Source organism: Mustela nivalis, assembly GCF_964662115.1.
Source record: "Mustela nivalis genome assembly, chromosome: 6".
In the NCBI taxonomy this organism is placed as follows: Eukaryota; Metazoa; Chordata; class Mammalia; order Carnivora; family Mustelidae; genus Mustela; species Mustela nivalis.
The window spans coordinates 47,161,616-47,283,511 of record NC_139025.1 but is presented as its reverse complement, the minus strand read 5'-3'; the positions used below and the strand labels follow the sequence as shown (position 1 = coordinate 47,283,511).

The following is a 121,896-nucleotide window of genomic DNA, read 5'->3' as shown; positions in this document are numbered from 1 at the left end:
CAGCAATGCACCTGTCAGGGTCAATGCTAGATGTAGTGTGAAATGTCCAGTGATTTTCTTTCAATGCAAAGAATGGTCTAGGAGCTTGCCAGATGTTGAATACTTAAGAGGGAGAGTGCATAATTAGCTAATCTCCCAGGTTGGAAGATTAGGCCTTGTTTACTTCTGTCCCCAACACCTGGTATACAACAGGCACTTAATATGCATTTGCTAAATGAATAAACAAATGATGGAGAAGACCCTGAACAGCTAGGTGGGCTTGGGATATGGGGCTTTGGTAGGGGATTGACTGAGAGGGGTCAGGAGGGAATGGAGTCAGAGGAAGACACACAGAATTTTGGAGGTGGAAGGAACTAAATCCCTAAGGAGAAAAGCCTAGAGTCAGCTCTGCAGCAGAAGCAAGGCAGTTCAGGAAGAGTATGTATGAGCTTTGAGACAGATGTCCTGAGTTCAGATCCAACAGTTACTTTCCTTAAGATCTTAGGCATCCATAAACCAGGGAAAATGAGTGTGCCTCCCTCAAAGGACTGTTGTGAGGATTCAATGAGGTAATACTTATAAGCCTTTCAGACCAGTGGCCAGACCCACCAGGAGATGGGCTAGGTTGAGCCTTGAGTGTGGCAGGGTTATAGACTGGGATGACAGAGTTGAAGAAAGCTATTAAAATCTGATCACTGTGGTGCAGTTGGTGAAGTGTCCGACTCTTGGTTTCAGTTCAGGTCGTGATCTCAGGGTCATGGGATAGAGCCCTGCATGCGGCTCTGCATTCAGCATGGAGTTTACTTAAGACTCTCTCTCCCTCTCCATCTTCTCAAATAAATAAACACATCCTTTAAAAAAAAAAAAAATCTGAACACTGTGGTGAAAGGGAAAGGGAGCCAACCGGGAATGAATAAAAAATTGACCAAGCATCTGTAAGCGCTCCACTGCTCAAATGTTGTCTTAGTGATCAACACAGTCATTAGATTTTCTTTGGTCTTCCTTGGTGACTTTAAAACAAAATGCAAGGAATGGGTGACTGAGTTCTCCTGACTATTAGGGTTGTTAGCAAAGCTGTATTAGAAGGTCAAGGAGAGATGACGTATAGACTACAGGGGAGAATAAATTCAGAATGGTGAGTCTAGGCATTTAATTCAAAAGGAAAGAAGTGAGGCCAAAAATGGCTAATAAACTGGAAGAACTGGGTAGGTTTTGGTGACTGAAAGTCAAACAACATCTCTGGTGGGAGAGGTCGAAGGGCAGGCTCTGGTGGACAGAGAGGTTTCTGGTGTTCAGAGGAGGAGCAGCTCCGGATGACACAAGGAAAGCTTGACATGGACGTGCGCTATGAGCAAATGGAAGCAAGGTCACCAATTCTTCCCTTGCTCGACTCAAACCACTCTGTTCCCAAGTGTATCTCATCAAAACGTTTTGCTGGCAAGGAATTCAATGATCGATCAACTCCTCTAGTAAAATCCCTTTAACATTCTTCTTAATATTTCAAAAGTCTGTAGGGTGAGTACAGGTAGAGGGAAAGCTGCAAACAGAAATAAACACACACATTAAGGAATATCAATAGATGTAGAATATTGATGATTATATATTTAAACTTTAAATATAAACATTATATGAACTGGCTGATATATGGTATCCCATTCAAATCAACCAAAAATCTTTTTAAGGGATAGAGCCTTTCTCAGGTTACCTGGGATATTGTCCAAGAAGCTTCTCAAAAAATGTTAAATTTTTCCCATTCTCACCTCAGTGACTTCTCTTTTTTCCATCCACTCTTAACATGCATGCCTGTACATACACACACACACACACACACACCCCAGACACTGTTCTAGATGTTGGGGCCACAGCAGTTAGTGAGATTAGGTCTGTGTTCATATGAGGCTTAAATTCTAAGGGGAAAGACAGTGACAAAAAGGCGAACATACTCATAAATAATTTCAGATAATGAGAAAAGTGCTAAAAAAAAAAAGTGATATGATCAAGTATTTTACATCGATTTGTATATTATATGAATTCTATATATACATATACATAAAGTTATATGTTGAGTAAATATCCCCCTATCTCTTAAGAAATTGGGGTGTAAAGGACAAAAATGATTATCCAACATATTACTATGGGCAGAACAGAAAATCACTGATTTTCTGATTCTATTTTTCTGCCCAAGAAATCACATAAAATGTTTAATCATATGTGAATCGTAAATACATAAAAAGCTTTTTAAAGGAAAGCATGTTTCAGGCAGCCTAGCCCTAGCTCTTCACTCCAGAAGTCTTACCTACAAAGCCAGATCCAGTTGCGAGTGCTATCCCCCAGCATTTTCTTCTCCAGACCTGACAACCAAGTATCTGGATTAGAGGCCATTGGAGAACAAGTTCACAATGCTTCGTTTCTAATTCAAGCTCCATGCCAAATTACCAGTGTTCTTTCTTCAAGGAACTATAGTGTAAGAATTCTGTTTAGGTGAACAGAATAACACATTAGGCTACCCTCGAAAAAGAAAAATAGACCCAGTACCCTGCGTATGAAGAATTTCTTAAGATTTTTTCGGCATTTGGTTCCATAGCCACACCAAACAAGGGTGAGTGTAGATTTTGTTTCTAACCTAGGATCAGGAGAGAGGAAAACAGGGATCCAACGTGGGTGTTCATAAATGTTTTTTTCCCTTGTATACAGCTGGGCAATAGAACCAGCACATGAGGACCCTGAGTTACAACCCGTACCCCACGTGCCATGGACGGACAGGGTGTTCCTTGGAGGCCCTGCTGGCAGAGACCTTTAGTTTCAGTGAACTTTCAGAGGAATCCAGAGCTAGCACATCTTACCTGTACTTTGATTCATCGTTCTTTTTCAAGCAGATAAAAAGAAGCTAAAAGGCACATTTGTTAGGCTTAAATTCTACACAAGGTGGCCAAATTAAAACTGAATGGGTAGATTTCATAAACTGTCTTCATAAATGAAACATTGGTTGGTATTCACAAGAAAGCCAGTATTGGCCCGGCTGTAAGCCTGTGTTCTGGAAGAGGGATGTTCCCATCTCCTCCTGTTCCAGTTCAGCATGTCTTAGGCACAAATTGATAAGATGTCAGAAAATACTGAAGAGAATTTCAATGACATCTGTAATGTTATCGTTTGGGTTTGAAAGTGACTCCTCTAGGAACAGCCCATCCAATATAGATAATCAGAGTGTGCCTGGGGCAAAATTTGGAGAAACCAGTCTGTCACCAGATTCCTACTTCTTTTCAGTGCACATCTATCTCCCACAATGGGGAGTGGAGGGAGCTGCCTTCGATCTCTGGGGGTGGGAAGGTTTTCTTTCAGCTTTTCAGAGAGTAATCAAGGAATGAGAGCTGAAGCACCTTTGGGTGCTTTGGGTGGACCTTTGGGGCCTACTGTATAAACACAAATGCTATGCAACCTGAAGCTTTATCCTCTAGGGAGCCTACCCCTTGTCTTGTCCCTTCGACTAGACAATTTTCTATACCTGTCCTCAGCCTCCTCTAGAATGTGAAGCCCTCAAACAAGCATGGCCTCCCTACACCATGCCTGTTTACCTCCAAGACCTCAGGGCTGGGGTATCCTACCTTTTGCAGCTAACACCTTTACTGCCCCCACTTAAAACTGCCTCTCCTCAAGAGTGAAGGGCCTGGCCTGGCCTACCCAGTCTTATCGAACTTTTTGTCTGGAGTATTTAAGTATTTAAGCCCTCAAGGAACAGTAATGTGATGTTCTGGTGAAACTAACATCATAATAGAATGGAAAAAAAGGTGGCTCTTCAAATATTTCTCCTGTAAAGTTTTACATGTTGCATTAAACCAAACTTTGTCCCAGGATAATCAAATATCCTCTTTTTAAAATATTTTCTCAAAATCTGATGGCCGTAAGGGCAGAATTAAATTAATTTAATTTTTTCAACTTTGTGTCTCTAAATTGGGTAAAGGTAAAATCTTTCTGCATTAGATTGCTCCATAATATATTAAGCCTTGTGCTGGTCTGCCTCTGCAGAATAATTATTTGTCCTGGTTAGGGGCTCCTGGTGCAAAATAATGAGATATTATTTGGTAATCTATTTTCCTGACTTGAAATATTAGAAACTCTTTTGGTGTGTTTTTGTTTAAAAGAATATAGTGATATGCCACTGAGAATAATAAGAAGATCATTTTAAATGCTAGGCAGTGCGAATCAGGACTACATCACTGTAAAGTTTCCAGATCTGATTAGTTTGTCTTTCAAAGAAATATACATGAGCTAAATGGACATTTAAGACCATAGAGTAGGACTTATTTGAATGAATTTTGATTGCTTTCAAATGTATTTTGTTTTGCTTTAAAATGGAAATTCAGAAGTTACCAAAAAGAAAAATGAACTAATTTTTTTACTGTGAACTTCGCCCAGAATGAAGAATAGTATTTAATTTTGGAAAGGTCTTCTTTAAAAGCCAGTAGGTCAAATTACTGACTTCTTTCTCTGTCTAGAACTTCTATTTCAGGGATAACTGGGTGGCTCAGTGGGTTAAGCGTCTGCCTTCAACTCTGGTCATGATCCCAGGGGCCTGGAATTGAGCCCTGTGTCAGGCTCCTAATTCCGGGGAGAGCGGGCTTCTTCCTCTCTCTCTGCCTGCCGCACTACATACTTGTGCTCTCTATTTCTCTGTCAAATAAATAAATAAATAAAATCTTAAAAAAAAAAAAAAACAACAACTTCTATTTCAGCATTGAAACATACTCTGAAGCTCAAATGACCCTGAATTATATATGGAAGATAAAGAAGTAAATCTTTTTCTTTTTAAAAAACTGAGCTGATCTTACTTCTTTTTTTTTTTTTTTCCTAAAGATTTTATTTATTTATTTGACAGAGATCACAAGTAGGCAAAGAGGCAGGCAGAGAGAGAGAAGGAAGCAGGCTCCCGGCTGAGTAGAGAGCCCGACGAGGGCCTCAATCCCAGCACAATGGGATCATGACCTGAGCCAAAGGCAGAGGCTTTAACCCACTTAGCCACCCAGGCACACCTGATCTTACTTCTCATAATACTATTTGTATAATGTTTGGAAAATATTTGGAAAGGAATGTGAATTATAGCAGCTCACATCTCTTTGCTTTCCATATAAATGTGTTCTTTATGCCAAAAATGTGTAAATATCAACCACCAAAGCTTAAGCCTCTTCAATTACAAAACAAGGCTCTGGCCATCATGCTTTAAACACACACCCCAGTGTACATGCTCACTCTGTGCCCTCTACCCGGGATGCCATGACGCAAGGTTCCCACATGTGTCTCCACTTAGAATAATCTGGAGATTTTAAAACATACCCCAGGCCACGTCCCAGACCAATTAGATCACATGCTTAGGACAGAGTTTTTGAAAGTCCCCATGTGATTCCAACGCGCTTCCAAGTTTGAGACCCACCACCTCAAACAACTTGTTCCCAGGCAAACTGTTCATCCTTCCCATCTCAGTTCATCCTTCTCATCCAGACAGAGGATGTCCGATGCCCTCTCTGCAGGTCCTAAGCTTTCCCACTATTCCTCCTGCTTGGCCCTATGCTGGCAAGCATTAAAGTGTATTTTAACCGCTTACTCACATACCTGCTCCCTCAAACTACTATAAAATTCAGGAATATTTTTACCTTCGAATCCCAGAATCTAATCCTGTACCTGGCATTTGGAAGTACTCAATAAATTCATGGAATGAATATCTTCTTCCTTAAAAAAAAAAAAAAAAAAGCAATAATATAGAATTATGTTAGTATTTACGTGCCATGGAAAAAATAGTAATTTAAGATATGCTTAAGGCAATATTTCACTGATGGGCAGTCTCATGTTTAGGAAAACATCTCATCATATTGATGAAAATAGAACTATATCTCAACATCAAAAAGAATCATAAAATATAACTTTACCTTTGAATTTGTATTCATTGCTGTAATAAGTACAGGAAAATATTTCCAATGATAAGAAATATTTAAAACAACCCATCCTCTCTCAGCTCCATTTCCATCTTGAGTGGATTACTTGTCAATCCTTTCAGAGTTTTACAATGTTTCAGGGGGTTATAAAACGGTTTTTAAGAGATTTAAAGTACTTGGTTTACAAAATGTATTCTGTAAGAGTCCATGTTTTTTTGTGGTACTCACTATTAATATGACCATTATGATTCAAAAAATATTCACATAGTAAATTTTGCTACAATCTAATTCTAGACCATAAACCCAATCTTAAACATATATTTTTTAAAGCTGTTTAAAATATTTTGCTCCTTGGGTTACCTAATTATTTTATATTGTAGCAATGTTTTACAATCTAACAATATGTTGTTCTTTTTTTTTTTAAGATTTTATTTATTTATTTGACAGAGAGAGATCACAAGTAGGCAGAAAGGGAGGCAGAGCGAGAGAGAGAGGAGGGAGGAAGCAGGCTCCCCACCGAGCAGAGGGACCGATGTGGGACTCGATCCCAGAAGCCTGAGATCATGACCTGAGATGAAGGCATAGGCTTAACCCACTGAGCCACCCAGGCGCCCCAATATGTTGTTCTTGATCTGCTAGATGGAGAAAGCCTAAAAAGAAATCAGATTTAGGAACTGTTTTCCAAGATGGTAAAGTATTACTCATTTATCTTTACATATGAAATGCTGGACTATTTCATTAGACATCAAATTAATTTAAGACCTTACCAACTTGTGTTCACTGTGCACTCATTCCGAATGCATGTAAAAAGATAAAAATGAGAGAAAAGTGTAATTCTCCACTTTTAAATGCCTACATTGTCATCAACTACCATAAACCATTTTTAAATTTTAGTCTATTAATTAAATACAACTAATTTAGAAGGCAGTCGTTGAAATGTAGCTCTTCTTCTCTTTTCCATAACGAAGTCATGACTTTAAATTTTAAGTGCAATATCCTTAGACACTGCTGCTTTGCTTTATCAGAAATAAACTCTGAATGTATTATCAATTGTGAAAAAAGATCACAGGTTCTAATACTCAGTTCCAGTGTCATGGTTCCCAAATTGTAAAAGCTGTGAATGAGGCAACTATTCCAAGTTAGCTTCAGCCCTAATGAACACAAAACTGAATTTCTTCTGCCAAGTAAAGGAGGCACACAAACAGGCACACTGTCAAGCAGTCACAGCCAGCCTAACATACTGATGTTTGGATTAAAGAGCAGACCCGTTAAGTTGGCTTCTGCAAGCATAAATCTGATTTTGGTAATGTCCTTTCTCAGGTCCTCCTGTATTTGTCTCCTCACCCATTTGTCACACCCGGAAACATACACCCTATTCCTCCTTTAGTGAGGGGCCCCGTGGGGCCAGGGGTCACAGGGTCAGCAGTTAGCATAAGGCCTCAGAGGGCAGAAGCCCACCAGGTGGGAGTACAGTGCGTCGGAGGCCTGGGGTCCAGGGGAGGCTGGGTCCTCCCTAGTGTCTCCAGTTCCTAGGAGCAGGTCCTAGCGGGCACACGCTGACCAAAGAGGCATAGTTCTTCCCCAGACCCAGCAACTAAATAGGAAACAAACCTCAATCTTCTGATTCGATTCGTAGTGCCATAAAAACAACTTCCAGCGGCCCTTGGCACCTTCCGCCAAGCCCTCCAGCCACCTTCGGGGGCGGACAAAAAGAATTTCTGAGGGGTCACATTCGCTACAATCACAGCAAATAGAGGCTGCGTCTACCTTTTACAATTGCAGAAACAAGAGTTAGCGGGGGAGGCTTGGCTTCCTGGCGGCGCCCCCTCCATCCAGTATAAAAACCCACGAGGGCGCGTCCCGAGTGGTGGGTGGGCCGGTGGGTGCGGGACAGGAGTAAGGGGGAGAAGCTAGGAGTCACGAAGCCTCCTCCGCTGGGATCGCCTCCTCTTTGAGTGGCCTCCACTCCGTCGTTCCGAATTAGTAAGACGATGCCCAGGCCAAACAGCCACCCCCGCCCAGCCCGAACGGGCTCGGGAGGGAGTGTTCCAGGGGAGCGGGGGCCGAGCGTCGGAGAGGGCCATTCGGCCAGAAGGGGGAAGCTGACCGCGTCCCCTCCCGCCTCCGTCGCGTGGGGAAAGGCCTAGATCGCAGTGGTCCACACACAGCGCCCTTCTGCCATTCTCCTCCTTTCTCAGGACCTGGGAGGTGTGGTGCCCTCCGCTGTCTCCCACCCCCGAGTCGGCGGCACCCCTCCGCGGGACGCTTGGTTGGGTCCGGGGCGGGGCCAGCAGGCGCTCCACGTGCGGCCGCAAGCTAGGCTCTCCGAACGCGCGGCTCCGCGGCCTCCCCCGCCAACTCGGGGCGGGCGTGTGGGCGGAGCCTCTGGGGGCGGGGCGGGAGGCGTGGGCGGGGGGCGGGGCGGACACGGAGCGCTCGTCTGGCTGCCAGGGCAGACGGGCTGAGAAGAGCCGGGCTGGCGCGGTGCAAGCAGGAGGGGCTGGGGTGCTGACGAGAGTCCGACGCCGGGTGCTCCGGGCTTTCTGCGAGGTACGAGCGGGAACCCGGCGCCTGGGGGCCTCCCAGGGGGCCCCCTAGCCCGGCCACGGCGCCCCGGCTGCCCACTGTGCCCCCTGCCGGCCGGGCGGCAGCGGCGGCGGCGGCGGCGGGACGGGACTTTGGGAAGGTTTCTGCGAGTGGAGAGCCCCAGCCAAAGCAGTGTCTCCTTCTCTGCGTCTTTCTTCGCCTTCTTTTTGCTTCTTCGGCTCTGGGCGTCGGGCACCGGCTGGAAGGTCGCCGCTCCACCGGCAGAGCTCGCCCACACCGGGGCGGGAGGACAGGGCCCCGGGGCAGCCGAGCCAGGCAGCGGGGGAGGCGCGGAGCTCTGGGGCCGCCTGTGCGGCGAGGGCGGGAGGCCGACCGGGGCTGCGGGCTGCGCCGCGGGCTCACGGTGCCGCGCTCGGTTCCCCGGTGGTCTCCGGCGCCCTGTTCTGGAGGCGCCTGTCGGTTGCGCCCCATCGGTCGTGCCTTTGACGGGGCGCCGGGGCCAGCCCCTAAACCCTGGATTCCTGGGTGCCGTGCCGCCTGTTGTACGCGCGCCGGGGCCGGGCAGCCGGGCTGCGGGCAGAGACCCGAGCGCCGCGTCTGCCCCACGGTCCCTGAAGTGTCTGGTCGGGGAGCCGGAGATTGAGCTGGGGCTCGGCGGCGCCAGAAGGGGGCCTCGGTGGGATGCGAGTGGGGGGCGCGGCCTGCAGAATTTGGGTTCCTGGAGGTGCTTGCGGCGTGAAGGCTGGGCCCCGGGCAGAGGAGACCACCATCCTGTGCTCGAGGAGGGCCAGGAACTGTCAGGTATGGACCGCTGGGGGCCACCCTTGTGAGATCCACAGGGCTTTTAACAGCACCTCGAGTCCCGGGACAGCACAACCTAATGGGGAGGGCGTTTTCTTTAAGGGCACGAATAAATGGAAAGCTGTCAAAACAAGCGTATTTTAAAGTTGAATTGAAAACTGGCAGATTTTCAGGCCGTGCAGTTGTCCAAAGAAATATTAGCTCTTTTACACCCTTTTCGTTTTTATTTTTTGGCAAAATCTGTGTTGCCAGAATTTCCCTCAGGAGCTTTGCATTGCCCACAGCGGGGAAGGAAAACTTCAGCAAGCGTTCTCGGGTTGCTTTTGACTTCAAGCCCGTACTCTCCAGCTTTTTTTTTTTTTTTTTTTTTTTTTTGAGTGTGCAGAAAAAGTATTTGATTCTGTCCCTTCTTCTCTGAGATCCCACAATGTTTGTTTATTGGTTTTATAAGCATCTATTTAAATTTAGCTTTTGCACGAAATACTCCCTGTTGCCACAGGGTGTAGTTTAGGGATTAGAAAATACTGTTGGAGAAAGCTGCTAGTGGCTTCATTTTCCAAGAATGTAAGTCATTTCCTTTCTGTGATTTCAGGGAGTTGATATTTCACAGCATCAAAACTTTGTGGGGAAAATTTTCCGTAATACATCTGTCATTAAAAAGGCTTTTGACTTTTGGATTTTTTTCTTCTTAGAGCAGCGCATAAATTCAGGCCCAGCAATGTTAAAGGATAAGAAGTTTCTCAGAATTTACAGCATTATGAGAGTATTGTAGAAACTAATTTTAACCACCAAGATTTACAAACAGCGTGCTCCATAGAGAGTGGGGGAGGGGAGAAGACCAGAAAAGAGAGGCAGGAAAACAGATGCTTTTGCTGTTGTCCTTTGTAGTATAAAACTTGTAGAACTTAATCATTTTCCTTGGGTGTGGTTTTGAGAAATAAAAGTATTATGTGAAAAATGAAATTACTCCACAGTATGAGACAGCTGACATTTAAATGCTCTTTCAGTATGTTTATAAACATATTGGATTTATATTTCATATTAGAACGGACCTTTGGGATCATTAGATGAGAAGGGTCCCCCAGGGGATATCTCCTATCAAGTAAGTTATCTGCAGAATGTCTTCTCCAGAAAGCAGACTGACTGTAATATGAACTAATTTTCTCCCTTTTGAATTGCTTGTAAAAATACCCGAGATCTGACACTGATGGACCACAGTAATCAGCAGTTCTTGCAGAACTCAAAACATCTTAAGGGAAAGGAAATCTTTCTCTATTTCCATTCCCTTTTTGGGGGGGGGCAACCTAGGTAAGCTACCAGCTTCAAGTACGTAATTTGAACTTGCTGGTTTAAGATGCTCCTGGCTCTCCAGGAAAACAATAGGGGCTAGGCTGGAGACACTGTGGTTGAAAGCAGAGTCCATGTGCTAGGTAATCAGTTCTGGTAACCCGTCCTGTAAAAACTCATTCAGTTGGGCCAGCTGAATCCAGGGAAGCAGGGGTTGTAGAGCTTTTCTAGTTTCTGGACTTTGTTTCCACATTTAACTACAGTTCTAAAGCCTTTGGCTTTCAGAACTTCTGACATAATAGACTTGTGTAGCCTTTTTTGTGGCAGATGCTTGAAATGAAAGTTTTCAAACAGAATTGTTTTTGACTGAATTGTCAAGTTCAGAGTTTAGTGTAAATGAGTCCCGTCTCTCAACTTTTTTGATAAAGGAATTCTTTGTACTTTTCAGCTTGGATGCTGCACATTCTGATTTTGAGACTGAGGGTTAAAAAAAAAAAATAAAACCTGCAAACAATTATTTTATTACATGAAAGTCAGTACTAAGAAAAGATTAATTCAGTCCAGATGTAAAAATGTATGTGAATTTTAGATTCGGATGATCTCAACAAGTTTTCCCTTTTGTTGATGAAACTGCCTGGATCCCAGATGGCATTCACAAATTATCCCTTAGGTGGTTTTCTGAGTTCAGAACTAGATTTCAGGGACCTTCTTTAAAGTCCTTTTAATACTGTTTTAAATGTTCTAAAGGACAGAAAATTTTCTGTTTTTATGCAGAGATGGGTTTTTCCTGCTCCACGTTAATACAAACCTTATAAATACCCTGGTTTGGTAAATGAAGTCTCTGTAGGAAAGCCAGAAGTATTTAGTATTGTGTATTCTTATGGGCAAAGCATAGAATCTTTGGCTCTCATTTAGGAAATTCCAACGTTGTTTTAAAGAAAATAAAGAGTTTTGTGTGTTTGCAGTCTAAAGTAGAATCCTGTTGTAACACAGTTTCTGGTTTTCTATAAAGCAGTTAGTCCTTACATGATGATTCTTCTACCCGGCTCCCTCACCCTTAAGAAACAGCAAACACAACCTCTAAGAAGTCTCCAGTAGTTTAAAAAAAATCTGTTGTTCTAGTACTAAAGTTATAAAGGGTGTGTGTTGCACACTTAAAATTATATACTTTTAAGGAGTCTTTGATTATATAATTACACATTTGGGAGTTTAATTGCATTTTGATTGTATATTAAACAATTGAGTGTAGGTGGGGGGAATAGAAAAGATACAAAGATGGAATTTTATGAGTGGTGAAATTTTAGTTAAAATGTATCTCTCCTAGGGGCACCTGGGTGACTCAGTTGGTCACATCCTGGGGCTCCCTGCTCAGTGGGGAGTCTGCTTTTTTTTTCTCCCTCTCCACCTAACCCTGTGTTTGCTATCTCTGACTCTCTGAGATAGGTAAATAAAATCTTAAAAAAAAAAAAATGTATCTTTCCTAAACCCAAACAGGAAAAATAGTACTTGACGTTTATAGTTAAACTTTGACATGGGGGATAGTAGAAAATACTTTTGAAATTGCATGTTATCTGGAAAAAAAGGCTTTGTGGGCCTATAAATTTAAGTAGAAACAAGTCAAAGGAATAATTTGAGAGGAAGGAGGAAGTGGAGTACTGAGCATTGAGTTGCAAGGGAAATCTGAACTTGGGAAGGTGAATATTTAAAACAAGGCTGAAGTAGGGGAAAAATTCTATTTAAAAGTGGAAATTAAAAAGTAAGATCTTTTTAGCTGAGGAGAAAAAGGATTAGTATTAAGGTCCCCAGCACAGTCTGGAGACAACATGACCTAGGTGCTGTTGAGTGGTATTTATCTTGGAAAGCTTGCCTGCATTTGTGTCAAACTGCTGCTTTGGTGTTAAATAATGTTTGGGGACTGGATGCTTATCATCGTGGTCCGCGCCCCCAGCCTATAGCACTTCTCATTTCAAAGACTGGGAACATTTTCTGTCTAAACTCTAAGGATTCTACAAATCTCTAATTATTACCCCAAACGTTTGTGAGCCCTAGAGTCTGCCTGTCATGCCATGGGACCAGAGGGGCTCTACAGTAGTAATGGCCATAGTGATCCTAAAATTTTGAGTGAAAAGAAGCTACCTATGCTTCCAGGTTATCTGATATGATTTGGTGGTGTAATTACCTCTGATGCACGTTTGTATCACATCACTTTTAATCTGTATGTAGTGCCACAATCATGTAGTATACCATACTGATCGAGAAGAGATTCTAGAACACTGGGAAGGGGAAAGAAATCACTGATCTGACAGGAAGAATTTTCTCAGGAGGAGAAAAATGGAGTGCTGCACCAAATTCACATGAGCCAGTTATAGTTATAGAGGAGAAGGCAGTGTTTACTGGAGCTTCCTTGGAGCTGCCTGAGCATAATGTTTTCTTGAATGCCATTCCCCCACCTGTGTGACCTTACCTAACAGTTTAACCTGTACAGGAGGAAAACTAAGTAGCTATTTGGGAATTATCCAGTGTGTTTCATTATTTTTTTTTTTAAGATTTTTATTTATTTGATAGACAGAGAGAGATCACAAGTAGGCAAAGAGAGAGGGGGAAGCAGGCTCCCCGCTGAGCAGAGAGCCCGATGTGGGGCTCGATCCCAGGACCCTGAGATCATGACCTGAGCCGAAGGCAGAGGCTTAAACCACTGAGCCACCCAGGCGCCCCCGTGTGTTTCATTATTAATGTGATGACTGAGATAATTCTGACCAAAAAAAAAAAAAAAAAAATGATTTAGAACTGTCAGCATTCCTAATTGATTATCCAGGAATATTTTTAGAGGTTTTCTAATAACCCTGCCTTTATACATATTTATTATAAAGCATTGAGCAGTAAGGTTTTCAGATATATGAACCCAGAAAAGCAATTATTTTATACTAACTTATAGCCATAGTTTCCTATGAAGGAGGAAATCATAAAAATCACACAAGTTCTGGATGAAGATTTTAGGAAATTAGGTAGTTCTTTGTGTGGTTTACATTAAATGAGTAGTTATTTTTCTCCCCACAAGTTAGCAACACTTGTACTGTCCAGTTTCAGTAGATGGCTTGGGGAGTGGTGTCCCGGAGGCTTTATTTCTTTGAACTTGTTACTGAATAATTACATACAACCAGAAAAATGCACAGATCAGAAGTGTATACCATGAAGTGATTATATCCAGGCAGCCAGCATCCAAATCAGAAAAACAGATCAGTACCTCATTCCCCACCCGCAACCTCCCCCCAGCCAAGCCTCTCCTTACATTCGTAATCCCTGCCCCAGGGATAACCGCTATTCTGACGTTCATTGCCATCGGTTAGCTTTAACCTGTTCTCAGACTGCATTTAAGTGCAATCAAATATAAGTTCTCTTTTGTGTCTTCTTCGGCTCAACATAGTGTCATGTCCAAATTGATGCAGATAGCAGTGCTTTTTTCTTTTATTTCTGTGGATGAATGTACCCAGTTTATTTATCCATTCTGTTGGTGGACATTTGGGGAGTTTGGGGCTGGTATGTGGGGTATGACCTTTTGATTGCTCAAGAAAATTTGAGCACTTTGGAGTTGAAAGGAGAGTGTAGTCTTAAGATGAAAAGAGAAGAGTACTTCAGAAATGTGAGAGAAAAAAAAAATGCAGCATTACAAAAACACGGAAGTCTCAACTCAGTCCACAGAATCCTAGTGTTTCAGGGACACTGGAATATACCAGCTGGATATTGCCAGATTTTAACTGAGGACTGAGAAGAGGGAGGAGCGCTTAGGTGGCAGCTAGCCTTACCATTTTTTAGAAGTGGAGGGACTGAGGCCCAGTCTAGCCTACATTAGTGCCGTCTAAGGGCTAAAACCTAGCCCCCAACTCTGCAGCCCAAGCAGAGAGTCCACTGGCATAAGGATGGGGTGCCCTTTTCTGATTGACACCAAGGTCTCCTGTGGCTCTGTTGAGATAGACTCAGACCTGCCCAGAGTAAACAGAGGAATAGCACAGTGAGGCAGAATTTAACCTCAAGGCTGATCTACTTCTGCTCCCATACAGAAGTCTCTTGGAATGTCTCTTTCTCCCTTTTTTCCTTCTCCCTGTGTTCTAGGCCTTTCCAGTGAGATGTTGGGTATTGACTGATGGGTAGGTGACATCTCAAGGTCCCTCCTGATTCGGTGTTTCATAACAGTGATCCATAAATGATCTGGGCTGGACCCCAACTTCAAAGGACTGCTTTCTAAATATTTTCAGAATAGTTCACTCTTAAGAAGATAGTGTAAAAAATTCTTTTTTTGTTTTTTTGTTTTTTGTTTGCCTCTTCCTGCCATTATTTCCCCACCTTTTACACACTTTTCTCCTCCCCTGGAAACCCTTCCGCCTCCTTCAAGTTATCTTTTTGTAAACATCCCCGGAAACATCCTGTCTCTACCTACAACAACAGTGAAATTCAGTTGTTGAAGTCTACTGCAGCATCCAGGAAGCATTTACTGTAAAACATAGGATTATGAGAAACCTAATAGATAAAACAAAGTGCTTACGAAAGGAAACAAATGAGATAAATACCCATCTTTCTCTCGTGTTTCCCTGAAGAGGAAAAGGGCATTCTTTTTTTTTTTTTAATTTGTGGTTTAAGAAAAGGCTTAGAATTTTGACTTAGGCTCATTACGAAGGTGAAAAACAGAATAACAGAAGTTTTACAAATGGGTAGTATATACATTTTGTTCAGATGAGATACTGCTTGGAACAGCAAAAGCTTAGCATGTATAATCTTAGGAAATAAAAAATGTGCTTACCATAGGGTCACAACTCTGACAAGTTGCTCGCTGAAATTACTTCAGAAAGAGTAGTGTGTTTTGGAGGCAGCATGGAAGAGAAGCAGGAAAGTACAATGGTAAGAACGAGGTCTTTGAAATCAGTCTTCTAGGGTGGAGATCCAGGCTCCACGGTCTTCCAGTGTGTAACCTTGAGGAAGTTCTTTACTTCTCTGAACCTCTTTTTCCTTATCTGTAAAACGAGGATAATGTTAGTAACTATAGCACCATGTTGTTTTGATTATTAAATGAAATAGTACACATAAAACAATGGCATGGTCTGACACACTAAATTGCCTAGTAATGTTAGCTCTTATTAGAGGACAAAAGAAATGATGCTGTAGGATTTTTAGTTTTCTTGGAAGTGCCTGAACCTTTTATTTACAATCAACTTGAGATTTTATTATGTTTTGGTTTTGATGACATTCAGCAGGCAACAAAACCTAGAATTTCTCAGTTACAGATATCGGGCAGTCTTTGGTGCTGCACTAAGAGTAGCTGCTGGCCTGTTCATTGATCACTAATTGATTGATCTTTCCTAATTCTCATCTAATTTCCAGTAGTCTCACTCAGTCTCTCAGCTTCTGCTTGCTAGATAATTATTTCTTTTTTTTTTTTTTTTTTAAGATTTTATTTATTTATTTATTTGGCAGATAGAAATCACAAGTAGGCAGAGAGGCAGGAAGAGAGAGAGAGGAGGAAGCAGGCTCTCCGTGGAGCAGAGAGCCCGACATGGGGCTCAATCCCAGGACCCTGGGATCATGACCTGAGCCGAAGGCAGAGGCTTTAACCCACCGAGTCACCCAGGAGCCCCTAGATAATAATTTCTTTCCAGATGCCAAAAGATAGATCTGAAGATTAAAAAATATTCTCTTTATGATAATTAAGTTTAAGCAAAGTATTTTTAAATGTAAAGAGTACCAAATGGCTGATATCTTTGGCTCTACACAGATTTTATGTACTTTATAGAGAAAACCACGATTATTGTTATAAAGCAATTGTTTATTTCTCTCATGCCCACCCCCCAACCATTGGCACCATTTATATAATGTGGGCTAGACCCCTTTATAATTTTATTATAAAAGCTTACGATTTTAAGCCATTCATTCAATGGAAATTAATAGTCTGAAAGTTTGAAAGTTTCAAAAGGACCATTTAAGAAAAACAAACTTGAGCACATTAGAAAGACACATTTACATCTAAACAGTATAATTGTAAATTCAGTGAAAATAGGCACAGGCTCCTTCAGAATAACCATGATGTATCATTCTACTGTGTTCATTAAAAACAGGACATACTCTGTGTAACCCCATGCCCTGTTACACGTTGTGTAGTATCTTTTTTTTTCTTTGTGTAGTATCTTGAACTCAGCAGGCGTTTTTTAAAATTATTCAGTTTAGTGGGCGCCTGGGTGGCTCAGTGGGTCATAATCTCAGGGTCCTGGGATCGAGTCCCGCATGGGGCTCTCTGCTCAGCGGGGAGCCTGCTTCCCCCCGCCCCCACCCTGCCTCACTTTCTGCCTACTTGTGACCTCTGTCTGTCAAATAAATAAATAAAATGTTTAAAAAAATAAATAAAGCATTCAGTTTACTAAGACCATTGAAAAATGAATTTTATACCTCAATAAGATATCCAGGGCCAGGATGAATACTTTGAGCAAGTCCTGCCAAAGTACGTCTTGTCTAGGTGGGGAAACAAAATACTTGTATGTCGAAAGGAGTTAGATGTTTCCAGATAAGTGCTAAATGGAGTCCTAGTTTTAGGGAGAATCACTAAGGGCCAAAGGGAGGATGTCCCTTGCTTCCCTGGGGCTTCCGAATTTGTGTTGGGCCCTGAGGTCAGGCTGGGATCTTTCTCTTCTTCAGGCACAACAACAAACAATAAGAAGGTTAGGATCTAGTAAAAGGCTCAAATATTAAGAGAAAACTATGAAATTGAAATTATTAAACGTTTATCCAACTTTATTCATTTAATATAATGTGTGCCTACTGTGTGCCAGGCACTGTTCTAGACCTTAGAGATATGTCAGTGAACAAAATAAAGACAAAAGGCCTGCCTTCATGGAGCATATATCCTATTAGAAGACAAACAATAAACACAACAAAGCAGTATTTTAGAAAATACTAACTGTAGTTGGAAAAAGAAAACTAGAATAGGGTAATGGATGGTGGTAGTGCTGGAGGTGGGTACTCGGGCCCTTGGCAATTTAAAATAGTATGGTCAAAGTAGGACTCACTGAGAAGACGACTTGAAGGAGGAAGTTGGCCATACAGAGATAATTGGGAGAAAGAACATTCCATCAGAAATTAACAAAGGCCTCAGGCAGAAGTGTGCTTGGTGTGTTTCAAGAACAGTGAGGTCACAGAATAGTAGTAGATGAGGTCAGAGAGGTTTAGGTGGCAATCCTATAGGGTCTGACTGGTGGCCCATTTTAAGAACTTCAGCATTTACTGAGTGAAATGGGGAATCATTGGAGACCTTTGAGCAGGGGAACAAGGGGATTTGATTTGCATTTTAATAGAATCATTGGCTGCTATGTTGAGACAAAAATGGAGTAGGGTGGTCAAGGGCAGAAGCCAGGATACAAGTTAGCAGCTGCTGATAATGATCCAAACTGAGAAATGTCAATAGCAGGAGAGGAAGTGGTGAGAAATGACCAGAGTTTATTTTGTAGATCAAACCACTGAGATTGCCTGGCCAACTGTTAGAGGAGTGTGAGAGAGATTGGAATAAGGATAACCTCAAGATTTTTGCATAATTGTTGAGTTGCTATGAACCAGGATGGGGATCTGATGGAGGAGACAACTACGGGCTGCTTTAAACATGTAATGCTTGACTTCCAAACGGAGAGGTTGAGTAGGTTGTTGGATATAGGAATCTGGAGTTAAAGACATCCAGGCTGGAGAATCAAATTTGGAAGATGCCAACAGAGTTTGGATAAGCTCCTTTAAGGAATGTTTTTAGACAGAGAAAGCAATCCATGGACCAAGCCTTGGGTTATTCCAGTATTTACAGTTTGTTGAAGAATAGAAGAAATCTCCTAAGAAATTATCTTATAACATAAGAATTCTGCACATATTTCCAACATAGTGGACCTAAGTGTCTCCATTCTCTCCATCCCTATTGTTATTAGAAGATGCTGCTATTTCTAATTGACCCACAAGGCGGGAAGAATGAACTGTGAGTTATTTTTCTGTGATGAGGCGCTTGGGCTGAGCCTGAGGTGTTTCAGCGTGGAGAGATTGAGTTGGTAAGAAGCAACCAGTAAAGGAGTAAAGGAGACTGAGGAGGAACAGCCAGAATGATAAGGGGGAAATTGGAAGAATATCCTTGAAGTCTAATAAAGACAGTGTCTGAAGGAAGAGAGAGTGAATCAGTGGTGTCATAGGTTGAGAGGTGTGAGAGGTCAAGTAAGATGAGGACTGAGTTGCTCATTGGGTTTAGCAAGAGAAGTCACTGGGACCTTGATCAGAGCTGTGTTGGTGGAGGGGTGGGGGGAAAACCCGATTGGAGTGGGCTCAAGAGGGAATAAAACACTTTTGAAAGAGAATTCTTATTTTCAGTTCAGTGATATTTCTTATAAATATCCAGTATTGAATTTGAGTATTCTTTAATATGTCTGATAGACTGTGGGGTGGAACTTCAGAATACTAGAGGCCATGAAGGTCTTCCAACAGGTTCTGACAGGGATGTGGGGAACCTTTGAGCTTCCTTCGAGTTATGATTGGTAGAGCTCCTAGTGTTTAGACTGTAGTCAGTTTCTTTAGAAATAGGAAAAACAGTTCTAATGCGGTTTCTTTATTCTAAATTGCATCCCTTTGGTAAGAACTATATCCTGGAAGCACAGTCGCTTGTGTTGAGCCTGTTTTGTTCTGTCTCTAGTAAAGACGTGTTCTTTACTTCAACTCGTTGATCCTTTCTATGAAAAGGATACAACAGAGCCCCAGGGAGACCTGTGCTTCGAGTTGGCTTCTTTTTCAGCAATCTTGATAGGTTTCAGCTTGACCAGCCACATATCCTAGTGCCCCACGGACCTGGGAGCCTTCGTTCACAGAATGGATGGTTCAGGTTAGGGGTTCCCAAGAGCCAGAACAAATTAAGTAATAGAAACACTGCTCGTTTAATATTTCTTTTATACCTTGCTGGTATCTTCCGTTGTGAATATTATTTCAAAGCATGTGATTATGCAATTTTCATAGTTCTGTATTGTATATCATAATTATGCACCAAGAATTTTCTCTTCTGGGAATTACCTTTCAATTATAATGCTAACTTTCTGTAATACTATCATCAAAATGAATCTGCAAGTCTCTGATACTAATTATCTTTTCTTTCCCTGAGCTTATTAAAATGTTAACATATAGGCCTTTAATGCTTAAAATATTGTTTTTGGGTAGTTAAAGGCTTACAGTAAATGGTAGAATTAAAACTTTGTTACATGTGTTTGAGTGTTGTTTGGTAATAAAAGAAAAGTATAGCGATAGTCTTTAGAAGGTTGCTAATTATGGGAAAATGCTGGAAAGAACAGGGGCTTTTGTTTTGCAGGGGATTATGGTGCGTGTTTTTTGAGAAGTGGAGCTCCAGGGGCTATATGTGTTTCCAGTGGACTGTGGTATACACATAATGTCAGCATTCTCTTGGGTACTGCACTGTCAACACTGCTTTATTAGTATCATTTTGAATGTTTTTTCAGTTGAAACTTATAAGTCACTCCACAGTTAGTTAAATGAGCGTAAGTGGCTTGTAACAGAGAAATTCTGACATAAGGCCAATGTGAAATAATTTGGCAGCCCTAGGTGTTTTACATGGTAAATATTAGAGTGTGCAGAGGTATAAAACTAAGCAAATTTTGAAATAAATGTTAAGTCTTTTAAGTCAGTGACTACAGGATGAAATCCAGAGCTCTTAAGCGTGGAACTCAACCTGCCAAACCAGAGCTGCACCCTGCGGCCCCCTGGGAAGACTGGTTGCAGACATGTTTGGGTTTCTAACACAGTATTAGAACATTCTTTTACCAACATTTAAAAGCTTAAATTTTTTAATTAAAGAACTTTTTTTGAACCCTGCACCGCCTTTTGAAAAACCAGAAGGCGGGACAATGATTCTTTGTGGGCAACATAATAGCTTCCCCTTTTATATGGGGTTATACTGTGCAGGCCACCATCGACCCCAGAAGAGATCGTCTTGCCCCCAACACTGAGACCAAGTGGCTGTTGGCATTTTCATCCTGCAGGCTTCCCTCCTTTCTTGCCTGCTCCAGTAGGCACATGAAATGGCTGTCCGTATAGACCCTTGGATTATTTTCTAGTGTCATCTCACAGATCGTTAAGTCTAACCAACTGTGCTCTTCGTTGTCCTCCATTGTCTCCATTATCAGACTGATACTTAGTCTGGGTCCTCCTTGCTCTTCTGCTTGTACTGACCAGTGCTGCAGAATGTCTGTATCACTTCACTAGAACTTAGTACATCCTACTTTATGTAATCCCCCTTTTATCTGTATTTTCTAGCTCCCCAAACTATAAGTTTCTTGAGGGCAACAACCATATCTTATAATTTACTAGTGCCTAGCAAATTTATTTTAGATGTACTAGGTTAGTTATTGTTTGGATTTACCTCCTAGTGGATGATAATATATGATTATAATGATGCTTTAGAAGAATTAGAAAATACAAAAATTGGGACACGTGGGTGGCTCAGATGGTTAAGCGCCTACCTTTGGCTTAGATCATGATCTCAGGGTCCTGCAGTCAAGCCCCACATCTGGCTTTCTGCTTGGCCAGGATCCTGCTTCTCCCTCTCCTTCTACTGCTCCCCATGCTTGTGCTCTCTTACTCTGCCAAATAAATAAAATCTTTAAAAAAAAAGCGAAAGAAAAAAAAATACCAAAAATTTATATAAAATGTATTTCCTCAAATAGAGCTTTCTTAATTTACTATGCCCATTTCTTTGTAGCAGGATTTGTGTAATTTATTTGAGTATTAATTCATTAAACACCTCTTTTATTGCCCATTCTGATTCTGTTATGTAGATGGATGAATTTTCCAAATAAGTGGATCATTATTACATAGCATTTTCTTATTTTAGACATGCTTCCTTCTAAGGCTAATACTCTTTTAAATGTCTTATTTTTTCATTCTTTTGACAAGTATGTACCCTATGCAGAAGGCCCTGGCGGTAGTGTGAGTTCAACAGGCATTGTGGTTCCTACTCTCCTGAAGCTTTAACCCATTGGCTGGAAAGGCAGATATGAAATAACAGAGTATCTAATTGTTCAATTTTGATAAGTATTTTTTTAAAGATTCTGTTTATTTATTTGACAGAGAGAGATCACAAGTAGGCAGAGAGAGAGGGGGAAGCAGACTCCCCGCTGGGCAGAGAGCCCAACGCAGGGCTCAATCTGGGGACCCTGAGACCATGACCTTGAGCCGAAGGCAGAGGCCCAACCCACTGAGCCACCCAGGTGTCCCAGTTTTGATAAGTACTACCAAGATGTAGGGTGTTCTGAGACCTTATAAGATGGCACTCTGGTAAGGGTGGGAATAACTTCATAGTTTGTTTTGTTTGATACCTAAGTTCAACTCGATTTAAATAAGTAAATGAGAGACAAAAGGGAAATTGGACTAGAAATTTCAGATATAGCTAACTTGGAAACCAACTTAAATTTTATGAAACTATAATTATTTTAAAGATTTTTGAAGTAAGGACTTTTCTTATAGCTTCCCAAAATAGGATATAAAAAAATAAACTGATTTTTTCCCCCCTCAAGTGGTTAGTACCTTTACTTTCTATTTCTAAGTCCATGACAGAAAAATATTAATAGTTTATTGGTCTGATCTTGGAGTGATGTAATAACAGTGTTATGAAAAATCTTAGCAGTAAAGTTAGTGGCATATGTGAGCCAAAAAATAGAGTGGAATTTTGTGTGGTGCATATATTTTATCACAGCAATCAGAAATGTCTTAGGCTTTTTTTTTTTTTTTCCAAAGAAAATAGAATTCTATACTTAACTAAACCCATCCAAATATAGTGGGAAAGTTAATTTTTTGCATAGTTTAGTGTCACACTGAAACAAAGGTCAGCTGCCGTGGTGCCATTTCTGAAATTACTGTTGAGAAACTCATGTTACTGGTAATTATAGAAGGAGATTCAGAAAATTAACATATTTGAGGAAGTTTTAGTTCAAATAAACCCAGGCTTTTCAAATGTGAGCTTAAGGAAATTTAAGGAAATCAAATCAGGGCATAGTTTTTAAGAAAGTTTCCTTTAATGATTTTTTTTTTTTTCTGGCTTATGTATTCTGGAACTAGACTTGTATTTCTGACCAATAAGTTTTTGGGGAACTTGTAAGCTGCATTTCATAAACACAGGATCTAAGAGAATACATTTTAATTTATAAATTATTTTCAGTTGAGGAGACTGAAATAAATAATTGCCAAAGGGATGGGAAAGGCTATGAAATGTTGTTCAGGGGCCTGGTAGGCTGGCTAGTGGTCAGTTGAATTCCATTTTCTAGAGCTTGAATCCTAACCAGACCTGTTGTGGTGGTAATTTGTGTTTGTGTTATCTTTTTCTTGATCTTATTGTCTGTGCTATGGATGTTAGTCGTGTCTTTTCAGGTAGGCAATAAGATGTTTTGAGGACACACGAGATGCTATATTCCTACTCTCTTGAATTCTTCCATAGCTCCTGGAAAACTGTTGGCTCTTGATGTAAACCAGTATTATGGTTTTATTCTCTGTGGTATGTATGAGGTGAGAGAACTGTCATCTGGATTTAAACCTTTTAGCAAGTCAGGGAAGCAAGCATTTGACCCATTAAAAAAATAAAAGGTAACAGAATTGTGTTTATGCGTACCTCCCAAGTCTGACGTGTAAATGATGTGTAAATTGTACGATAGTGGTACATATTCATATTTCAAGTTGACATTGGAAATATACATTTTGTTGTTTAAATACTCAAAAGACTGAAAAATACAAATTTTGTTCCATAAACTTTCAAAAGACCGTAAGTAAATATTGTGTTTTAAAAACCATCAACAGACTGCTGTGATAGAAATTATTCCTAATTTCTCAGTGCAAGAAGACAAGGTCTTTTTAGAAATACCTGAGTTTGGCGTTTCTTCCCAGCTTGCATCAGAACAGGTTTCTTGTTTCCTCATGCCATGAGTCTTCTCGAAGTGACAGTACAGTATGCATAGCGTTCCTCTGCTTTCCTGGGGCTGACCCGAGACACAAAGCTTAATCCATTGGAAACACCCATTTAACCATTTCTGCAGTTTTTTCTCCTTGGATTGACAAGTGGTTTGTCCACTCTTGTTCTGGTAATCAAGTTTTCTGTGAGGAAGTAGTCTTAAAAATGACGTGGGCCTCTGACCATTTGAGTTGTTGTGCTTGGTCCAGTGGCCTAGGAGTGAGATGATAATGGTAGTTATTTTGTAAGTGTCTTTATGACTTTGAACCTTCCACAGGCTAGGAGCAGTTGACTCATAACACAAACTATAAACTATGTTTATGAAAATCCACATAATATATTTCCAAGTCTGATATATGAATAAAATATAACTTTCATAACAGTAATATGTAGTTAGATTTAATGTAGCATTGAAAAATATAAATTTTAAGTTTTCAAAAATTGTAAAGATAGTGTTTTTTTGTTTGTTTGTTTGTTTGTTTTTTAAAAGATTTTATTTTTATTTATTTGACAGAGACAGATCACAAGTAGGCAGAGAGGCAGGCAGAGAGAGAGAGAGGAGGAAGCAGGCTCCCCGTTGAGCAGAGAGCCCGATGCGGGACTCGATCCCAGGACCCCGAGATCATGACCTGAGCCGAAGGCAGCGGCTTAACCCACTGAGCCACCCAGGCGCCCCTAAAGATAGTGTTTTGATTACCCATAGAATTTAGCTATACAATAGAACATTTTCTTCAAAGAAACAAATGAAGATGTCATTGATTTGCTTCCTCTGGTAATTAAAAAATAATATATATATATATATTTTTTTAATGTTTGGTTATGGGAATAATTATGTAATTGTAAGAATAATTCCAAATGGTGTTCTTTCAATTCTCTGAGATGCCAAAATGTAAAATAAAATAATAGATCTTCAGAATGGTATATGTAGGTTAATTAATGCACCTATCCTCTGGAAGTTAGAGACTGGATGATGAGGGGGGACGGACAAACAAGTGAACACTTACCCAGGTGGCAAATGAAATGCAACCTGTTTAAAACTCTGCTGTACAGCTTTTGTTTAACAAGAAATTTTCTTTGATCTCTCCAAAACTCTTACTAGGTGATACCATTGGTATACCTAAAAGGCCGACCTCTGTTTTTACTTAGTAAAACATTTAAAATTATACTCTTTTTCCAAGTCACATGAAGCCTATGTTTTAATTTTTAAGGTCTGGTTTAAACTTCCTGAAGCCATGGGTTTAGCCAGGTTAGCTAATATCATATGATACCACTTTGTTTATACCCTGTGTCATGCAGCATGGGTTTGAGGTAATGTGGTAATACTTAACAAACATGGCACTTTAATGAACGTGTAGATTCATGAAATTTTAAAAAATCAGCCCTTTTTATTATAGATTTTATTTATTTATTCAACAGAGAGAGATGATAAGTAGAAAGAGGCAGACAAAGAGAGAGGTAAGCAGGCTCCCCGCTGTGCAGAAAGCCCAATGTGGGGCTTGATCCCAGGACCCTGAGATGATGATCTGAGCAGAAGGCAAAGTCTTAACCCCCTGAGCCACCCAGACGCCGCTAAAAATCAGCTTTTTAATGATATAAATTACATACAGTAAAGATAAAGTTCACACATATTAAGTAGATAATTTGGTCACTTTTGAGAAATGTATGTATCACATAACTAATGTCACAATCAAGATACAGAATATTTTGTCGTGCCAAAAGTTTTCTACTCACCCCCTTTTAGTCGGTCCTCTTTTTTTCCCACCACTTCTTCCTCACCCTCATTATCCACAACAATTGCTGGGTTTTAGTTTCATCTTTTATAGAATTTCTTGTAAATTGAATCATCTGACTTACAGATTTTGTGGCTTGCTTTTGTATCTGGTTTATGTCACTTAGCATAATAATTTTTTTTATTCATTTTGCTGCATATATCTATAGTTCTTTTTTATTATTGGGTAATATTCACTTGTCACAATTTGTTTATTCATTCACCTGTTATTAATAGATATTTGGATTGTTCCTAGTAGGGAATGGAACTTCATTATGAATGAAGGTTCGTGTGTAAATTTTTTTTAAATCTGAGGCACACCCGTCAATGCATTTATATTTTTTTAATTTTTATGCAAGTATAATTAACATACAGTGTTATATTAGTTTCAGGTGTATGATATGATACAACAATTCTGTTTCTCAGTGCTCATCAAGATAAGTGCACTCTTAATCCCCTTTATGTATTTCACCCATTCCCCCACCCACCTCCCCTCTGGCAAGTACAACTTTGTACTTTTCTTTGTACTTTGTACAACTAAATACTTTCTGTATTTAAAAGTCTGGTTCCTCTGTTTTGTTTCTTAAATTCCATATGAATGAAATTCTGTATGGGTGAAATCATACAGTTTTGTCTTCCTCCATCTGACTTATTTCATTTAGCATTATTATCCTCCAGGTCTTTTATTGTTAAAAAAAAGTTTATTCCCGGGGCGGGTGCCTTGGTGGCTCAGTGGGTTAAAGCCTCTGCCTTGGGCTCAGGTCATGATCCCAGGGTCCTGGGATCAAGCCCCACATTGGGCTCTCTGCTCAGCAGGGAGCCTGCTTCCCTTCCTCTCTCTGCCTGCCTTTCTGCCTACTTGTGATCTATCTGTTAAATAAATAAATAAAATCTTAAAAAAATAAAAAAGTTTATTCCCTCCCTAAATTACCTTAACACCTTTACCAAAAATCACATGACTTTTTAGGATGCCTCTATTTCTGGACTCTCATTCCATTGACCAATATCTCTTTAGGCCAACATTATGCTGCTTTGATTAATGTGTATATTCTTTATAGTAAATCTGAAAATTAGATTGTAAGCCTTCCAACTTTGAATATGAGTAGTAAGAGCAGACATACTTGTTTTGTTCCCATCTTAGGGGAAAACCATTCAGTCTTTCACTATTAAGTACATTTTAGCTATAGATTTCTCATAAACTGTTATTACTTCTACTCTTAGAGCATGTAATTTCCAAATTCTAAACAAATTAATGCAATTGGAAGATATTTTTGAAAGACTCTTTAGAGGGAATTTCAGGACTTGGCTCTTCATTATTGAGAACTGTATCAAAGGTTACCAGTATATAATTTACAACTTTCTAACTCTTATCTGAAAAAAATTTTTCATCTAGCTTTCCCTGGAAAGCCCATGATTAGTGCTAACACCATGTTCTCTTAATTCACTTTTCCAAATGTGAGGGTCATGAAGGAAAATAGGCACTCTTCTGTTAATGAGTATTTTTTGAACACTTGGGAATAGTTTTGCCCTGAGATGATAAGATTCCAAGGCATCTTTTGGCATTATATAACATTTTCTTGGATATGATTAAGGCAGTAAGATGACAGTGATGCACCATTGGTATTGGGCAGTGATCCTGCCTTGAGGAATGGTTGACTTCGGAATAGGCTGCTCATCTGGTTTTTTCAGGATCAGAGTCTATATAGTTCAACCTCAGGACTCATTTCCTTTTCAGAATGATGAGAGCCGTATAGAAAAAGCATGCAAGTGCTGACCAGACATAGGTTGGTTTCTGTTTTTTGTTTGTTTGCATTGTTTGTCTTTAAGTTCGAGGTTGAGTTATGGTTCCATTTTTCATGGAGATTAACCCTGTCATTGTAGGGTAAAGTGTAATTCTGATTTCCTTCCTCCACACCCTTTTAAAACCAGAGTTTTAAATCTCTCTCAAAGTATTAGCAGATGATTACTGTAAGAAGGAATGTTGTCTTTTGGCAGTGCACCAGGGGGATGCACATCACAGAGCCAGAAAAAAATGAGCAGGTAGGTCAAATGGAGACAACTTGACTGGACTATTCAGTGACACACCGTTGGACTGTGTAAACTTGACACACCTGGGAGCCCAGAGGTTCACAAATGGCTTCTACTTCTACTCTCTTCGGAATATACGGCTATTAATTGAGTTGGCTTTGGGTTTTTTAAATCTTTCAAAACCCCAGTTGAGAAGAGTTCTAGAAACAAGGCCTGTGAGTTGGTATAAGGGAAATGGAATATTACTATATAGGTAAATACTACTTGAAATGAGATTTCACACTTGATGGAACTGGCATATTTATGGTAGTTATCTTCTAAAAGTAAGCTAAGGGAATTTAATGCTGGATGACAGGTAGAAGAGAGCCAGCTTCTGACTGAAGATTACCTTGGGGGAGACCTAAGGGATGCAGCCTCTGCTCCCCAGTTCCCTACGGCCGCCTTCACAGTCTTGGATTTGTGTTTCTCCAGAATAACACAAATCACCTCAGTCTTCTTAGAGTAGATTGGCTAATGATTGGATGGTGCTCCTGGGTAATGGGGTAGCCAGAAGTAACAGGGAAGCCCTATATAAAATAAACATTCTTATCAGTTTTCTTAAATAAGGGCTTTTAAAATTGTAAATCAGAATTTCAGCCTTTTTTTTAATGATTAAAAAAAATCATTGTTTTCTCTGACAATATTTTCAGATGTATTTATAAGATTATGTGACAACTTTGTCTCTAACTTACTTATTCACTGCCAAACCCCCATTGGGGTGTTAAGAAGACCTTTTGTAGCAGTACAAAGCCTTGTTAGAATGTCCAGAAGAATCTTTTACTTTGAAGTCTGTAGGTTGTGATTTTGATCTTTTTCTACCGTAAAGAGAACCTTGACCTGATAGTTTTACTTTACACCATTCCGCACATACGGCAGGTGCATAGTATGTGTACATGCATGAGGGTGTGTCCTGCTGCAAATGCTACTTTCAGGTGTGTCTGGTTAACAAAATAATTGCAGCCCATAAAAGGGTAAAATTTGGATTCCTAACATCTCACACTCTTTTTCTGGCTTCATAAACTATTTTGCATATAATTCTACAACTTTATTAGCATTTGCATATTTTCACTTTAGTAAGTCATTTTAGCATGTTTCTTAACTTTATATAAAAAATGAACTTTGTGAAGAGACTAGATTAAATTGTCCCCAACTCATGGGAGCTTTTGGACAGACTTTAGAGAAGAAAAATCCTGAAAAGAAAAGCACCTAAGACTAACTGGTATTAACTTGGCAGGTCAATGTCTCACAGCATCAGCTTCATTACCAATAAAATTATGGAGTTGGAAGAGATCATCTCTAAAATCAGATAGAGTGGTGAAGTTTTCATTTGGTGGTTATTTTGTTGCATTATTTTTCTACTTCGTGGTAGATAGAATCCCAGAAATTAAAACATATGCATACTACCAGATTGTAAATACTCCTATAGGGATTAATTAACAACACTAGAATATCTAAGGCTTTTCCCTATTTCTGGGCCATGGAAACAATTGTGTAGTAAGCACAATAATATTTTACAAAGATTACTTTAGTTTGCTGTTGTCTAAGTGTTTGTATAGGATCCTCAATGGATGTATTTTATGTTAAAAATAGCGGGCTGTTATAACAGGATTGCATACTTGTCCTACCTTATGTATCTTTTCAAGTCTGATCACCAGTATGTATTCACAGCATTTTCAACAACATCTCTGATAAGTTTTATTTTTTAATTACGAAATACACAGAAAAGTGCCTATAATGTCTACTTTTTATGTTTTCTATTTTTTTAAAATAAAGATTTATTTGAGAGAGCTAGAGAGAACATAAGTAGGCAGAGCCGCAGGCAGAAGGAGAGGGAAAAGCAGGATCTCTGCTGAGCAGGGAGCCTGATCTGGCTCAATCCCAGGACCCTGGGATCACGACCTAAGCTGAAGGCAGATGCTTAACTGACTGAGCCACCCACACACCCCAATATATGTACATTTTAAACAATAATAGTAATCAACATTATTGTATCCACTGTCAAGCATAAGAAAAGTAATATTCCTCTAGCTCCTTTGTAGCTCCCGTCCCTTTCTGAAGACTTTGCTATTCCCAGACTATCCCATCCAGCACCATTTTGAGGTTAATCATTATATTGCCTTTCTTTATTGTCTTACTAATATATATTATGTAATTCTGAATGATTTATTGGTTAGTGACCTGTTTTTTTGTTTTGTTTTGTTTTAAGATTTCATTTATTTATTTGTCAGAGATCATAAGTAGGCAGAGAGGTAGGCGGGGTGTGGAGGAGCAGACTCCCTGCTGAGCAGAGCGCTGGATTCGGGCTCCATCCTAGGACCCTAGGATCATGACCTGAGCCAAAGGCAGAGGCTTTAAACCACTGAGCCACCCAGGCACCCCTAGTCACCTGTTTTTGAACTTTGTATTCATAGGAAGGAATTGTATATATTCTTCTATAACTTTTTTTTTTGCTAACTGTCTGAGATTCGTAGCTGTTATCATCGTATGGCTGTGGATCATTAATGTTCATTGAATTGTTTCACATACCATGTTTTATTTCTTCTACTATTAATGGGCCTTTGCCTTTCCAGTTTTTACATTTATCTTGTTGTTGTTAATAATCTAGAAAATCCTTCTGCAGTGTTAAAATAAAGTTAGCAACTTCCCAAATGCTTTATTCAATCTTCTTACAAGCATTATACTCTTTTAGGAAAAAAAAAGTATTTCAGGGGAAAGAAATAAGTAAAGTTAATGTTAAAATTCCTATGTGATATTAGAATTTCTGTATTACTACCACATAATGAGAATTATTAGCAAAATCATTATCTAGAAAACTGCAGTTCCAGTGTCAGAGGGAATTGTGTATAAGTCCCATGAATGAAGGAATCAAAGATTTCATTGTGGAAATTAGAAGCAGATGCTTCTAAGTTGGAGGATTTTCCGTGAGAACAGCACTTTTTGTTGGCGATGTCATGCTAGAAATTCATCTTGGTTGAAAGGAATTTTTGTGCCTGGTTGCTAAACCTGATATGACTTCTGAATACAGATGGCTATGAAATACTAAAGTTTATCTGGTTGAAAATTCATGAATTTTACCATTGCCTTTGTTCTTTTTGTTGGTTGCCTATCTAACATCTCCCCTCATCTCCAAGCTTCCCAAAGGTACTCAGATTTTTTGATATCCATGTAGTTCAGGGGAAGTTGATCCTTTCTCTAGCTCTAGAGGTGGGCCTCACGTGACCTCAGCTAGGCTAACTATTCCTTGTCCCTGCCCTATGATGGGGGTGCTGGTGACCTAAGACATCCAGTTCGGCCGAGTATCATTACTCTTGTTTACTTCCTCATTCTGTTTATTTGATCATTCTGAGAGATGCAAGCCTTAAAACACAGTGGTTCCAAGTTAACAGAAAGAAACTAGATTTTGCATGACATCTCAAACTACATCAAATTACCCACAAACCCTTTTAGCCTACTTGTAGTTTTCAAGTTACTTTGGTTTTTATAAATTTCCCTTATAGTATTTAACTAGTTTACTAGTAGCTAAGATTTCTGTAATTTCTACCGTATGCCTTATGTCATCCTTTAAAGTAGATGCTGTTGTAATTTCCATTTTACAGACATGGAAGCAGAGATGTAGAGAGGTGATAGAACTTGACCAAGGTCATATAGCTACAAAATAGCTGACTAATAGTCAAACCAGATAATTTGACTAATGGAGTTCAAGTTTGAGTTGGATAATTTTGGCACTTGTGATTTAATGCCTCCCAACCAATATATCTTTTTTTTTTTTTAAAGATTTTATTTATTTATTTATTGGACAGAGAGAGAGAGATCACAAGTAGGCAGAGAGGCAGGCAGAGAGTGGGGTTAGGGGGGCACCTGGCTCCCTGCTGGGGAGAGAGCCCGATGCAGGACTCAATTCCAGGACCCTGAGATCATGACCTGAGCTGAAGGCAGAGGCTTAACTCACTGAGCCACCCAGGCGCCCCCAATGTATCTTTTTATATATTTGCTTTCACATAAGCTGGGAGATGTAAGATAGACAACCAATAAAAAGAACAAAGCTGGCTTAACTTGATACATAGGGAAACTTTCCTAGAAACTGTATTTTTGTTGACAATTTGGAGATTATTATTTTTTCATGTTTGTCTTCTACATTTAAAGACAAGGAACAATATGCACCTTTCCGCGGTAATTAACATGCAGAAAATATTTAAGAAGCTGTGACCAATACTGACTCCCATTTCTAGAGTGGGGACAGGAGATTGCTTCTTTAAAAATATAATTTTAATCTTTTTTTTTTAAACAACTTATTTATTTATTTGTCAGAGAGACACAGAGAGAGAGAGAGAAAAAATACAAGCAGAGGTAGTGGCAGGCAGAGGAATAAGTAAGCTCCCCAGTGAGTAAGGAGCCTGATGCAGAACTTAATCCCAGGACCCTGGGATTATGACCTGAGCTGAAGGCAGACACTTAACTGACTAGGCGTCCTCATAGTTTTAATCTTAATTGCTAGAGAATTCGCATGTTTGGTGATTTTATAAATAATTTACTCCTCACATCCTACTGTGTGCCTATTATAGACCCAGTACTACCGCAGACATTAGAGACATTAGATGCTGATGGATCCTGTCCTGGAGGAGATTCCAGTTCTCCATGGGGAGACAACTACAGAGGGTGATATGAGCGCAAGGGAAATGACCCTCTATTGCCTGCCTATGTGGAAGCAAGCTTCCCAGACAAGTATCTTGAATTTTGGGGGGAGGAAGAAGATATTTTGTTTTTATTCTTTTGAAGGTGGGTGGATAATATGCAAGGAAGGATATCTAGGCAGAGGGAACAACACAGTCAAGCACAGACATATGAGAGCAAGACTTGCTCAGAGGACTACGAGGAAAACAATTGTAATAAATGTTAAGATATGAGTTAGAGTTAGAGAAGGCCACACAGAGGCTGGGTGGAAGCCGATGGTGAAAGATTCTGCCTTAGAGTTGAGGTGTTTTCCCATTTAAGTGCTGTAGCATGAAAAAGTGTGTGAGCTGGGATGTGAGAGATGGTTGTGCAGTGTAACAGGGTTGCCGTGGCAGCATTTGCGGCGATGGCCGACTTCAAGAGTGAGACAAGACAGAACATCTAGAAATCCAGGTGAGAATTCAGTGAATATGTATGGTGGAGGAGAAAGGCACTAGAAGGATAGACTAGATAGAAGGAAGGATTTTGTTTGTTTGTTTTTGTTTTTGTTTTTTTTTCACTAAGCTTTTTTTTTTTTTTTTAAGTGTATGTATAGCAACGACATCCCAACCTTCTGACCACCGAGGTTCACTTTTGCTGTCCTTTTTCTCCCCAATCTTCCTCGGCCCTCATGTTTGAAAAGATTGTCTATTAAAAAAATTGTTTTGATTTTTTAAATCAGACACGTAAAACTGTGTTATCAAAATAAGCACTTGAAAAACGATATTAAAATTGCTTAAGTGAACACTCTCAGTTTTCCTTGAAATATTACCAAGGATAAACGTGCCAGATTTTCTTTTTTTAATATACTGTACCAGTTTTATCAGCATATTTGAAATATTAAAAATAATTGTAAAGCTCTCATTACCCTTTTTTTTAAGTTAAAGTATGGTTGACACAAAGTGTACATTAGTTTCAGGTGTACAACATAGTGGTTTAACAAGGTTCTGTGTTATGCTCACCACAAGTTTAGCTGTCATCTGTCACTATATAATGCTATTACAGTGTCCTTGACTGCTCCTTATGTTGTACCTTTTAATACCCATGACCTCTTTATTCCATAACTAGCAGCCTGTATCCCCCACTCTCTTCACCCATTTTGCCTAGCCCTCCACTCCCCTTTCCTCTAGCAACCACCAGTTCTTTGTATTTTTGGATCTCTTTCTGCTTTTTGTTTGTTTTGTTTCTTAGATTCTACATACAAGTGAATATGGTACTTGTCTTTCTCTGTCTGACTTCACTTAGTGTAATACCCTCTAGGTCCATCTTTTTTTTTTTTTTTTTTTTTTTTTTTTGCAAATGGCAAGATCTCGTCCTTCTCTGTGGCTGAGTGACATTCCATTTTATCTATATGCACCACCATTTATCCATTCATCTTATTGATGGACACTTGGGTTGCTTCCATATCTTGGTTGTTGTAAATAATGTTGCAATAAGCATAGGGGTGCGTATATCTTTCTGAATTAGTTTTTTAGTTTTAGAATTAGTTTTTTTTTTCCTTTGGGTAAATACCTAGTAGTGGAATTAGTGGGTCATATGGTAATTCTATTTTTAATTTTTTGAGAAACCTCCATACTGTTTTCCACAGTTGGCTGAACTAGTTTGCATTCCCACCAACAGCGCATGAGAATTCCTTTTTCTCCACTCATTGCCAACACTTGTTATCTCTTGTCTTTCTGATTTTACCCATTCTGGCAGGTATAAGGTGATAGCTCACTATGGTTTTGATTTGTATTTCTCTGATAATTAGTGGTGTTGAACATCACTGTATGTCTTCTTTGGGAAAATATCTATTCAGGCCCTCTGCCCATATTTTTATTGGGTTATTTGGGGTTTTTTGGTGGTGAGTTGTGTAAATTCTTTGTATATGATATTAGCCCCTTATTGAATACATCATTTGCAGATATCTTCTCCCATTCATAGGATGCCTATCATTGCAAATGGCAAGATTTCTTTCTTTTTATGGCTGAATTATATTCCATTGTATATTTATACCACATCTTCTTTATCCATTCATCTATTAGTGGATGCTGACGCTACTTCCATTTCTTGACTACTGTAAATAATGCTGTGATAAGCAGAGGGGTGCATGTATCCTTTTGGATTAGTGTTTTTGTGTTTTGGGGGTAGACACCCAGTAGTGCTATTACTACATCATTTAGTGTAGTTCTGTTTTTTACATTTTGAGGAACCTTCATGATGTTTTCCGGAATGGCTGTGCTAGTTTGCATTCTCACCAACAGTGCAAGAGGGCTTTCCCTTTCTCCACATCCTCACCAACACCTGTTGTTTCTTGTGTGGTTGATTATCTTATTGTAGTTTTAATTTATATTTACAAAAAAAATGATGTACTTTGGTTGAATTATTTCCTTTTTATACATTCGCCAGAAGTCAGACTATTGGGTCAAAGGGCACAAACATTTGTAGGACCAGCAACGTAATTTTATTCCTTAGAGTATGATAAGCGTTAGTTGGCACCAATTCAAATCCATTTTGATTGGAAGGTGCTTTGCCATTCCCAGCTCCAAGGTGCCTGTAGCAAATCTCATTAATAAATAGAGAAACAAAATAATCTATTAGCTACAAACAAGAGAAAAGCACTATTTCTTTTAGAACTCAAGAGATGATTGACAGAATAGATTGATTTAACCACCATACCACTACCAAATAGCAGTTCTTCCCCTTACTTTCTATAACACAACATCAATAATGGTACTTGGTAGTAAAGAGTAGCTAATTTATTACTCTTCACAACAGTTTGATTTCAGAGGTGAGAAAAATAGACACAAAGAAATACAGAGCCTTGCCCAAGGATACCCAGGTTCCAAGCCTTTCAGCTTGGATCCAAATCCAGGCAGTCTGAATCCAGGCTCTTAAGCCGCACATTATATTGCCTCTCACTATGTTCCCACTTTCCAAACTTAACATTTCTCTTGATTCAATAACTGCATTTCAAGTGTAGTTATTACTTGTATTATATGTAGGTGCTTGCATGCACATGTCATATATGTAAAATTTATAAATATACTCACATAGATAAAATATGTATATTTGCATACTACTTTACATATGCTAACTATATATCACAGCTGCATTTCAAGTAACATACACAGCCACTTATAGTGTGTAGTGTAAAAATGCTAGAGTCAAGTTATAGATTGCATTTGGTAGTTAGCAGATTTTCTCCTTGCCACATTTGTATAATAGACCCCAAATTAAAGATATTTTTACTAAAAAAAATAAAATAAAATAAATGCTTTTACTAAAATTTGCTACGACTGTACTGTAAACTGATCCCTTCTCAAATTGCTATGTGTTCTACTCATCCAGAATAGTGGTGTCAGAACTGCAACTCAAACACCTAAACTTTTCAGTTACTCAGATTTTTTTTTTTTTTTTTTTTTTTGGCCTTCCAGGTCTTCTTTGCTAATGATGAATATTCATCCAAGAGAGTGTTATCCTTTGTCCAAGGAGAGGAGTAGCTCTCTCCAACCCAGCATTTGTATAACAGATTTCATGGAAGAATTCTGGCTTCACTTGGGTTATACATTCACCCTTCAGACCAAGCACTGGGACTGGAGAATGGGGCACCTGTTTGGCCAGCTTTCGTCACATTCATACCCTATGTCATCTCTTCACCCTTCCAAAGTAGAGAATACACTGATTGATAGCCCCACTGGAAACATGTGGGATTGGAGAGGGGGCACTCCTGGTGGAAAGAAGGTGCCAAAGAGAGTTACACAGATGTCTTCGACATTGCATCTTTTGGTCAACCAGCATATTGGAACCTATGCATTCATATACACTTTCTCTTTTTCAATCATAAAATTTCAAAGGAGTCACCACCTAGTATAATGTAACTGCCCCATTTATAATCAACATTACACTTACCTTCCCCACCCCAAAGTTTAGCCGACTTGATGCATCTGGCTCTAAATTCCAGATCTCTAGGTGATATGTATTTTTGCTGATCAGTTGTAGATGTGCCTTTTTATGACCTGGCAGCACATGACTGTTGTTTCAATGAACCATCCACCCAGTAACCGGATACCTAATACTTTATATTCATTATCTCAGTTTCACCTTTTTAATAGTTCTAGAAGGCCAAAATTACATATTTTACAGCTCAGAGATTAGGTTTCTTGCCTGTGGCCATTGTAGAATCCATATTAGGACTCTGGTTTGACTCTTTGGAAAGGTTAAGTCCATCTTTTTAATCAGTATTCTTTCCCTGTGGCCTCTAAATAGCTGAGGTTCAACCATATGAAAGGTGATGTTAAGCTTTTCACAGTTCTTCATTTATCTTGGAGAGCAATGGTTGGAACATGGCAAAGAGCAATGAGTGATGTTCTTTCTAGAGGGTTTGGCTCCAGATAGTTGATAGATAGCAACTACTTTCCTTTTCAGATAAAACAGTAACTGGAAAAAAAGGACATGAAATGAAAAGTGTTCAATTTACTTATTCTAAAAATTAAGTGAGAAAAATATTTCTATAGTCCCAAAATGACTCTTACAAGCAAATGACCCTTACTTAAGAAAAAATAACTTCATAATGCCTAGCATACAAACTGAAACTCAGGTATTACTTGTTTCCATGTTTGTTTCTATATTTCCAGGTATAAAATCAAAATCTAGAACTCTTCAGGAATAAGTACCTGATAATAATGGAAGTGTACTTATGTGAGAAGTTTGGCAGTACACTCCATTAAAAATTTAAGTTTCAAGAAGGCTAAACATCAAAGTGGCCTCTGAAGCCAGAGGCTAGTAAGACATTCAAAAAGTTGAAAAAGTTGTCTTCAAGATTCAAGCCAGGTTTCTGAGTTTTGACTCAATTGCTGACATTTAGTTGGACAGTATGTGTTTAGTAAATGTTGTACTATTACAGACATACCTCAAGACATTGCAAGTTGGTTTCAGATCACGGCAGAGAAGTGAATATGGTAGTAAAGCAAGTCCAATGAACTTTTTGGTTTCCCAGTGCATACAAAAGGTAGTATTTGCACTATACTGTTATCTTTTAAGTACACAATAGTATTATGTCTTAAAAAAAAGTATGTACCTTGGGTTCCTGGGTGGCTCAGTGGGTTAAGCTGCTGCCTTTGGCTCAGGTCATGATCTCAGGGTCCTGGGATCGAGTCCCGTATCGGGCTCTCTGCTCAGCAGGGAGCCTGCTTCTCTCTCTCTCTCTCTCTCTCTGCCTGCCTCTCCATCTACTTGTGATTTCTCTCTTTCTCTCTGTCAAATAAATAAATAAAATATTTTTAAAAAATAAAATAAATAAAACTTTAAAAAAAGTATGTATCTTAATTCAAAATACTATATTGCTAAAAAAAAATGCTAACCATCATCTCATTTTTTATCAGGTCATAATTCTTTCACTGGAAGGTCTTGCCTGTGCAGTGATGACTGCTGACTGATCAGGGTGGTGGTTGCTGAAGGTTGGGGTGGCTGTGGCAATTTCTTAAAATAAGACAGTAATGAAGTTTCCCATATCATTTGACTCTTCCTTTCATGAACAATTTCTCTGTCTCATGTGGTGCCGTATGATAGCATTTTACCTGCGGTAGAACTCGCTTCACAAGTGGCTTCAATATTCAAACCCTTCTGCTGCTTTATCATCTAAACCTATGTTGTATTCTGCATACTTTGTTGTCATTTCCACAGTCTTCAGAGCTTCTTCACCAGTAGTAGGTTACATTTCAAGAAATCACTTTCTTTGCTCATCTATAATAAAAGCAACTTCTTATTGATTCAAGTTTTATCTTGAGATTGTAGCAATTCAGTCTTGTCTTCAGGCTCCACTTTTAATTCTGGTTCTCTCACTGTTTCTACCACATCTGCAGTCATTCCCTCCACTGAAGTCTTGAATCCCTCAAAGTCATCCATGAAAGTTGGAATCCACGACTTCCAAACTCCTGTTCATGTTTATATTTTGACCTTTTCCCATGAATCATGATGTTCTTAATGGCATCTAGAATGGTGACTGTAGGTTTTCAATTGATTTTGCCTAGATCCATCAGAGGAATGGCTACCCATGGCAGCTAGAGCTTTATGAAAAGTATTTCTTAAATAATAAAACTAGAAAGTCAGGATGACTCCTTGATCCATTGGCGTCAGAAAGGATGTTGTGTTAGCAGGCTTGAAAACAACATTAATCTCGCTGTGTGTCTCCATCAGAGCTCTTGGGTGACCAGGTATGCGAGCAATGAGCAGTAATATTTTGAAAAGAATCTTTTCCTGAATGTTGGTCTCCATAGTGGACCTAAAATATCCAGTAAACCATGTTGTAAACAGATGAGCTATCGTCCAGGCTTTGTTGTGCCATTTACAGAGCACAGGCAGAGTAGACTTAGCATTATTCCTAAGGGCCCTGGGATTCTCAGATTGGTAAATGAGTGTTAGCTTCAACTTCAAGTCATTAGCTGCATTAGCCCCGAGCAAGGGAGTCAGCCTGTCCTTTGAAGCTTTGAAGCCAGGCATTGACTTCTCTCTAGTTATGAATTTTTTAGGTGGCATCTTCTGACAGAAGGCTGTTTCACAACATTGAAAATCTGTTGTTGAGTGTAGCGCCCTCATTTATTATTGGAGCTACATCTTCTGGGTAACTTGCAGATTCTACATCAGCACTTGCTGCTTCACCTTGCACTTGTACGTTATTGGGATGGCTTTTTTTTTTTTTTTTTATTTTAACTTCATGCTAGCTGCATACATTTTCTGTAGCTTCCTCAACTCTTTCAGCCTTCCTTCTCTCTTGGCATTTGTTCACTGACATGGCACATTCCTTCAAGAATTTTTCCTTTGCATTCACAGTTTGGCTAAATGGTGCAAGAGGCCTACCTTTCAGCCTCTCTTGGCTTTTGCATTGCCTTCCTTACTAAGCTTAATCATTTCTAGCTTTTGATTTTAAGTAGAAGACATGGAACTCGTCCTTTAACATGAACGCTTAGAGACCATTGTAGGGTTACTAATTGTTCTTATTCCAGTATCATTGTTTTGCAGAGACTAGGAAGGCAAGGGAGACAGGGAACGGGTGGTTGGCAGAGCAGGCAGAGCACCCACATTTATTTATTGAGTTCACTGTTTTTTATGGGCACCCCACACAATTCCAGTAGTAACACTAAAGATCACTGATCACACATCACCATTACAAATATAATAATAATGAAAAGGTTGAAATGTTATGAGGATTACCAAATGAAACAGAGACACAAAGTTAGCAAATGCTGTTGGGAAAATGTTGCCAGCAGGATTTCTACAAACCTTAAATTTGTTTAAAAACAAAACAAAACAAAACTGATAGCCCCTCCTCCCCGCCAAACACATTATCTGTGAAATGCAATAAAACAAAGTTCAATAAAACAAGATATGCCTATATTTAAAAAAAAAAAAAAGCTGATGGTGAAGAGTAATGAATTTAAGGAAACTTACTCTCAGTAGTTGGTTCTCAACAATGGGTGATTTTGCCCCAAAGGGGCATTCGACAATATCCAAAGAAATTTTGGGTTGTCACAACTGGGAAGTGGGGGGATTCTCCTGACATCTAGTGGGTAGAGGCCAGGAATGGTGCTGAACATCCCACAATCCCCCAGATGTCCCATACTACAAGGATATTTGACCCATAATGTCAGTAATGTAGAGATTTGAAGTAACATACCAAGAGCATTTACACAAATGAGTTATCCATGATGCAGAATTTCTAACCAAACATGAGTTAGCCCAGATTCAAGGGAAGGGGATATAGAACCCATCTCTTAATGGGAAGCATGGCAAAGAGTCTACAGTTTTTTTTAATATACCATAAGTGCTCAACAGTAGCACCTGGCACATACTAAGTATGTACTAAATGTTAGCTATAATTAGTGCTATTATTCTGTCTTTTCTGAAGAGTAGGTGAACCTGGGCATTTACTGTTCCCTTTTGGAACACTTCCCCTGGGATGGATGGATCAATGGAAGGAAGGAAGGAAGGAAGGAAGGAGAGAAGGAAATGATATCCCTCTCTTAATTCTGTTACCAGCTCAAATATCAACTTGTAAAAGATGCTTCCCCTGATTGATTACCCTGTATGAAATAGCATCTACACTACCACCTTATCTCCGTCAATTCTTTCATCTACTGGGTTTATTCTTCTTCACAGTAGATATCACCATCTACATTATATGTTTATTGTCTCTCTCCACCAGAGCAGTGGAGTTATATTTTTTTGTTCAGTGTTATATGCTCTGCACCTATGACAACACTTAGAATGTTGTAGGTGTTTAATGTGTATACGTGGAATGAATGAATAAATCAATGAGGGAAAAAAACCAAGCCATTTTACCAATGGTGTTTGGATATCACTTTTACAAATACCAGACACTAAAGAGGCTATATACTATTTATTCCAAAATGAAAAATGATACCACAGTACTCATATATTTCATGCTGTCAGATGTCTTCCCATGAGAGTCGCCCATCAGAATACACGTGCTCTTGGGAAGCAAAGACAGTATCATTATCTTAAGTTTCTCGGCAAGAGGTAGGTCCCTAACAAGATCCTGAGCTCAAAGGTGTAGGAGCACATCTTCTATTGCTATTGTATTCTGCTTATTAGCAAATAAATATCATGGTACTGTGTGTATGACGTGAGCTTCCTAAATGTATAATAATTACATTAAAAGGGCTCTCTGTGAGTTTTCCAAGGTAAATTTTGATCTTGTTTTTGTTAGGTAATAAAGACACCTTGTTGACTGTTGAAAAGTGGCTACTCACCATGCTTGCCTTATAGAAGTCATCATATCACAGTACCACCTGTTCATTTTTTTTAGGGTGACAATCTCAGAATTGAGAATCCTCCTTTGCCTCCATTCAGAGTGAGATTATATCATGTGTTGGAGATATCTGGCAACCTGGTTCTTTTTTGTTAGTATACTTTATTATTTTAGAATACTTTTAGATATATAGGACTTGCGAAGAGCACAGGAGTTCATAGAAACCTACGTGCACCCACTTTCCCCCATTGTTAACATCTTACACGAGGGTGCTACATTTGTCATAACAGATAACCAGTGTTGATATATTATCATAAACTAGAGTTCATACTTTTATGAACCAGTTTAAAGATTAATTCCTATAATTTCTATATAATATTCTTATATATATTCTATATAATACTCCTATATTATATATTATTATATTTGTATATATAATTAGTTCCTATATAATTCCTATAATTTCTAAAAAATGAAAACTGGTATTCAGTGTACACACATCGGGTGGTGGCTTCCTGATTCTTAAAAGAAACAAAGTAACTTTGAACCAATGGGGCTTATCAGGAAATGAGGGACTTATAAAAATGTGGGTTTAAAATTCAACTGGGGGAATCTTCTAGCTTAACATATTTTATTTGTAAGTTAGATATTAATAAAGATGACAGCAGGTGGTTTGATCATTTTTTTTTTAAGATTGTATTTATTTATTTATTTGACAGACAGAGATCACAGAGAGAGAGAGAGGGGGGAGGAAGCAGGCTCCCCGCAGAGGGGAGAGCCCGATGTAGGGCTCGATCCCAGGACGCTGGGATCATGACCTGAGCTGAAGGCAGAGGCCTTAACCACTGAGCCACCCAGACGCCCCTGGTTTGATCATTATTAAAGCTGTTTTGTTGTTACCTGAGAATATGACACTACAACATGATGTATTCTTCATAAATATCTATCCTAAAAACAATAATCCACCCTGAGATCCCTGGGCAGAAAAGGGCTGCCTGGAGTAGGACATTTGCTCTCCTGGGGTTGAGTTGGGACTCAGCTGAGAACAGAGCATAGGTAGCCAGTGGCTCAGAGGCTACTTCCTGCAATTCAAATTGATATAAATTGAGTCTGATTCTTTTCCCCAGGACTGTCTGCAATGTATGATTAAATTTTATACTGGAGCATATTAGAGATATAGACATTTTACTGTTTCATTGGAACCTTTTAATCAGCTTTCATGCAGTCTTGGAGGAAGTAAAAATTTCATCCTATCTCTCTTTTAGGACTTTTTAGTTTGCCATCCTCAAAGCAGAAAAGGCAGCCAAGGAGCAGTACTGCTTCTTAAAGACTCTACTTTTTATGAAATTTTCTTTAATAATCCCCCTCCAATCTTTTTTGTTTTTTAATGCATTATTTGAATCATAAAATAAGTAAAAATTGTACTCAAATGAAATTTGAAAATTATCTTAATAAAGCTCTGGAAACATCTCAAGCCTCAGAAAATATTTTTTCCTTAGTTTATTTTTTTAGTTCTAGAAAGTAGGTCAAGAGAAATACTCCCCCTTTAGTTGGTTTAATTAGGAATAGAAAATTATAGGAGTAACTCAATTTGAGGTGTAGATTTAAATAAGAATTACACTGGGATTAATATCATTTAAGATTTTGAATTTAAGTAAGATGCTTTTAATGATAGCCTGTAATTTCTTCTTGAAAATATTTTAATAGAGAGGAGACCTAAGTGTTAGAATAGATCAGTATATAAGAAACAAATCTGTCATTTTAGGATGTGACAAGGGAATTGCTTTATAGCCATACTTCTCAAATGGTATGTTTAAGAATTTATTCTACAGGACCTTAATAGATAGGACTTAGAGGAGAGGGAAAGTATTCAGTGACCAAGTAAATTAAAGAAACTTAAGAAATTGCCTGCAGGACTCCTCAGAGCCTTTAATATTGAGGATTTTTTTTTCCAGTTACAGCAATGATATGAAGCAAAGTTACATATGTTGCTTATTCCTCGTTCTATACCTCATGATGTTTTCCCAGTGTATGCTGTGAAGGTATTATAACCAACAATCTGCTCGGTACCTTCCTTCTGTTCATTCAAGTGTGGTTTTTATATCTATGTGTCAGAAATACCTGGGAGCTTTTTTAAAAGATTAAGATTCCTGAACCCTGACCTGGGAGATTCTAAGAGAGCTCAGGATTCTGTATTTATTACACATACCCAGGTGATTCTGAGGCAACCAACCCCAGTCTTACAACTGGTGTTTTGGAACTGTTGAACTAAAAGTGGATTGGACTTGGGGTGCACTTAATTCATGGTTGGAGAAACATGGCCTAACCATCCCATACTGGAGATGAACTGCCATGCTGAACTTCGGTGATCCTATAGGGTAAGGTCCTGGCTACAACTTAATGTGAAACAATTGCTATTGATCCTTTAAGAAAAGCAGAATACTTCTAAGGGGGCTTCTGGTCACCTTTCTAATAAGGAAATACTGTATATAAGATTACCATTTGTTTTTACTCAGTTTGAATAGCTGCCTTGTGGATGATATTTTTATTCATACTTTAAGAATAAATAATAGTTTATGTTTACTCCTAATGCCATATAAGATCATATTCTCTCCCATTTCCTGCTGATAACAGGTGGACATTTAACCTTAAGCAAATAGACCAGATTATATCTCATTTATGCTTTGATTTATGTGAGCTTTTTTGTTAAAACTGTGTGGTTATACTCTCTGATTGGTAAAACAATTTGTATTCATGGAAATTCTCTTCTGCTCTGTCTGCCGGAAAGAGACAATATAAATACTGTTGGAGAAAAATAATTACTGTTGGCTTAGGGGCAACTAGCCTTAACATATCTTGGTTGAATAGTGTTATATTAGCAATAATATATGAAACAGTGTAGACACACTCATTTAAAAGTAGAAATTATCCCCCATTGTTTTAAAATTATTCTCCAAAGTTTTGCCGGCAATAAGACATGAAACACAGAAATGATGTGAGTATTGAAGATTGGAGATAAATCTTCATTACTTGCAAAAAAAATGTATACATTGAAACCTGAGAGAAGTTAAAAAATAATGTATTTAGGGGAGCCTGGGTGGCTCAGTGGGTTAAGCCTCTGCCTTCAGCTTGGGTCATGATCCCAGGGTCCTGGGAATCGAGCCCTGCATTGGGTTCTCTGCTCAGTGGGGAGCCTGCCTCCCCCTCTCTATCTGCCTGCCTCTCTGCCTACTTGTGATCTCTGTCTGACAAATAAATAAATAAAATCTAAAAAGAAATAATGTGTTTAATAAACTGATTAGATATCCACAGTTCTTTTGTGTACAAACATGGTCGATATATACAGTTTTGTTATTTTTACATGTTAGTTGGTTGGTAAAGTACATAGAGGTATTGTTTGTGTCATCAGGTTAAAGGATCAGGAGAGAGAGAGCAATGCCGTAAAAACTCAGGGAGTAAAAAGTTTTAAGTAGGGCTTAACCTCCTTAAGGGAGAGAGATCAACTGAATGAGTCCTAGAGATTCTGCTGATGGTCTGGAGATCCTGACTGCCTTTGGCAGAACCACATTGGCAAAGCAAAAGAGTAAAAGCCAGACCACATTGGTTGAAGAAGGAATGTAATGAAAATGCCAAGACATTTAACTTGAGTTTGTAATGGAAAAAAAGAGCAAGATTGAGAATTTTGTTGTCGCGGCTGTTTTGTCATTGTGTTGGTTTATTTCTGGAAGCCTTCGTTTATCTCCCACGGGAGCTTGGAAGCTCCTCGACCAGGTTCTCTGCCTTTGCAAGCCTTGCAGCACATAGCACTGCTGTGAATGTATGAGGCACTCACTGGCTTTATGTTTAATTCATGACTGTGAATGAAAGTTTTAAAGCAGTTGATAGTGGGCAAAATACAAAACACATTTCAGGGAGTTCTCATTTATTAAGCCAGACAACCCCAGCTCTGAGACTTGCTGTCCCGGTACCAAGAGCAGTTGTGCGGCTGCTCATCTCCTGGCTCTCTCCTCGCCAGTCTCGCTGCCATTATTTATGGCTGGCTTTGGGGCTTTTCCTACAGCTATGAAACCTACGCAGTGGAACATCATGCTGCTTCTCCTGCAGGGTGTGTGATGAGGAGCGGAGTCTGGCTTTGGAGTGCTCGGAACCAGAGGAATTGCCGAGGACTCGGAGCCCAGCCCTGACCACTAGAGAGCCCACAACACAATGAACAAATTGAACTTCCATAACAACAGAGTCATGCAAGACCGCCGGAGTGTGTGTATTTTCCTCCCCAATGATGAATCTTTGAACATCATCATAAATGTAAGTAGATCCAACTTTAGAAATGTTTGAATATTCTGTTCCCAGCGGTGACCACATTCAGGTTACTACCTGGTGAAGGACGAAAGCCTTACAGAATGCGACTGTGAGTAATGGAGCAGAACTGGAGTGTTAAAGTTATCTATACAAGGATAAACTGAATTATGGCTTAAGAGCAGCTGCTTTCAATGTTCTTTCACCTGGGGGCAAAATAGCAGAATTTTGGTGACCGTATTATAGAAAAACTAACACCGTACTATTTTACCACTTTTTACTGAAATATAAATTTTTATTAATATATAATGTGTTTGCTTTTTAAATGCTTTTGAGTTGACACACACATGAAATGGTAGTAATTGCTAGCTTCTTACTGTGCGTCTTGATCGTTAATAGTAGCCTGAGTCTAGCCAATTTCAGGAAAGGCTGTGCACTTGAACACTAAGCTCTGGCTTTCAGTTTTTGAGTCAGAGTTAACTTTCTTAGTTAACCTGGACATTGAGGAATAGAGCTATATCTACAGCAAGGCGTAGGGATCTTAAGTGTGCAGCTCAGAGAATTTTTACAAGTGTATATACACGTGTAATCATCATCCAGCTTGAGATATGCTGTATTTTCAGCACCCCGGAAAGATCTTCTGTGACTCCACCTGGACAGTAGTCTCTACCCAAAGGGTAGTAACTGTTTCCTCCTCTGTAATTTGTTTCTGAACTTCATGCAGCTGAAATTATGTGTTGTGTTCTTTTTTTGTATCTGACTCCGTTCAGTCAACATTTGGCCTGTGAAATTCATTTACACTATTGCACGTAACACTAATTCCTTTTGACTGTTGTGTAATATTCTGTTTTGTCAATATGCCCTATTTGTTTGTCCTATTTGTTTATCCATTTATTGTTGATGAATATTAGGTTGTTGTAAGTATTGGGCTATTATGAATAAAACTGTTATGAGCATTTTGTGTGTATACCTGTACGTATACTTTTCTGGGGTTTATTCAAGAATAGAGAATCTATGCATGTCTATGTTAAGTTTTGGCAGAGGTTGCCAAACAGGTTTATAGTAATCAGAATCACGCCTAGCATTTTTCAGCCCCTCTCGCTGTTATCAGCTTTCATATTCTTCCTTTCACTGATTGTATTCAGATGGAATTAGGGAGAAACTTGCCTCAGTGCATGCCTTAAATTGGTTTTCTTTGCTATATGCTAATATATCTTTAACTCAATTGCTATATAAAAGAATCTCTCTAAGTGTTACACTGAATATATATGACATTTAATTAGCTTCATGAAAAAATTTAGACAAGAAAAGGTTCTACTTATTACCATAATTATTTTGGTTTTATTCTGACAATCGCCATAGTTTCTCAGTTTTAGTTTCTTGATTTACTAACATAACCTCGTTTTTGCTCAGAGGGATTGTTTGAGCATCCAACCTACCTCTTGGATGAATTTTATCATCTGTTGGACAGAATTTCTTTTGATTAACAACATCATTATTCAGAGTAACTGAAGTTGTTTTTGAGTATGTGAAGTAATGGGCTATTATTTTTACACTTTGTTTTTAAAAATCTAATGAAACTCGGCAGCTAATCTTTTTCAGTTTGGTCATGGGCAGAATACATTAACATGTAATTCTACTAATATAGGTGAATATGCTATTTCAGTTTTTATATAATTATTTTATAAAAAGATACCCACTGAATTTTTTTAAAAAATTCAAAATCAATGCATATAGGCTAAGCACTTAAGAAACTTCTCTCAGGGGGCGCGTGGGTGGCTCACTGGGTTAGGCCTCTGCCTTTGGCTCGGGTCATGATCTCGGGGTCCTGGGATCGAGTCCCAAGTCAGACTTTCTGCTCAGTGGGGAGCCTGATTCCTCCTCCTCTCTCTCTCTCTGACTGCCTCTCTGCCTACTTGTGATCTCTCTCTGTCAAATAAATAAATTTAAAAAAAGAAAGTAAAGAAACTTCTCTCAGTTCTGTTTATGTCTTTAAACATAATCCACTGATTGCATTGTATATCCGTTGTGTTCATGTAAACACTTATCCACACATAGGATATGGAACGAAACCTTCCTGACCTCAGGTAAGTGGAAGGCAGACTAATCTGTCTTCATGAGGAATTTTATTCATGAAAAATTTAGAATTTTCAAAGAAATTAATTTGTACTAAAATCTCAGCTGAGGAACGTTAGGAATAACACTTCTGTTACAATTGTACTATGTGATTGTGAGAATTGAAGGTTAGCACGTAGCATCCTTTCTGACACAACATAGTAGCTGCTATTATTACTTTAATTCCTCATCACAGATTAATTTTACGTGTCTTCACTTCCCTTATTTTGCAAAATTAGTGCAATATCCTCACAGGATGGTCAGGACTATGGATTGTATAGCCGTCTGTCATCATGATTAAGGAGGGTTTTTAGAGTCACAGGGACCTCACTTGAAATCCCTACTCCTTGACATACTCTATAGCCTTGGGCAAGTTAGTTGGTTTTCTTGTTTGTTTCATTGTTTGTTTTGTCTTTTTTTTTTTTTTTTTTTTTGCTTCTGTTTCCTCATCTATAAAGTAGAGATAATCTTCCTCTCCTCATCAGGGTCATTGTGAGGATTTTTTTTTTTTTTAAAGATTTTATTTATTTATTTGAGAGAGAGACAGTGAGAGAGAGCATGAGAGGCGAGAAGGTCAGAGGGAGAAGCAGACTCCCCATGGAGCTGGGAGCCCGATGCGGGACTCCATCCTGGGACTCCAGGACGGTGACCTGAGCCGAAAGCAGTTGCTCAACCAACTGAGCCACCCAGGCGTCCACTGAGCCACCCAGGCGCCCTCATTGTGAGGATTTAAAGATATAACATGAATAAACCGCTAATTGTAGTGCCTGGCAGTTGGGAATTGCTCAGTAAGTGAGCACTTAATAGAGTAGCACTTGTTTTAATTTCTTTGAGCTGTTTGTTCATTTCATTAGGGAGCTCTGTTAATGAAGCTCAAATGGAAAATCTGGACTCCCTCTAGGCCTATAAGATTTTCTTATTCCAGGGCACGTAGACTCCCCTGCCATGTCCAGACTCCTCTCTAGCAAGCTGTTGAACAAAGGAAGGAGGAGGGACCGAGTTAAGTAGTGTGGAGGCCCCTCATTGCTAGAAAACCAATTCAGGGCTGCCAAAGGTCTGTCTTTTTCCACAGTGTTATCTTTGTATTCATACGACTGCAGTTGATATTTGTGGTGTTGTTGTCTAACAAATTAACTGTAGCAAAAACAGTTTTATTAATGGTCTCATTTTGTCCTCATTTCTAAATATTTTTCAAACAAAGATAGTTTATTCCTTGACATGTGTGGTTGATATGATAGTGTTGTCTTTCTGCATGTGGGGTAAACTTTGTTTTGATCCTTCTAGTTTCTCCATGAGTTTGAACTAGTAGGGGATGTTTTAAATGATTTTAATCATCAAGTAAATCTTAAATATGGAAACTTGGTAAATTTTGACAATAAAATTATGGTAAATATACAAAAAATTTTTGAGTAATATAAACAGTGGCCAAGAGTTTATACCTGTTCACTAAGACTAAAGGAACAAGTCTTCTTTTTTGGGGGAGGGGGATATATTTTAAACGTGCTTGCTCAGTAACAATGACATTTATTTATTTATTTATTTCAAATCTTTATTTATTTTAGAGAGAGCATGAGCAGGGAGAGGGGCAGAAGGAGAAGGAGAGAATCTTGGGCAGACTCCCCACTGAGTGTGGAGCCTAACACAGGTCTCGATCTCAGGGTCCCGGGATCATGATGTGAGCTGAAACCAAGAGTCAGACCCTAAACCAACTGAGCCAGCCAGGCTCCCAAGCCACTGACATTTAGGACCAAATGCTGCTTTTATTACCACGTTCCATATGGAGTGTATTTTTAGATAATACTTTAATTCTTAATAGCTCATACTCTATATAGCACTTTTTAAAGCTCCATTGCCCCTGAAGATTAAAGAACTTGAAAAATTTCACAATCAGCTAAAACGTAGCCTTAAAGACTCATAATATGCAAATACAAATAACTCAAGCTTGTTTTCACAGCAGGTAAGACTTCAGAGCCACAGCCTTTCTTAATTACAGTTTTAAACAAGAATACTACTTACTTGGTAGTTGTTAGAGGTTTATCAGTAGGCTCCAAATACTTGATTTAAATTTAGCAGAGCAATAAAAAGTATGTGGGATATATATATATATACACATATATATACACGGAGGAAATGTACAGCATTATTTGAATAGCAATTACACAGAGTTACAGCATGGTTTGTTTGTGTACATAGTTTGTGGTTTGTAATTTTTCAGTTAACTTTGTATCATGTTTTATCCTAAGAGCTTTGTTTATGACATTTAAAAATACAGTCAAAACTAAGGATTAAGGTTTCCTTGGATGGTATGACATTTTAAATCTTAAATTTGTAGTATATTATCAAGAAGAAAAGCTTCCTTGTAAAGATACTTGTCTGACTCAGCTTTTGATAATCTGAGTAGCCTGTTTTGGATACCTTCTGAAATATTTATTGTGCACCATGGTTTTAGAATAAGACCTTGTCCGTGTGTCCTAAGATTTATGAGTCTTGTACAAGACAGTATTGGTACCTTACTACCATTTCATAAACATTTGTATTATGATAATCATTATTGAAACAGTGCAGAGTAAAGCAATTTCCTTGAACCAACGGTTGTTTCACTAGTGTTGCTTGTAGTTTTAAGATGTATATTTAGGGTGGATTAAATTGCCTGATTGTGGGGGTGCCTGATTGGCTCAGTCAGTTAAGCATCTGATCCTGATCTCAGAGTCATGGGATCAAGCCGGCATCAGACTCCCAAGTTCAGCATGGAGTCTGCTGGAGATTCTTTCCCCCTGCCTCTCCCTCCCACTCGCTACTCCTCCCACTTGAAAGCTTGATCTCTCTCTCTCTCTAAAATAAAATCTTTTAAAAATAAAAATTAAAAAAATAAATTACCTGATTGTGGCTCAGCGAGTGGGTTTGGTTTACTTGCTATCTCAAGTTGTGTTGTGTTGTGTTGTTTTTTTCTCTACAGGTTAAAATTTTGTGTCACCAGTTGCTGGTTCAGGTGTGTGACCTACTCAGGCTAAAGGACTGTCACCTGTTTGGACTCAGTGTCATACAAAGTAGGTCTTAGTCCCATCTGTGATAGAATTTAGCCAACTATCCCTGAGGAAATGATGTTTTATAGCTGTAACTTAATTTAGGCACATGGTGATAAGATTGTGATTATCAAAATACCCATAAGCTGGTCATTATTTTTAGTCTAGTATTCATTTTTTAAATCTTAACTGATCTATTTCTTTTAAGATTTAGTATTTTAGGCCATGTATTATAGTTTGAACTTAAAAATGGGTTCCTTTGTAGGAATCTAAATTTTGTGGTTTGTTCTTTTGTGTTTTAATGAACCAAGCTTGGTTTTTGTTTCCTTGCACTCTGGGAGCAGCTGGAGCTAGTAGGCAATTTCTTGAGTGTTTTTATAATTTCTTTTGTGATTTTTGACATTAAAGCATTAAAGCATAAGAAAAATAACTCTATTCAAGTTCTCTTACTCTTGACTATATAGTATAACAAAGTGATCTACTAATTTGCTCCTATTTTCTGTTTTTCCCTCTTCACACCTTCTCTTTTTTCCAATTAGACTATATGACATGGAGATAAGGGATCAGTTTTTTCTGTATATTTTCTGTAAAGGTTTTCTCCACATAAAGGGCTCAATACAAGTCTCTTCCCCACCCCACCCCCATAATATCTTGAATTAAGTTACTAGGATTTATCTGCAACAATTCCTGATGAGCTTTTTTTTTTTTTTTCCAAATCACGTTTTTAAATTTCTCTAGTCTTATGTCAAAAGACATATCTTTTATATCTTTGTTTAGTTTTTCAAGAATACGTTTTTATGAAATGTACTTAATTATATTTTATACTTCTTTATGGATCGTATTCTACTACTGGAATTGGTTTAAATTTAAAGGTTTATGACATGTTGAGAATCTGGTTAGTACCATAAAATGCTTAGATCTGCCAGGTGGGAAAGTGTGTCATGATCAGCTGATAAACAAGGCCGTTCTCCACCAAAATGTGAACCATTTTCAGTTGTCTTTTTAGGAGAGGCCAGAAAACATGGAGCAGGGGGCAACTCAAGAACCAGTGAATCCACCATTTGCTCTTCAGTTTCTTCCTGTAATAGTTAAAGTGATAAAACTACAAATGCTTAGCCCCATCCTTCTAACAGTGTATCCTTCAGTCACTCTTTTGAGGAAGGGTCCAGGAGAAATAAGATGCCCTATAGATTCTAAAAAATTTTCCTTTTATTCTAAACTCAAAGTTGATTCTTTTAATTCTATGACAACAGCCAGACTGTAGGTCTGTGTCGTTCAACAAGTCAGTCTAATAAAACCAGTTTACAGCTTCCTTAGATTTCAAAACGAGAGTCTTTAAGATACCATTTTTTTTAAAAGAGAGATTGTAGTGTGGCGAAAGAACATTGGAAAAGGAATCAGATGACCTGGTTCTAATTGTGGTTCTACTGCTAGCTAGCTGTGTGGCTTTAGAAATATCACTTGACTTCTCTTGACTTCACTTTTCTCACAGGTCAACTGGATATTACTGCTTCACCTGCTTTGTCAGATTTTGATATGTGCTCTTGAATTCTTAAAATATAAGGCCATGCTCAAACTGTCAGATGGTAGAGATGTGGTGGTAGTTTAAAAGTATGTGCTATTACACATGTGCTATTACACAGTGAACAGTCTCAGTTCAGTTTATTATATTGCTTCCTCAGATGGCAGCTCAAGCCAAACTCAAATCCTATTCAATAAGAAGGTTGTCTGGTCTTGTTCATTTCATGTTAATTGGTGGCATATGAGAGATGGGAGATAATTTAGTTGATCTGATAAGTGGATTTAAGTAGCACCCTTTTTTGTCCCTGGGACCTTTTTCCCTATCCCTTTCATTCAAATTGATTGGATTAATATGTCATTTATAAACAGTAGCTCTACCCTTCCTATTGTCTTAGGGCTCTTTTTCCATCAACCCCCCTCCTTCCCCCCACCTCCAGCGTTCAGACAGGAGTGACAGGAGTGACAGTGTGGTCAGGCTTGTTTCCTGGGAGTAGTCAAACAGACACTACATTTTTATGCAGCGCTTTCCATGAGCATACTCCCTTAGTGGTGTTTAGAAAAAAGGAATAAACTTTTTAAAAAAGCTTAAAACTTTGGGGGCCTAGGTGGCTCAGTGAGTTAAGCTGCTGACTTTTAGTTTTGGCTCAAGTCATCATCTCATGGTTGTGGATTGAGCTCAGCAAGGAGTCTGCTTCAGATTCTCTCTCCTCCCTTCCCCTTCTGCCCCTCTCCCTGCACACACGTCTGCTCTCTCTCTAAAATAAATAAAATCTTTTTTTTTAAACAGTTTTTATTTATTTATGACAGAGAGAGAGAGCGAGAGAGCGAACACAAGCACAGAGGAGCTGGAGAGGGAGAAGCAAACTCCCCTCTGAGCACAGAACCTGATATATGGGGCTTGATCCCAGAATGCCGGGATCATGATCCTACCCAAAGGCAGACACTTAATGACTGAGCCACCCAGGTGCTCCAATAAATAAAATCTTTAAAAAAGTAGACTTAGAACTTTGAGATAGGAATGCTGAAAGGTTTTGTTGTGAAATATCTCTTTTAAAAGATTTTCTTGGGGAAATCTGAAAATTTTAATATTTTTACCAGCTTGTCTTCACATGTTTAGATCATTTTTACATGAGTTTTCAACAATCATAGTTTGTGCTCATCTTAAGAACATCATCCCCTTGAGGAAACACTTTGGCATTCTTTTTTTGCATGAGATTCTTCTCATTCCACAGGATCAATCCCAAAGGCAGTGAGAGCAATGGCTTGCCATTTTATCAGGCTGTGTTATAGTGGAGAATAGAGAAGCAATAGTCTTAAAGGCTGTTGTTCACAAATTGTGGGTCAGGCCCCTCACTTGGAAATAGGTAGTAATCCTCAATGTCCCCTAATTTCTTACATAGCAGTTAGGATGGTGTTTCTGCCCTGTTTCATTATTCTGCATCTCTGATGATAATACTCTGTGAACTCAACAAAAGCATGTTTCTCTAAGAGCAAGGAAGCTCACAGTGCTGGAAGTTTGTGCATTAGGATGACCATAGAAACTAAGTAAAAACAGGAGGGAGAAGCTATTGTTTCTTCTAAATATTACAGATTTTTAATAGTATGTGTTCTGTATTGAAAATGCAAAATAATTCATAAAAAAGCTCAGTAATGTCTAACCAACCTTTTGTCTTTTAGTATCTTGTTGAGTTTTTGTGGTACTGTGTGACTTCAGAACACATTTACAAATCTTGAGGCTTTAAAAAAAAAAAACCTGTCTTTGTATATATTCTTTTCTTTTAAACCTTTGTCATCTTGTCTCCTTTTTTAATGTGCAGATAATGAACATGTCTATATGGAGTTGTCACAAAAGCTGTATAAGTATTGTCCAAAAGAATGGAAGAAAGAGGCCAGCAAGGTACGACAATACGAAGTCACTTGGGTGAGATTACATTTATAAGCAAAATTATTTTGATTTTTGAAAGGGTTTATTTTAGCTGTTATACACTAGAAAAAATATTAAATTTAAAAATTTTAATTCATAAAAATATTTTGTAGAGAATGGGAAAGGGAAATGACTAATTAAGTTCCACAATATCATGTTAATCAAGTGTTAGGAGCTTATAGCATATAACAGTAGATTTTAGATCTCTGCTTATATATGAGTGCCTGGGTGGCTCAGCTACTTAAGTGTCTGCCTTAGGCTCAGGTGGTGATCCCAGGGTTCAGCGAGCCCCACTTTGGGCTCCTTGCTCAGCTGGAGGCTGCTTCTCCCTCTCCCTCTTCCATTCACTTCCCCTGCTTGTGTGCACGCTCTTTCTCTCTCTCTTTCTCTCTCTCAAATAAATAAATAAAATCTTTTTTAAAAAAAGATATCTTAGGGGCACCTGGGTGGCTCAGTGGGTTAAAGCCTCTGCCTTCGGCTCAGGTCATGATCCCAGGGTCCTGGGATCAAGCCCCACATTGGGCTCTCTGCTCAGCAGGGAGCCTGCTTCCTCCTCTCTCTCTGCCTCCTTCTCTGCCTACTGTGATCTCTGTCAAATAAATAAATAAAATCTTTAAAAAAAAAAATCTCTTAAATAATGTTGGATAATAACTTTGTAGTAATTTTGGGATAATGCTTTGAAATGAAAACCATGGAAAAAATGCTTACTCCTCTTTTGTGACTCTATTATTAGCTGTCAAAACTGATGTTCTAGAAGTTACTCATAATTTTTTAATCTACTTTTACTAACCTTTGATACTTTGTTACTTTTTGTTTGGGTGATGTCTTTATTTAGTAAACATCAATTCCGTTTACATTGGGAGATCATTCACAGGGACTTCACCTAGTGTTTCCAGGACCATCCTAGTAAATCAGGAATAAATCCCTAGTGTCTAATCCCAGATCCTCCAATTTGTATTTTAAGAATTCTTGGGATAAACGGGAAGGCTTCTTGAAAGCCAACTACAAAGTAAGGCACATTAAAGCCTAAATAAACAAACAGCATATTAGAATTTGGTATGTGGAATGTCAGAGGAACAAGAGAACATTTGTAATGAGGAGCAAATGGTCACCACAGGGGATAGAGCTGAGAGAGGAGCTGGATCTCAACTAGAAATTTCCACTGGTATTTATTTTTATCTTCCCTTGTGTTGTCATTGGCATTACGGTGAATGAGTATCAGATACGTGATGATGCTTTATAACTTCCCAGGTTTGCATGAACTTGGTATCCATCCATATGGGACAGTTATCTGTCATCTGCCTGCCTCTACTGCCCTCTCCCACATTAGAAGTAGATAAAACCTTTCAAGACTCTAAAACTGTCCTGTAAATAACGGTATTTTGTTGATTTGGAAATCCCTTGTAGTAACTAAAAATATCTTGCTTTTTATATGTGTCTTTGTTTTAGGGTATTGACCAATTTGGACCTCCCATGATCATTCACTTCCGTGTGCAGTACTATGTGGAAAATGGCAGATTGATCAGGTATGAGGACAGGAATTCTGTACCTTTACTCTCCTGCAACACTCACCTTCTAACATACTGAATAAAGTCCCTGCATGTGTTTGTCTCCAGCTGCTATGATAAAAATTCCAAAGGGGAGGAATAAAAAAAAAAATCTTTTTATACACTCATGTATCCTCAGTTCCTAGAACAGAGGTTCAGTAGACACTAAATAAATATTTGTTGAATGAATGAATGATAAACTATCGATAAAAATGTTAATAATATCACTGCCGCACATTTTCCATACTCCACATTTTTTATAACAAATCAGTCAACAAAAAGATACTTCATTCGAGAAGGAACTAGCATTTTTGTGAAGAATAGAAAAACTAAAAGATTATATTCTTTTCTGGGGGTAGGGAAGGGAGTAGTAGGGCAAGCAAGCAAGAACTCTGCCTTATAAAAATGCATGGTGTTTATACAGCCTGGTTTTCTTTTCACTTTTGGGGTCTTGCTTCTGTTGTTGGCAGTAGCTTTAAAGCTAAGATTACACCCACTGGAGCTTTCCTGTGAGAATCCTAGATGCAGTTTGGCAAGGGCAGGTGACTGATTCTTTTTCCAGAAGTGGGTGCGTGAACAATACTATGCTCACAATACAGACCCAGAATTTACCATCTCAGAAGCTCAGTTTATCACTTTTATAGGAGGGTTCAGTGCCAGAAACTTTCAGAGGTGGTGGTTTTGTTGACCCATAGAAAATACTGGAAATGTGGATTCTGTTTTACTTCTTTACTTTTAAACTCTGAGAAACGCCATGTAAAAGAGACAGATATATTTGGCTAATGAGTTATATGTGAAGTTCACTCTTAATATTTGTATTTTGTAATACCAATATTTTAAATTTAACAGTAAAAAATATATGAACCCATAAATAATTTTTTTAAAAGGCTAAGAAACTTTTTTAGTTATTACAAGTTTATGTAAAGTTTTTACTCATTTTACCTACTAAGTGTGGAATGTGCTGAAAAGAAGCAAAATATGTTATGTAGCCACTAATTAACCCTCTGGGACTAATGAATGTTTAATTCTCCACGTTTTTCTGTCCTTTTCCCCAGGGATGAACTAGTCCAAACACTGTGTGGTCAGCATTATAAAAAGAAGTGTTCTGGAGAGTATTCTGTCCCGAGGGGGAAAAAAGTTACATAAATGCCTTATTTTTAAACTTTTCATACTTAAACACCATCTTAGTTGAAGTCAACCCATGTTTTTATTGTCATCAGCTAATGAGCTATGAATCTCAGGTAAACATTCGACCTAAAATAATAGGAAGGCAAATAAACTCCTTAAACACACATACACACACACACACTTTTTTTTCCCCTTGCATTTTTACTTTGATCACAAGGCATCCCATTTGCCTGTGACATTTTTTGGAGCTTGACCATGTTTTCCCCCGGTCAGCACTTCTTACTGTATGTATTTAATGGGAACTATATTTATTTCTGACCTCAACAGATTGTAATGAGTGCATTATTAGTATTTCCATTGGTGAGGAGCATCATGATTGTCATAACATGTGCTTATAAAACCACACCCATAAGGTAACATCTGCTTAAAAAATAGATTTAAGGCACGCTTTTTTCCCCAGTTCATTCATTCTGAGAAAGAAAAAAAAAAATGTAGAGTTAAATTTTTAAATGGGCACATAAACAGAAATATTTTTAAAAGGGCCTTAGAGTACTTGTAAACCAAACCAAAAGAGAACAGCAAAACATTAGAGCCAGGATTGTCCCTTCAGATTTGTCCTTGTTTATGAAATATGTGTAGCGTTATTACAGCAAAATAATTTTAATGTGGACAACAAATGCCTAGGCTTCTATACTAATCCTTGTTCAATGAAATGTTTACCATATTGGAGTGGAATGATTCAGACCTTGTTTCTATTCTCTGAATGAATCAAATGTTATAGGCCTCTGGAAATGGTATGTTTGCTGTTGGGTAGTCTAACTTGGAGTTCTGCCTCCCTGTGACCTGGGTGAGGCAGCAATCAGGTATTAGCTATAACCCTCCCCCCTTTTTTTCATGGAGTTGATTGGGGGGAGGGAAGAAGAGGGAGCAGAAACAGAAGAGCTCTTGTCACCAGATGGATAGCAGGATTTGGGTTCTGTTTACATGCCATCAGATTGTTCCATCAAATGTGAGTTCTGTTTTCTTTTATTTTCCCAGTGACAGAACAGCAAGATACTATTATTACTGGCACCTGAGAAAACAAGTGCTTCATTCTCAGTGTGTGCTCCGAGAAGAGGCCTATTTCCTGCTGGCAGCCTTTGCCCTGCAGGCTGATCTTGGGAACTTCAAAAGGAATAAGCACTATGGAAAATACTTTGAGCCAGAGGCTTACTTCCCGTCTTGGGTAGGCACTGTTTTCAAATTTTAAAGTGTTTTCTCTAGCACATTTCTAGTTCATTATGCTGCTACTCGTGTTGCTTCAAGAAATGGGAACCCAGATGTTTGTGGCCAGGAAAACCTTTCATGATGCCCAAATATAAATTTAACACTTGAGAGCACTGTACACATGATCTCTCGATACAGCTCATCTGCTCCTTAGAGTTAACAGGCAAGAAGATTGCTATCCGTACTAACTAGGGTGCGACTTGGATTTGCTGGCCTGCTTTTGGCATTTGCATTGTCTTTGCTTTCTTCTTATTTAAGCTTCCATCTTCTTCCCTTTGGAGGGAGAAAAACATAACTCTGTAAAAAGTCAGATCGTGGGTGCCTGGGTAGCTCAGTGGGTTAAGCCGCTGCCTTCGGCTCAGGTCATGATCTCAGGGTCCTGGGATCGAGTCCCGTATTGGGCTCTCTGCTCAGCAGGGGGCCTGCTTCCCTTCTTCTCTCTCTGCCTGCCTCTCTGCCTACTTGTGATCTCTCTCTGTCAAATAAATAAATAAAATCTTTAAAAAAAAAAAAACAGATCATACTCACCCCCACCCCCCACCTCTGGGCTCTGTAAGACTCTCGACAGAACATTTTGCATCTCCTTTTCAAATGATATGTTTATCTTTTTCCTCAAGTAAACTGTTGTTTAGTATCTTCTGAAGGACAGGCACAAACGTCACCTTTACTGTTTGTTCAGCATTTCAGAGTGAGGTGCTCCACGTAAGTTTTTGTGGACAGATTAACAGTGCTCCAGTTGTTGAAGAGAAACCACAAAAGGTGTCAGGCTTTTGCATATCAGTGTCTCTGATTAGCCCATATTTTCATTGCCTGGTTGTTGTCAGGTATTCACTGAATCTTGGTCCTTTAAAAATCCGAGCTCCCCGTCAGGGCACCACAGCCTCCAGTATGCTGAGATCTGAGTTCCTTCAATCTTTGGGATCACCAAAGCCACCTACTTTGGTGCCCTTACAAATACTATTTTCTGTGAGTTCTTTGACTGAAGAAAGTTTGACAAATGCTCACTTAGGTGATCTCCATGTAAAAGGAGGCTAGAAGGAAAAAATCTGTAACTCTGAGTTCTCAGCAAAACCTCTTAAATGGCCCAGTAATTGATCATGTATAATTCAGTAGGAAGAAACATAATGTCAGTATCTGTAAAAACATTTTCAATCTAAAAATTCTTTAATTTTGTTATTCTGATCGTTTTAAGCACTAATCTTTTTGCTGCCTTCACATAATTCTTTCCATATTTTATAATCCTCATTGAACTAATCAGCACCTTTCTTAGTCTGAAGCTGCTGGCTACTGTATATTTGGGGCATTTAAAGGCTCAGGCTACTGTCCCATGAAAACCTGAGCCATGGTGAATTGTAATGAATGCTTGAATGAACTTGTTTTCTCACAAGTATTCAAATTGAGCGTTCATAACAGCGTTTTATGCAAAAACCAGAAATGTTTCGGAGAATTCCTCTCAGTCCCCTGCCTTCTTTGGATTAACATTTAGAACCTCCCACTCTGGCTGTAATTTTAGAAGAGTTAAGTAGGATCCAGAACCTGAAGATAATGTTGACAGTCAGTGTATTTCATGGTACCAGTCATTTTGCAAGTATAAACAGTGATGTGTACCAAATTTCGCAAGTTTGCATGTTTTTTTTTCTCTCCATGAGTTTAAAGCCAAGAGAACATATTTTTCTCATTTCTTGTGATTTTTCTTCTCAGATATGCAGTATTACAGCTAAATCGTCTTTGTAGCTTCTAGTATTAGCTGATTCAGCCTAGTAAGATAACAGATGGTGAAAATGGAATGAAAGTGGGAAATTTCCTACTGGAAATTAGCCAGTTTACATGGCCTATTTTAGGTTCTTGTCCTTTCTTCATTTTGGGGGTGAGGGTAGGACTTCCATCCTTCCAACAAATGTCGCATTGCATGCCCATTGTATTCCAACAGGTTGTTTCCAAGAGAGGGAAGGACTACATCCTGAAGCACATTCCAAACATGCACAAAGATCAGTTCGCACTGACAGCTTCTGAGGCTCATCTTAAATACATCAAAGAGGCTGTCCGACTGGATGACGTTGCCGTGCATTACTACAGATTGTATAAGGTACTGAACTGTAGTGTGTCTACAGCTTCTGAGCAAAAAATACCTTCTCGATTAGAAGAAGCTTTTATTAAAATTTGTCATTTCATTTTTTAATGGTCTTTTTATATGTAATTTTTTAAAAAATTTATTTGAGAGAGAGACAGCGCACAGGCCCACAGGCGAGGGTGGGGGAAGAGACAGAGGGGAGGGAGAGAGAGAACTTTGAGCAGACTCCACACTGAATGTGGAGCCCTACACAGGGCCCGATCTCCTGACCCTGAGATCACAACCTGAGCTGAAACCAACAGTTGGACACTTAATCAACTCTGACACCCATGTGCCCCATTAAAGGGCTTTAAAAAAAAAAAGTTTCAGGTGAACTCTTGTCGTAGGTCAGTCTTGGAGTTAATGATGCTGTTTCTCGGGCCTGGAAGCACAATGGAATCTTTCTTCTTCGGTGGTTCTAATATTGAGATAAAAAGTGGCTTCAGATCATGAATCTGGCTTTTCAGTGATTATGAAATAGTTATTTTTCTCTTTTCCAAATCTGCATGTCTGCCTTGGGGACTAACATTTGCAACTTATTTGATTAGTAATTTTTAATATTTCTCAGAGTGAAGCCATACTTCATTGTATCCACAAATAAGAACCACCACAACGGCTAATGTTTATTGAGTATTATTTCCTTGGGGCACACTTTATTTATTTATTTTTTTAATTCTCACAATTCTGTAAGATAGAAACTGTGATATTCATTTTGCAGAAGAGGAAACAGACCAAAGAGCACAAAGCTAGCAAGTGGCAGAGCCAGGATTCAACCCAGGTCTGCCCGACTAGAAGAATTTACGGATAAAAAGTGTTGAAAACAGTGCCCAGCACTTGTTAAGCCTGATGTTCAGCTGTTAGCATCATCACTGTTACTGTCAGGCTTTTTCTTACTACCACACCCTTTGTGGTAAGATTAGCATAACCGGATCAATGGAGGCTGGAGAATAGTTTGGATGTGTTACTGAATAATCTCCCTGGCTGGGTCAGAAAACTTAATACGGTACCAAAAAAAATTTTTTTTCTTGTTTCCATGCCCAAGAGAAGCATCGTTAATGTCCTGTCACCCTCGAGAGGCATAATTGAGTTCCATAAGATCTCTTTGGCCAAATTCCTGAAGGATTGTGTGTTGTTATTTCTTTTTTTCCTTAAGAGACTTCATTTGTGACACCTCAGTTTATGAGAAAATGACATTTGATGATCAGTTTGTATTTTTTTTTTTTTAAAGATTTTATTTATTTATTTGAGAGAGATCACAAGCAGGCAGAGAGGCAGGCAGAGAGAGAGGAGGAAGCAGGCTCCCTGCTGAGCAGAGAGCCCGATGTGGGGCTCGATCCCAGGACTCCGAGTTCATGACCTGAGCTGAAGGCAGCGGCTTAACCCGCTGAGCCACCCAGGCGCCCCGATCAGTTTGTATTTTAAAATGTACTAGAAGCATGAATGGTGTATAAGGAAAAATGTGGCTTTAGAGTCTGATATTAGAAACCCTACATTACCACTATTATGGGATCCTAGGCAAATACAACTCTAATCCTTGGCCATCTAAGGTTCTATACAATTCACAAGGTTGGGAAAATTCTGTGAGATAGTGAATCTGAAATGACCAGGTGGAATGTGTGGCACATTAATCAGTGCTCAGTAAATACCAACTGCTGCTGCTTTGATAGGGGAACTTAGTATTTTAAAGAATTAAGAATTCTTTAGTAAAGTAAATCTCCCCAACTTATTTTTTGTGTAAAAGTTAATCTTTTACTGGCGTACAGTGTGGTACTTCTGTATGGCATGGAAAATGACCCTCTCACCTGCTTAAAACAAGATAATTAATAATAATATAACTGAATGAAGTGGGGAAACAGATATTGGGCAGAGTTCTCATTCTTTAGAGAAATCAAGTGGCTATTTAAAATGCTTCATTTTTAATAATTATTTAATTATAATTATAATTAAATTATATAAATATAATTTAATAAAATAAAATGCTTCATTTTATAATTTCCAATTTGCAAGCGGAAAATATAAAGTAGAGAGAGGACAGGCAACATTCTGGGAAAAGAAACTCCTGAGTCCTTTTCACAGTAACACACACCTTGTGCCCACCCAGCCAGAGTTTTTATGAGCACAGTCTTATTTCAGGAAGCAATCAGAGTAGTTTTGAAGAGGAAATTGACCTAAATTCACAGTAATAGATTGGTTTCTCCTGTTAAACCTATACTGTATGTGCCTTTCTTGATGTAAAAACATACACGTTAGAAAAAACAGCCCAAATAGTGAAAATAGGCCACGTCTTGTCTTTACTATGCCAGACAAGGATGCATTTTCTAAACACATTTCTTCCCATGTTCATGGGAAAACAGGCCCTAAACAGACTCATTTATTTTTATTGGAGAATCTCATATGAAAATATTTTGGTTACTGAGTACTTTTATTTATATTCTGTTTAGAACTTCATACCTTATATCCCATTATTACAGATAAGCACTTAAAAGATGTGGCCCAATTTCAGAATACATTTAAAATTCAGAGACCATTTCAGGAATTTTTTCCCATATGCTCATTGTAGTTTATTTTTTATACTTTATGGTTTAGCTGATAGAATGGATATCTTATTATATGCAAGTGATGAATCACTGAACTCTGCCTCTGAAACTAATAATACAATACATATTAATTAAATGAATTTAAATAAAGCTAAAAAAAGAATGTATATTGTATTGGCAAGTGATAATTGAATTTCTTAGATATAAGTATTTTCTTTCCAAACTAAGTATAAAGCCTTTACATACAGCCTTTTCTCCTCATGAAATGACACCCTTAAGTATTAGGCTGCCTCTGATTTTGGCTTCAGAGCTGGAGGGTTACACAGTTTGAAACCTATAAAATCTAGTGCATCTCAGAAAATAGTTATAACATTGTATTCAATATTCTAATATCTGAGAAAAGGTAGAAAACTTAAAAATAAAGATAAGGGGCAAAAATAGTCTTGTTTATCAGAGTTTCATTAATGTAAATATTTAGAATATTATCAGATATGAGAGTGTTATTTGATATAGTGACAATACTAATGTTCTGAAATCTCAGTGGCTTAAAAAGTAGAATATATCATTATTGATTTAGTATGTACTCAAGACTTTCTTAAATCTTATAGTAAAGTAGGGATGCAGAAAAATGAGCAAAGTTATTTTAGTCAAAAACTTTCTAATCCTGGGATTTCTTCTTCTGTTTCTCTTCTTTGGTGCTTAGTAGTCCATTATACAAGAAAAATGTACTTTTTTCATGTGATCTTATTTCTATAGGATAAAAGGGAAATTGAAGCTTCTCTGACCCTTGGATTGACCATGCGGGGAATACAGATTTTTCAGGTTCGTAAATGAGGAATAAGTGTCATACGGTATCTACTATGCCTTATGTTGACAAGTGCTCTTGTCTGGTCCTTTGATAGGTTCACTGGTTCATTTCTGGCCATTGCTTCCTATTTTTCTTCCAGATGTGGATGAGGTAGGATAGATAAAGTGATACAGTCCAAACCTCGACAGTAGTAAGTCCTCCAGAACAGAAAAGAATAAACAAAGATTGACCCAATTTCATCACTAATAGATCATTAATATACAGACATTCTTCTTTGTGGTTATGGATTTCAAATATTCTCTTTTATCCTCTGGAGCATTATAACTGTGTAAAGAAAAAAATGACATTTTATTACAGTGCCAGACCAGACATTTTAATTTCCATTACACTTTTCTGATAAAGCCTGTCACTTGAATAAGTAATACCTGTCACGTTCTTGCAAGTAGGGTAGTGTTATACTGCAGCCGTCAGCAGGGGAGAGAGAATGCCTCTTTCTATGAGACCAAGGAGACTATAAGGTTCTTTTATCTTTGATTTAGGCAAATATCCAGTTATGAAAGTCTAAGTGCCTTATCTCATCTCTTGAGTGCCTGAGTCTTGGACTTTTTATTTAAATTTAAGGATAGGCTCAAAGGGAAAAGATTGCCTTAAAAGACCAGATAATGACTCACTCAGGAACCCAGAGCTACAGTTTTGTGTCACTAATTTTTTCATTATTATCTGAACATCTCCAAAGAGAGTTGAGGACCCTTATCAGAGTTTAATTACTGGGAGAGAAGTTAGAGCCATTTTAGAGCGTCCGGCATTTTCCCCTGTAACTCTGTATGCATTATAATTTTCCCACAGAATTTAGATGAAGAGAAGCAATTGCTTTATGATTTCCCCTGGACAAATGTTGGAAAGTTGGTGTTTGTGGTAAGTTTAAAATAACCGAGTAAAGAAAAATTGCCCCGTTGTTTGTTTTTGTGGATTTTTGTTGTTCCCTCTTTTGTTTTGTTTTTAAAAATAATACTGTCCCAGGCAAAAAAAGTTTGTATTTTTAAAAAGTTGTCAAAGAAGACAACTAGCTTTCTTATTTTCTTACTGTATGTGCTTTAATCCTTGCCACTCACTAAGAGTGAACCTAAAATTAAAGAATCTTACAGCAAAGGAATTACTAACTTTAACTTGTGGGTTTGGTCCCCACTGTGCTTTCCTAAGTTACTCTAGTTACAGAAGAAATGTAGTAGGGGGAGTGTACAAGATGAGTTTATCAGACAGAATTGTTTTTAAAAGCAAAGGGATCAGAAAACAGAGCCATAATCACAGGATAAATTACTCATAGCATGGGGGTTCACCAGTTCTTTTGGAGGTTGCTTCTTTTGAGCAGAGAATAAAGAATGATAACAAGATGTTTCTATTCATATCTATCTCTTTGAAACTCATCATTACAAAGAAAGGTCTACAGTTCTTAATAGCAGAAATGCTGTTATTTTTAGAATATTGAGAATAGTATTCTTTTTTCATTGTAAGAGCAAATTCATGATTTTTCCCAGCTGTTTCTCTACCTTGCCAGCTATATCTGGTTTTTGGTAGGGTTCAAAGAATTACAGTTAATAATATGTATGTCTAGTGGTCCTTAAAATCCATATTTTTTTCTTTGTTCAGAAATTGTTGGAAAAAATGCCCAAAGAAAGTAGGACAATAAGGATTTGTACACGTGTGCTTCTCTCCCATAAGGAAGATGGCCTATATAAACAAAGGGCTGTATTGCCAAATAGCATTTGGGCACTGACTCCACACTGCCCTGTGAAGTCAAAAGATCTGTTCCTGACTCTACATTATTTTAATTACTTGGGCATACTTCAATCTGATTCCACTTTACTCACACATCAAATGGGGCCAGACTTCCTCCTCACTTGGTCTCTCTCATCCAGGCCCTTTGTGAAAGGATCTGAGCAATATGAAAATGAGGATATTATTACCCCAGTTGTCCCTGTCATGTCCCAAATTGAGTAGTAATAAAATGCATTTATGAAATTGAGTGCTTTAAGGGTCCTGGACTCCGTGGTTCCTGAATTGAGTTGTGCATCAGCATTATGTGAGGAGCTTAAGATAAAGATTTCTATGTCTCGTCCTCCTCCTCTGAAATTTTTGATTCAGTGGATGTGGGTTGGGAACAAGGCATCTGTTCTGATGAATGTCGCAGTTGATTCTTCTCGTGGCCAGCCCATTCCTGCCCGAGTTGTAGGACCTTGAGTAAGTTACTTACCCTGTGTGCCTTGGTTTCTTTGTTCCCAATTGGGGATAATTTGTCTTCCCCCATAGGCTTATTGTGAGGATTAAATGAGTTAATACCTTCCTAGTGCTCATTAAGTGACAGTTATTACCATTCTAGCATTGGGATCCACCAGTGATTCCTTTAAAATGAAAAGTCGAGGGGTGAAAACTCCATCCCCAACTGAGAGACACAAAGCCATATTGTTTTGTATTAACTTGAAGTGTATAGTTGGAAGATGCCTCCCGCTTTGCTTTACTTTTCCCCTCTGGCTGAGAATTGTTTGGAATATTCCTTTGCAGGCCTGCTGCTGTATTCATTAATAGGAGAGGTGAAGGAATTTATAATATCCAATGACTATAAGAAACTTTGCCAAACTCTCCTTCTTAACTTAACGTTAATGAACTTTATGTTAATGATCCCAGGCTTAAAGAACAAGAGATTCCTTATATCTCTACTGATAGAGATACTTACACTACTTCTATCTCTTCTTTTCTTGTCCCTCTAGCTTCCAGCTCCCTCTTTTTTTCCTTTTTTTTTTTTTTTTTTTCTTTTTTTTTAAGACTCTATGCCCAGTGGGGCTTGGGGCTTGAACTCACAATCCTGAGATCAGGAGTTCCACGGTTTACTGACTGAGTCAGCAAGGTGCTCCCCACGCCCCCACACCCCCGCCCCAGCCTCCCTCTTTGATCCAGCTAAAGAAGTTTTTCCATTTTTTTTTTCTTAACCCTAAATAGGAATTTGTGGTGTTTGCTCTCATAACTTTTTATTTCCTCCCCAGAGTTTATGATAAACTATAGTTATTTTATGTGTTTATGTATGTCTCTCCCACCAGAACATATCTCTATGAAGGTAGGCATCTTTTCTGTCCTACCCACTGTCATTTTCTCAGTGACTAGCACAGTGTTTGGTACATAGTGTTTAACTAATATGTGACTGCATTATGCTTCTAGAATTTGTCAACTTGTTTGCTGAACTAGGGTGTTGGAATTGCATTAGAAGATGCTTCCATGATGGGTCCCTCTTTTCTCCATCATATAAACGGCCCCTTTAGCCAGAGAAACTAAAGATACTCCTTGACTATCATTCCCAGTCAGTGTTTACCAGAAGACCCTGGCTAGACACTTCCTGAATTTTTTTGGTAAATGTAGTCCTGTGGCATTTTTAAATAAAAAAATAATAATTTGTCTCTGAGTGAATTTTGGATGGAGCTTTCTACATCTATTTCTGAGTCTGGAGTCTTCCTTAGTAAGAAGACAATGAAGGGGACCTTGGCAAACAAGAGACTTCTCTTCCCAAATCCAACGTGTGCTTTCGCTCCACAGGGTAAGAAATTTGAGATCTTGCCAGATGGCCTCCCCTCAGCCAGGAAGCTCATCTACTACACGGGATGCCCCATGCGCTCCCGACACCTGCTACAGCTCCTGAGCAACAGCCACCGTCTCTACATGAATCTGCAGCCCGTGTTGCGCCACATCCGGAAGCTGGAGGAAAATGAAGGTATGGCGGGGTCTTGGGCAGGGCAGCCAGTGGTGCCTTTGCCACATGGGGCCCTTTACTATCTAGAGCCCTGAAGAATAGGATGCAAGGGTTGGGCCTCTCAGATTTAGAGCAACATTCCTGTTCGCCTCTCCTCACTGTCCTGGAAGACCAGGGGTAGCCTTGAGGCCCACCAGCTGCAGCACCTGTGTGGAAGACCTGAGGCTGTCCCTGTCATTCAGCTGTCCCTGGGTACCGGTCTCTCAAGTTTCCCCACACTTGCCTTGAAGATGGCTACAGAAAGCCATGTCTTGAAGGTGCAGGCCAAGGTTTATTGGCAGCTCGGAGCACCTTGGGATCTGGAATTTTTTCCAGTGCAATTATTCCTTAGATTAGAGTGACAATAAAGGTGGGTGACAGAATGTCTCCAGTCTCTCTCATAGACTGCCAGGAAGCCCCCAGTGTAAGTGAGCAGGAATGACAAAGGAGAAAGGATTTCTTACTCGAGGATTTTATCAGCCAGTCCCACAGGGGCTTTGCTGAGACGCAGAAGAGAGCAAATTATTTGGGGCCCCTTAAACAGGGGACCAGTCATGGTAAGGAAGAGCTCTATAATATTAACCTGATGGTTAACCCTTCATCTTGAGCTCTGGCACCCCAGGGAGTCTCCACTTAACACACTTCAGCTTCTAATCCCCCCAAATGTTAGTTTGAATATTTGCCTATTTTAATGTCTTCAATTTGTTTTGCAAATTCACATTGTGGTAATTCTTACAATTCAATTAGATTAGATCTAGGATATCTGCATGAACATTTGGATGCAGATTCATATTCAGGGTCATGTATGTGGAAATAAATTTTGACCTCTCGGACCCCACCTTTCCTACAGAAACCTGACAGATACCTGTCCTCTTAACAAAAAAAACCTTATAGCGGTTTGCACATCTGAGCGATTTCTCCCCAAAGCTATCTCTAACTGAATGAGACACAGTTTGGAGATGTCATTGCTTTGTAAGCAGCCATTAGAACATGAATCATTCCCCACCGTCTGCCACCAAACTGCTTCTGTCTTTGGAGAGAACTGGCGTCACTGCCAGGTGTCCCGGCTTCCTCCGTGGCCACACAGCCAGTTCCTCCCCACCATGACTCATCGGTAGAGCAGATCACATCTCTCCAGTGCTGACATGAATCTCAGGAGGAAGGAAGATGGGACAGAAGCACCAAGGAAACTTGTAAGAGTAGGTGACCTCCATGTGGAGCCCATTATTTGTCAAGTTGGCCACATTCCTAAATGGCCAGCTTGTAGGGCATTGAGAGTTATTCCATGAGCTTTGCCATCAGCATTTTAGTACATTCTTGTTTAGATGACCTTAAGGGGAGCCCTTTAGAGCCTGAGAATTCGCGAACCTCCCTTATAGGTTCTAAGGTAAAATTACAAAGAATTTTCAGTTCTTAGAGGGCAGGGTTTCTCTCTTACCATATATAGTACCAAGTGCCTGTTTGGGGGCTTACATGAGGAGGGCAATGAAGAAATGATAAAGGTGTAAATTGGATTTTTTATTTGGATAAATGCAGATAGATTTGGGGGGACATCTTTCTTTATTTTTCTAAACCAGATTTAGTTTCTTAGTTTCTTCTACTTAGAGATTCGTCTAGGTCTAAAGAAAGCCTGAACTAAGTTTCTCTGGGCCAGCCTTGACCTGACTCCATTTATCTCATTCATACTTAAGGGCTTCATCATTTTTACAAGAAAGCTCTTTTCCCAGTCTTAGTTTAGCAAAACAAACAAACAAAAAGCTCAGCACAAAAAGAGACTGTTTTTCTTTAGAGTCACCTTGTCTGAAACACTCTTTTAGCATTTTATAATAGGAAATGATCACAAGAATTCTTCCATAGCATTAAAAGAGAAGTAAAAAAAAAAAAAAAAAAAAAGAACTGCTTTTTTCATGAAAAAGATTTTTTAACCCAACTTTATTCAGCAGTTAGAGCTTAGTTTTTAGGTCTTATGTCAAGATGTCACACTGACTGCAATCTGTTCGAAAATCATGTATCAAAAAGCTTTGTGGTCTCTGGGCTTTTACAACAAAGGGAATACAAAGAAGGCCAAATCGATGATCTGTGCTGTTGACACCATTGATTACTAGGGAGGCGAGAGGTTGCATTTTTGCAATAAATAAATTTCAGAATTATGTAAACATATCCTTCAGTTAGTAACCGAGCGGTATGATACTTTTTAAATATCTGCACTGGATCTAAGTGCTTCAGCCCTAAGAAAGGAACACTGGCCAGCCACATAGAACACCGAGGCTGTTCCTATAAGTTGACAGGAAGTAGATTAACGCTAGGCTCCTATGAGGTAGAGGACAGGTTGACAAGAGCTTATCTTCTGCTATCCTAATGAATATAGAGTAACTGTGATTGACTCTGAACGTGCTGGGAAGTGTCGAGAGTAAAAGGGCTATTTGTAAAAAGGTAGAAAAGCTTTTAAGTTATTAGAACCATAGTTCCCAATTGTCTTAGAACTCCAGCACCCTAAAGAAGTTTTTAGAAAGCTATTTTCTCTTTGCTTTCCACCTTCCCAGTGCCCCGTGGCTATGATTTTGAAACTACTGCGAACAGAAATTGTATGAGAATTTTGTATATCCCTTTAGCTCTCCATCTTCCTCTCAAACACGGTTGCCTTCAGGAAATAGGAATCTTTGGAACCCGGTCTAGCTCTAGAAGATGGGTTGTAGATGATGCACGTGAGACTTGTCTCAGATGTATGGGTGTGTTGGGCTCTGGTCTCCAGTCCCGGTCTGCCTCCTGTATGGCTACACGTACTCACTGTTGTGGTGTAGCTGGACTCCTTAGAATTGATATGAATGGCCGGAGCGCAAAAATGTACACATAACCTTCTGCAAGCATTTTTGCACTTTGCTTCCTGGAAAGAACATCTTCTCTTTCTGCTGATGCTCCTTCCTCTCTGGGGAGCCCATGGTGATTATACTTCATAGTTGAATTTAGACGTCAGGAGTACAAGTGTTTTCACTTACCAAGAAACAAGACAATTAAATCCATTAGTAGGCCCCCTGAGAACCCAGTTAGTCTACAAGTTACCAATTTCTGAAATAATACCAATTTAACCTTCCTCATGTGCATTTGCCATCTTTAACATTGTTCTAATGTGTTATTTCTCATCTGCATTAAGAAGACAAAGAATCTGATCTACTTCCCTGTTTTAAAATTCTGACCTGTAACCCAAGGGTATAAATGTATACCTGCAACTCAGTTGTGATTTGGTGCTTTAATGTAATGGTTAGTTAAGCATTTGACAAAAGGGACTTTCTAATACGTCTTTGTGTTAAAGAATGGCACTGACCTGTGAAAGAACAGTTTTATCAGTCAGAGGTCACCCCGGTATAAATCTCCAAACCAGTAGCGATTTCTGTATTTTCCAAATAGATAATAAAGTCTCACTAGTTCACCCAAAATAGAGAAAAGGAGTCTTCATTAATGAGAAACCAAATTTTAGAACTCTTTGGAAGAAATTTGCAGAAGAGTAGTTTTATTTTAAATTATATTCAGCAGTCAGAACTAAACTAATAATGGGCCAAACTGAATAAATAAAATCAATGGCAATTAGTATAATTATATTTCTTAAACAGTCTTCTATAGCAGTGCTTCTGAAATTATCTTAAAATGTCTAATCCGTTGTGGAACTGATACTTCTGCATAATACAAAATCACAATAGTGGCTGTCGTGGCGATGTCCCACGGCTCCAAACACTTCTGAGTATTTATTCGCACTTACTGAACCCATGTCACTGTGGACCCATAGTGGTTTGAGGAGCAGAGGTGGCCTGGCGACTCTCTTCGGAAGAGCACTTTTCCAGTTTTAAAGCCTTAAAACTCTTGGAGTGGTGTGAATACTACTTCAGGTCTGTTGTCCTGGTTTCTGTTCATTTGCAGTCTTCTTAAATTGTGCTCCTGTCACAAACCCCAGCAGCCTCCAACCCCTCCATTCTGGGTACGCAGGCACCCTGGTTCTTAGCCTCATGTAAGCCAGCCGGCCATTCCTTCTGTCTTGGTGCCTGTAATGACGCGCTGTGCTCCTCCCCCCACAGAGAAGAAGCAGTACCGGGAGTCTTACATTAGCGACAGCCTGGACCTCGACGTGGACCAGCTGGAGAAGCGGTCCCGGGCCAGCGGGAGCAGCGCGGGCAGCGTCCGGCACAAACGCCTGTCCCGCCACTCCACCGCCAGCCACAGCAGTTCCCACACCTCGGGCATCGAGGCGGACACCAAGCCCCGAGACGCGGGGCCGGAGGACAGCTACTCCGGCAGCGCCATCCACCGCAAGCTGAAAACCTGCAGCTCCATGACCAGCCACGGCAGCTCGCACACCTCCGGAGTGGAGAGCAGTGGCAAGGACCGGCTGGAGGAGGACTCACAGGATGACGGTAAGGGCTCGCCGGGGCTCTCCCCACTCACAGTGCTGCCCCGCCAGCACTGGCCCCCTCCTTCCTCCTGCCTAGTATTGTTTTCAACTACCAGTTCTGGAGACATGCTGTGTGAGCGCCACTCGGAAGTACTGGTAGAGAAGAGGGGTCTTAATGCCCCCTCCCTGCCCCGTGATTCGGTGGACTTGCTTGTGTGGTAAAGAAAGCATCCCTCCGGGGGTGATCCGTTGTGGCCACAGGCTGGGGTGCTAGTGGCTTCTGAGTCCTAGTGGTTTCTATGAAGTAGAGCAGAAGTCAGCCTGCAGTGCTCAGGTCTGCGTTTCTGATGCCCAGATTAAATAGACATTGATTCCGACAGCAGAGTAGATGCAACAATGGTGACAGAAATGTCTTCAACTTTTTGCAGGGGAAAAAAAAAAAGATTTGAGTCCAGGCCATTGGTTATTTAGTAAGTATTACTTAAATTCCTCCTATGCAACTGGAATTCTGGGACTATAATAGAAAGTTAGCGCCTGGCTGCTTATCTCTGTGTTAAGGAGAGAAAACCAGACCTCCAGCCTGTATCAGACAAACGTAGCCTATGTGTGCATCTTTCTTTCTTTCTTTTGTTTTGTTTTGTTTTTAAGATTTTACTTATTCGTGAGAGACAGAGGGAGAAACAGGCTCCCCTCAGAGCAGGAAGCCTCATGTAGGGCTCGATCCCAGGACCTAGGATTATGACCTGAGCGAAAGGCGGATGCTTAACCGACTGAGCCACTCAGGCGCCCTTGTATGTTTCTCTTTTTTTATTTTTCTGCCTCAAGTGCTGTAACATTCACGTTTGGGGAAAAGATACTGACTTCATTAAGGAAAACTGCAGCACATTTGCTTGGTGTGGTTACTGTAGAATTCATGTGGATCTCAAATGAAGTCCCTTCAATGCCTTGCGAGTAGGCAGCTATGGGAAATGGGGCCCCTCGTGAACAACTCTTTATGCTCTGGCCTCAGGCAAACAGCCCATCAGTCTTAGTTTTCCCTCTGTCATCTCAGCAAGGTGGTAGAGCTCTTTCCTTCTTTTTTTATTTTTAAGAGTTTATTTATGATTTATTTTAGAGTGTGCGGGCCTGAGCATGTATAAAGGGTGGGGCAGAGGGAGAGCGACAAGCAGACTCTGTGCTGAGTGAGGAGCTTGACGCAGGCTCGATCTCACAGCCCCGAGATCATGACCTGAGCAGAAATCAAGAGTCAGTTAACCGACTGAGCCCCGCAGGCACCCCTTTCTCTTTCCTGCTTTCTTAAAGAGTAAAGAAAAACTGACAAATCGTGGCACGAGAAGACATGTCGATAACACACCAATCTTGTGAAAAAAGAGAATACATCTAGCTGAGAATTGTCCCTTGAATTTCCTAGTGTAGATTCTCATCAGCAAATCTATTTTAAAATACAGGGAATCACATAGCCTCCTTCACAGTATGGCTGTGCATTCTGGTGTCCATTTCCCTTCGTATCCCCAAATGCCTTTTCCTTCTTCTGTGTCAGAGATAGAGATGCTGGTCGACGACCCCCGGGACCTGGAGCGGATGAATGAAGAGTCCCTGGAAGTCAGCCCAGACATGTGCATCTATATCACCGAGGACATGCTCCTGTCGCGGAAGCTGAATGGACACTCTGGTGAGCTCTTACGGGAAGTTCTTCTTCAGGAGTGCACCGTCCCAGGCTGAGAAGCAGGGGTCTCAGAAAACAGGAGGTTTGGGGTGGGGCTCTAGGTCCGACTGGACTGGAATCAGAAGTTTCCAGATCAGCACGACAGACTGCTGGCTTGAGGATCTTCCCAGGGAGAATGGGAAAGGAAGGGGAAGAAGCATCCTCCACCGCAAGCTCTGGGCGAAGTACAGTTTCCTCTTGTTGTTGATTTGTTTTGTTGTTTTAAATGATAATCAGAGGCTCCTGTAATACTTCTAGAAGGGGCCTCAGAAACCTTTCTACAGATGGGAAACCCTGTCCATGAGGGGGACAAATGCTTGCACCTAGAAACAGGTCTCTGGGTTTGTTTTGTTTTCCCCCACTCTAGATCATCCTGGCTGTAGGAGTCTGGAGGAAAAAGTGTCAAAAAAGGTAGACATAAAAAGACACTTACTAAATTCCGTATTCAATTAATTCTGTTAGAGAACACACATTCACTGGAACCCTAATCTAGGTTTATATAAAAACTATTTCTATGAAGTAAAAAATGTTACCCTAAAAAGACACCAGCACTGTGGGTTTTGTTTTTAAGCATCAGTCTACCCTAATGGCTCTTGTCACATTTCATGCCTTGGTTTCCGATCCATACAAAACCACGCGTTCGGAATCAGCAGTGGGGACACAGCGTGGGGGCTTATGGCTCAGCCGTGTCAAGCTTTGAGTGAGATACCCTGTTGACAACAGGGATGACCTGCGATTGCTCGGTCAAGACCCATGGTCCCCGATAGTGGGTCTCCCTGCTGCAACAGGTGCTGGGAATCAGAGATGAACAAGGCCAGCATGCAGGGCACTCTCATCCTGGCATTTGATCAAAAGAGCATGAGGCTCCTTTATTGCAGAATTTTACCTGCTGACCTAGCAAAACCGTGGCCCCCTGATGTTCCGCCAGGATAAGGCCTGACAGCGGTTACAGAGAATCCCTCTGCCGAACCAACACAGAATCATCAGGCTGCTTGCCCTAGTCCTGTAATTAGACTTCTTGTGCCACACTTGACCCTTTTTGGCTTTTTTGCCCATTTGCTTTATTAAATAGACATTTTTTCTTATAAATACATTTTAATATACATTAAATATAAACTTAAAATTGTATGCATTATTATAGGTGCATGCTCTCGGTTTGTGCATGTGTGTTTGTGTGGAAAGAAAACTCTCTAAACAATAGACACCAAAGTGTCAGTGGGAAGAGGCGGTGGGAGGGAAACAGTTTTTTGCTTTTTATTTATATATTTCTACGTTTAACTTTTATGATGTTTTGTAATTATTGTATTTTTTTCAAGATTTTATTTATTTATTCATGAGAGACACAGAGAGATCTAGAGGCAGAGGGAGAAGCAGGTTCCCCGTGGAGCAGGGAGCCTGATGTGGGACTTGATCCCAGGACTCCGGGTTCATGACCTGAGCCGAAGGCAGATGCTTAACTGACTAAGCCACCCGGGCACCCAGGTTTTGTAATTTTAAATAGAAATAAAGTATAGATTAGATAGTTGTTTAAAAAGGTTTATATATGAAAGCACTTCTCGAAATATTATTTATAATAGTAAAGAAAAGGAGAAAACCTCAACAGGTAACAGTGAAAAGTTTATTCTGTCCATATGGTGGAATATTGTACAACTATTAACTAATGAGATTTTCAAAGGATATTTAATCATATGAGAAAGGCAAGAAAAACAACACAAATTGTTTTAACAGTAAGATCTCAAATTATAAAAATGTGTGTATATATATGAAAAAATACATAAAAATAGCCTTTTCTCTGGATGATGGGGGTACAGAGGATCTTATTTTATTTCTTGGGTCATCCTACTTTTCCAAATTCTCTACAATTTGAGCATTTAAACGTTGTTTTTAAAATGTGGAGCTCACATTGAGTAGTGGTGGAAGTCTGGGCAATGTCAGTTTAGTGTTCTGAGCCCCAGACTTGATGCTGATTTATCTAACACAGAGTCTGGGTTTAGAAGCAGATTATTTACAGGCATAAGGGCCAAGAGCACATTTACCGGGAAATCCAGAAGGATCCATTCCAGGTCCTAGTGCACCAGTCTACATCTTTCTGTGAGGATTTATTAAAAGTTTAAAGCTTTGGGGTGCCTGGGTGGCTCAGATGGTCTGCCTTTGGCTCAGGTCATGATCCTCAGGTCCTGGGACCAAGCCCAACTTCGGGTGCCCGGCTTATCAAGGAGTGTGCTTCTGCCTCTGTCTCCGCTTGTGCTCTCTCTGGCTGTCTCTCAAATGAATAAGTAAAATTTTTTTTAAAAGTTGAAGCTTTTTAAAATATAAGGATATTCTAGAGAAAGACCCCCTACAAAGCAGTCTGTATCACCCTCAAGATGTAAGTATCCACCTGAGAGTTTCTGTCTACATGTAAACCAAGAATGTCTTCCTTTCGTGTTTCAGTTGAACTAATTATCAAACACTTAATATATGCAAGGCCTATACTAGTCACTTATGAGTCATTTCTAAAGAATTAAGAGATAGAACACAAAAGGCCATTTCTGAAGCTAATTAACAGTAGCTAAATAAAAATCACATTACTCAAGGTTCTTTTTTTATAAGGTGGAAACGTACTTTACCTAAGAAATCATTCACCTTTGAGGACCTGGGGTTTGACTGACTTGCTTCATTGATCTGCAAGAAAAATGTCAGTGATCATCTTCACTCCCATCTCCAGTTCTTGTTAGCAGCTTTATCTTCTGAAACATTAATTTCTGACGTTTCACTCACATACCACAGCCACAGAGGGAAGTTTCAGCTTTGAATTTCTGCTTCCAAATATGAGAAGATTAGGAGCCCTATTGCTCTCAGAGATCCAGAACCAAGTGTTCAGGACGACCTCCCATTTGTGGCTCCTGCCAGTTGGATTTGCTACAGGAAGCAAGTGCCACAGGGCCCCTATCAGCCCAAGAAGGTCCTGTGAGTTGAGTGTGTCCCGCAGGCAGGTCCAACCCTTTGCCCTTTCCATGCATTTGCTCTTCAGTCATTGTTAAACTCTGTGGGTTAAATGCTGCTTTCAGCCCTTTATAGAAGGAGACTACGACACAGGGAGGCCATGTCACTGGCCAGCAGACACAGTAATCACAGTAATGACTCATCTGGCCCGAGTTCCATCCCAGATCCATGTGGTCAGAGCCCCCACAAAACTGCCGCACATCTAAGGGGAAGCAAACATAGAAGGCCATGTCGTGGTTCAGCTGGGGTTAAGTTCAGACTTCGTGCTCTATGGAACATGAGGGAACTTTAGGCAATAAACTGCTTTTTCACCTACGGTCTTTCTTTTTGCCACTGACTTCATAAATACCTTAATTAGAAGTTGTTGTTTAGAAAATTCAGGCTCTAGTGGTGCCTGGGTGGCTTAGTTGTTAAGCCTCTGCCTTCAGCTCAGGTCATGATCTCGGGGTCCTGACATCGAGCCCCACATCAGGCTCCCTGCTTGCTTCTCCCTTTCGCACTCCCTCTGCTTGTGTTCCCTCTCTCCCTGTGTCTCTCTCTGTCAAATAAATAAATAAAATACTTAAAAAAAAAAAAAAGAAGAAGAAGAAGAAAGAAAGAAAGAAAATTCAGGCTCTAAACTCCTCCCTGTCCTCTAACCCTTCTCCTCCCTGTTTGCTGTAAGACAAGAGACAGAATGTGTTCCATCCTGGTCGCACACCACGGAACAGTAACAGATTATTCAGTCACAGCCAATATTTGACCTTTTGATCTTGATGGTTGTATATGTCAGATATGTGGCAAGAGGTATGACTAATAAGAAGTCTTCATTGGTTTTACTATTTTTTTCCCTTTGTTTTACTTTAGGGTTGATTGTGAAAGAAATCGGTTCTTCCACCTCCAGCTCCTCAGAAACCGTCGTCAAGCTTCGCGGCCAGAGCACTGATTCTCTTCCGCAGGTACAGAAGGAATTGGAAATTTTAAATTGGGTACTGAAGTTATAGAAAACTTGAAATAGAACTCACTGTTCTATTAACATAAATGAGCAAAAATTAAAAACTTTTTCAGGAAATGATTCTTAATAGGGATATTCCAGTTTTGTTGAAAGCTATGTCCATTTTATTTGCTTGTTCCATTCATCTTTGAGTTGATTTTCATTCAGATCAATTAGGTACTTTGTTTCACACTTCTTATAGCTGGGAAGCCTCTATAGACTTCTGGTTAACTGTGTGTGTGTGTGTGTGTGTGTGTGTGTGTATTTATTGACCTCAACAACTGGGAGAAGGATTTTCTCGTGAGGAGTGTTGTGGCAGAAATGTTTCCACACCCTGATTTTTCCATCCAGATTGGATTTTCAAAGTATGCTGAGTGAGGCTGTTTGATACCCTGTGGTCACTGGCTACACTGTTAACATATCAGAAGATAAAGCACTCTGAAACTCGTGGTTGCAGTATCTGGGTTTATTCTATAACTGATTCTCACATCTTCTTCCTGAGCATTCTCTTGCTCTCCTCTTTATGCCTCTCTCTCTCAGACTGTCTCCGTCTTTTTTTAAATTCTTTTTTTTTTTTTTTGTCTTTTGTGTATGGTTCTCTCTTCCCTTTTCTCCATCTGTCTCATTTAAGTAGCCTTAATGCGCACCTGCTGTCTTATTAAATGTTTTTGAGTCATTTCTAAAGCAGTATGTGTAGCATGATGATTATGAGCTCCAGGGTCACGCCGCCTGGGTTCGTCCCCCAGTTCTGCCCCCGGTGTTAGGTCTGACGGTACAGAAATGTCTGTGGGGCCCAGCTCGGGCTCCACAGCTACAAGGCAGGAGCACCCCTGTGTGCCTGCCGAGAGGACCTAACACATTCTGTGTGGGAGACCCTGGCGGCCCCCAGGAGGCCTGCCTGAGTACAGCCGATTGGCATCTTCAGAGGGTGCCCGGAGGTGGTAGTTCCTAATAAAATGTTTTTGGGTTCATACCCTGTTCTTTTTCCCAGCACTTTAGCCTTTAGTAAAACGTGAGCACTTATTCTGACAAGGTTGGCTTGTGCATTTTCAAGCAGCTCTTGAGTTGAGAGGAATCACCCATTAAGCATCTTCCATTCATGTAATTATCTGAACCACTTTTTAACCTATTTATATTTTCAGCCAGTAGCACTTGTTAGGATAATGAGTTCTAGAAGTCTGATGCCTGCTGTATGAAGTATTTGGCAGAACACCGTTGACTGCTCGGGACCCGACTCCTGCCTCCCAGCCTTCTCCGTACTTTGTATTATTTTTCTATCCAAGAATTCTAGTTTAAAAACAACAAAAAAAAACCACTTCTTTAAGTTGTGTTTCTTGAATAATAATGGGTTCATTTCCCCACTTCTTTTTTTTTTTTTTAAAGATTTTTTCTTTATTTATCTGACAGAGATCACAAGTAGGCAGAGAGGCAGGCAGAGAGAGAGGAGGAAGTAGGCTCCCTGGAGAGCAGAGAGCCCAATGTGGGGCTCGATCCCAGGACCCTGGGATCATGACCTGAGCCGAAGGCAGAGGCTTAACCCACTGAGCCACCCAGGCGCCCCATCATTTCCCCACTTCTTATTAAAATAATAACAGGCCTCAGCATGAAAATGTTACCATGCTGAATTGTCATATTCTAGTGGGAAAAAACAATTGGGCCCTATCTTTACCTATCTAGTCCTATTTCAAGACCATTGCTTGACTTCTGAGATGTAGAGACAGTTGGTTCCTGTTGGATTTACTTCCTTTGCCTTAGATTATTCATCTGTAAAACAGGGAGAATAATGGCACTGACCTCAGGCCATTGGCTGATGGGAAGACTGAACAGTCAGGGCCTTGCACCTAAGGGCTTGGTGAATGTTTGTTGCTGTTACTAGTGGCTGTGACATTTTCCCCACAGGGCCTCAGCGGCCCTGAAACCTCAGACTGGAAATCACTTTCCAACATACAAAGATTCCATAACCTTCTAAGACTTTGCAGCTCTCTCTTTACAAGGGAAAATATTGCTAACCTTTCACTTTGGTCTATACTCTTAAAGTTGTTCTCACCTTCCCTTATTCTGCAGACTATATGTCGGAAACCAAAGACCTCCACTGATCGACATAGCTTGAGCCTGGATGACATCCGACTTTATCAGAAAGACTTCCTGCGCATCGCAGGTCTGTGTCAAGACACTGCTCAGAGCTACACTTTTGGGTGCGGCCATGAACTGGATGAGGAAGGCCTGTACTGCAATAGCTGCTTGGCTCAGCAGTGTGTCAACATCCAAGATGCTTTTCCAGTCAAAAGAACCAGCAAGTACTTTTCTCTGGATCTCACTCATGATGAAGTTCCAGAGTTCGTTGTATAGAGTACGTTGGCACGCAGCTGGCTCCACGGGCAGCCTGCTGTTTGCTGGAGGCTGGAAAGCCATGGAATTGTGCCAGATTTTCTTCACCCCAGAACATAGAGCTCTTTCTTGATGATACTTGCGATGGAAATAAAAGCCTTGGGACAACTGCACTTTAAGTATCACACAGAGATAAAAGAACTACAGAGAATGTACACCAAGACCAGTGCCCAGAAGTTCATGATCCTTTGGAAGGAAATGTGCTTTACTGGTTACCAGGCCTTCAGAACATTGAGTCATGGTGTTTGTTCCTCGTTTTTGTTTCTTCGTTTGATTACACGACATCACATTTTTTTAAATCATGTGGAAGATGTTGTTAGGTTTATTTGTTTGCTTGTATTTTTTTTTTTTTTTTTTTGGTCAGTCCCTCACACACGTGGTTTGAGGGAGGAGAGAAGAGTCTCTCCTTTTAACGGAGAGACCGTTGCCTAGTACGTAGCCATTGCCGCCTCTCCGGGGCTGTCCCAAAGTGAACACTAACAAAGTGGTCAAAATCCTGTAGTTCTAGCAAGCCAAAGACATGGATGTAACAGAAGCACAGCCTAGGTCCAGAAGATGGGAATGAAGCAATAACCAGAAGGCTCTGTGTGCTTTGATGCCTTGTGACCCCTTCACGCCTGCTCGGTGCCATTGTCCTCTTCCTGCTCTCCCAGAAAGCTCTAGGACCCAGCAGAGTTTCTCCTCAGAAAAACTGATCAGTGGTGTTCATGTCTGTGTGCATTTTGTGGCGTTTACAAAACGAGTTTCTGTTAAAACTATGGAAATGTCTTAGAAAATGTTTGTGCTTGGTGTTTTGTTTGTTTTGTTTTAATCAAGAACCAATTATGGTAATGCTAGTTTCTGCTTAACCAAAATACCATAACTGTACGAATATGTTATACATATTTAAATACCGGAGATTGCGTGTGTTTATATGTGTTTAAAGCTTACTAACTCTTCTTGGCTTCCAGGACTGTTTTAGTGTACATGGTCTTTCTTGTTGACCATGGAGAATGTGTTGCTGAATGAATGATACCTACAGACAATCAGTTAATATATGTCAAGTTAAGAATGACTGTTTTCTCACGGGTCTTTTGCTGTGATCCTCAGCCCTGGTTGCACAATAGAATTATTTGGGGAGCTTTAAGAAAAAGTGACAATGTCTGGGTCCCACTTCAGGCCAATAAACTCAGTCTGTTGCGGCAAGTTCCAGGCGCCCTTGCCTTTTCCTTTTAAGCTCTCCAAATGGAGCTAATATGCATTGGGGTTTAAAACCACAGCTGCAGAGGGTGTCTGTTAATTTCGAAGTTTAAGTGTACAGAAAATGTTAGTGTTTGAGAGAGGGCCATTTCTAAGACAGTTACTGCCACTGCTGTTAAGATAGAGAATGAAACCAGGTCCAGGAGAGTGAATCTGTTAATAACCTTTAGATGTATAGTAACAATGTTGTTCGCACTTCGGGAGAGAACTTTAGCACAATGTGTCTTTCTATGAGATGTTTGTAATGATTTCGTATTTTACAACATTTGTTTACCATATTTTGATATACCATTTTTTCTATCTGCCAGGTTTTCTTAAAAAAAAAAAACCATATTATTTTCTAAAGAAACAGTCATATTTTTATACAAGATTAAGTTTTCAGGTAACAAAGAAATAGATTTCGGGTACAGCAGAAAATGCAGTGTTCCGCATGGGTGGGAGTTGGTATGATGAACGTGTGGAGAACACGGGCCAGCCCCGCCTTTGTGCCGCCCCTTGCACACCCCCACGTGCGTGTACACCCACTGGGCAATGTGTGCCCTCCAAGCCAAGGCAGATCAGTTTTACCCAACACTGAGAAAGGAACACAAGTTCTGTAGAGTTCTATAGTCATGAAATTATTTTGTGTTTATCAAAAGTTCTAAAAGAACCAAAGTTTCAGATATCTGAATGTACAAAAGGGTCTCAGTCTTCTGTACGAAAGGGTAGAAGGATCAGCTACTGACTGCTTCACTCACAAGTAAGTCATTGAATAATCCACCATTTCGTATAGATGCGTCAGAGATACATCCTGGGAGGTTTAACTGAAAAGAACCCAGATCATAATGTGGTGCATTTCCTTAGCTCATAGCATTTCTTGCAAACATCAAGACAAAAGCATCTTCAATTAAGTATGTAGTGCTTTCTTTTTTCTCTGTACTTCAACCAGAATCAGGTCTTCAGGGTTTTGCCAGCATCGTTGGTGGTTTTGCACACCCTCTTTCTAATTGGGTTTATGAATAGTCTTGTGGGTTTTCAAAAATAAAACATGCTAAGGAACTTTTTTGCTTTTTGATCCACTGTTTGCAGCAGAATTATATATATGTATATGAAAATCCATTTTGGTTACTGACATTTTGTATTTGGAAATTGTTTTAAACAATAAAAAAAAAGGAAAAGAAACATATGAAGCTGTAATTTATTCTGCATTTGTTAATAGTATTGCTGGTTGGTATACCTGTTTGGTACATATGGCCTCTCTACGTCTACATTTGTATTTGCAACAATGAGCTTTATATCTACATAAACTGTAAATAATCCTTTCTGTGAAAGGATCATCATATCAGGATGATACCAAAAGTGTGTAAAAGAAAACTGCAGTATTTTGTAATGATTTCTTATAGGCATTTCATGGTAAGATTAGCAGTCAATAAAGTTACTTTTTATTTGTCTTTAAAGTGCCTTTTTTTTTTTTAATTAGAGTTCTCAAGTTAGCCAAGAGGCATTAAGAAGTGAATGTTTTCTTTGTGTTCTTCTTTCCTGTAACAGAGCACCTGGAGGGACTTCCTAAAGGCCCGGTGTGGTAGGTAGGGCTCCGAGCCTGATGGCCCGCATGGCGGAGATGCTTATGAGGACAGAGGCTGAGCCCCGCCACACGCTGTGCCCGTCCCACGCATGCTAGGAGCTCACAGATCAACTCCTTCAATCCTCATACGCATATAAGGCAGGTGCCAGTCTTATTCCTGAGTTAGAAAGGAAGGAACCAAGGCTCCAAGAGGCCGCAGCAGCCAGCTGCTGGGCACGCCCATGCTGAGAGGCTGAAAGCACTCAGTAAAGAATGGTTTTCATTTTTTAAATGAAAATAATACCTTAGTTTTGCCCACAAAATAATCATCTTTGGAGTGTTGAATTTCCAGTTGTAAAAAGTAAGGGGTTAAATTTCAAAGCAGGCAGTCCCCAGGCTGAAGGTAAGAGCCATGTGGAATCAAGGTTGAGGCCTGGACCTGCACTTAAGGTCAGTAGACAGGGGTCTGAAGAGCCCGGGCAGCCTTGTGAAAGGATGGCCGTGAACTTCCCATTACTCCAGTTTTCTTGCCTTCAGTGGGAGTAATAATTCTGAGGGCCATTTTGGGGGGATTCAATAAGGTCATGGTTACAATATGCCCGAGAACGAAGGTGGGAGAGAGGAATGTTTTCAGATCTTCTAACCAACATGTAACTTGCATAGAATCGTGACCATTTGGAAGCATATAATCCAAAAGACAAGCTTTGTGGATTTTGCAGTGCACCTGGTAAATTGTGAGTTAAGTTTCTGGTCAGCTGCTGTGTAGCTGACATGACACACGCCATGTCTAATCTTAACAACCTTCAGGTAATCAACTCATTTTATTAGAAAACAGACTTCCCCAACACCCTACAGCTCTTAAATCTCGGGCAGCATTTGCAACCCAAATCCACTTCCAAAAGCTTTGCTTTCTCTACTACATATACTGTGTTACCCACTGCACTTAGAGAGAGCTCACAATCTAATACAGAAGACAGACTTACAATTTTGCTACTGCAAGAAATGAAATTTATTCACTCGCACATTGGTTTGTTTTTTTTTTTTTGAGCTCCCCTATACCAGACCTGTGGTAGGATTATTTGGGTTTTGCTCTGGTGCAAAAACAGTGAAGAGCTGGGGGTGGGTAGGAAGTGGAAGGTGGAAAGAACAAAGGTTTTACTCAGAGGAAGAGCCTTGAGAGGGAACTTCCGGCAGGTTGGGGTGAGGTGCAAACCGACCGCTCAAAGATGAGAAGCCAGAGACAACAGTGCTCCCTCGGACATTTGGTTGAGGAACGACTCTCTCCAGACTAGTCATTAAAGGCCCTTGGTGCCCAGAGGAGGATGCTGAGTTTTCCTCTGGACAGGGTGCCACTAAAGAGGATGATGAAAGGAGGGACACGTTCGAGAGGAAGACTGGGATCAGAGCTGCTAGAAGGTAGGGAGAGGGGAGCAGGACTGGAGAGATGATGACCTGAGAAAGGATGTGGCCACAGGGAGAAGACAAATTCAGACATTACGGAGCTATGCTGCTCTCCCTGTCTCTCTCATTCTCTCTCCCCTCTCCTCCCTCTCTCTCCTTTCGGTCTCACAGACACATCACCTTATAAGCTAAATAAGAGAGAAAGAGGCAAGTTTTCCATACTTAGCAACATCCTTGGGAAGACCAAAAAGTTCACTACCGCTTTATATAATGAATTAAAATCTACTCTGCATGAATGCTTTGAGTGTTAACTATTGGCTCAATGGCCACCACCATTCTCCTGTGGAGGCAGCGGCTCTCAAGCTGGGCATCACATAAGGGTGACCAGCAGAACTTAAAACAGCAGTGTCCGGGGCCCAGACCACAGCTCCTGATTTACTCCGTCCGAGTGGGGATGGTTCTACCAAGAAGCTCGGCCAGTGATGCCAGTGTGCATCAGGGTGCCGACCCGTCGTTCTGCAGGTGAGCCCGAGCAGCTGAGCCGGCATCCACACTTGGGCTGAGTTGCCTTGCCAGAGTGTCTTGGTTTATTGCGTTTTATGAGAGTGACATTGTTTTTACCAATGCAGAGAGAGGTCAGAGCGTGGACCAGTGTTCAAGTCCATGGAACTCACCACTTCAGGAAGTCTGAATACACCCACATTCTAGAAAGCTGGGTGGTACATACGTATGTATAATTGTTTTGCCAAGTATAGAGTGGAAGTGATGTGAGTTCTGTGAAATACTCGAAGATCTCCTCCCTGTCACTTTTATTTGCTTCATTTCTCTGACGCTTTATATAAGGTGATCACTACCTTATATAAAGGTCATGATTGCTACCTTATATAAAGAGGAGGGTGAATAAAAGTAAGCTAACTTCCACCTAGCGCTTTGATTCTTTAGACATTAGTTTGAGTTAATGGAGGAGTCTGGCCTCTGAAAAGTCCTGCTCAGATGCCATGAGACATTGTGGGTGATGGAGTTATATACTCTGAAGAGATTAATCGAAGGTCTATAAACAGGGCACAGCTATAATTAACCAGCTCATTACATAGGATGGGTGTTTACCCATCTAGTGTCAACTGTAGTCAGTTAAGGTCTCCTCATTTTATTACTGTCATTATGACAAGAGATGGATTTCATAAAAACAGGTAGTTCTCAACTTAGATAGGAATTGTGTTCCAAGTTTGCTTCTAAATTCCTTGCTTGGTGTTTACAACACAACATCCCCAACTTCCCTAACTAGCCCACAAATGCATGTTTATCCCAGAGATATTACTGGAGGTTATTTTTTCTGCATATTAGTAACCATCAACAAAGAGGCCCAGAGTACAAAGAAGGTAGAGTGACCCCACAACCAGATACAGAAAGACGTATAATTCAATCTTTAGGCTTTACTTCTCAGAGCACATCCATGCCCAAGGGTAGATAAAAGTAGAAAAAAGCACGTAGTCCGGGTGGCTCAGTCAGTTAAGTGTCTGATGATCGTTTTCAGCTCAAGTCTTGATCTCAGGGTCATGAGGGCAAGCCACACAATGGGCTCTGCACTGGGTGTGGAGCCTACTTTAAAAAAAAAAAAAAAAAAGTAGAAAAAAGCTTCAGCCAAGCCATGCCAAAATGAACCCACTCTAAGTCAGTTTCTTTTTTTAAAGATTTTTAAAATTTATTTAATTAATTATTTACTTATGTGTTGACAGAGACAGCGAGAGAAGGAACACAAGCAGGGGGTGTAGGAAAGGGAGAAGCAGGCTCCCCAGAGAGCAGGGACCCCAACGTGGGGCTCAATCCCAGGACCCTGGCATCACGACCTGAGCCAAAGGCAGACACTTAACAACTGAGCTACCCGGGTACACTTCTAACTCAGTTTCTACCTTGGGGTTCCATGAGGAGTGCTTCTAGGGTTTTCCCAAGCACCAGCCCAGGCCCCAGTCCAGAGCCGCCCACCCCGCTCTACCGTCATGAAAGAGTCAGCTGGAATGAAGCCAACCCCAAAGGTCAAGTCACAGGCCCTCTACTGATCTGCACGTAGGGGGAAGAGGATGGGTCTAGGAGATACTTGTAGAAGCAGAAACCCCAGGGTCTTATTTAGATTCTATCTCTATATTGCCACAGGGTCTAAATAAGATGCTAAGGAAAAAAAATGAAGGAGCCTCTATAAGGGCCTTTATATGCGACAGCTAAGTGAATGTGGAAGACCACAAAGCCACTGGAGAAATTAAAAGAAGGTCTGAATTAATACCCCATGTTCTTAAGAGGAAAGACTCAATAATAGGAGATCAATTTTAAATCCCAACAATGAAACATCTTAACCAGGATGGAGTAATAGGACCAGTTTTACCCTCTCACCTTAAACAAATTTACAAAAGGAAAACATATCTAAGAAATTTTTAGAACTTCAACAGTAGACAGTGTAGTAGAGTCAGCCCTGAGAGGAGAAAAACAAGGCGAGCCTAGTCATTGTCCCCGTTTACTGCCTGGAGAGAGTTTCCAGGCCACCAAGGGAGGAGGGACCCAAGCAGATCCCAGGGGTCTCCCAGAGTTGAGAAAGCAGAGTGGGGAACTGGGGAAGCCAACAGCCCCAAGGGCTGAGTACCAGAGTTCATAGGGCTGAGTTCATAGGGCTGAGTTCATAGGGCTGAGTACCAGAAAAGAGCACTGCACAGAGTGGAAAGACTTGGGAGAGGGCCAGCAATGGAGAGCACGCATGCCTCCTGGAGGTCTGCTTGAGCTTCTCCCCACTCTTGGACTGAATGTTCAGTACACACATTGCTCAATCTTTTACCTATCATCTGGGCTGCTTTCCAGCTGTGAGGGTGGAGTGAAGTAGCTACAACAAAACCATAGGGCCTGCAAAGCCCAACATACTTACTCTTTGGCCCTTTATAGAAAAAAATCACCAATTCTTCACTGCTATCTCCCCCCCCCCGACCCATTTTTTAAATTAACATATAATGTATTTGTTTCAGGTCTGTGATTCATCAGTCTTACACAATTCACAGCACTCACCACAACACGTTCCTTCCCCAATGTCTATCACCCAACCCCTACCCTTCCCCCCACCCCTTAACTCTAGCAACCCTCAGTTTGTTTCCTTAGATTAAGACTCTTATCTTTTGTCTCCCTCTCCGGTTTCATCTTATTTCATTTTTTCCTCTCTTCCCTTACATCCTCTGCCTTGTTTCTCAAATTCCACAAATCAGTGAGATCGTATGCCAATTGTCTTTCTTTGATTATCTTATTTTGCTTAACATAATATCCTCTAGTTCCAGCTACGCCTTTGCAAATGGCAAGACTTCAGGGTTTTTTGATGGCTGCATAGTATCCCATTGTGTCTATATACCACATCTTCTTTACCAATTCATCTGTAGATGGACATCTGGGCTCTTTCCATAGTTTGGCTATTATGGACACTGCTGCTATAAACATTCAGGTATACATGCCCCTTTGGATCATTACATTTGTATCTCTGGGGCAATTCCTGGATTGTAGGGTATCTCTATTCCCAACTTTTTGAGGAACCTCCACACTGTTTTCCAGAGTGGCTGCACCAGCTTGCATTCCCACCAATAGTGTAGGAGGGTTCCCCTTTCCCTGCATGCTCACCATCTGTCTTTTCTTGACCTGTTAATTTTACCCATTCTGACTGGTGTGAGGTGGTATCTCATTGTAGTTTTGATTTGTACTTCCCTCATGTGGAGGAATGTTGAGCATTTTTTCATGTGTCTGTTGGCTATTTGAAGAAATGTCTGTTCATGTCTTCTGTGCATTTCTTGATTGGATTATTCTTTGGGTGTTGAATTTGATACATTCTTTATAGAGTTTGGATACTAGCCCTTTATCTGATATGTCATTTACAAATATCTTTTCTCAATCTATCTCAATCTATCTTTTGGTTTTGTTGACTGTTTCCTCTGCTGTGCAAAAGCTTTTGATCTTGATGAAGTCCCAATAGTTCATTTTTGCCCTTGCTTCCCTTGCCTTTGGCGATGTTTCTAGGAAGAAATTGCTTCAGTTGAAGAGGTTGCTGCCTGTGTTCTCCTCAAGGGTTTTGATGGATTCTTGTCTCACATTGAGGTTGCTCATCTATTTTGAGTCTATTTTTGTGTATGATGTAAGGGAATGGTCCAGTTTCATTCTTCTGCATGTGGTTGTCCAATTTTTCCAACATCGTTTCTTGAAGAGACTATCTTTTTTCCATTGGACATTCTTTCCTGCTTTGTTGAAGATTAGTTGACCGAAGAGTTAAGGGTTCATTTCTGGGCTCTCTATTTTGTTCCATTGATCTATGTGTCTGTTTTTGTGCCAGCACCATTCTGTCTTCATGATTAAAGCTTTGTAATAGATCTTGAAGTCTGGAATTGAGATATCACCAGCTTTGCTTTTCTTTTTCAACATTCCTCTGGCTATTCAGGGTCTTTTCTGGTTCTACATGCATTTTGGGATTATTTATTCCATTTCTTTGAAAAAACTTGATGGTATTTTGATAGGGATTGCATTAAATATGTAGATTGCTCTAGGTAGAAGAGACATTTTCACAATATTTGCTCTTCTAATCCATGAGCATAGAATGTTTTTCCATTTGTTTGTGTCTTCCTCAGTTTCTTTCATGAATATTCTATAGTTTTCTGAGTACAGATTCTTTGCCTCTTTGGTTAGATTTATTCCTAGGTATCTTATGGTTTTGTATGCAATGGTAAAGGGGATTGATTCCTTAATTTCATTTTTTTCTGTCTTATTGTTGGTGTATAGAAATGCAACTGATTTCCATGCATTGATTTTACATCCAGATACTTTACTGAATTTTTGTATGAGTTCTAGCAGTTTTGGAGTGGAGTCTTTTACGTTTTCCACATAAAGTATCATATCATCAGCAAAGAGTGAGAGCATGACTTCTTTGCTAAATTGATTCAGATGCCTTTGATTTCATTTTGTTGTCTGATTGCTGAGGCTAGGACTTCTAATACTATGTTGAATAGCAATGGTGGTAGTGGATAGTCCTGCCATGTTCCTGACTTAGGGAATAAGTTCTCAGTTTTTCCCCACAGAGAATGATATTCACTCTGGGTTTTTCATCAGTGGCTTTTATGATATTGTGGTATGTACCCTCTATCCCTACACTGTGAAGAATTTTAATCAAGAAAGGATGCTGTATTCTGTCAAATGCTTTTTCTGCATCTATTAAGACTATCAAGTGGTTCTTGTTCTTTCTTTTATTAATGTAGTGTATCGCATTGATTGATTTGTGCATGTCGAACCTACCCTGCAGCCCAGGAATAAATCCAACTTGGTCATGGTAACTAATCCTTTTAATGTACCATTGGGTCCTGTTGGCTAGTATTTTGGTGAGAATTTCTGCATCTGCATTCACCAAAGATATTGGTCCATAATTCTCCTTTTTGATGGGGTCTTTGTCCGATTTTGGGATCAAGGTAATGGTGGACTCATAAAATGAATTTGGAAGTTTTCCTTTCATTGCTATTTTTTGGAACAGTTTCAGGAGAGTAAGTATTGATTCTTCTTTAAATGTTTGGTAGAATTCCCCTGGGAAGCTGTCTTGTCCAGGAATCTTGTTTGTTGGGAGAGTTTTCATTACTGCTTCAATCTCCTTACTGGTTATGGGTTTGTTCAGGTTTTCTATTTCTTTCTGGTTCAGTTTTGGTAGTTCATACATCTCTAGGAATGCATCCATTTTTTCCAGATTATCAAACTTGCTGGTGTATTGTTGCTCATAATATGTTCTTATAATTTTATTTCCTTGGTGTTGGCTGTGATTGCTCCTCTTTGATTCATGATTTTATTAATTTGGGTCCTTTCTCTTTTCTTTTTGCTAAGTCTGGCCAGGGGGTTATCAATCTTATTAATTTTTTCAAAGACCAAGCTCCTAGTTTCGTTGATCAGTTCTACTGTGCTTTTGGCTTCTATTTCATTGGTTTTCTGCTCCAATCTTTATTATTTCTCTTCTCCTACTGTAGTTAGGCTTTATTTGCTGTTCTTTCTCCAACTCTTTTAGGCCCTTGAGACCTTTCTTGTTTTTTGAGAAAGGCTTGTATTGCTATATACTTTCCTCTCAGGACCACCTTTGCTCTGCCCCAAAGATTTTGAACAGTTGTTTTCATTTTCATTTGTTCCCATGAAGTTTTAAAATTCTTCTTTAATTTCCTGGTTGACCCATTCATTCTTTAATAGGATGCTCTTTAGCCTCCATGTATTTGAGTTCTTTCCAACTTTCCTCTTGTGGTTGAGTTCGAGTTTCAAAGCATTGTGGTCTAAATATATACAGGGAATGGTCCCAATCTTTTGATACTGATTGAGACCTAATTTGGGACCCAGGATGTCATCTATCCTGGAGAATATTCCATTTGCACTAGAGAAGAATGTGTATTCTGTTGCTTTGGGATGGAATGTTCTGAATATATCTGTGATGTCCATTTGGTCCAGTGTGTCATTTAAAGCCTTTATTTGCTTGTTGATCTTTTGCTTAGATGAACTGTCCATTTTAGTAAGGGGGGTGTTAAAGCCCCCTACTATTATTGCATTATTGTCAATGTGTTTCTTTGGTTTTGTTATTAATTGTTTTATATAATTGGCTGCTCCCATGTTAGGGGCATAGATATTTAAAATTTTTAGATCTTCTTGTTAGACACTCTTTATGATGTAATGTTCTTCATCATCTCTTACTATAGTCTTTGGTTTAAAATCTAATTTGTTTGATATTAGGATTGCCACGCCAGCTTTCTTTTGATTTCCATTAGCATGGTAAATTTTTTTCCACCCACTCACTTTAAATCTGGAGGTGTCTTTGCGTCTAAAATGAGTCTTTTGCAGACAGTATATTGATGGGTCTCGTTTTTTTATCCAGTATGATACCCTGTGTCTTTTGATTGGGGGCATTTAAGCCCATTTACATTCCAGGTAACTATTGAAAGATATGAATTTAGTTCCATTGTATTGTCTGTAAGGTAACTGTTACTGTATATTGTTTCTGTTCCTTTCTGGTCTATGTTACTTTTAGACTCTCTCTTTGTTTAGAGGACCCCTTTCAATATTTCCTATAGGGCTAGTTTGGTATTTGCAAATTCTTTTAATTTCTATTTGTCCTGGAAGCTTTTTATCTCACCTTCTATTTTCAATAGCTGGATATAGTATTCTTGGCTGCATATTTTTCTCATTTAGTGTTCTGAATATATCATGCCTATCCTTTCTGGCCTGCCAGGTCTCTGTGAATAGGTCGTCTGCTGCCAGTCTAATGTTTCTCCCATTATGAGTTATAGATCTCTTTTACCATGCTGCCTTCAGGATTTTCTCTTTGTCTCTGAGATTTGTAACTTTTACTATTGGATGTTGGGGTATTGACCTATTTTATTGATTTTGAGGTGTGTTCTCTGTGCCTCCTGGATCTCAATGGCTGTTTTCTTTCCCAAATTAGGAAGTTCCCCATTATAATTTGTTCCAATATATCTTCTGCCCCTCTCTCTTTCTTCTTCTTCTGGGATCCAAGTTATTCTAATATTGTTTTATCTTATGGTGTTATTTATCTCTCAAATTCTCCCCTCATGATCCAGTAGTTATTTGTCTCTCTTTTTCTCAACTTCTTATTCACTGTCATGTGGTCTTCTATATCACTAATTCTCTCTTCTGCCTCATTTATCCTAGTAGTTAGAGCCTCCATTTTTTATTGAACCTCATTAATAGCCTTTTTGATATTTACTTGGTTAGACTTTATTTCTCCAGAAAAGGATTATCTGGTATTTCCTATGCTTTTTTCAAGCCCAGCTAGTATCTTTATAATTGTTATTCTGAACTCTGGTTCCAACATCTTACTAATGTCCATATTGATTAAGTCCCTGGTAGTTGGTACTGCCTCTTGTTCTTTTGTTTTTGAGATGAGTTTTTCTGTTTTGTCATTTTGTCCAAAGAAGAATAGATGGACGAGAGAACAAACTGCTGAAAGGGTAGCAATGACTCCAGAAAAAAATACACTAAACAAATCAGAAGAGACCTGGAAATTCTAGAAAGTGGTCAGTCACTTTTCCATTCATAGAGTTGCTGCTATTCTTTTCTTCAATCGCTTGTTGAGTTCATGGGTGTTCAGAGTGGTTTGAGAACTATCTAGCTGAATTCCTGGGACTAGATGAAATTTAGTCTCCTACTCCTCTGCCATCTTGCTAACCTTCATCACTCTCATTAATAACAGGAATTCTATGGGGTTTTTTTGTCTCTGGAAAAAAATGTCCTTATCGTGTCTGTATTTTAAAAAGTTATGGCCTATCCCTTGTAAATAAATGTCTTCAGTGAATTCTACATTTAATTGGTTATTGGTATGATTGGGTTTAAATGTACCAACATTCTATTTGTTTTTACTTGTTCTCTTCTTTGTTCCTTTGTTCCTCTTTGCCTTCTTTGGCCTTAAAAATTTTTATTTCATTTTCTCTCTAATGCTTCTTGTTTTGTTTTGTAGTGGTTGCTTTAAAGTTTATAGTATACATCTTAGACTCTCATAATCCACCTGCAAATAATATTATACCACTTCAAATATAGTATAAGAAACTTACAACAGAATACTTGCTTCCTTTTCCTGGTCCTTTGCAGTTGTGGCACATTTGACTTTTTACATATGTTATAAACTTCAAAGCATTGTTTTTATTTTTGCTTTAAATGGTCAGTTATTTTTAAAAGGAGACTTAAAATATGAAAAAAAAATGTGTTTTATATTTACCCACATATTTCCCACTTCTGGTACTCTTCATTTTTTGTGCAAATAAATTTTTTCATCTGGCATTTTCTTTTTGCCTGAAAGATTTCCATTGACATTTCTTATACACATCTATTGGTGTTGAATTCTTTCAGCTTTTGTAAGCCTACAAAAATTTTTATTTCAGGGGCACCTGGGTGGCTCAGTGGTTTAGGCTGCTGCCTTTGGCTCGGGTCATGATCTCAGGGTCCTGGGATCGAGCCCCGCATCGGGTTCCCTGCTCCGCAGGAAGCCTGCTTCCCTCTCTCTCTCTCTCTCTCTCTCTGCCTCCCTCTCTGCCTGCTTGTGATCTCTGTCTGTCAAATAAATAAATAAAATCTTTTTAAAAAATTTTTATTTCAGTTCTGATGCTGAAACCAAGTTTTGGGAAGAAATGCAAATGTATAATTTACATGTTGAAACATAGGTATGTATGGTTATCTGTTAAATTTTATTTCTGCCACAGGAATATTCTGATGTCCATAAATCTAAAAATAAAATTATTGCCAAGCCTTAAAAAAAAGTTTTTATTTCATTTTTGTTTTCGAAAGAGATCTTTGCTGGGTATAGTACTGAAGAGCACTTCTCTTTCAATATTTAAAAGACTTTCTTTTTAAGCTCTCTTAGGTCCAGAGAACCTCTAGTCTTAGAAGAGGGAGAGTGACTGGGTATACTAAGTGGTATCTTATCTTCCATAATAGGAAGCTGACAGATAATATCCTAAATTGAAAAAAAAAAAAAAACAAAACAGTATACCAGTATTACAAGAATGTTACTTGAAAATATGGAGGCAAATACTTTTCTTCTAGAACCACCTCAAGAACTCAAAGTGTTAGCGTCTGGGGAGGGAAGAGGAAACTGCTCTTTTTTGTTAGAGGCTTTATAGATCTATTACTTTAAAAATTCTTTTTAAGAAAATAAAACTGATTTCAGTCACTAGCAAAGAACCCTGGGTTCCCAGAGACCATAAAGAGAAAAGGATCAGCACATACAAGCAAGAAGGGTGGGGAGTCAGGCTTTGTTTTGAGGAGTGGGCTGTTAAGTTGATCTCCAATGAACAGAACACAATGTGGGCACCAACCCAAGAGGTGGAAGGGAAGAGGGAGGCTGTTCCTCTGGGCTTGAACTCTTTCTGACAACGCCTGCAGGCTATTCTGGGAGGTGTTGGGCTATTAATGAAGAAGACTTCAGGCAACCACATGGGAGTTGTTTGTAGTGAAAGCACCAGAAGGCCGGGATGAATCTCCCTTTCTCCCTGCACATTGGGACATGTGGGGTCGATGCCCAGTGAAAGCGATCTGGCTCCTGTTTCCTTGGAGAGAACAGCCAGCAGATGGGTGTCTGGTAACTTAAAGCCTTTATTGAAATGGCTCAAGTCAATTGCTCCACCTGGCATGGGATTGGGGCTGACTCAGGTTTCAGCCCCCGGCCTCCAGGGGCTAAGACAAAAAGTGGGGCAGAAAACGAACCTGAGGCCTTGCATGCAGAGGGAGTGGGTGGAGACACAGAGGATGTCAGCATGGGAGATGACTGTAAGTAGAAGACTGTTGATGGGTCTATGCCCTCGGTCAAGTGTCCACAAACCTGAATAAGTCTCAGAAGCTCCAAAGAAGCTTTTTTTTAAAAGACAGATTTATTTCCAGGCCAAAAAAGCCACCAGCCCATCAGAACCTGTAGAGGGGAGGCTCAGGATTCTGCAGTGCCCACTCATTCCTCTATCGTCCCCTAGAGGCCCTGCTCTGCTGCTTCCAAACCATTCCAGACCACTCCTGCCTGGGGCCCCAGGGAAGTCCTCTCTTACTTCAGCTTTCTCTTCTTCCTTCTTCAGTAGCAATTCAGATGCAGTAGGATCTTTCTGAAACCCAGGGGAAAACTCTTTTTGCCAGGGAGGGTTGACAGCATCTGGCAGTTGCAAATTCATGCTATAGGAGAAGCAGAGGCTTCCTGGGAAGGGTGGGAGCAAAGAGCTCCTATAGATTGTTGCCACTTCTAGAGCATTGTTTATCTTCGGTGAGAAATTCAGAAAGGCCACTGAGAGGTTCAAGCACAAATCGTTCTCCCCCCTTTGACAGCCTCCAAGGTCTGGGAAGTGGGGGCCGCCCCAGCCGTTGCGCTTCTGCTCAACACCAATAGATGACGCCCCAAATGCAAGTGCCGGAACTGGCGGGATTCAGTGATGAAAGATTCCTGCTCTGCTTTGGGAACCCAATCTGTCTTCTTACCCAGAACTGGTGAGATGCGATGGTTATGAAGGGAAGGCTAGAGAGTCAAGAAAAGCCCCCCCGCCCCCCCTCAAAATGGGCAGGCTGTGATGGCTGGACTTTTTTTTTTTATCTGTGCCACCAGACATCCCATTCAGGTTTTTGGGACAACCCCCACCCCCAATCCCCGGGGATGATTTCCCCATTGGATTTTGGTATTTGCAGTCACAAAGGCCTCCCCAGCAGGGCCACACTAAACCAAAATCTAAAATAAATCTTCTATAACGAAGATTAATGGCAAACTTAGGAACTGAGCCTCAGCAGAGCTTTATCATTAAGAATTGCACCAGGTTATAAACTTTAGGAGGGAAGAAGCCACGGCATTCTCGTTCACACCCGCATCCTCACCAAGTAGTATCACGTGACTCAAAAAGGGTGTTCCGGAAAACGCTGAGTTAAGCAATGAGAGCAAGTTTCACCACCATGGGCCAAGGCACCTGGTGGACTTGGTTGAAACTACAAGAAAGCACTCTCTACCTGGAATGTTCCACTTTAGGTCCTTCTCTTCTTTCCAACCACATTTCTGTGACCCGTCCTCAGAAAGTTCGTCCCTGAACACCCAACTGAAATTGGCCCCTCCGTTGCGTCTCTGCTATATCACCCTATTTCTTTCTTTCCTAGCACTGGTCACAATCTCCAACTTGTGATTCACTGATTCACTTATTATGCTCTCATCTCTTGCCTCCTACACCATGGTAGCAACACCGTGAGGGTGACATTAGAAACCTCACTCACCCCTCCCCAAGGTTCTCTATGAATTTGAGTTGAACGAATAAAGTAACATTCGATCATGAGAAGAAGAAACCTTCCTCAATTCTCAAACACATTTTGTATTGGTCGGGGACTGGACCGATGATCATATCTGATGCCCTATCTCACTCCCACTTCTCCCTGAAGAGCTGTTAGTCCATCAAGAGGCTCATGTGGTAGATTGTGTCTTAGCACCAATGAAGGACAGCAAGCATTATCCTGAGCAGAGGGTTTAGCGGCCTCTAATCCAGGATGCTTTTTCTGAGCAATGAGGAGGAGGAAGGCACATCGAAGAGGATGACATAAGGAAACCAGTGCCCAGAAATGGTCAGAAGGAACAGAGGGCGTGAAGGACATCAGGACAGGGCTGGGCGAGCAGCAGTATTCATCTGGGACCAGTAGTAAGAATTTCCCTTCATCCTCAGCCTCCTTCAGCCCGGTCTTGGGCGTTCTTTCACGTGGCGGGAGACCACGCATCTGACGCCTCATCCCATCGACCTGCTTAAGTCCTGGGCTAGACACAAAGCCAAATCCCTGCATGAATGGATTGTCCTGGTTTGAACCGCTTAAGGCACTGTCTAGTCAAAGTGTGTTCCTGCACCACCTGTCTCAGAACCCTCAAAAAGGTTGCATACAATGCAGATTCTTGGGCCCAAACCCCCCACCCAGAGTCAGCCTCCAGAATCAGGACCCGGAATAAGCGCTGTCTCCCCCCACCCCCACGTAATTCTTAGGTGCGTGGTTCCCAAACTCAAATGGATATGCAGGAATGATTCCCTCGCGGGCCTAATTCAACTCCCGGGCAGCCTCTGTGACAAATGGGGAAGGAATCCCACAGGCCAGTGCGGGACGCGCTGGGCTGAGTCTGGGGGCGCTGTCCGCCCGGCTGGCGGGGCGGAGCGGGAGGGAGAGCGGGGCCCCGAGCTCAGCCTCGGGGTGTCCCAGCGCGTTCTTGGCCGCAGCCTGCCCCCTGGCGGTTAGAGCGAGTGGCTCGGCAGGAAGGACCCAGGGCTTGGGGCTCCTGGAGGTTCAGGGGGGAAAAAGTTACACTCCACCTGTGCTTGCGGGGGCGCAATTGCCAAGACTGGAAGGATTTGAGGCGGGGGCGGGGGGTGGTATGCAGTTCACGGATTTTCCAAATTCCTGTGTTGCCTCGGTGGCTCACTCATCTTGCTGGAGCCGCTGCCCCTGGAACGTCTGCAGGCCCCTTGTTAGTTAGCCCCATATCTTATCCGAGCGATGGAGGAGAGAGAGAGAAGACATGGACCGGAAGCTGGGTGTTTTTACAATCATTTTTTTAAAGGTTGGGGCGAAGACCAAGGTTTAAAAAATGCGACCAGACACAGGTGTGCTGTGGCCGCCGCTCTTCTGGCCGCTGCCCTTCCCTGGTGAGCCTGGCTGGTCTGAGCCCCTCCCCCACACTGCGCACCTGAACCCACTGAGGACCAGCCAGCTGGCCCCACTACCCCTCCGCCACCCCCCAACTCTGCCTTCTCCGGCTCCCAGCCGCCTACTAAGCCCTCTGACTCTGCACTGTTGAACTAGCTGAAGTTTGGTCCTTTTCAGAAGGCGAGACGGTCCTAAAAACAGGTAATTCAAAGAAATCTCTCTGACAATCTTTCTCTCCTTTTCCTTTTTTTTTTTTTTTAAGATTTTATTTATTTATTTATTTGAAAGAGAGAGAGAGCAGGAGGTAGGGTGGGGCAGAGGGAGGGGCAGAGGGAGAAGCAGCCCCCTCCCCACCCCGGCGCTAAGTAGGGAACCCGAAGCGACGTGGGGCTTGAACCCATCACCCCAGAATCATGAGTTGAGCCCAAGGCAGACACTTAATGGAGTGAGCCACCCAGGCACCCCTCTGCTTTTCCTTTTTAAATTCTCCGTAAGTTGTAACCAACAGAAATAGATCACTTGACTTTAATCCTAAGTAATATGCTTTTGCATTTTCAGAACTGAATTATAGAGCCCAATTCGAGGAATCATTATTCTTTCATCTGGTGGTCCCAGAGAAAGATTGGTGTAGCAGGCTAGCAAGCACAGACGTGAGAGCCTCTCACCTCGTCCCCCTCCACCCAGGGATAGTGTGCTGCAGGGGAGGGCAGCCTGAGGGTCAAGGAGTCTGAGCTGTTTTCCGGTTGACTGCAACTCATTTATTCAGTCAATTTCACAAATTTTACTGAGAGCCCTCTAGGAAGAAGGCATGGCACTTGATGCTAGGAAGACAAAGAAAAGTACGCTCAAGTTATTTTCAGCCTTGTGGGAGGTAGTAGAAAGACATATACACCAAAAATTATCCAACTAGTTGGACCATGAATTTCCCTGGCATATTTAATTCTTTGATTTGCTGTGTGACCATCTTCACTGCCACTCTCCATTCACAGCATGCATAGAACCTTACACGAGTCTCACGATAACCCTAGGAAGGAGGGCCTATTATCATCCCCATTTTATAAATGAGGACATGGAGTATTTGGGGGGATCAGATAGCGTGCCCCAGGTCACGTAGCTGGTGAGGGGGTTGGGCAGCCCTGGTACCAGCATCCAGTGCCCAGGCTCTTCCCCAGGTGATAATGATCTCCAGGGCCTTCCACTTCTCATCTTGCTTCTGCTGCTGTGTTGCTTAGAGTCAACTTCTTAAACTCTCACTTACAGCTTCTCCCTACCCACTTTTAGCCATCCTGACATTCTTTCCTCCAGGGTCAGAGAATAAGGCACACATCTTGCTGCCAAAGTTCATTCCACTCCCATCTTCCTTCCTTCTCCTCTAGACCACGTTCACTCATCTCCTTTCTCCTAGACCCTCAATTCCTTATCTCTGCTCATTCCTTCCCTTCAGCCCATGAACTTGTCAGAGGCTCACCTTTTGGTAGCAAACCTGCAAACAAATACAACACAACACAATAAAAGCACCCTATGTCTTGTACCCATTAGAAATGCTAAAATAAAAAATACAGACAATACCAAATGCTGGTGAGGATATGGAACAATTGGATCGCTCAAAAATTGCTAGTGGGAATGCAAAATGGTACACTCTTCTGGAAAGCAATTGGTAGTTTCTTATAAAAGTAGACATACACTTACCATATGATACAAAAATGGCAAATATGCCAGAGAAATGTAAATGAACATCCCCCAAACCTCTGCCCTACTACCACACAATGTCCACAGCACCTTTCTGTGTAAGAGGCCCAAACTGAAAACAACACAGATGTCTTTCAAAGAAGTGAATGGCTGAACTGAGTGGTATTTCCATCTAATGGGATACTATCCAGTAATTAAAAACAAACTCTTGATATTTACAACAACACTGATGGTCTCTAGGACGTTAGGCTGAGTGAACAAAAGCTGATCTCTAAATGTTATATACTCTATGGTGCCATTTCTATCATATTTTCAAAATGACAGTTATAATGATTCGTGGTCTCTGGGGTTGGGGTACCATGATGGAGTTCTTTGTGGTGACGGAACAGTTCTGTATTCGATGGTGGGGGTGACACAAACCCAGGCCGATGATGAAGTTGCACAGAACTAGTCAGACACACTAAGTGCCTGTAAAAACTGTTATCATTTGAATAAGGTCTACTTGTCAATGTCAATGTCAATTTCCTGGTTTGGAGACTCTCAACTTCCGCAACCTAAGATGTTCCTTGTGGGTGAATCTGGGTGGTGGGTACCTAGAGCTTCTCTGCCCTGTTTTTGCAACTTCCTGGGAATCTATAATGATTTTAAAATAAAAAGTAAAAAATTAAAAAATGCACATACTTTAAAATCAAGCGAATAACAGAAGGTTCTTTTCCTATATTCGGTTCAGCCCGGCCAGCTGCTCACCCCACAGTCACCACCCCATCTCCCTCCTCTCTTTCCCTTTCTCAGCCGGTGCCACCCAAAATGCTATCTTCTCTCTTTGTCTTCACTTTCTCAGCTTCCCTTGGCTCTCCAGTCCAGCCCCTCAGCCTTCTGCAACCTCCCTGCCACCAAGCAGTGTGGAGAGGCCACAGTCCCAATCTTGCTGGGCCTCTCGGCTGCACTGAAACCATGGACTCCTTCCTACTAATCATTTGGAGTCAAAGCCCTTTCCTGCTTCGACTTACACCTCTCTGCCATTCCCTTGCTGTCTCCTGGATGGATTTCTCTTTCCGTTAACTTCTCGTCTGCTTCTTATCCCTTCACTGTCAATGTTAAAAGGAATCGGCTGTAACCCACTGCTTTCCTTCCTCTTCACTCGATTCCAGGACCGTCTCACCCTCCGTCCTGGTTTTAACCACACTTCTCTGTTGCCATCTCCCAGTAAATACCGCTGCTCTAGGCCCTTGACCAGGTTTCGGCTATCACTACCTGCCCACTGGTCATCTCCAGCTCGATGTCCCCTGAGCACTCTAGACTCAACAAACCCAAATCCTATTTTGTCCCCTTCCTTCCAAATCAGCTTTTCCTCCTGAAGCCACAGCTCCTTACTCTTGTAAGCCAGACACTTAGGAGTCGCCCTGATGCCTCATGTGCAGTTGGTTGACGGAGTCTCCTGCAGGAGCCTTCTCAGTCGGTGCTCCTCTTTACGCTTTCACCACCGACCAGGCTCAGCCCACATCCTCTCCCGCCTGAATTAACACAATGGCTTCCCAACCACTTTCCCAGAATTCAGGAATATCTTTCCTTAATCTGTCCTTCACCTCAGGGATAGAATGATTTATTTAAATCATACACCGTCTTCGTCAAACTCGTCAGGGGTTCAGTCCATCCCTCAGAGCCAGAGGCCCAGCCGTTGACTAGGGAACATCGGGCCCTTGTGTCTAGCATCCACCTGTCACGGGGCGGCTTCCTCAGTGACTCTCTGCATTTCAGTCTCTAGTACCACAGAACAACCTGGGCACACTGCTTGTGTCTGCTGTTCCTCACCTCAGGCCTGCATGTGGTCGTGTCTGTGGAGAACATTTTCCCTCCTGCCAACCCCAAACCTCTGCCCACCTAGAACTAGCTAACTTCCACTCAGCCTTTGGAGAGCATCTCAAACTCGCCCTTCCCACCCGCTTGGGTTTAAATTGCAATGATTTGTCTGAACCACATTTCCTCAAGACTTCCTAGGAATAATGATGACATGGGATTGAAGTGCCAGGCTTCTCTTACTTTAGGATCTCTCCTCTCTTTGAGTGAGATGTATGAGCTCTTCCGGAGGCATTACAAATGACTTTCGGCTCCATAATATGCCTTTTGCCAGCTGATGGATCTCAGTGAGGAGGAGGGATCTGGAAGGAAGATGGTGGTCCTGTCAGCAGGGGGCTGTGTGGAGCTGCAGCTTGGAGGAGGGGCAGGGCTGCCACCCAGGCCTGGTTGTATTCCAGGTGAGACACAGAATAACATCGACTCTCTGTGCCTGGACTGGCATCCCAACAGCAGCAAGTAATGTCCGAAGTGGATGGTCAGCAGCAGAGAACACGGAGAGAAGCGTGAAACATGTGTCCTCGTCATTATGGGAAAAGAGATCAGGAACACAGGTCTCTATGGGAAGTAGAAGAGGAATTCAGGAACGTGAAGGTCAAGTCTTGAGGAGACCCTCAGTCGCAGCCTCCTTTCTCCCATCACCTCTCCGGCAAGCAGAATCTCCTTCTGTGCTCGTCGTTTTGTCCCAGCCATTTTTCAGAGTGAAGGGGGCAACTTTTAAAAATAAGTGCGGGGCACCTGGGTGGCTCAGTTGTTGAGTGTCTGCCTTGGGCTCAGGTTGTGATCCCAGGGTCCTGGAATCGAGTCCCACATCAGGCTCCCTGCTCTGCGGGAAGCCTGTTTCTCCCTCCCCCACTCTCCCTGCTGTGCTCCCTCTCTCGCTGTCTCTCACTCTGTCAAATAAATAAATAAATTATTTTTTAAAAAAAGAAAGTCAGTTTTAAAAATAAATGCATCTTCCACTGATTTGAAATATGCGTCGTTTCAGACTTGGCTGCGGCGCAGACTTCCCTCCCAAAAGAAGAGAGTTGTGTGCCATCTTGTGGTGGAAGGGCGCCATGACAGCGGTTATGCACCAGGGAGGCCTTCCCAGTCCAGCCCCGGAGTTACCTGCTGTAAAGCTCTAAACAGGCTTCTGGTTCAGGGGCAGTAGCAATCCGAGGATGCATCTCTAGAGAGACACTGGGGATTGAACTGGGAATGCATGGCATGGGAGTACAGCCCACAGGGATTTTTTCCTGCAGCTAGTATGATTTTATCTCTAGGTGTCCTTTTCCCTAATTAATAAGTTAATTCCAATTCATGGTGGTTTTTAAAAAAATTACCTTGCACCGTGGCAAGAGCACTGAGAGCTAAGACACCCAGTATCTAATTGCCTCTCTGCCACAGTCTAGCCAAGGGAACCAGCAGCAGAGATTACTGTGGAAAAAGAGTACTGAACTAGGTCCAGGAGCTTGGTCCTCAAGACCTACCACAATCTAGCGTGTTACACTTTGAGCACCTTTTGCCCATTTTTAAAAATTGGGTTGTTTGCTTTTTGAGTTTTAGGAGTTCTTTATTTATTTTGGACATGAGTATTTATCAGATAGGCGATTTTTTCAAATACTTTTCTCATTCTGTAGATTGTCTTTTCCTTCTATTAATGTCTTTTGAACAGTGGATGTTTTAAATTTTGATGAGGTCGAATTTATAAAATTTGTCTTTTATAGATCATGGTTTGGGTGCTGTATCTAAGATGTCTTTGCCTAACCCTATGTCTCAGAGATTTTTTTCTATGTGTCCTAGAAGTTCTGTGATTGGGGTTTTACTTTTGGTCTCTGATCCATTTTGGCTGATTTTTGCATGATGTGAGAGTGTACCAAATTTCTTATTTGTTTGTTTGCAAATGGATATCCAGTCGTTCCTGCACCATTTATTGAAAAATTTGTCCTTTCTCCATTGGATTTTCTTTGCATCTTTTTTGAATATCAATTGGCCAGATATATGTAACTCTATTTCTAGAATCTCTGTTCTTTTCCGCTATTTATCTTTCTGTCAATACCAGACTGTCTGATTACTATAGCTTTATGATGAGTCTTGAAATTAGGTAGTATAAGCCCTCCAAATTTGCTCTTCATTTTCAAACTTGTTTTGAATATTCTTGTTGTGTTTTTTTTTGTTGTTGTTTTGTTTGTTTGCATTTCCATGTGAATTTCAGAAGCAGCTTTTCAATTTCTACAGAAAAGGCTTCTGAGATTTTGTTTAGGATTGCATTGACTTTACACAGATTGTAAGATTCACCTCATTTTTAAAAAAACATGTCTCAGAGGGGTGCCTGGGTGGCTCAGTGGGTTAAAGCCTCTGCCTTTGGCTCAGGTCATGATCTCAGGGTCCTGGGATCAAGCCCTGCATCGGGCTATCTGCTCAGCGGGGAGTCTGCTTCCTCCTCTCTCTGTGCCTGCTTCTGTCTACTTGTGATCTCTGTCTGTCAAATAAATAAATAAAATTTTAAAAAATAAAAATAAAATATAAAAATCATGTCTCAGCAGGCTTCCCGCTGAGCAGAGAGCCTGATGCGGGACTCAATCCCAGGGCCCTGAGATCATGACCTGAGCCGAAGGCAGTGGCCCAACCCACTGAGCCACCTAGGTGCCCTCTAATATCCATATTTTTGAAAACCATTGTTTTTCTCTTTCTTTCTGTCAGTGGTTTTAGGTGAGAATTATAAATCTCTTCCCTGTTACTCCATCTTGACTGGAAATGGCAGATGAGCAAACTAAGGTCTTTGACCCCAAATCCTGTGCTCTTTCCTTAAGAAGACTGATGGAAGAGAAGGTGAGTATAGCCTCACCTTCAAACCAACAAACAAAAAAGATTTTATAAGAAGTTAAATTTTACTCCTGTTACTACCTTCAATAAATGTTTAAAACCCTGTCCCCCACCACTTGATATAATTGGGTTACTACACATCAATTTTTAAATTCCCAAATTTTGATTTTCATACATTAAATCTCTTCTTTTTGTCCGATTCTTTGTATGAAAAGTCACAGAAAAACCAATACTGGAGCAAATTTACAGACATGGAGGAGACGCTGCTTCCTCTGTAATTCTGATAGTTCAATGATCTCCCCATACACAGGACACAGCCATTTAGTATGAAAAGTGGGACTGATTTTTCTGATAAATCTTATCTTGTCACAAAAGAGCAGAACCCAGGACCATGGGATCTTGGTGGTTCTAGGCAGAAACCCTAATGATCTACTATATGTACTTAGCTTTTGACTTCATTAACTTGAAAATGAAACTGTTGGGAAAGCTAATCTAATGTCATCCATTAAATAAGAAAAATAGAAATTAGATCATTAAAGTGACGGTGGCTGGTGCCAAGGTGAACATATTGAAAAATATTATTCTCCCTTATTTCAGAGCAGTTCCTTAATTAAGATTTCTTCCACCAGCGAAGCTAATTTCATAAGTTTATACAGCCAGCAAATTTCAATTTGCACCTCCCAAAAGTAACCCTTTTGCATTATAGGGAATCTGTGTTTATTCTCCAGGAAGGAAACGAGGCTGGAAGGCAAGAAAGACACCTCCATGTGGCCGGGCAGTGCCTCTCCGTCCAGCCTCCGCCAACAGTTGCATTTCCAATTCCTCAGACTCAATTTGGGCTTATCTACTTTGCACATCAACAGCTAGTCTAAGAACTATGGCTGGAGAGAGCAGGCTGGCTCTGGATTTTATCCCTCCTTGAATTTGTTGATGAAAGTAGAAGCCTGAATAGCGGTATCGTTCCCGTCGCTGGTTTCCATGAAGATGGGGCAGCATAAATTCAATAACTGTTCAGAATATTAATTTAAGCTTCAGCCCGACAGCCAATGATCACTGGAACATACAGTACTGACCCAGCTGCTCAGCTCTTTCAGAAATGACTTAATTACACAGTCGGAACAGCTGCTAGCGCCCGCCAAAGACAAGGGGAAAAAAAAAAACAGTTAAAGGAGAAACAAGACAGGATTAATTTGTGGTCTCACTCATTACGACCTCCTGCTGCCACCCTTTGCGAAGCCACTGAGCCTTCACTTCTTAGAAAATGACCCCATACCTCCAGCCACTCTTAGTGGTTCCCTTGATTTTTCAGAAATCATAGCAACACCCAGGAGTCATTAAAAGTACATGGAGCATGTAATCTGTTCCGAAGGGGAAAAGTCTCCCCCGGGGGGACCAGGGATGGTCCACAGAGCCTCAGCCCTCCCCTCCGTGGGGGGGGAGTCTCCCTCTAGATGTAGCCATGCAAGCCCAGGGTGCGTCTCACTTTCCTTCCATCCCTCCTACCCCTTCTCTCATCTTTCTTCTTCCCTTTTTCCATTTTTTTTCTTTCTCCCTTCCTTTGTCACTCTCTGGCTGCAGGATCGAGGGAGAGGAATTGAGGCTCAGAGAGCTTCTGTCCTGCCTGTAAGGCCATTGGACTGGTTAGGAAGCGATTTTTTTTCTGCTTCAGAACCCATCTTCTCTGTGATGCTGAGGCCAGACTCTGCAAGCGGCATTTCTGCTTTGTCACTGGCTCCTCGTTGGCAGGCCAGCAGGAGACGGTCGGGCTGGGCAAAGGAGAAGGGACTGCTGCCTCCCGTTGGCTTCCCAGTAGGGTCAGCATCTCGCCTGTTGTGGTTTTCACGACTTCCCACATCCTCAGACGGGCCCCTCAGAAATGCCAGTGTCAGTCAACCCAGAGCTCTGGGTCCCAGTTATAAAGGGCTCTGCTCCGAGCATTGAGGTTCTAATACCCTCGTCCTTTTCTCTCTGCCCCACTAGCCCTGCAGCAGTTGCTGCCTCCTAAAGTCACCATCCCTCTGTGCCTCCGTGACCTCGTTGTATTTTTTTTAATACTCCATCTCCACTATCCATTTAACCAATTCTTCTGGTTAAATCCTTTTCTGTTAAAGTTACGGGCTTGGTTTCTGTTTTCCTAATACACAGAGCATTAGGATTCAAAACCAAGTATGTTTGACTCAAATCCAGAACCTTGATCCCCTCTAGGTGCTGTTCCCTCTCACTCCCTGTTGCTACCTGAGGCAAAGAGGCACTGATCTACTCAACCTCCTAAATTCTTCTGCTAGACCCATCCATGCACCACATTATAAAAATCTACTTTTGTCAAGCACCCCACTAACTCAGTTTAACCAGAACCTTCCACCCTCGGTATCTGATCTGGCTGCCCATCCTCCGGCACCCCCCAGGTGATGTCTGGTCACCCTGATTTGTCTTCAGCAGGAATTCAGTTTGGTCAGTTTAGCCAGACCAATCCCCCTTACCCCACATCTTCCTCTCAGTAATTCTCTATCTACTGACCCTCACCATGCTTCCCACTTGCCCATCCTGTATTCTGAGTTGAGTCCCGTCTCTCTCTCCCACCATGAAATCCCGTTGCAGTGCTCCCCATACATTCATAACGGTCCTTGATACAGTCTGTCTCACCACCTTCAACAAATATCATAAAATTTTTTTTTTATTAACAGTGTCATTCAAAAACCACTTTGAATCAAGTATCATTAGGAACTCAAGTTACAGTCTTTGGGTGCATTCCTTGGGGAACGTCTAAAACATTGTCATATTGGTGGTGGAAGGTTCCATCCACTGTTAATGGTTTGGAAAGCACCTAGCATAACATAAGTGAATATAAAGCCTCAGATAAATAAAAAACTGAGCTCTGATTAATATATTCCTAAAAAGATCACAGAATTGACACATTTGCAAGTCATAGCAATAATGGGAACTTACCAGCCCTCTGAGTTTCAACTGGAAATCTCATTTCTCTAAAAGCAGAACATACAGTATACTTTTGACCTTGTCTTGCTGATAATTTCATTTTGCAGAGGAAGAGAAAGAAACACAAGGAACTTTCCTCCTAGATTTAATTCTGACCTTGGAGGAAGAACTAAAAACTGATTACTGAAGCAGAAGTGTAGGAAGCTGGGGGGCTGGGAATCTTTCACATGGGGGGTTAAAATGTCCAAGAAAAACCATTCGGGGAGGCTTTGATATGGATCCTAAAGTCAGCACACAGCTCTCAGAAGTTCAGAGGAAAGGGCAGTCTGATCCCATAGCCAGATGATCTGAAAGAGAAAATAGTATATGAGGGGTGACCGGATCTCAAAAATGGAAATCTGGGGATGGAAGAGTAAGGCTCTTGGCAAGGAGTGAAAGAGATCGGCCTCCAGAAATGCCAGTATGTCTGCACAGAGAGTAGTCTACTGAGCTTAATTTACCAAAGTGTTCGGCCAAAGATAGGAGAGGTGTACAGCAGATGGTGATCAGTCCATGTCCCTTTGTTACAGGTGCCGTCTCGAAATGAGCTCTCTAGGTCACTGCCTTCAAGATATTTTCCTCCCAGGGAAGAGACAAATAAGCCAAAAAATAAGCAATAAAACCATAAATACTTAAAGGATGACAGGTAAGTATGATAATGTTATGTGTGTGTGTGTGTGTGTTGAGCCAATGGAAATTGACACTATTCTACCATTTTTGACCTACAAAGATGGCCATTTCATATGGTACAACCCACCATATTGTTGGGGGTTCAGGGTGACTTTCCACATAAGGTCATGAGCCAAGGCCTCTCAGAGGACATGGTAGATGAGCAGAGACCTGAATACAGGGAGGGAATGAGCCATGTCAAAACAGAAGAGCAGTCCAGCTGTAGGGGAAAGCAAGGTTTAAGATTTTGAGGTAGGAGTACTGAGTATGAAGAATGTCTGAAGTCCAGTGTAGATACAGTGGAGGACGAGGGGCAAGAGCAGGATGAGATAAGACGGAAGGGGCAGCCGGAGACAGATCGTGTAGAGCCTTCTGGGGCGCTCAGGTCATGACAAAGACTTTGAGTTTGGTTCTGGGAATAAAATGAGAAGCCCTTAAAGGTCTGAGCACAGAGCGCCTGGGTGGCTCAGTGGGTTAAGCCACTGCCTTCGGCTCAGGTCATGATCTCAGGGTTCTGGGATCAAGTCCCGCAATGGGCTCTCTGCTCAGCATGGAGCCTGCTTCCCTTCCTCTCTTTCTACCTGCCTCTCTGCCTACTTGTGATCTCTCTCTCTGTCAAATAAATAAGTAAAGTCTTTGAAAAAAAAAAAAAAAAAGGTCTGAGCACAGAGGTGATATGATGAATGGACAATCTTGGGAACCCTGTGAAGGGGCAAGCCTGGAAGCAGGGGCCTGCTTGGGAGGCAGTGAAGATAGACATTAGGACACAAGAGTGGCAGGATTTGCAGATTGGATTGGATGTATGGTTGAGAATGAAAAGCTCAAGATGAAAGAACGTTGGCCTGCGCTACTGGTAAGGGGGCATTTACAGTGCTAGGAAAGAAAAACGGTGAAAATTGACTTGGGTGGAAAAAATGAAGAGTTTGGTCTTCATTACCTTGAATTCAGCATTCTTCTCAGATATCCAATTTGAGATAACAAGTTGGAAGTTGGATAAACAAATGCAGGGTTTTAAGAATAGGACAAAAGGGGAGTTATTAGCATAATGATCTGTTTAATGCAAGGAAGGGGAGAAATCCCCTAGGGAATGACTGTAGATAGAATAGAGAAGAGCTCTAAGATCTGAAGTCCGAGCACTTCCACACTTAGAGGCTGTGAGGAAAGAGATCCGGCAGAGGAACTCAGCAGTGTCAGCGAGGACAGAGGACAGACACACACACGCTTACACACATGATCACTCTAAGTCCCAGTCCTTGCTACAGCCCTGTTTGGAAGAGGGACCTTTCAGAAGGCATAAGGGAAGCTAGAGAAGGATCCACGGAGAACCCTCAGGCATCATCGGTTCCCAGAACTATGACGGCGACACTCCAGAGGCTCTCCATCCCATGAGAATGAACCTCTGTGTCACCCCTTCCTCTTCCGCCACCTCTTCCAAACCCTAAGTGACAAAAGTCAGGTCCACATATTTCAGGTATTAAAAACTTCTCTTGTCTTGCCAAGGGTCACAACAATTAAAACTCACAGATCCTCATCGAATGGCCATCACTTGCTAGAAGTCCATCCAAAAGCAAATTCCTACCTAGGATGTGAACGATCCGGGTCCAAGGAAACCCAGAGGAATTCTCAGACATGTATCGGCAAAAATATGAAAAGGCTTGAGATTCAATTAATTAGAAGACCAGACAAAGGAAATCAGAGGAGAATCCAACAAGATGATCAAAGATAAAGTAAATTGTAAACAGAATTCCTCTGGGTGGCGCTGTTTGGAGACAACCTTGGAGAACACAGTCACAAATCTGCCAAGAAGAATTCTGGAAGAGACTGGGTCTCTGTTACTGAGGACAGTTGGGTCACCGGGGCTTGCCCATCAGTGCTTATCTTCCCCTCCCGCTACAGAGCGAGGGAGAGATACCTGCCCACACCCACCTCCCTCCGTAGTCAGTCAGAAGAACGAGAGACCCCCAGCAATAGAGGAGCCTGCCTGCCCTAGATTCAGGGCGCCTCCACCAGCTGCAAAGTATTTTATTCTAAATATTTCTGTAAATAAGTCAATAGACAAATGCAGGTCTTGAGAGCACAAGACTTTTGCAAAAGGCATTCAGAAGTTATGAGTTTAAAAAGCATTGATTCCCCCTTGTCCAGGACTGTGGGGGTAAAATGATGCGGCCACAGTGAAAACCACCCAGCAGTGTCTCATCGAAATGAAACCCAGACTCACTGCGTGACCCAAGATTGCCGCTCCTGGCATTCTTTCACGGCTCTCAAAAAAGTGAAGGCAAGGCTCCAACTGGTATCTGCACACTCATGTTCATAGCAACGATATGGAAGCTGGAAGGCAGAAGCCATCAGAGAGTCTGTCAACAGATGGATGAATAAAAAAAATTCCCCTGTGTACAGGGGAATATTATTCAGTCTAAAAAAAGGAGGAAGGGGCACTTGGGTGGCTCAATGGGTTAAGCCTCTGCCTTCGGCTCGGGTCATGATCTCAGGGTCCTGGGGTCAAGCCCCGCATTGCTTCCCTGCCCCCCTTTCTGCCTGCTTCTCTGCCTATTTGTGATCTCTGTCTGTCAAATAAATAAATAAAAATTTTTTTAAAAAGGAGGAAATTCTGACACCAGCAACAACATGGATGAAACTTGAAGACACACTGCTGAGTGAATTAAGTCAGTCATGAAAAGACAAAATCCTAGGCTTCTCCTTATGGGGGATACCTAGAGTGGTTGAATTTGTAGACAGGAAATAGAAAACTGGCTGCTCGGTGCAGGGGTAGAGGGGGGAAGTCATGGGAGTTATTGTTTAAGGGCAACAGAGTTTCAGCTTAGGACAATGAAAAAGTTCTAGAGATGGATGCTGTGAATATACTTACTATCATTGAGCTATACACTTAAAAATGAGTAAAATGGTAAAAACAAGATCGCAAAGTTCAGAGAGTATAGGGTTAAAAGGTGACTGTTCATTAGGCAAATATGTCCCAAAAGACGTCCTGACATTGCTTAGTTGGAACAAAAATCTCGTTGTTAAAGAACCCATCTTTTAAAGTAAGTGGCGGGTGGGGGGGCACCTGGGTGGCTCAGTGGGTTAAAGCCTCTGCCTTCGGCTCAGGTCATGATCCCAAGGTCCTGGGATCGAGCCCCGCATCAGGCTCTTTGTTCAGCAGGGGGCCTGCTTCCTCCTCTCTCTCTGCCTGCCTCTCTGCCTATTTGTGATCTCTCTCTCTCTGTCAAATAAGTAAATAAAATCTTCAAAAATAAAATAAAATAATGGAGGTGGAAAGTGTGGCATGCAAAACTTGGTGTATGTGTGACTGCAGGTAATGAATTTGTGTGGCTTGCCTTTAAGATTCTTTCTCTTCTCTCCATGTATATGAGAGCTATAAATGCATCATTGAAAAATTACAGATCTCAGTATAATTCAGGTAGCTGGGGGGATAGTGTATTGTCAGGTGTGCTGGAGAAAAAAGAACTGGACTTTAAATAATTAAGCCAAATTGATTGCATTAATTAACTTACGTCCTTAATCACTAATTTCATTTTTTATATTTCCCCTGACTTATGGGGGAGGAATAGTCTTTGTCTCAAAAGCAGACTTTAGTGACCTAACAGTTTGAAAAGCAACCAGAGATAACAAAGCAAATATATTTAAATGGAAGCATGCCAGCAATTATTAGTTAATGGAAAGCTTTTATGATTTTGGCCTGAGGTCATTGCTTTGCCTGCTAAGCTATAATGTGGGCACGGGAGAATAACAACTTGGTTTTCTTTTTCTTTTTAATGAAAGTACTGATAAGTAATTTTGAAGTTTTTATTAAATTAAAAATTAAAAGATGGTAAAATAGTCTAACAATATAAAAACTCTGTTATATCTCAGTTGAGGGATTTCCTTTTTAAAATATTTTTAAATTGATATATAATTGACAAATAATATTGTATCAGTGTCTGGTCTACAACATGGTGATCAGCATATGGAAATGCAGTGAGATAATCACCACAAGAAGTTTAATTACCCTCCATCATCACACATAATTACAAATTTGTATCAAATTTCTTTTGATTACAACTTTGGAGCCTCCCCCCACTTAGCAACTTTCAAATATGTAATACAGCATTATTAACTATTGTCACCATGCTGTACATTATATCCCCAAGACTGACTTGTTTTATAATTGGAAGTTTGTAACTTTTGACCTCCTTCACCTATTTCTCCCCTCACCCCCTGCCTTGAAACCACCAGCTGTTCTCTGTATCTATGAGTTTGGCTTTTTTTTTTTTTTTTCCAGATTCCATGTTATCAGCGAGATCATACAGTATTTGTCCTTCTCTGCCTGACTTATTTCATTTATGTTCATCCCCGTTGTCTCAAATAGCAGGATTTCCTTCCTTTTTATGGCTGAATAATATTATATTGTATGTATATATATATATATACACACACACACATCACATCTTCTTGATCCATTCATCCATTGGTGAGCACTAAGATTGTTTCCATGTCGTGGCTATTGTTGATAATGTTCCAATGAGCACAGGGTGCAGATAATCTCTTTAAGATAGTGACTTCATTTCCTTTGGATATATATCCAGAAGTGGAATTTCTGAACCATATGTTACTTCTGTTCTATGGTACTTCCTCAACATTTTTGAAGACCTCCATGCTGTTTTCCACAGCGGCTGCACCTGTTTGTGTTCTAACCAACACTGCCTAAGTGTTCCTTTTTTTTCCACTTTCTCACCAACGCTTGTAACATCTTGTCTATTTTTTTTTTTTTTAATAATCGTTATCCTACCAGGCATGAGATAGTATCTCATTGTGGTTTTGAATTGCATGTCGCTGCTCATTAGGGATGTTGAACATATTTCCATATATCTGTTAGCCATCTGTATGTCTTCTTTGGAGAAATGTTTATTCATGTCCTTTGCCTATTTTTAAATCAAATTATTTGTTTTATATTGACTTATATGAGCTCTTTATATATCTTGGAAATTAACCCCTTATCAGGTATACCTTCTGCAAATATTTACTCCCATTCCACAGGTTGCTCTTTCATGTTTTGCTGATGGTTTCCATTGCTATAAAGAAGCTGTTCAGATCAATATAATCCCACTTGTTTATTTTTGCTTTCAGTGCCAAATCCAAAAAGTTGCTCCCAAGACTGAGATCCAAGGGCTTTCCCCCTATGTTTTCTTTATGGAGATGTATGGTTTCAGGTCTTGTGTTCAAGTCTTTAATCCATTTTGAGTTGATTTTTGTGTATCATGTAGATAATGGTCCAGTTTCTCAATTTTGCATGTAGCTGTCCAGTTTTTCCAATGTTATTGACAAGACCATTCTTTCCCCATCATAAATTATTGGTTCCTTTGTCATAAATTAATTGACCATATATATGCAAGTTTATTTCTGGGTTCACTATGGGGGACATTAGAAGATAAGTCCATGTGAAATTGGGAATAAATTTCTACTGGCAAACTTTATTGGTAGTAGCTATACTATTCCCACAGAATGTATAATTGAGGGGGGAGTTCCAAGCACAGTAATTATTAAGATGAAAAAATTTGGATACTTAACATCAAAACAATATAACCTTTCTCTGTTAAACTTTATACAAATATCTGAGACTATTATGAAATATAGGTGAAAATTATAAGCAAAAATATTAATAAAAATTGAGCTAATGTAATAATGAAGGCGGAATTTTAACTGAAATATGCTTTTAACTACATAAGTATTGCAAAAAGATTTTATTTATTTATTCATTTACTTATTTGAGAGTGGGAGTAAGCAGGGTGAAGGGAAGAGGGAAGGAGTGGGGAAGAATCTCAAGCAAACTCCTTGCTGAGTACAGAGCCCAATGTAGGGCTTGATCTCATGACCTCAAGACCATGATGTGAGCCAAAATCAAGAGTCAGATGCTTAAATGACTGAGCCACCCAGGTGCCCCTATATATGTATTTTTCATAATCAGTATTGATGAATCAGACCACCTTGTGAGTAAGAATATAACCTTGTATTCTGTAATCTTATATGTATTTCACTAAAAAAAATTGATATGCATTTTAACCACATTTTAAATTACTCAAATTAAAGATTTAGCAGAAAGCCCTCAATATGACAGATTTCTCTGGCACCGGTTTGGTCTAGAGTTAAAACATCTGCCAAAAAGCCAACCTCGTGAGGAGGACTTGCTTTGCCGAGGAGGTTATACTTTTACATTTTAAGTTTCTGAAGAAATGAAGTCCTTTATTTTATATCTTTAGTATATAAACAACTGATCATTAAAATAAAATACTATGCTCCTCATTAAGAGAAACAAACGAAGAGTGAATTAGCACAGGCTCAAAAATAAGATGAAAGAATGTTACCTTAAAAAATTCAAATGTTATAATGACTCCCCAGGGTAAGTGTTGGGAGAAAGTCTTTACACAGCAAGAGAAAATAGAACAGGGAAGGTAATACCATAAGATTTTAAAAATAAAGAATAAGGAACTGACTTGTCACAAAAGATGACACCCAAATGGCCAGCCAGTATATGAAAAGGTATTTGCTTGCATTCCTCATAGGGAAAAATTCAAATTGGAACCACTTTGCAATACCACTGTGCACCCACCAAAATGGTTTAAAAAAAAAAAAGGGTAGAAAATATCAAGTCTTGGTGATAATTTGGAGCAAATGGAACCCTTTTACACTAATGATGGGTATGTAAATTGGCACAACCACTTGGGAAACCTGTTTGACATTATATACTACAGTTAGACATGTGCATATTTATGACCCCAAAATGCCACTCCTAGGAACCAAGAGCAATGCATATGTGTGTCACATAGGTTCACCAAAAGATATTGATAAAAATGTTTATAACAGCACTATTTCAAATAGCCCATAAATGAAAGCTACACAAATGTTCATCAATAGTCAGATGGGTAAAGTGTGGTAGTTCACATACTGCAATGCTATATATTAGTAAAAATGAGGGATTGGCTAAATAACCCTCAACAGTGTCCATGGTTCTCACAAACACACTGGTGAGTGGCAAAAAACAGACACAAATGAATACATAGTGTATGATTTCATTTGTTTACATTATAAAATTGGTAAAATTAGTCTATGCTGTTAGAAGCTACAAGAATGACTTGGTTGGGAGGTGTGGTAGTAACTGAAAGGAAAAATACAAGGGGATTTCTGGTTACTGGTCATCGCTAATGTCTCACTCTAGGTGCTAGTTATACAGGTATGATCAGATTTTTAAAATTCATCAAGTTGCACACTTTCCGGTATATATGCTATATTTCAAAAATAGTTTTAAAAATAAGGAGGGAATGAGGGACATCTGGCTGGTTCAGTCTGTAGAGTGTGTGACTCTCGATCTCGGGGTTGTGATTTGGGTGTAGAGACTAGTTTAAAATTATTTTTTTTAAGATTTTATTTATTTATTTGACAGATCACAAGTAGGCAGAGAGGCAGGCAGAGAGAGGGGAGGAAGCAAACAGGTTCCCCGCTGAGCAGATAGCCTGATGTGGGGCTCGATCCCAGGACCCCAGGATCATGACCTGAGCCGAAGGCAGAGGCTTAACCCTCTGAGCCACCCAGGTGCCCCTAAAATTTTTTTAATATTAAAAATATATACATAATTAAAAATATATTAATTAAATATATACATCATTAAAATATATTAATTAAATATATACATAATTAAAAATATATACATAAATAAATAAGGAGGGAATGAAAATGACACTATTAATAGGAAAATACAAAAATGGATTCCACAACAGGGCCTCTCCTTGTCATACTAAGGGCTGCATGCCTTTGAGATTGCTTTGAGGGATGGTCCTCTTGAGGGTTGTTGGATTTTGCTTTTCTTTTCTGACAGCTGGTGCTCCTCTCTGATAGGACCAACCAAAACATCATAGACTCTGCACAGTTTGGAACAAGTTCCCAGGTTTTGAACTAAGAGTTGAGAAGGAAGGAAAAAAATAAAATAAAAAACAAAACTAAACTAAACATGGCCACCACACTTTCCCATGACATTTCTACTTATATATTGTTTATAAATCACATTAGTCACCCTAAGACCTAAAATGCAGCTACTAGAGGATCATAAATGCTCTTATATGGGAAGTGGAGGTAATATCTGCTGTTCTGGGCAGCCCTTTAATTCAAATACAGAATTTTATGTGATAACATATAATATAAAATGTCAAATTTGATAGGGATATATATATATTTTATATATATAAAATATATGTATATGGCACAAACGTGTGTGTGTGTGTAAGTATGTACAAAAGACTTGGAGACTTACCTATATATTTAATAAGAAAGTTCAAAACAAAGGGAGGGAACTAGAGCAGGTGAATTGAATGTTATCAACATGAACTAATGCTTCATGGCAAGGTTTCTAACGTCAACACTATTGACCTTGGCGCCAGATAATTCTTTATGGTGGTGGCTGTCCTGCATATTGTAGGATATTTAGTACCCATGGGCATCTAGTGTGTAGTTACCAGATGCCAATAGCAAGTCTCCTCTCCCCAGTCCTGACAAGTAAAAGTGTCTCCTCAAAAGTCTTATAGGGGATAAATTTGCCCAGACTGAGAACCATGCTTTATGGTACATTGTGCCTTTGGCTCTGTCATACCTGCAGGCAAAGGTCACAGTCAAGTCTGGAGTGTAACAGATTCCACAATCTGACCTCTCTCACTATTTGCCATGAAAAGGAGCCAGAGTACCTTGGCGGATCTAGGAACCAGTCTTAGAGAAAAAACAAGATAGGCTGAAAACATTCTAATACTGTCAAAAAGCAAGAATACTTTTAGAAAGTTCTGACTAGTGTTAAAAGAAAAGCAGATTCCTACTGTTAAGATAGGAAAAAAACCTGAACAGATTTATAATAATTAATAGTAATGATAGTAGTATAGAGTCCATTAGAATAAGTTGTGTCTATCAAAAGCATTATGCTATAAAAATAGGTCATATAAAATATATATACAAGGAAGTTTATAAGACACACAACAGTTTACAATACTGTAACCAATTCTCCCACGCCCCCCCATAAAGCTGTTTATTAATTCATTTAAGTTAATACAATTTCCATTCTTGTTTTAGACAACTCCTATTATTGTGGCCATCACTGATAAATAGAGATAGGGAGGAAAACCTTTTAAGATTGCTAATACAAATCTTACAATTTGAGAGTTGCTTATAGGTCTTAACTAGGCAGGTCCTAGGATGTATGTTGAAGCTGTTTCATTTGGTACCATTCTGCCCAGCATCAGTGTGGGAGTAGGAGACCCCTGGATTTCCTAAGGGCTGACATTAAGGAAGAACCAGTCTTAACAAAGGGTGGCCAGAAGGTTGTCTTGAGGAGCTAAATGGGACTGTAAGGCGAATCCTTAACGTGCCAGCATTGTCCCCCTAACCCTGCCGCCACAGCAAGCACAGTCGATAATGAGGCTACTCCAGAATGTGTGTGTAAAGGATCTTGGCTGTTAAGGAAGCTAACCTAACCTCACTGCTTCAGAAAGAGGTGAAGGCCTATTAATTGGGAAATAAATAACATTCAGCCGATTCATTTCCAAGTTGGAGGAAGGAGAGCTGAACACAAGAGTGGGTGCGCACTCCAAACCAAACAGCCCTCACTTCCAAGATTCCCCAAGCTTCTGCCCCTAAGCATACTCTCCATTACCCTGCTGCTAAGACAAGAGGAAAGAAGATAATAAAACAAACATTGAAAGGACATTTTGGGGTTTAGACTGAACTCTCTGAGACAACCTGTCTTGACCAGAACGCTGTAACGTGCTTTCTTGAAACAGGTTTTGGATAACTATAGAGTGTACTGTTCCATAGTAAATGGCAATAAGGATTAGTCATGATTTACTCTGTGGAGAACATTCATTTAACGTTCCTTCAGGAAATTCACTCACATTTGTAATCACATATTTTGGTAAAAAAGACCTAGTCTTCAGAGCTAAGAGACAGGCTTAAGCCAATCAGGGATGAGTGTGTAACCCAATTCAGACCAGTGAGGTGGAGCAAATGCCACAATCTGTAGAGTGCTCTCTACAATCTGTAGAGAGCAAAGTGTGTGTGGGGGGGTGAAATTGTGAGGCCAGAAACAGCTGCCTCCCTGTTGCTGCCATGAGGGAATGGGCCTGATGATGAAGGAACAGCTAAGAGCTGTAAAACGTTGACTTCCTGAAGCCAGGACTAACTCTGAACTAATCAGTTCTGGAAATCAGTTATTCCCACATTCTTTTTAAAACTGAAGCCAGTGCGTGAAGACTTTGATTTCAATGACTTGCGACATAGAGTATCTTAAAAAATATGGTATGTTCCCAAAATTTTTAGAATACGCACAAAACATGAAACTCAACAGTGCAGTTACCTCTATGGAGGGGTACTGGGAGTCTAGGATAGGAGAAGGCTTCCTTTCCACTGCATAGGCAAATGGACTGCTTTAATTTTCTCTTTGCTTCTTACTGTGTGTGTCTTTCAGTGGAAAAAAGGTAACTAAAATTTTTGTAAACATGTCTTAAATCTTAAGCCTTAAATCTTAAGGCTCATTGCATCCAGATCATTCCAGGAGCTAGTTCAAACCACAGATTTTCCCTTGAAGAATTTGATTCAGCAGGCCTGGGATAGGACCCAAGAACCTCTATCCTCTACAGTTCTCCCACTGATTCCAATAGCAAGCCAAGTAAGGACATCATTCAAATTCGTGGTTCTCAGCCCTCACTGCACATTGGAAGAACCTGGGAGAACTTCCAAAAGTGCTGATGTGTGACTGCTGCTTGAGAAGAATTACATAAGTCTCTGGGTAGATGGTCACTTACAAAGCTCCCTAGGCTGAACTTTGAAAAATCGAGTAATATTAGCTGTTGGAGAAGACATAGAGCACCTGGAATTCTCACACATTGCTGGTAGGAATATAAATTAAGACAATGGGGCACCTGGGTGGCTCTGCTGGTTAAGTGTCCAACTCTTGGCTTTGGCTCAGGTCATGATCTCAGGGTGATGAGGTTGAGCCCCACCTTGGGCTCCATGCTGGGTGTGGAGCCTACTTAAGGTTCTCTCTCTCCCTCTGCCTCTGCCCCTCCCCATCTGCTTTCTCACTCTCTTTCCTTCTATCTCTCTCAAAAAAAATTATTTAGTTAATACAACCATCTTGGAAAATGCTTGACAGTGTCTACCAAGGCTAAACATATGCCTTCCTTACAACCTAGAAATTCTACTCCTAGGTATAGGCCCAAGAGAATTTGGTGTCTGTGGCACCAAAAGACAGGTACAAGATTAGTCACAGAAGCTCTATTTGAAATCACCAAAAACTGGGAACAATCCAAATGTCCATCCACAGTAGAATGAATTTCCAGAGTTGAAACATAAGAAAGATTTACTTATAAATGAAATGTTTAATTACTTAAATTTATGTATCATCTATAGCAGATACACTGCACAGAATCAAAAGCTACAGAGAGAGAGAGAGAGCTGAGTGTGGAAAATAAACTTCCTGTCCTGTAGTCACTCAGTTTCCTTTCCCAGAGCAATTGTTAACAGTTTTTTCTAGAATATTTCATGCACACAAAGACAGATCCATTTGCTTCGCCCTGAAAAGAAAAGCAAACAGGAAAATGAAGAAACTGATATATTCATATGTTGGAATACAACATAGCATATAATATATATATTATATATATAACATATTATATAAAAGAGCAAACTGTGCAAGCAACAACAGCCAAATCACACAGACATTCTATTCAGTTAAGAAAAAACTCCAGATGCATAAGAATGCAGATTGTATGATCTTATGTATATGAAGTTTAAGAGCAGATGAAATTTGTTCATGGTGATAGGAGTCAGAAGAAGCCTCTGGGGGGGCTTCTGGGGTCCTAGAAATATTTTGATCTGATGGTATACACAGGTAGATGGCCTTGTAAAAAGTCATCAAGCTGCACACTTAAGATTAGTGTACTTCACTATAAACATATGTCATGTTTTGATAAAAAGCACAAATAAAAAAAGCAGGAAAAAAATATAATAACTCTAATGGGCAGCCAGGGTTGAAAGCCCACTGCTCTGTAGCCCCAGCCACAAACTGGCATTTAACAAAGAGGTCACACTCCGTTTTGTTAGTGAGGTTTGCCTAGTTCCTCTTATTTCCCTAAAATCCTTCTTTCAATGGATTCCACTGAAATTTGCCTTCTCATGGTTAATCCCCACTGGCCTGAGTGTTAGTGGGAAGGAGTGAACTAAATGCTATGAACATTAAACTATTTCTCTAAACCTCTATTTTTGAGTTATAAGAATTTCTTATGTAATAATAACACTGGAAAGGATAACTAAAATTCAAAATTTATCTGGATATTTTCCTCTCCTGTGATATTTTCTAAACTGTATTATGGATTAGGAGTTGTTTTTAAAATACTGTACACTAAAGAGGTTTCTTGGCATCATAAGCTGAAAATGCAACTGATCTGAAAATATCTACCCCTGCCTTCAAACTCTGCTCACAGCTATCTGACCAGGAAACCAATCACATTAACAGCATTACAGCCCCAGCTCTAGCACATTCTTAATAAAGTGGTATACCTTGGGAGGAAACCAGGGCTGGCTGAGGCTTCTCGATTCTGCCCAAAAACAGCATCTGAAATGAAAACAAGTAGTCACATCTTTTACTTCAAATTAAAGGTGCCAATTCAGTTTCTGGAATGAACAGAAATCCTATTCAAGATTAGGATTATAAAATCCTTAGCACTTCCACTATTTAAGATTAGAACCTTCTATTCCAAGCAGAAGACTTATCACTCACCCTGGAAAATACTCTTTTTCTTTTTTCAGCAGTAATGATGAGAAGCTACTCTGTGTAAGGGACTGTGGTCAGAATACAAAGCAAATAAGACCTAGTTTTAACCCCAGTGAGGTTTATCAGAGGCGTATCACACATGCAAAAGGAAACATACCCAGTTACAGACAGAGCAAGAGTTAACGAACCTAGTTCAGACAGAGTGGCCCAAGGGTTCAGATGTGGCTAAGATTACTTCAGATTAAGAGGATATAACCCGGAAGCCCGTCTTGACCGTCTCCGCCCCATGTCTCCTTTAAAGAAAGAGCAGTTAGAGGGCAAGAATGATTGAAAAGCAATTCAAACCCCACCAGAGCTTCTTGAAGAATGTCAAAGGACACACAAGGGATCACACAAGAGTAAATCTTGTGTCTCTCTCCATTTCTCTCTATTTGCCACACACTGTGGCTCCGGGAGCCAAGTGAGCAAAACAATGGACTGTGGAAGAGACTGTGACAACCCCCTGCTAATTATTTTGTCCAGTAACAGATGGTTTACCTCATCTTCTTCCATAAACCTTTGATGTTGTTCCTCTTTCCTCCATGCCCTTCAGAACAATAAGAAACTATACATCTAGCACTTGAGTGAAACTAGTGATGTGGTTAGCCTAAGTATCTTTTCTTCACTTAATATTGACAACTACCCTCTGAAGCAGATCTCACTCATGTCCATTTTACAGATGAAGAAACCAAGGCACAGAGGAGTCAAGTAGCTTGCCAGATTCACACAGATTCACATGCGAGAGCCAGAGCCTGAATCTGAACTCTGAGCCCATGCTTCTTAACCTCTAGATGATAAGCACATTCTAGGGTGCTGCTCCTTGAGGAAGTGTTCCGTGACAGCAGGAGCTCACACTTTTTTGAGGAAGTGTTCCGTGACAGCAGGAGCTCACACTTTTTCCAGCAGTAAAGCAGTCCACACTTTCATTTAGCCTCAAGGTATTTCTTAATGTTGATATGTTGCCTTCAGCTAAAGCAATCCTGAGGGAGAAGAACAAAGCTGGAGACATTATACTGCATGATTCAAAATGCAATGCAGAGCTGTAGTGATCAAAACAGTATGATACTGACATAAAACAGACATTTTTAGAACAATGGGACCGAATAGAGGACGATGAAATAAATATACACATGTATAGTCAACTGATCTTTGACAAGGGGCCGCAAACAATTGGGAAAGGGTGATCTTTTCAACAGATGGTATTGTGGAAACTGAATATCCATATGCAGAGGAATGAAATTGAACCCTTATCTCATGCTGTCTACAGAAACCAACTCAAAATGGATTAAAGACTTAAACACAGGACCTAAAATTTAAAAACTACTAGGAAAAAACATAAGGGAACTGCTTCTTGACAATGGTCTGAGCAGTGATTTTTTGGCTGACTCCAAAAGGGTTCAACAAAACAAAAAAAGATAGGACGTATCAAACTAAAAAGTTTCTGCACAGCAAAGGAAGCAATCAACAGAGTGAAGACAACCTAGAGAATGAGAGGGGATATCTGCAAACCGGACATCTCACCATGGGTTAATATTTAGAACATTATGAGCAACTCAACTCAAAGCCGGGAAGCAACCTGATTTTTCAAAAATGGTTAGAGGATCTGAATAGACATTTCCCAAAGGAAGACATACAAATGGACAAGTATGTGAAAGGTGTGCAACATGACTCATCATCAAGGAAATACAAACTAAACTATAATGAGATATTACTTCAGACTTGTTAGGGCGACTGTTATCAGAAAGACAAAAGATAAGCATTGAGAACAGGGAAAAAGGGAACCAACAGTGTATGGTACAGTCATTAGGGAAAGAAGTGTGGAGGTTCCTCAAAATTTAAAAATAGAACTATATGTTCAAAAGAAATTAAATCACAGTGCTGAGGAGATATCTACACTCTCGTATTCATTGCAGTATTATTCACAACAGCCAAGATGTTGGAACAACCCAAGCATCCACTGATGGATGAATGGATAAAGAAAATGTAATACATGTACCCACACATACAGTGGAATATTATTCAGCCTTCAAAAGGAAGGAAATCTTAGCATTTGCAACAACACGGATGAACCTGGAGGACATTATGCTAAGTTAAAGAGGCTAGACACAGAAAGATACTACATGATGTCACCAATGTGTCGAATCTAAAGAAGTCAAACTCTCAGAAGCAGAGAGTAGAATGGTCGTTGCCAGGGGCTAAGGGGTGACGGAAATGAATAAATATTCATCAAAGGGTATTAAGTTTCAGATATGCCGATGAATACATTCTGAAAAGCTAGTGTGCCGTGGGGTAACTATAGTTAATAATAGTGTGTGGTACACCTGAAACTTGCCAAGAGAACAAATTTTAATTGTTCCTACAAAGAAATAGTTATAGTGAGGTCGGGTGCCTGGGTGGC

General features: G+C 40.3%; 1 protein-coding gene and 3 long non-coding RNA genes across 10 annotated transcripts; 3 read left to right on the top strand and 1 right to left on the bottom strand.

The window, feature by feature from the left end:
- Window positions 1-1,105: 1,105 nt before the first annotated feature.
- Window positions 1,106-8,209, bottom strand: LOC309866986. Of its 3 annotated transcripts, none has more exons than XR_014312900.1 (4): window positions 7,515-8,209; window positions 5,625-5,700; window positions 2,276-2,452; window positions 1,106-1,516 (listed from the first exon to the last, which is right to left on the bottom strand). It is a non-coding gene; the product is annotated as an uncharacterized lncRNA (long non-coding RNA). The 3 variants fall into 3 exon arrangements; XR_014312901.1 differs by having other exon boundaries at window positions 2,276-2,436; XR_014312902.1 differs by having other exon boundaries at window positions 2,276-2,330; window positions 7,515-8,201.
- Window positions 8,210-8,302: 93 nt separating this feature from the next.
- FRMD6 (FERM domain containing 6) lies at window positions 8,303-81,992 on the top strand. Of its 5 annotated transcripts, none has more exons than XM_082735153.1 (14): window positions 8,303-8,453; window positions 44,940-45,140; window positions 50,203-50,293; window positions 53,608-53,711; window positions 55,164-55,240; window positions 57,428-57,614; window positions 59,586-59,741; window positions 63,059-63,124; window positions 63,957-64,025; window positions 66,693-66,867; window positions 70,953-71,288; window positions 72,807-72,938; window positions 76,803-76,894; window positions 78,994-81,992. In XM_082735153.1, the coding sequence occupies exons 2-14, from the start codon at window positions 45,042-45,044 to the stop codon at window positions 79,276-79,278; spliced, it is 1,869 nt and encodes a 622-aa protein (XP_082591279.1). In that variant the 5' UTR covers window positions 8,303-8,453; window positions 44,940-45,041; the 3' UTR covers window positions 79,279-81,992. The 5 variants fall into 5 exon arrangements, with proteins under 5 accessions (XP_082591279.1, XP_082591282.1, XP_082591280.1 ...); XM_082735156.1 differs by having other exon boundaries at window positions 8,316-8,453; window positions 44,896-45,140; window positions 53,608-53,687; XM_082735154.1 differs by having other exon boundaries at window positions 8,316-8,453; window positions 44,896-45,140.
- A 14,355-nt stretch (window positions 81,993-96,347) lies between these two features.
- On the top strand, window positions 96,348-101,146 carry LOC309866992. Its single transcript, XR_014312909.1, has 2 exons — window positions 96,348-96,871; window positions 100,491-101,146. It is a non-coding gene; the product is annotated as an uncharacterized lncRNA (long non-coding RNA).
- Window positions 101,147-102,915: 1,769 nt separating this feature from the next.
- Window positions 102,916-108,645, top strand: LOC309866996. Its single transcript, XR_014312913.1, has 3 exons — window positions 102,916-103,027; window positions 106,525-106,640; window positions 108,164-108,645. It is a non-coding gene; the product is annotated as an uncharacterized lncRNA (long non-coding RNA).
- Window positions 108,646-121,896: the final 13,251 nt, after the last annotated feature.

Coding starts and splice junctions, on each gene's coding strand:
- FRMD6 (XM_082735153.1), top strand. CDS start 45,042: ATGAACAAATTGAACTTCCATAACAACAGAGTCATGCAAGACCGCCGG. Junction 45,141..50,202: donor CTTTGAACATCATCATAAAT/GTAAGTAGATCC, acceptor TTTTCTCTACAG/GTTAAAATTTTGTGTCACCA. Junction 72,939..76,802: donor GAAGCTGAATGGACACTCTG/GTGAGCTCTTAC, acceptor GTTTTACTTTAG/GGTTGATTGTGAAAGAAATC.